Source organism: Parasteatoda tepidariorum, chromosome 1 (genome assembly GCF_982258835.1).
Source record: "Parasteatoda tepidariorum strain Cologne lab strain chromosome 1, Ptep-v5.0, whole genome shotgun sequence".
Classification (NCBI taxonomy): Eukaryota; Metazoa; Arthropoda; class Arachnida; order Araneae; family Theridiidae; genus Parasteatoda; species Parasteatoda tepidariorum.
The window spans coordinates 36,383,185-36,484,871 of NC_141755.1; the positions used below are offsets into that span (position 1 = coordinate 36,383,185).

A 101,687-nucleotide genomic window follows, 5' to 3' on the forward strand; every position below is an offset into this window, starting at 1 on the left:
TTGATTCCAATGCGCATGAAAATAGGCGTTGTTTAGTAAACAGACAAAGAAAAAATGAATAAATAAAATTAAAAAAACTATAAGAGTGAATGAGCAAATAAAAAGAATGCAACTATGTGCACCATAAAATTTTTTAGTTTACATCAAAGCCAAAAATAGTGACAATTATATATACACCAACATTTTTTAAAATTTTTTTTACATTATATTTTTCGCGCACGTAAAATGCTTCTTTTTAACAGATATGGAAGCCAGAAGGGGTAAACTAAATTATACTTGAAATTATGAAAAAATGGATGAAAAAATACGAATGACAATTTTCAGATTTGTTGAGTAAAACTAAAGTAACCGACTTTACGAACAGAACATTTAACTGTTACTCACAAAAAAGTTATCCACAATTCTACGTTGTCATGCAGTATAAAGTATCAATTTTAATTTGATGCAGTCTTGTATTATGACTTTCGTGGTCTTAATTATGACAGCAGAATATTAAAGCTAATTGCAAGGTTTGAAAAAATTACAACTTTTAAACTGACTTTTGTTAAAAGAAATGTTCTTATGAAAGAGGTTCGAATAATTGAGGTTTTACTGAACAACAAAAATTCATTACAACAAAGTTTACACTTAGAATGTTAAACAATATTGCTTTATTAAGGCTTTTGAAATTTATTAAAGTGTTTAACAACAGGCTTTTTTTCCTTGACAGAAGAAGTAACCTAGCAATTTGATTGAAACTAGTTCGGTAGAACAAAATAATATTAGTACATGATATATTTTATCTTAATGAACTTACAGAGCAATTCATGAAAGTAATTTCTTTTAGTAATACTTGATGAAAACATAGTTATTTCATTTATTTGTATGGGGCAGCATTCTTCCATTGTGTTTATACTGTGCAGAGAAACAGCAAACAAGAATGCTTAGAATGATTACTTTCATCTGTACAAGTATTTGTTATTTGTTCAAATGGCCAATCATCAGTGGTGGATGTAAGTGACTTACCTGAAGTTTTCTAACAAAAATGCTCATCTTGTGTGTGTAGATGTCAATTTACGTTTTATAACAGAAAAATAATTGATGGGATCCTGAGTAGCAATATAAAATAAGTCTTCCATAAATATTGCAAAACTTATTTCAAATTTTTTTCCGCTGAAAAAAAAAATACAAATGCTAACTGTACGTATTCTCGCAAATTCAGCCTCTACTGTGATAGCTGAAGCACAATTCTGTACAAATTTGCAGCACCTTCAATATGGTGTCAAATTATATAATTAGGCAAATTAGTTCGTGTTGAATTTTATTACACGATACAATGGTTTAAATTGAGTAGAAAGATGGTTCGATTAAGCACCCAAATAAGGTTACATCAAATTCACTCGATATTATGTTTCAAAGCACATTATGGTTAGACTTTTTCAGAAGGTAGGAACCAAGTTTTTTAGATATGTATAATTTTAGATGTAAGGAGCAATACGTAAAATTTTTTCAGTGCTTTGAAATTATAAATTCAACGTTGCTTTAGAAGGAAGCAGTCTAAATTTTTTTTCAAGTGCAAGAGTTCATTATTGTTGTAAATATTGCATGTTTAAATATATTCCACATCGTTACTTTGATTCAGTGAATATGGAGGCAAGAAATAGATTTAATAACAAAACCCAGTATTTCATAACAAATTAATTTTAGAAGATTCTATGCGAGACGAAAGTTAAAAAATAATTTCCCGTTTATTTTTTAGCACAGAATATAGTCAGAATAACTCTATTCAAACCAAAAATAGATTTACCAATAGAGTTCATGTTCATCTAACAAAGAAAGCTAAAACTCAAGAATGGCATAAGTCACATTTTCTTGACTTTCTTACGACACAATAATAGCTTACATATTCATCAGACTGGAATACAAATAAATTATCTTAAAGAAAAGGGTTTTGTGCTAAACCAAACAACATTTTAGCATCCCTAAAAAGTATTTGTGCCAGGAATGGGGCAAAATATCAGTGAGTAACAGGTTATGGCAGATCATTCTTTGACAGGTTCATAGCTCGGAATTCTAGCTAAAATTGTCACCTCGACAATATGTAAATAAGTTTCAGGTAGCAAGGGCTTCACGGTTTGGTTGTGATATTTTAACAAGCATCAAATTTCAGTGCTAGGTTTAAAATTTGTTAATTTAGTTAAAAATGAAATTTGCCTTGATTTTGGCTGATAAACCACTTTTTGGCTACGGAAATTCAACAAATACGCAATTTCTTCTTCCTTTTTTTTTTTTTTTTTTTTTTTTGAAAAAGGAGTAGTTTATGAAGCATTTTATAATTCAAATCGAACTTGGGGAAATGAATAAAATATTTAAAAAAAAATTAGTTGGTAAAATATTTTATTGCCGTGGATATTAGTTTAAGATTATGTTATAAATAAAAAAATATATAGATTACACAATACAGCAATACTTATTACAAAATATTCGTTACTTATGAAAACAAATGCTGATGATTCCTCTACAGCTTCTTCTAATGCTTCCTTTACGTCTTCTGTTTCCTTATTTGTTTTTGTTTCCGTAACTTCCTCTTGTAATGCAAGATTAGCCGTCTTGTCTTGATCATTGGTGTTATCAACATTTTGATTTATTTTGATTAAACTATGATCTGCCGTTTTCGTAAAAGTTTTTTTCAATTGAAAATTTCCTAAATCGCTTTTTCTGGAAGAATCGATGTGAAAATCTTGAGATATATTTCCGGCTCGAATCATTTCTGAAGGAATTACATCTTTCTGTATTCCTTGCTCTACAATGAATAAAAGGGAAAAAAAAACATTTTAACTCTATAAAGTATCGAGTATTAAAGTAAACTAATACTATTAATAATAAACTAATCGCATCATGTTACTCATGGTGCAACTTTTTATGATAAAAATATTTGGTTACAGAGATTATATTTGATTTTTAATACTACAATAATAATCATTCCCCACAAAAGTATCTCAAGAGTGGAGGAAGGGGGCTCGAACCCAGTATACATACATACATACATACATACATACATACATACATACATACATACATACATACATACATACATACATACATACATACATACATACATACATACATACATACATACATACATACATACATACATACATACATACATACATACATACATACATACATACATACATACATACATACATACATACATACATACATACATACATACATACATACATACATACATACATACATACATACATACATACATACATACATACATACATACATACATACATACATACATACATACATACATACATACATACATACATACATACATACATACATACATACATACATACATACATACATACATACATACATACATACATACATACATACATACATACATACATACATACATACATACATACATACATACATACATACATACATACATACATACATACATACATACATACATACATACATACATACATACATACATACATACATACATACATACATACATACATACATACATACATACATACATACATACATACATACATACATACATACATACATACATACATACATACATACATACATACATACATACATACATACATACATACATACATACATACATACATACATACATACATACATACATACATACATACATACATACATACATACATACATACATACATACATACATACATACATACATACATACATACATACATACATACATACATACATACATACATACATACATACATACATACATACATACATACATACATACATACATACATACATACATACATACATACATACATACATACATACATACATACATACATACATACATACATACATACATACATACATACATACATACATACATACATACATACATACATACATACATACATACATACATACATACATACATACATACATACATACATACATACATACATACATACATACATACATACATACATACATACATACATACATACATACATACATACATACATACATACATACATACATACATACATACATACATACATACATACATACATACATACATACATACATACATACATACATACATACATACATACATACATACATACATACATACATACATACATACATACATACATACATACATACATACATACATACATACATACATACATACATACATACATACATACATACATACATACATACATACATACATACATACATACATACATACATACATACATACATACATACATACATACATACATACATACATACATACATACATACATACATACATACATACATACATACATACATACATACATACATACATACATACATACATACATACATACATACATACATACATACATACATATGTACATATGTGGGGTATGTATGTATATATATATATACATACATATATATATATATATATATATATATATATATATATATATATATATATATATATATATATATATATATATATATATATATATATATATATATATATATATATATATATATATATATATTCAAGTAAATAGAAGTCATAAAATAAGTACAAAATGTAGAGAAAATATGGAAAAAATTACAGAACAATGAAAAAAGGGGAAAAAGTGAAATAATAATAAAAATAAAAATCTTGAAAAATAAAAATCTTCCAAAAAACGGAAAAAATTAATTAAATTCCGGATTTCCATTAGTTTTTTTCCTTTTTTTTTTATTTTTTTGTTTTCCGGGTTCTTATTATTTTAATTTTTATTATTATTTCCCTTTTTCCCCTTTTTTCATTGTTTTGTAATTTTTTCCATATTTTCTCCACCTTTTGAACTTATTTTATGAATTCTATTTACTCGCAGCTTATGCGCAGTATATAACACTTATTGCTTTTCTTAATTTTCTTCGTGTTTTTTTTTTCTTTTTGGTATGTGGGTCCGAATCATCTGAACTTCACAAAATGGCAATCAATAATTCACACTTGCAATTTTAACTTCATGATTCAAATTGTTTTAAAATTAAAATAAAATGAATGAAAGAAATTGTTCATCTGTAAATTATTTATCTCTAATTTAACAGTATATATATATTTTTTATTTATTCTGTTTCACTGTATTTTTAGTTTGCTCTCTGTGACATTAGAAACCGATACTTTTTCCCATCGGTCAACAATAGGGACGTATATTTTGTAAGTAAAAGATGAGTAAGAGATGATTTGGTAACAGTTTTCACCAAGGAAATATTCAAGATTGCTTGAAATAGACATTTTTTTTAGAATTCAGACACAAAAAAATATTTATTATTCTTATTGTAAATTTAATTACATAATTATTGAGTGAAAAATTGTTATCTTGGAGGGGGCTGAATCTCTTCATTAACAAAATATAAGGGTCTCAAGCCCCTCTGCCCTCCCCTGTTCCGCGGTCCCTGATAATAATTATTATAAATTTTATGTAAAAATGCCTTCCGAGAATGCATGCAATTAAAATTAGGAATACAAAATAGCTATTGGAAATTAAAGTAATATTTATAATTAACTTTTCGTATTTATTGTTGAATAATATATTTTACGAAAAGCATCGATAAAGTTTTCATAGAAACCATAGGCACTATAACAATTCCAAAAAGAAGTTAGTAAAGGAAATTGAATAGTAACCTAATAAAATGATAAAGTTTAAAATTTATTCCAATAGATTCGGAAACTAAATTTATGGAAAAAAATTTGCTTTTTTCTAAGTCTGTTTTTTTTTTCTCACTTCCAAACAGTAACTTTTCAAATTTGCACTTATTTGAAGGTATTTAGATCCAAGAGAAGCAGCTATTTATCATTGAAATTTATTCAATTTGCGAAATCAATTAATTAGAAATTTTTGAATATGAATGAGGTTTAAATTTTAGTCTTATAGAATCAGAAACTAAATTTGCAAAACCCAGTCTGCATAAATGCAATAAAAATTTTCAATCTAAGAGATACAGTTATTTAGATCTAAGAGAAGCAGTTATTTAGATCTACGATAAACAGTTATTTTGATCTATGAGCAACAGTTATTCAGATTTAATAGAAACAGTTCCTTAGATCTAATAGAAATAGTTATTCAATATTGAAATTTCTTTGATTTACAAAATCAGCTATTGATAAAATTTTGCATATGAATGAAAAAATATTTCAAATTACTTTTTTTGTATTTCATACTTTAGTACAAATATATTTCCGATAATCTAACAAATATTTTTAGTAATTATTCGACTGTTTTTCTTATAATTAAAAAATATCGAAATATATTTTTACTTGTAATTTGAGAGTCAGAAAAAGAATATTTTTAGGGGACACCGGTGCGTAATGCGTTAAAACTGTCTCTTAAAAATAATAATTTAAAAACCTTATTCATTTAAATACATGTAGTTGAAAACGTGTTGCCTTTAAAAGAAATAAGCACTTAAATAAACCGGGATTTATTAACTAAATTTCATATTTGATTACCTTTCTCTAGTTGAGAATTTAAGCCTTCTTTGCTGATAAAGTCCTTACCCTTCCAATTGATAGGTGGTGGTTGAGACATGGGTTTATTTACGTTGTTGTACCAATATTGTCCAGCTGAAATAATAATATAATAATAATAAATTAAATCGCATTATTCAACTCTATGAATTTAAGTGTCTAGATATAAAATACTTTTCGGTTCCGGACATTTGCGCGACAGGTACGTTTTTCTGTCGTACTCATTTTCCCGTCATGTATAGTGCTCAAAATGAAAGTGACCACCCTAAATAACTTTTGGTCTAATCGGAACTTCACGTTTTAAGATTCAATCTTAATGGTTCAAGAAGGGCTAATTTCTTTTTTTGCTATATGCTTATTTCTTTTTTTATTTTATTTCTAATGGTAGATTAAAAGACAACTGTAGACAGAAATTCAAACAATAACATTAGAACTTGGTTTATCCGCTATTTGAGCAATTTTTGTTGCCTTTTTGGACAGGGAATCAGTTGTTTCATTTCCCTGGAGTCCACAGTGCGCCGTCACCCAGCGAAATGCAACCTTTTCATGGTTTTCAATTAAATCATCAAGAGCTAAGCGAATATTTAAAATATCAGCTGACGTCGGAGCCTCAGATGAAGCAATGGTCAGGAGAGCAGCCATAGAATCTGATAGTTTGACGGCCCTTGAAAATTTTTAAATTTGACGTTTTAGCTGTGACAAGGAAATTTGAATTACTGAGATCTCAGCATCATAGGCTGTTTTATACCTTCTTACAGGAGCGTTGAAAGAGAATAGCCTACACAGGAGACCCCAGCATTAATACAGTCAGTCGCCATGTCTGTAAACACGTGTAGCCATCTGGGTACAGTCCCTGTATAGTATCTAAAGCTACAGCTTTTAGTATTAAGTCATTTCTTTCTTTCTTAGGAACCTCATTTGACAGGTTTGTTCTAACCACGTACTTTCTTCCTTTAGTTGGACATTGTGACTTGATGAGATTTTCCTTCCCACAAATCAGTCCCAGTTGTTTATTTGTCAGTCCCAGTTGTTTTATTTCGAAGACACTCTAAAGGAAACTTATTTCGTGTCCTTGTAGATGATGACAAAGGGTTATTTCACAAGGCAAGATAATCTGGTAGTCTTACGATCTTTTCTCGTAAAATTATTGCCTTAACTGATTTATTTTTAAATGTCGAGTGGATATCAAAAGCGCTTTCGATATCTTTGGAATCTGTCTAGGAAATCAATAACCTGTTTACTTGCTAACGCCAGAGTTTCGGAACAGTAAGTGAATGGTGGCAGAATATAGGAATTAAAAATCAAGTTCAGGGTTGTTCTACAACATCCCCACTTAGAGTCAGCACTTCTTTTAGGAGCCTTTTTCTAATATATGCAACGTAGATCAACCCCCTCGTGGTGCGCCCTGGGAAACGCTAATTGATCTTCAATTCTGGCAATATGTGCTGCTCTCAAAGAAAACATGCTAATTAATTAGTGATATTTTTTTAATTAGCTATATTTATAGTTACAGAAATCAGACGCAAACAGACCCTCATAATATAGGATGAAATATGATCCCAATAGTTTTATTAGGAGAGCAATCCAAAGTTCGGACCTCCTCAAAGTTAATTTTACATTTTGCATATTTCACGATACCTCGACAATTTTTTAAGCGAATTTGCAAAGCTTTTGCATGCCATTATAAAATTCGTTTTTTCAAAGATAATGCCATTCGAAATATAACTTTTAGTAATTTTTAATTTGATTTATTATTTCTTAAAATTTAATTCAATAGTGGAAAACATTTTAAATTGTAAGGTATGCAAATTTTCACACCCTTTAAAAGAATGTATTTTTTAATAGCAAAGTATGAAATTTGGGAGAAATTCGTCGAATAGTTCCTGAGAAATCAAATTTTAAAAATACGATTAATTCAAAACTTGAATTGATTTATCGACCAATTTTGTTCAAATTTTGCATTTTGTCATTTGAAATTGCATTTAAAATTATATAAAAAATTTGTATTGAGCCCTAAAACGTGAAGATCCGATCATTAGATTAAAAGTTATTTAGGGAGATCCGTTTATTATTATTTTTTGTGCGCACTGTACATTTGTCTGACAATTTAATTTTCTCGACATGAGCATTTTCCCGGTAATTATATTCCCTACAGATACGTTTTTCTAGACAGGTTTGGCATGCTAGGAAAATGAGGAAAGTTTTTTGGTTATTTTTCTTTATCGTATCGTCTCGCTATTGTTAATAAGACTTATTCATTGCAATTATACTGTTCTATTACTATTTTGATTTTAGATTACTACTACTCAGTATGAAAATCTAAGAGCTGCATCATTTTTCCTTCATTCAAAAGGATTTAACGATATTTCACGTTTAATAAGAGCGGTAAGTTATAAATATTTGTTGAATCAAATTAGTAAATTTTGATTGCCATATCAAAATGAACTGTCTACTACGCACGTTATAATAGGCGTGGGATAAGAAAGTATTATATAATGCATCAGTTGTTACAATGGGAAGGTGGCTGTAATGGAGGGCTGTATACAAGAGAGCGTAGACTGTACTAGAGAGCGTAGATAATACTCCGTTGCGCGTTTAAAAAAGACTATTACGGTATAGGATTTAAGTAAGCATCTGTGACTGCATATAGTACCGTTTTATTTTGTAATCAAATTATATTAAACATGCTTTCAAAACAACATAATAACTTTTAAAAGTTAAGCACGTCAGACAGAAATTTAATTCGTGATATATTTCGCGATATGTATCATAGAATTATTAAACAAAAAATATTATAGTTTCGTAGTCTTACTGAAATCCTAGCCTTGGAGATACATTTCGATTAATAAGCTGAATATCCGTTCCTGAAGAAGAAACAACTACATGTCGTAGCTTAAATCATTGAATTTGATTGGACTATTAAAAGTGGTGCGTCTTATGCGGGCATGCCCTTAACAAATCAAATGTAAGATAAAAAGTATTACTTTTGTTTCGTTGTATTAGAAAATATTCTGCAAGAAGCAATTTTTATTATTCTTTCATCCATTTCTTTAAATGTGAACAGAAAGTATTGTTTATACATGATGCAACTCTCTAATTTTACGGTAAACAAAATACAGTAGTTTTTATTCACTAAGTTTTGCTTCCTCATTTCACGCGATTTAAGAAAGCAATCAAAAAGAAGACTGTGCAACTGTGAAAAGAAGACTGTGGTAGTTTTGTTGGCGATGTTGGCATCCATTTGAAATGCAAACTACGAACTACTACCATTTGAAATGCAAACACTACGATGCAAACAGGCTCTCTACATAGACATTGAGATAATGGTTTTTTCCTTAATTTGCAGTCCCGCAGTGGACTGATCGTTAAGACACGGTTCTCATCAGATCACCGAAGTCAAGCATCACTGGCTGCGGTCAGTGTGCGGGTGGGTGACCCACTTGGATCAGTCTGCGTAGGGACCGAGGGTGTGCGGTATTGGTCCTCGTTAAACTGTGCTACCGTAAAGTGCTCGACTTCGCGCGCAGGTCGTCGGGCTACCGAAGCGGGGGTGCCATCCCCTCCGCAGAGGATCAAAATTGTGATGGCATGTCTTCGGATCATACTCCGGGATGCTTCCCAGACCGTCGCCAATAGCCCATTGTGCAGCTCTAGTGCGACGTAAATTAACAACAACAACCTTAATTTGCAACAGGGTATGGTATTTTGCAAAAATCAATGATTAATCTGATCAATTATGTCTGTCAACCAGTCAAGGTTTTCGTAATTTTTTTTCTTCAAGCAAATGAGTTGTTGGGGAAACGACCCTACCAGGATAACGTATCTGTTACGGAAAATGAGCTATCGGACAACCATATCTGCCAGGAAAATGATCTGTTTAGCAAACGTACCTACCGGGCAAACATAGTCGGGCAATGAAGCTGTCGGACAACCTAGCGTTGGGATAAAATATCGGTCTCATATTTTCAAATCGTTCTTTAAGGGGCTTTACTTTGTAAATATAAAGCAGAAATTTTATCATTTCTTTTACCTCTTATATTAATATTTTAACACTCTATAGAAACTTTAATAGATGTGACCAAAATTTATGTTGAATTAATCATTTATATTGAATTAATCATTGCTACAAATTTAATTTTTGGATGTTAAAGTTTCAGAATCGTGACTTAAAGAAGTAGCATCATTATAATGATTTACAGAAACTTTTCTTATGAAATTAAAAAAAAATAAGTATTCATAATTTGCCTAAAACATTCCTTTATAATTTTATGCAAGAATTTTGCATAAATTTTTTTAGTACCATTTTCAAAAATATATCTTGAAATTTTTATTATAACTTTTTATTAACAAAGTATTTATAAATTCTTAATTTTCTTATAACTTTTAAGATAATCGAAAATATAAATACTGTGAAAGCTGATGATTAAAAAAAAAAAAAAAAACTAAAATGGTAGCCAATTTTACAATTTGATTTATATAGATTTTTATAACATTGCTTATTAAAATACACAGTATGAATTAATATAACTTTAAGTATCCAATTTACATGTATACCTTTCTCTATACTTGAAAAACAAGAGTGGGTCATAAGAAATGAAATTTAATGGCAGAGGATGATTGAAAAATCAAATTGTTTTTGCTCATTCCGATTTACCAAAATATATTTGTAAATTAAAAGCAATATATCTAGGTTCTGCAACTAACTTAATTCTTAGTATTAGAGTGAAATTAAAACTTTTTAAAAACTCTATCAGTTTCATGAAACAGTCGCAACCTCTTTAATTTTTCCCTCTTGCTGAAACGGCGTAATTGCTAAAATTAGACAAAGTATCCAGTTTAAGCTACTGGACCAAAATTTCTTTCTATTATGTGAAGAACCATTTATGAGTAACGCTGTTTATCAAAGCTCTGTCACCAAGGAAAATAAAAAAAGTCAGTTTAAGTGAAACAAAGCTATGGTTTTAAAAGTTATTAAACTTTTTTAAAAATCGCCCATTCGGCTATATTCTCCTACTCAGATGAAAATTATTAAAAACAATGACTTATTTTCCCTTTTCGTAAAAACAACCCAGATAAAGCAGCTATAGAGAATTTTTTTAAATATTAAAAAATTGGACCACAAACGCTTTTCATTTTCTGGAAACAGTGGGTTTTCTCCATATTGATGTTTTGCTCCATTTTCAGAATAAACATGGAGGGCACTGGTAAAAGACTGGCTGAATTTGACTTAGCAGTCATGAGTAACTGTTACAAACTTACAGCAGTTATAAAAATAGCATTTTATTCACTTTTTATGCGCCTACCAGAGTCTTCGAAAAACAGCTTAAGTTTTTTTTTTTTATCTAAAACCAGTTCACTCTCTACTAAAAAGATTGAAATAATTTTGCTGATTTGTAATCAAATGAGATCAAACCAAAATGTATTAAGTTTATTGAATGTCCTCATATTAAAAAGGAAATGTCAGAATTCAAATGTGAGAGTGAAAAATGTTTTATATTCTTCATTGATGGATAGAAACACACTATCAAAGGTATTATGTGACATGGAAATGTAGCTGTGGCGTAACTACCACTACGTTTATTAAACATCAATTAACTAGCATATAAGACATGCTAACTTGATTTAAGCTTAGGGTACCTTTTGATCGATAAAGGTTGCATTGTCTAATGGTCTTTCCCCACATTGGTGACCCGGACGTGATATGATCACGACTACTTCTATGTATGGTTCGCATTCAATAGCTGACTTGCGACTGCGCCATCGTCCTCCTCGCACTGTTGCTTCTCAGTCTCATTTACACTCAACGGGATCCTGCACACACTTGACTGGTAATAGCAACGCAGGAGAGTCCTCACACACAACCATGATCTTAATACAGCTCTCATGGTTAAAGCTCAAAACCCGGTGGCACTCACGGAAATGCTCACGGTTTCGGCACCGCTTGGCATTCTTGGCGGAAACTTTTAAGTCAAACCTGCTCTGTCACCAAATTGCTTTTGCGTAGCGTTTATAAGCAAGGGATAGAATTGTTTTCACTATTTTATTACAATTTTTTTCATTGTTTTTGTGTTTTCATAAGATCATGTAACTCAAATATTAAAACACAAAATTCTATTTGCAATATTTAGTAATAATTTTAATTAAATCTTTCAAATTTAGTTTTAATCTGAACTTCTAAGCTGGAATTTAATTTTAAAATTTTATGACTGTGACGGGCATTGACCTGATGCCGTATTCTGATACATTGATTGTATTGACTTGTTTGGAGTTTTCTAAGAAGTGTTTTTTATTTTCAATTTCTTAGTTAAAAAAAAATAATAATTAAATAGATAAATGAAATATTATTTTTACTGATTTGATTTAAATTTTAATAAAATCATTTTATCGCGTTTAAAGTTATAGTTTTTTTTTAATTAAACTCCAAATTCATAATTGAAATGCGTGCAATGGAAACTAGTGTTATACTTGCGAACAACTTTTTTTCGAGTTTAAGTGTTGTTAATTATGATGAAAGTTGACAATGTAATTTTCTCTATAAATCAACTATAGATATTTTTTAAGATGCAAGCAATCACGGTGGATAAAACAAATCAATTAGGCTAAAAATAGCATAAATGCTAAAGAACAAATAAAAGCAAAAGTTCTCTTAGAGCCTTGAAATATAAATTATATTTTACTTTTATATATACTTAAGTTCAGATTAGTCTAATTAAACTGAAGAAACAGAGAAACTCTTATGTCAAGGAATTGTAACTAATTTTATTATACATGTTTATTTAAGTTTCTAAAACTATTTACAAAAACATCTGAAACATATTTCATATTAACAAAATAGTTCACTGTTGCATTCTGAGGATAAATTATTTTAATTGTATAATTTGCTTTTGTAGATCCATTTCCAAAGATATTCGCCAATTAATTATTATTTGTGTAGAAATATCGATTTTTCTGTGAAGTATTTCTTATTATTTATTTTGAATCTACCATTCATTTTTTTTTCTTATACTATTATATAATATCTTTTTTAGTAATGTTATAAGAAATGGCACTCTTTTTTTAGTCGTATAATTATAAAATAAAACTTGGTTCTTGTACTTCATCACTTTAAAAATTGCATTTGAGTAAAATAATGTTGAAGTAAATTTGATCGGATTAAAATTAAAGCTTTTTTTTCTGAATTTTTATAATTTTTGAAACTTTCAAAATATTGAAGTAGTGTCATTAAAATCTTCATCTTATTGAAAATGAATAAAATAATAAGGTTAAAGTAAAGTGCTGCGTATGAGAATGAAATAAACATTTTTTTTTGAAACTTTTATTACTTTTGAAACTGCAAAGAAATGACTAAAATAATAAGGTTAAATTAAAGCACTTTAAATGTATTAATTGCTTTCTCCGGTCTATTTTTTCAGATCTATCTTAATTTATTATTTGCGTAAAAGTATCGATTCCTTTGTGAAAAATTTCTTATATATATTTCCAATTGAAAATTATCACCTTTTTCTGATAAAATGTTTTATTTGAGAAAAGACGATTTAATAAAATCTCCTCCATCTGATAAAGCAAACAAGTGAGGCAATTTTTTTTAACTGTATAAAGTTCTCCTTTAACTCATTTCTCAAATCTATTATAGTTCATTATTAGCGTAGCAATATGTATTTCATTGTGAAGAATTTTTATTATGCATTTGGTAAAAAAGAATTATTTTTTTTTTCTTAATTACGCATCTGAAATGCTGAATTTAGCGATAAAGGTAATTTTTGCAATGTACTGCAATAAAAATACCTTATATAAAATTTTCTTGCATTTGAATTGGAAACTGAATGCAATATGCCTTAGTATATAGTGAGCACACAAGCCTTTATATATATAGCATAGTAAAGAAAGGTAAACTGTCTTAGCAAGTAAAATAAAATATAAAAAAAACAATAGATTTTACTTTTTCAAGAACAATAATAAAAAAAAGAAGTTGAAAAGTTAAATATTTACAAGAATCTATTTTTAAATAAAATTCTGAGACATAAACATTAAATTAAGTATGAATTTTTCATTCAAAACGAAAACCGCTTATAAAAAATACTAGAGCGGTGTGAAGATAGAAGTGAATAAGAAAGAAATTCTTAACTAGAATAGAACCATCATTTTCCTACTCAATCAACGTAATAGGGTTGCACGCTGTAGCAAGATGTGTAGATAGATCGATTGGGTTACCATATTCTTAATTTTGCGGTTTTCAGAGAGCTTATTCTCGACCGTGCCAAGCGGTGCCGAAACCGTGAGCATTTCCGTGAGTGCAACCCGGTGACCCTAATCCAGTTCCCCCAGTCTTTCTCAAATACAGCAACTAGTGGTATCTGTTCATCGATTTCTATCCCTGACAAAATTCAGGTGGGGGAGTATTGTGGCGTAACTACCACTACGATTATTAAACATCAATTCACTAGTATATTAGACATGCTAACTTGATTCAATCTTGAGGTACCTTTTGATAGATGAAAGTTGGCATTGTCTAATGGTCTTTCCCCATACAGCTCTAGATAGTATTTTCAGCTTTTAATTTGGCGACATTTTTCCACCAAGATGAAAATTATCAAAATCTCTGCCATATTCTCAGTTTTTGCGAATTTTTATGAGCCCAGATAATGCAGCATTGGAGTTAGTTTTTAAATATTAAAAAATTAAACCGCAAACGCTTTTCATTTTCACAAAACAGTGGCTTTTCTCCATATTGACGTTGTGTGCCATTTTCAAAATGAGCGTAGATAGCACTGACTTTAGATCATAGAGTTGAAATACTGGGTAGAGAGAGTAGAATAACCCCCGACCCGTGGACAAGATTAAGTCACGTGACTGTAGCCCAAACTTGCCGTTCACTGAGACCGCTTCGATTCCCGTCCATTCGTTTAGCATTGCGATCGTCTGATGCAATTAACTGTCTGTCTTTTTAATTCAGAAATAAGAATGGTACAAAAGTCCAGAGCATTTTGCTGCACGGAGAAGTTTTCTAGGGAGTATCCGATAACTTTTTACAAGAAAGGGCGACATTTTTTTTCACTTTTTCTATTTTAAAATTGATTTTAAAATTTTTCCGATACTCAGTCATGCTCTGATAATCATATTTTATTTGCTTTAATAATCAATTACGCTCGTTTTTGCTCACTTTTTTTGCATTTAACATAAGTTTTTATTGTTTCTTAAACTTTAAACTTATAATGTTTAAGTATATTTCAATATATATTCTATTTTTAGCTGACATAGCTGCAAAGCTTTGTTGGCTTCCTTGGCGAGATACTGTAGCGCCAAGGAACAGTTGAGTAAACTTTCGGTTTTGTTTTAGTTCTCTTTAAATGTCGATATCATTTCTGTATATTCTGAAGATTTTGTATATCTTTACCTCTTGATTACTAAAACCCAATATTTATCTTGTTCTAAAATGTTTCCTTTAAATATATATATTTAAATAAAAAATATGGTAGATAAGAAGTTGTGTTTTTTAAATTACATAGGAATGCTTAAAAACCAAATTATTTGTATATTCTTATATGTTTGATGAATAATTAAATTCTATGAAATATTTTTAGTATTTAAATATAAAATAGTGTATAGTAGTTTTAGTGTTAATTTTTAATAAAATTATATAATTCTGTTACTATACATAAAATGAATACAAATTATGTACTATTTAGAAAATAAATTAAGGTATATTTAATATAATCATTAAGTACTTGTTTATCTTCTTTTTATTTAAAAATAGTTGCTTTATTGGAAATACTTTATTTTACTAGTATATTAAAGCGTAGAATTAGTTTGATTTAGTGCAACAAATTTAGAAAACATAACATAGAAGTGGATAAGTTGTATAGGAGTAAATTAGTGCAGTAAATTAGCGCATGTTATGCATTGGTATGGAATAAACTGCTCAGACGGCCAAGGCTAACAGCTGGCTGTGGTGCAAAGATTTAGCATCGTGAACCTTTCTTGTAAAATTTCAACTGTTTTTACCTTTATCTAGATTGTATATATTTAATTTGCAGCTGGCTAAAAGATATAGTTTTAAATGCACTTACTATTTTTAAGAAAATTACATTTTTTATGGATGGGCATTGTAATTTTCTTAATGTCCATAAAATGATTATGGTTCTTTTATTTGTAAAGTAAAATATTTTTAACTGCTACTTTTTAAGATACTGGTTTTCTGCATAAAAATTATTAAATATACATTGACCTATAATAGTTGCATAAATTTACCTCATAAAAAGTTGCATAAATTGCAATTTCTATCACAAATAAAAGTAAGATATTTTAATTATAAGTTCGTCATTAGTTTCAATCTACATTTAGTACAAAGTAAAAATTCTAATTGCTTCCTCTTTTATTTAAGTATTTTTTGTTTAAATTTCGATAGCTTTTCTACTAGTTTCTTTGTGTGTACAATTTAAACTTCCTAGTAATTTATGGAATTAGATTGTACATGAAATACAAAGTAAAATTTCTAATTAAACTCTTTTATTATTTTCTTTGGTTAGTTTAATGCTTTTAATCTTATATTTTTCTCTATTCGGAGGTGAAAACTTTTATATTAGAATAAATGTTTTATTTCATATTTAGACAAATTGTTGAATATTAAGTTAAAATGCAACAGCAGTTTATTTTTGAAAATATCTATTTTAAGTGTTAGGAAAAAAAGAAGTCAAAATTCTAAATTAATAATGTAAATATTCTTTATTGTATAAATAATTTAATGTATTCAATATATAAATAAAATTCTAAACGTAATTAAATTTAATCAAAAATATGTTTTCTAACTAATCTGTTCTACTAAAAACGGGTTTTATTTTCCCCGAAGCTATTTTTCCCGAAATTTGATATTACCTCTCGAGCAGTCTCTTGGTGAGCATAAATAAAAATGATAAAAGTGTTGCAACATTAACGTTATTTCTAAGCATCGAACTTTTTTCAGACAATCTGTTTAATTTTACAATTTGTTTTATCTAACAGTGATAAAACTTTTAAAACGTAAAGATTAAATTAATTTTTTAAACGAACTTGTGTTTCATTAAAAAAGAAGGGCAACATTTTCAAATTCACATTTCAAGCCCTGGTAGATTTAAAAAAAATCCTGATTTTTGTATGGAAGTTATTATTTTTTTTAAAAAAAATAACAATAGTTATTACAATATATATTAGTAATTTTTTTTTTAAATAGGTCTTTGCAATAAAAACATTTTAAAAAAAATTTTTGAATATAGTAATAAATATAAGTGATGAAGAATATCGTTTTTTATTTTTATATAATGAATAAATTTTAAGGAATAGTGTTAAGGGTACAGACGAGAACAACTGAATTTTTTTAAATAAAGGCAGTACTTTAATTAAAAATTATTTGTTAAGAGAAAAAAAAACTCCTCATGTTTTAAAAACCCATTTAATAATATTAAAGAAATATGATTAACGAAAATATTTTTTTTCTCTCTTTCAAATGCTCCGATTATTTGCGCATCGGTAATATCGAAATAAAGCTGTTTAAAAACTTGTCTTTCAAATGCTCCGATTATTTGCGCATCGGTAATATCGAAATAAAGCTGTTTAAAAACTTAGTGCGCCAACATTTGTGATACTGCGCCAAGTATTGCACTCTTTCCATCACGTGATTGTAACTCTTTGCTTGCTATCTGTGGCGTGTCTTTTCGGAAGGAATAAAGCGGACTTGGTTCCTCTACCTACTATATCAACTCTATGCTTTAGATAGGCTAAACTTGACGTAACAGTCATGAGTAACTGTTGCAAACTCACAGCTGTTATAAAAGCAGCATATTATTTGCCAAAAAAGCATAACTTCATATTATGATGGAGGCTACGAAGCACAGCCGCTACTACGAGACAAAACTCGGAAAAAACTGATTATTTACTTAATGACTTCTATTTGAGATAACATGTAAATTTACGGGAAATAAAACAAAATAAAATTGATTACTTTAATAATTAGGTTGCTTAATCGCCTTTTTGCACCTCAACACCAATCCTCGTAATTACTTCTCATCCCCCGCTGTTTCTATTATTATAATTTTTAAGCCTATATTTTTCAAAAAAAAACACAGAATATTTTGTTTCCATATAAAATTATTGCAGCTTTTTGTAACAACATTTTTCTAACTCGTTAATCTTAACGAAATATACAATTATCTGGCTTTGCAAAAAAATGATAAAAGAGAAATTAACCTAAAGATTATGCGACTCAATAAGAAGTAAGTGAGAAGTTGTTTTACGAGACTTAAACAAATCAAGTAGGGAACTGTTATCATCAGTATCAATTACCTTTGATCGTCTTCAATTTCAATTTCAATTTTAAGATTTACACTTGGCAACTTGTAATCTCTTTCTTTTTCGTTCTTTTCTTTCTGTTACTTTTGATTAACATCTACTTAAGCGCTAGTTTGTAAATTATAGCAATAAAGATCTTGCAAGGGAAAAATAAAGTTTCCACAGTGATGAATAAATAGTCAATGTTTCAAGCAGTAAAAAAAAAAAAAAAGAAAAAAAGAAAAAAAACTGGGTAAAATCGCGAACGATCGCAAATTTTAACTCTGTTGTAATGACATTCTTGAGCAGGTGTGTTTTTTTAAAAGATTTCCCCCACCTACATCATCAGTTATTCAGGTAGGAAACAACTTTTTAGCGAAACCTGCAAGACAGCGATTTGGTTCAGCGGGCTAGAGATCGACTAAGTACGGTAGTTTTTTCTTTACAAGCTTAACAATTTTCTAATTTTCGAACTAATTACCGAATATTCTGTTTTTTTTTCATTCCGCCGTGCTCTCTGTTTTTCATTTCATCGCAATTTCAAATTTTTGATTCTTATTTGCCCAGCCTAAAAAAAAAAAAAAAGAAAAAAAAAAAAAAAGAAAAGAAAAAGAAAAAATGTAAAGTAAAGAGAAAAAAATCACTTAAAATTGCATTAAATTTGAAAACAAATTTGAATTTAAGAAGAAAAAAAAAAAAAAAAAAAAAAAAAACTGGTGACCTTTTTTCATTCCGCCTTACGTCGAATTTCGAAAATGTAGTAGCATTTTTGCTATCCGTACAGCGGTCCGCATGGCATTTTTTACGTCAAGTTTAACAGTCAATAATTCTTGAACTAAATTTTAAGGATTAATTTTTTTTATTTCATCGTATTTCAACAGTTTTTTGTAATTTCAAGTTTAAGTCTTTTGTCGAAGAAAAAATTCAACGTTAAATTGAACACTCAAAACAGCATTATCGGCCCTTACGATTTCTTAATATCCAGATTTTGAAACAAAATAAATTTTAAAAGGGTAATTAAGTTAAAATTTTTTAGATAAAAAGGAGCTTTCAGTACGTGTTACTTCCCAGTTTTGTAAGCTGTACTGATAAAAATGATAAATACAATCTATAAAAAGGCAAAATCAAACTTTAATCACTGTGTATATTTCTTACGCCTTTTTTCTTCTGTTATCAGAACACTGAGAATAATGAAGCTTTTTTTCCTTTCTTTTTTTTTGTTGCTGTAAAAGCACGTTTTTACTGAATGAATGATGCATCATAATAATATTTCATCGTTATTTCAGTGTTAAAAAAGTTTTATTTCAGATCACAGTATTTATGCATCTAGATTAAAAAGATTTTATACTCAAACATATTGGGTGAGTAATAATTCATAATTGAATCAAATCATTTGTTTTTTAATTATATTTTTGTTCTATTAAAGCGTGTAAATTGCTTGAATGTAAAACATTTGAAAACTTCTACATTTTTATTTGAAATATGGCATAATAATAAGTTTCCAAAATTTTTATTTTTCAAACTATTCCTGTTCAACAATTTTTAATACGCTTCAGCTAGAACCTTTTGAGGAATGATAATATTTGTTCACAGCTATACCAAAACAACTGTATGCGATAGTTACTTAATTTTCTATTTTTCAACAAACTAATAAAGAAATTTTTCAGAAAGCAACTATTTTGTATAACTGTTACCGTTAATAGCCCAAATCAAGAGAATGTCGACTTTCACCGGTGAATGTCAATCACATAGTCGATTTGGTGAATATCCGAAAGATTTGTTGCATCCGATTTGATATTAATTTATTCGTTGATATTGTTATATTTATTCGATATTTTTATATATGCTGAGGATAGATTAGGAGAAACAACAGTGTAGGGTATACTAGGCTAATATATATCGGGCAATGGCACTGAACTAGACCTAGTATAGATGTCGGACTATGTGATTGTCAACATTCACCGGTGGATGTCAATAATCACCAATTTCGGTCATTCACAGTAACATAACTATTGAGTGTGGACAAATGTCATAAGATACTTTCGATTATTGGTAGTTCTTTTGATTAATAAATTTGTATTTTTTTTAAGATTGTGATAATAATATCACTGATTCGTACGAGGAATGAAAATCATAAATAAACAACGAATTGATATTGATTAACTCTCCACAATCATACATAAAGCTGAAAGACATGTGTATAGGATACAATAGGATCTTTTCGGTTACAGTCAATTTTCAGATTAACCTTTTCACTACTGAATCAAAAAGGAAAACAGGAAAAAAACATTTTACTGCTCCGAATTTCTATTTTGACTGCCTCAAGTCATAATAAGACAAACAAAAAATATGAATTATGCTGACAGGGGGCTAATAATCCTAGGTCCGCATACGTGGACCTCAGGTTTTAACTAAATAAAAGAATGTAATAATATAAAGATATTACAAACGTTAAATTGCACTTTAGGTACAAACATACATATTGTTATATTATGGTCTATTGAAATACAATGATGAATAGATTTAATGATTATTTAAAAAAAAAATAATGAAAAAAAATAATAAAATTAAAAATAAAAATGAAAAAATTAATTAATTAATTTTTATAATTAATTAATTTTTATAGTTAATTAAAAATTTATTAATTATAAAAATTATTAATTATAATTATTTTGATAATAAAATTAATTAAAATCAAAGGCGAAGTTTTTTTACAGAGAGATGCAATACTCAATACTACATGCAATATCAAAGCTTAGCAATGCATTACTGCATGAAATCTCAGTTTCACAGCTATTTTAATCATGCAATCGATGCAAAATAAATAGTTATTGAAAAGAATCTATCACTAATTACACCAAAAAATATTTTATTCTTGAGGGCAATATTTCAAAACAATGGAAAAAAAAATACAAAAAGTTAAAATTATTGAACGTATGTATGTATCTTAATATAAAGCTGTTAAAATACATGGAAAAATATTAATAATGTATATAAAATTAAATATTCATAATACTATGAGATTTCACTTGACTACCACCTTGTCTTAAATTTCACCATATGTACCGAGGTTTTCCTTTCCACGTTATACAATTGTCGATTAGCTTCATCAAAAAGTCCTCCAAAAAGGCAAATTTTTCCCAATACTTGATCCATGAGTTCCTTTGTCTTCTGAATTAGGTATACTTATTCGTTAGGACTCATGTTTGCGAGAACGAGAGATTGAATCCACCCGATCGAGGAATTCTTGCGTATCAAATGGTGACTGGTACTCGTAAATCTGTCGGGGTCATAAAGTCCTACAAGTTCCATAACAAATCAATGCCTCTTTGGGTGCTCATTCAGGAGTTCCCTTGTTTTCTGGATAGGGTTCAAAATTACAAAACTACGGAATTGATCATTGGTAGTCGTAAACTCCAATTTGGGTCAGTTGTTTAACGATGTTATAAAATAATAAAAAAAAACATTCACGAATGTTTCAGTGAGGATGAAACTATATAGCTTATTTTGGAGATCATAACTAATATATATATATATATATATATAATTAGTAAAAGGCGCACAATAAATTAGAATATTTGATTGAATGGAGCAAGTAAGCTAACAAACACCACTGTTGTTATCGCTCTCTATATAAGAAAGTTATTGTCACTGTTACAGAAAATTTTCCCTGAAAGCTATTTTTTCTCTCATTACTCAAAAACTGATCTATGAAACTGTATGAAATTTTACATAATCCTAGAAAAATATTTGAAAGAAACATTCATTTTTGTGAAAGTTTCAGCAAATCTAAAAAAAAACATAAAGTGCCCAATGCTTAATTTTCATTAATAAAAAAGTTTGTTCTTACTTAAAACTTTAGTCCCATATAAAATTGGATTGCATGAACAATACAGACTTTGTACAGATGGTTGGCAACCTTCAAGGAAGCAGTACATCATCCAACAGTTTTTCTTCTTATAATAGGCACAGTTATATCCCGTATGAGTTCGAAGGCATCGACATATCTGAATAAAACAAGATACTCAATTGTGAATACATTAGGTACTCTATTTTACAGGGTGTCTCAAAAATATAGCGGATTAAAATTTCAAGGAATGTAGGATAGGGAATTGCTTAACCTCCGATTCACACATGCAGTCGTATGTGCATGCGATTAGTGCACGTGTAAGAAATTTATCTTACATGTAGTTTCTCAACATTCGCCCTTCAAGTAGGTGGATTGCATGCAGTGTGAATGGCCCCTGCGGCTGAAAACGTCAAGGGACAGTGGTAACAGAGGTAAAAGATCTAAAAGGACACAGATGAAAGATTAATTGAAGATATTCAATAAATGTAATGGAATGCAAAGGGCGTACTAAAAGAATACAGTTAATATTACAACAGATGATTGAAATTGACGCCATAAAATGGAATGCATACCATACACCAGTGCTTCCCAAACTTATGACTTTTGTGTACCCTTCCTAAATTTTTCGTTACGCTGTGTACCATTAATAAAAAAATGAATGTATTTTTTACTCTAAAAAATTATACAAAAGTTGAAAATCACAACTGGCTGTTGACACCACTAATTATTAACAGTTAACTATGCAAAAAATAACCACAAGAAAAATACGTAATCGTAAAGTTTCATAACTAGCTTTGTTTTTAAATAAAATTTTTTGAAATTTTCGTTTGTTGCAAGATATTTCGCATAAGAACGCGTATCCCCGCTAAACTGTTCCCGTACCCCTTGTGGTACGCGTACCACACTTTTGGAAACACTGCTATGCACCAATGGAATGTCGGACTCACCGATATCGTTGATTGTCGCAGTAGTACGGATGAGTCTTGGTATGAGATTCATAGCTGGCTCCACTAGACTGGGGATGGTATTTTCTACAAGTTCTTCTAGGGTGCTCTGCTAGCTCTTTATCGTCTATTTTTTGCGGGTTATTGTTCCCGATGTATTTCGAAGCCATTTGGCTCTGAGACTCCCTTGAGTAGTATTTCTTTTATACGTGTATTTGTTACCTGATTTATTTGTGTTTAAAAGAATCGTTATAAGAATCGTCAATTGAAGTCTTGTCAATTCAAGACGTAAGAATCTCATTTAAAAAAAAGGAATCGTTATTATTCAAAACGCTTCTTCCGTTGTTATCATCATACTAACTTCGAAATTTAAACCTAAATGATAATTTGTAAAATGAACTTAATCTCGCTGCTCTAACAATATGCTAACACTAAGGTATAATGGTGCACCGCTTGCAACAAGAACAAGTTAAAAGAAACCAATTCAAGACTGCCAGAAAAGCGAGTTCTTTTTAAATCTAGCAATCATGTCATCTTTTTTTTTACCATATATCTATAATTAACTAAAACAAATTTTCACTTCAAACTCACCAATATTTATATCATTAATATCTCCCCATACCGCAAATTTGAGCTCAGAAATTATATAATTCATTTATTTTTATGAAAAATAGAAGTATCTGTTTGAAAATATTGCCTCTCAGAATAAACTGTAGTAAGCAGCTTTATACTTACTGACCGGAAGTAGAGCAGGTCAAGAACTGTAGATACTTCATTTACGTAGCACTGTAGCTGCACAATGGACTATTGGGGTCATGGGCTAATGGGCTATCGGTCTGGGAAACATCTCAGAGAATGATTGAAGACATGCCATCGCAATTCCGATTTTCTGCAGAGGGGATGGCTCCCCTGCTTTGATAGTCTGACAACCTGTGTGCAAAGTCGAGTACTTTACGGTAGAACAGTTTAACGAGGAACGATACCACGCACCCTTGGTCCCTACACAGGCTGATCAAAGTGGCAATATTTTTGAGACACTTTATATATTAATATATTCAACTTACATTTTCTTCACAAGTACCAAATACGCAGAAATTCCAGGTTGTTTCATCCTCTAGGCTAAAGCGTTTATCAGGTAAGCGTCCAATGCAGTTAGGAGCTGGAAGGAAACTAGAATAAATAATGGAAAATTCAACTATTTTATTTTATGAGGGACATATTAAATGAGTTTTATGAAGATTAAATTTATGGAGAACTAAATAAAGTATGACCGACTGTTCAAGAATTGGGCGGCTTTCGGCTTGATGTTTCCCCATTGAAGTCTTCAGATAAATTTACTATCTTCTTGGTAAAGTTCCCCAATAATTATTGATTTGGAGCCGAGTCACGATGGTTCATTAGTTAAAGTATTCAGCTGTCATTGTGAAGGACAAGGGTTTGTTCCACGGTGACGGCTTGGAGTTCACCTAGCTTCATATAAAAAAGTATAATCTGTGTAGCTTGCTGACGACATTCTCAGAATCTTGCTGTTGTTCCCACAGTTGTTAATTCTCCGACCAACAATTGGCTGTTGCGGGAATATTTTTCTTTTAAATTATTGATTTGCACCAGTAAACATAAGAGTTTTTATGCTAGTACTAAGCCCATGTTACTAAAACATAATGTTCATCTGTAGATTCTTAGGTTACAAATTGTTCGCCTCCCATCGATGTGGTCCAGGCTCGAATTCTAGAGTTATCTGGTTGATACAAATTCTGCTCCCGGTTTGCACCAACTACGGAGCTGGCTTAAAATATCCTTAGTGGTAGACGGATCATGGGTTTGAATCCTCTTTTCTTTGGGCTAACCGTGGAAGGTTTCGGTGGTTTTCCTCTCTATGTAACGCAAATGTGGGTTAGTTCCATCAACAAGTGCTCCACTAAGGCTAATTTCTCTCAATACTTGGTCCAGGAGTTCCCTTGTCCTTTGGATTGGGTTCAAAATTACAAGGCTATGGAGTTGAATACTGGCAGTCGTAAACTCAAAAATTTGGTCGGCTGTTTGGCACCGATTGTAAAATGAAACACAAAATACATAATGTTACTACTACGAAAGGAACTAGTCGAAATTAAAATCTAGTTGGAAATCTGAGAATTATTCTTTGAAAGGGTTAAACCCGTCTGGAGAATTAAAAAAAAACAAAAATAATTAGTCATTGGTATCTGAATCTTCCTAAATTTTCAGCATAAATAAGCAGATAATAGCCCTCGCATGCTATAAAAACAAAAGTAAATGACACATACTTTCTATATTTGTTTTGATTAAAGCAACAAGTTGTGATATACGGCGAGGAGTCATGGCTATTACAGGCTGTTCTGGTGGCGAGGGACGAGTACATTGCAAGGCTCGATCTAAACTTTGTAGCAATTCAATTTCAAGGTTTGATTTGATGGATTTTAAAGAAACTAATAAGAGCATAATTATGATGACAACAGTCTGGATAGGCAAAATAATCTAAAATCAAAAATACAGCAATATAAAAACTTAATCTAAAAACAACTTTGCTTAAAGCATTTAAATATCTATAAAACAAATAAATAATTGAATACTAGATATAGCACGCCGACCAGGTGGTCGAGTGGTCAGCGTGTCTGACTGCAGAGCCATTGGCCGCGGGTTCGAATCGTGTTCAGGGCATGGTCGTTTCTTTCTCTCTATGTCTTTTTCTCTCTGTGTGAATGTGAGCCGCCCTATAAACGGGTTTGTGGTTGTGTGACGTGCCCACTGAGTAACGAGAAGAGAGTAGCAGTTCTGTGGCCAATGGGAAAAACCCTAAGTGCCCGCCATTAAAAAAAAAAAAAAAAAAGATATAGCACACGAATAATGATTTTGAAAATTAATTTCTCATTTGCAATTTTTTCATCTGAAAAAATCCCATTTTCATCTAATTCTTGCAAACTGTACACAAAGGATAAGGAATTTTCTTATTTTAGTATTTTTTTCAATATAATAAAATACATCGATTCCCATCCTCCATTATTTTTAATACTCTTTAATTTTTTTAGGTAAAGTTCATTTTCTTCGTAAGGCAAATAAATAAAGCATTTTACCTTTTCGCTTTATCTAAAATAATAACGTTTCATCTTGGCGACATTTTTCAAAATCGTGCTTCGGTTCAAAATCTACTTATTTCATAATAGGCATTTTTTTAAAAATATATTTACTTAAAATGTTATTATGACTTTAATGCTATGTATTCTTTCATGAATCGAATTGGATTATATAAATTTCTAATGCAGTAACTGTTTGTTACAAACTGAATTTATCAAATTAATTAATTAAATTTAATAAAGTAAAGGAATTTATAAGTAGTACTAAGCAAGAAAAACAGAGATTTTTTTATTCACCATTAACTAATTTTATCTATAAAAATATGATACCAAATAAAACATTAAAAAATTCACTCATTTTCTTATTCAAACCTGCATAGACGATATTTTTTAAGAACAAAAATTTATCATAAATCATTACCATTAGTGAAGTATAATTTATTCGAGGCTATTATTTTAGTATTTTGATAAAAACACATCTAAATCTTTGTTTATTTACTATATAAATAAGTTTTTATGGCAGTGAAACTAATTTCTTTTTCAATAACCGTATTGTTTGAGGCTCAATGGAAATTACCATTGACAATTACTTTAACTTCAACTTCTTTGCTCAAAATATAGAACAACAACAAAACATGGTTTCATATAATTACAACTGCACAATTTTGAACTACCTCTGTTCTAATAATGAAAACACTTTATGTCATCATTGTGATAACACGAGTTGTGCAATTTTGATATAAAATCCCTACTTCACAATACTATTCGCGATCGCAACGCTCGAGTACGCCGTCTAGCGGGAGCCTGTAAATATCGGACATTAATTTATCACGTTTTCATTTAGTTCCATCAAAGTCATTGACTGAATCAGACGCCATTTTTTAGCAGCAAATAAGAAACAAAATTTCCCTAAGGAAAAGGTCGAAGAACTTGAAAAAAATCTCCAGAATATTAGTAAATCTTTCAGGAACAGAACACGCCAAACATTTGAAGAAAAATTCCTCAATAACTCAATAATTTTTAATTTCTATTATCAACAAACTTGCAACTGATGACTTCCGATTTCGGATACTGTTACAGATGTGTGTATTAAGGTAAAATGCATTTCTTCTGTCTTCAATTCATTACGAATTAAAGTGAAGTCAACATTGCTTTCGTCATTCCAGTGAATAAATATGAATTCAGAACATACAGAATTGTAATAGTTATAGCATATTCTTCTTCGTTATGGAATAGTATATATTTCTGTATCCATATAATTCGGAAAACAACAATAAAAAATTATCCAAGTTACTTGAAATAGTGCCATTTGTGCTGATTCTTAATTAATTTAAATCGTTTTCTTGGTAAGTTTTTTTTAATTTTGAAAGAATAAGTTCAACTAGAATTCAGCTATTCTGTTTTTAGCTACATATTCAAATTCATATCAATTATAAAATTTTGCTGTGTAGTATGTTATCTAAAAGTAATGAAGGTATAAACTATGTATCTATTATTTGAGAATAAAGTTTTCAAACAAGGAACTTATCATTTTGGAATTCTCCGGGAATTATAAATCAGGTAAGTGCAATGATTTTTACAATAAAAAATTGCTTGTAAATATTTTTTTTTTCATTTGATGATGGTTCTCTACAGAATGGTTTTTTACGTCGGATTAAGAACTATAAGAATAACAAAAAAAAAAACAATATGAAAGTTTTTATTTCAATGTTAAGAATTCTTAAAATCGTTTTTTTTATCCTAAGAATTCTTTATTTTCCGTTTTTTAGTTTATAATTTTTTGATAAAAATTGTTCTCAAAATACTTTTTTTGAAAAATTAAATGGTTAATTATGTGTTTATGTATACTTCTTGTATATTCCAATGTTTGAAGTAATATGATTCAGAAAAGTATGGAATAAAAATGTGGTACTTACGTATTAACGCCACCGCCGCTACAGATTTGGCGGTTTTTAAGTGCCGCCAATCTACACTTAAAATTTTTGCGACAATTCATAAAATAAAACACTTTATTTAAAATCAAAATAGTTAATCGGATTTCGGTGGAAAATGAGCCGATATAGAGTTTAGCATAGATTCAAAACAATCATATCGCCATATGAACTCTGATAAATAAGATTCCAAATGAAATAACATTTCCAAAACGTACGTTTACCAAGATAAAGTTTCATGTTGTGGGAATTGGTACATTTCCGCTTTTTCGGTAAAATATTTCCCTCCTGAAAAAATAAAATTGCATCTTGTTTTGTTTTTGGCAAATCCCAAAGACGAATTTTCGTAGCACTAAAAATGGCGACAAAAAAGAATTGTTTTTTTGTTTTTGTTTCGTCAGCATTCTTTATTTTACGTTTCTTAGTTTCTAAATAATGATTTTTATTGAAACTTGAAATTTTTTGATAGAAATTGTTGTCAAAAAACTTTGTTTACGAAATTAAATTTTATAAAATTATGAGGCTTATGTATAGTTTTTGTTTATTTTAATTTTTGAACTAATATGATTCTTAAAACTATAGAATGTAGAGTTTAAATGGGCCTTTCATGTTATATCATTAAATTTAGTACAACTATTTCTCTGGCATTAGGTTTTAACTCTTATAAGAATATACATATTTTTTTCTGTTAATGTACAAATATTTTTCCGATGTGTTTTGGGCATTCCTTCTCTAATAAAAAGAGATACCATTTTGTTTTCGGTTGTACAAGAAAGAATATCAAGCATTTTTCTTTTTTAAATTTAATAAGCCACATTAAAGAAGGAACGTTGCAATGCTACACGCTACATTAACGACGTCTCCAGAGTAACTGAATGACGGTTCATATAGAAATCGCAGGTATGCGTCTCATACAACAACGCCCCCTATAGTTCGTTGCGATCGCGAATAAAGAAAGTCTCGGACAATATATGAAGCCTTATTCTTTCTATTTTATTTTACAATCGGTGCCGAACAGCCGACCAAATTTTTGAGTCTACGACTGCCAGTATTCAACTCCATAGCCTCGTAATTTTGAACCCAATCCAGAAGACAAGGGAACTCCTGGATCCATTATGGTGATGAACTTTGCTTTTGTGGAAGACTTTTTGATGGAACTAGCCCGCATTTGCATTATATGGAGAGGAAAACCACGAAAACCTCCCACAGTTAACTTGACGGTAAGGGGACTCTCAGCCATGTCCCGTCTACTACTGATGATACTTTACATTTGCCCGGTGGTTGGTATGGAATTCGTATCGACCAACCGTAGCTGGAATTTGAACCCTGTCACCTCATTGGAAGGCGAGCCTTTTGTCCTCTGATCCACCACGACTTTTGTTCCTTTTATTGCATTTTATAACCGTCATTGAACAACCGACCCAATTTTTGGGTTCATGACTACTAATGGGGAAAGAAAGTATTCTTCTTCTTCTTCATTGGCCTGACAGCAGCCCAGGATGGGCCCTTGTCTTCCGCAGAGTTGAACTCCAGGCTCTTCTACACTTGACAAGAGACATCCAATTCGTGACTTTCAGAAAGTATTACTTTTTTTCAATAACTTTCGGTGAAGTTTGCAACACATTGTTAGAAATGAATTTATTGAACAAAAATTTTAACACATTAGTTTTAAAACTTTGAATTTAAACTTTTTTCAGTAGATATTACTAAAATTATTATAATGCCATACATATTACCCTGCTCTAAAATCTTAAAGGGAAAAATTATGAGAAAACTATGTTTAGATATGAAGGCAAATGAAGTAGGGTATGTTAATTCTTCTTTTCAACCTTCGTTATTATTATTTTTTATAGTTTTTTTTCTGTGTATCGTTCCGAAAAATATATTAATTTTTAAAAATTTCTATTCGTAAAATCTTTTTGTTCTTCAAAAATATCTGCGTAGCCACACAGTTGAAACTTTAGTCTTATCAATTCCTTTTTCATTTTTCTTTTCTTTTCGGTATAACAAAAATTCTTAAAAGAACACGCTAATTTAATAAATGAAAAATTTTTAAATTAGTTCAAACACTATTAAAAATTTTATAACGGTAATTTTCTCAGAAATTGTTTCTCTCGCCAGTTACTTGCAAGTATTATCAGGAGATTTATGTATATGTAATTGAAATAATTTTTGTGCTAATGTTACATTTTTAATTCATGTCACATACTTTTAGAAAAAGGAAAAATCATCTATAAAAAAAGTGCTTAAAACAATAATAAAAAACACACAATTTTAAACAAAAAAAATTTAATTTACCCGTAATGTGGAGTTTTAAAAGAAAGCAAACCAGTCAATGACATAACAAAGGGAAGATTTTTAAAAAAATTGATTCAGAGAATTGTAAATATAACGATTGTACCTTAGACACACTTTATTTATTTACAGTTTAAGTTAAAATGACTAAAATGAATCAATACATTTCTAACAATATTTCTAATAACTAAATTCACTGAGTATTTCTTGTTGAAACACGGAAAAGTTTAGGTCTGAATCCGTGAGTAACTTACAATTTTTTTAATTAATAAATACTTTCAATTTAATATAAAAGTTCGAACAAAATTCTAAGCACGATTCTTTAAGGGACAGTAAAATATGATTGATATTTCTATTTATATGCGAAGACACTAAAATAGGATTAGAATTAGAGATAAAGTAATTGTTATATTCATCTCCTATCTTCCTAACTTTACAATAAGGTAAAGGTAAGACGAATTGATTTTCAAAATATATGAACTGAATTATATATGAAATATATTTATAAAATGTATGAAATATAGAACAAAATTATTGCATTAGGAAAAGAATAACCGTTAAATGTAAAATATTGCAAAAAGAACATTTTTATGATGTTTTTTTTTTTTTTTTTAAGTGAAACTTCTAATGCGACTTCCAACAAGGTTGCGCTAAAGTTTGACGGTGCGTTTAACGGTTAAACGTTTAACGCTACCATGGCAACGAGCGACCTGTGATCCTTGCAGGAGATTTTAATGTGAATTTCTCGTTACCTGAAGCTGAAACATTATTAATCTTCCTTAAAGACGAATTTGGATTGGAAATGATAAATGGTAGGAATGATCCAACAACCAAAGGGGAAACTACCATTGATGCAGTTTTTGCAAGAAATATTAAAAAAATAGAACTCAAACATTTCGTATCTTACTTTAGTTATCATAATCCCATTGTAAATGTCATAGATTTGGATATTTCTCCACTCGAAAATGATAATTAAGAGATGCGATCAATTGTTAATAAAGTTTGTCTTAAAGAAACAATATGATTTTACTAAAAATCAATTTCTGCCCCTTCCTATTTTCATTTCCACATTACGAAGTTTCACTTCTTCCGCGCGGAGGGACTCCACGCACTATTTTTTTAGTTTGATTTGATGCACATATAATTTAATAGGATAGAATTTTTTATTTTCAAATTTAGTGGAAAATGAGTGAAAACAATCCCACGGACAATGAGACGGATTTAAGGTTATGTCAAGGTACGTCTTTTGTGAATATCAATTGATTGTTCCTCTTCTGAAATTACATTATGACGCATTCACATACATTATTATTACAAATACATTTTCCATGGCAAGACGATGAGGCAACCACAAGCACTTCCACTCTTTAAAGAGGTTCACGAGGGAAAAATGCACAATATTACCGTTATTACAGAGCACGGAAGCGAGCGGAGCAGGAAAAAGAGACGTTGAATAGAACTAGTGATCCTCTACGACTGCTGATTCTTCTACAATTAACGTCGCAGGTTACGAAGTTTAACTTCTTCTGCGCGGAGGGACTCCACGCACTATTTTTTTAACTTATATATTTTTTAATAAAATATTTTTTATAGAATATTTTTTATATACACTGGTGCTTGAAATAAAGAGAATTTGCAAACTTGGTCGATTATCTCTAGAACTACTGAAACGATTTTAATGAAATTTGATATGTACATACATTTATACAATACAAAATAAATAACCATTCAACAACTGTTATACACACACATGATCGGGCGTAATATTCATTGGAGTCAGAAGGTATGAAACAGCGGTTGCAGAATAAACGAACAAAAATGGTTTAATATGGGTATAGCCCCCTCTTACAGATTTACAGGCCTTGCACCGTGATTTCATATTTGAAATAAGGCAATTTATCATTTCCTGTGGCAATTGGTTCCACTCGTTCACCAACGTTCATTCCCTGGATGGCTCTCGCAGGGGGGTAGATAGTAGCAATTGCCCTCCCCAGAGCGTCCCAGACATGCTCTATAGGGTTGAGGTCTGGAGATCTGGCTGACCAATCCATCCGGCAAATACTCTCAATCTCTAGATATTCGCCGCCCAGAAGAGCTCAATGTGACCTCTCGTTATCGTTTATTAAAATGAACTCAAGGCCAACAAAAGCGAACATATGGCTCAAAGACATCATCCCTATTCCTCAAACCAGACACAGAGCCTCTTTCAAAGACATGGAAAGGTGTGCGAACATACAACACGATGACTGCCCAGACCATTAAACCTGCTTCGCAATAACGGTTGATTTTGTGGACATTGGAGAGTAGCTAGCCGGTCCCTGGTTCTTTCCACATGAACGTATGGCTAGAATCGGTGTTTAGGCTGAACTGAGACTCATCAGTGACGAGAACGATCGCCCATTGATCTACACTCTAATTTCTTTGTTCTCTGCACCATGCCGAACGCACTCTCGTGTTAATAGAAGTGAGCGGGATGCAAACAACGGGTCGCGCATCCTGGAACTGCTTCCATAAGTTACACACGACGCTGGACGTTAAATTTACGAACCTGGACCTGAGATTGACCTGTTTCTAGCCTCACCAAAATTCGCCACTTCATTCAATCAACTAAACGTTGGTGGTTACTCATTTTTACTGTTACAGTTTGAATTTAACCTATTGCCGCAAAGTAACACCAAGAAATTCACCAAGGTGTGCTAGCGAACGATAGGAGTTTCAGCTTGCGCGCACTTATAATGCCTGTTTCTCTACTTTCTCCGCCTATACACACGTGTACGCTTACGTATTTGCTGTACAAGATTTTTATTTTTGGTCTAGAAGCAATGATTTTACATTCAGTTCAGTTCTTTCATGAAATTCTATAAAATATGCAATTTTTTTAAATTTATTTCAATAGTCTATGAATTTTTTTTCAATTTATTGAAATATTTTTGTCAGTCACATGGTTTACCATTTTCAGGTATTTCATGACCATTAAATATGCAACATAAGTTATTTTTTTCCTTTCATTTCGCTTGATTCCTCTATTATTATAACACCTGACTTAGATTATAACTCTATGTCATCGTTTCTCAATGAGTACGCAATAACATTTGCATTTAGCCACATTCATCTTTTGTTATATTTTGTACTTTTAGCCAAATCATGATTTTTGATGTATAGATATAGGAGTATGAAAGTTTTATGAGAATGCTAAGGAGGATGAACATAATATATTGTGAGTTTCAGATTCGTATAGTGCTCTTTTTTTAATTAAAGATTTAATTTATCCCAAATATATAATTTCCAGAAAAGGTAATATTTATGAATAATTGTTTTAAAATTTAAAACATTGAATTTTTAAAAAAAATCATTATGTTTGTTTCTTCAAAAAAAAAGAAAGAAAAAAAATGATTAAGCCCAATTTTAAAAGCTTAAAATGTATGACTGTATTAATATTACAAAAACACGTTACTTTTAAACTTTATCTTAAAGTAAAATTTCTTTGCAACTCAACTTCAATTAAAATAATACAGACTTCATAATAAATAATTTCATTTTATATATTTAAGGACTTGATTTTTAATTTTTTAAATAACTTAAATATTTTAATATTATATTTTACGTTACGTTATTGGTTCTGGTTCCAACTGTACTAAGATAAAGTGCTCGACTTCGCGCACAGGTTGTCGGGCTACTGAAGTGGGGTACCCGGGACCATTATGCAGCTTTCATGCAACTTAGTACTTTTTAGCAGCTTTAGTGCGACTTGTGCAGCTTTAGTAAATAAATTACAAAAACTACAACTACGTTGTTAACCTTCAACTTTATTTAATTATTATAAATTTATTACTTTGTTGATCGAATAAAATTTTTTTAACATTTTAATTAACAGTTATATGTTTAAAGTTACTACTTTTGTAAAATTTAGTATCTTTTTATTTTTTATAACAGTTATTTTACAATAAATATTACTAAATGATGATTACAAAAACCATAGAGAGAGCTAATTTATGAAATATATTGCAACTTTAAATCTAATCCAGCATTAGTCTATAAATACATCATATATGATCGAATTAAATATAAGCTTACCTCCAAATAAATATAATTCTTCGAGAGTATTTTTCTAACTGATTAAAAAACTCCTTTAAAATTAATTAAATAAATAATTTTCACAACAAAGTTTCACGATTCAAAGATAGGAAAGAAATTATTAATAAAAATGTAAATAAAAGGTAAATACAATAATATTCGTAGAATAAGAAATAGTCCATTACATTAAAATAAAAATGTATTTACTCCTAAGTAATGTTAGGAGCACCCTCCATCCACTGGTTACATCTTATTTCAATCCTAAAAAGGCGCCCCTAAAAATTTTCCTTGTGAAGCATTTATAACCAGATTCAAACAAACTAGCTATCTTCTCCTACATTCTATAGATATGTCACATTGTACCTTAAAAATAATTCTCCATAGCTATCAAAATAAAGATAGACAAAGAAGGGTAATTTGTAGCTGTGAAAATTTTTTCTATCGTAAAAAAGAATCGGCTAACTTTGTAAGTAAACGACAGGTACAGGGTATCATCCAAAGTATTGCTTCCTTTTGAAGGAAGAACAAATATTTTATATTTTCCAAAAAGGAGGAAGCTCATATCGATATAATAAAATGATTTTTTAAGTGTTGTTCTTTATCTAATAAAAGCAATAAATGACTCAGAATTTTTTTTGATTTAAAAAAAAAAAAAAAAGACTGGTAGTTTAAGAAAATATTAAAATACAATGGGGAATCCCCTTAACCCCTTCGTCTCCTACGTCCTTGATCAATTTATTTTCATTGAATTTCATATTTTACTATTCTTATTTCTTAAAAATTCTGAATCGAGTAATATATAAAAAATTGACATGATTTTAGATTCTCCTCTTTTCAATTGTTGACCTTGTTGCTCAAGGTAATAGCTGACAATTGATTTTGATTGAAAATTTAGATGAATGAACTGGTTGACAAAAGACAGTAAAGACCAGACAGTAGATAATCAAACGTCACATCCGCTTTTTCATTCCTTAGCGTGTTTCCTGGCGCGAGTTATTAGCCAATGAAATTTCACTCTTCACGCGGTAGTCATGGCAACAAATATGAAATTTGCTTGTTTATCTTCATAATGCTATTCTTAAGTGTTTTTCAAACTAGCCCTACAAAGATATTTGTCTTATATCTTGTATGAAATGCTTCCTTCAAGATCAACATGAAGCATAAATAAAACATTTCTGAATGGTGAAGAACTTTTTTTTCAAGGCAGTAATGAACAAAATGTGGTTAACCGTTTTGAAAATTGTATAACATAATGTGCTCGAGTAATGTTTTTCTTTCGATGTTCATTTTTTTAAAATTACCTAGTTATTGATCTTTGACAGTTTTTATGTATTTGAGTTAATTTCGAAAATTGCTTGCATATAATTTTGTGTATTTCAATTATATAAATTTATTTACCCTTTTTCGTATTTTAATTTTGATCGTAATTATCAAATATGTTTTTTTTCCCCTTAATTATTTTGCATGCAAAAATTTTGTTATGTTTTTTTGTTTGTTTTTGTTTCGTTACAAAAATTTTACAAATCGAAATTGAAAAGTATGATGTGTTTAGTACCTACTATTTTTAAAAACAGTCACAATTCTAGAGTTTTATATGAAGTTAACAACTATCTGTTAGGAATGTTTTCAGAAATTGCTTTTTAAAATTCGCTGTAACTTCCGTTTATATGCTTTCTAAGTGCTATCAAATAAATTCATAACTCATTAACTTTATGAACATTTTAAATCTAAATAAATTTTAATTATTATTTGATTATGAAAATAAATAAAAAATAAAATTTCAAAAACTATTAGCTATAAACTATGATACAAAATAAATATGCTTATTAATTAAACTTATACAAATTGTCATCATGTCTTTCAAGATGTATTTATTAAAATGTTAATTAAAAATAGTTGATCTTATCATAGCTTTGACTATCTAAAACTAAATAGTCTAGTTGTATAGTTAAAGATTTCATTTTCTTGTATATTTTTTAAATGAAATATGGACTTTCATTTTTTCAACTCTGTTATGTACTATAAGTACCAAATGCTATAAATGTTCTTTTAGTTCATGCAATGCATACCTATATATTCTAAAGAGACTTTACATTAAAAATAAAATAAAGAATTGTATTGTAATGGATAATTTAGTTTTTATAGTAAAAAACTGTAAATTATCTTCTAATTTTATTTTTTACTATTTTTTTTAACATTGAACAAAAAGCACATTAACAAAAAAATAAAATAAAATAACAAAATTAAAAGTAAGTTTCATTTCCGTTCATGTGGCTAACCAAAAAGAACCAACATTCAGTAAAAAATTTAGATGTTCACTTTTTGTAATATTTGATAACATTTTGAGTAACGTGTTCTAACTGGTTTTTGAATCAAACAATTCAACACACTTTCAGACCATTAAAATAAATGTCTGAATATTTCTGTGGTTGTTAATCAATTGAGTTATTGATATTTTTCCTTCATTATTACTTCAAAATTAATTCAAAATAAGAAGGATTTATAATCAAATTCAGCCAGGTGTGGTAAGTGATATTGTTTTTCTTTTTATATTTTGCACCGTATTATTAAAAAATACAGGTAGGTAAGGCGTGCTTTTACCGATTTCGAGGTAGAAGTATGTGGGCTCTTTATAGGCTCTAATATTTGTTCCTTATTTTATATTTTTGAGATACTTTCAAGGGTTTTAGGATTGCTATATTATTTCCTCATTAGAGATATTTCTGTATCGTTATCTGTTGCACCAACTACAATTGTCAAGGTGCCAAGTAGATTTTAAATTTAATTCTTTTAAAAAAAGCACAACATGTAGATGTTTGCCCAGGGGTGGCTACGTGTTATATTTTTCGAGTTGGACCCTTTCTGCAATGTTTTTTTAAAAAATTTCTCATAGGCCGCTGCCTGGAAGTTGCCAAGATTTGGCGGTTCTGCCGCAGCTCACGATACAGAAATTCTCTCCCTCATTTTCTGAAAACTCTTATGGACAATCAATTTCTGTGAATAATTTTTGCTCTATCTAAATTTCTGTGAAACAGTATGATTTCATCTATATTACTTTTTTAATGTGAGTTTAAAAAATTTCATAAAATATTCACCTAAAATATAGAATGATCAAGGTTCTAATATGCAAATTCTAAGTTGTTTAAAATTTGAAAATATATTTACAATGTTTTTTTCTTTCTAAATATGAAATTTTTCATAAAAAATTATTTATAGCATAACTATCAAATTGTTATTATTTTTGTAAATTAAAAATTTTGCTGCTCTTTTAAATCTTTTTTTGTAAACACCAATAAAGGTTCTAATAAACAATAGTAAAATTGACTTGTATTATTAAGATCTTGTTTTTTTTAATGTGGTTACGCTCCAAACTTGTATTTTGCTAGCTACTGTGTTATATTCATTTGAAATATTTTTTTCAATTACAGATATGTTTTGTTTTGCTAATTTAAGTTTTCATGAGTTATTTCAACCTAAGAATTTTACTTAAGATGAACTATGATTCAGATCTGTCATGTAATATTATTTTGTTTTGTAGGACTATTCCATGTCTACTATCCATAAAAGATATGGCCAGGCTTCTACGACTTATTCAAAAAGCCACTGTACTGTTATTTTCATTTGCATTGCTATATTTGGCTTATTGTTCACTCTCAGGTTTGTAAATTTTTGCTTATCAAGTAATTTTAACTGATACAACATTACAAGCAGATCTAATCCGGTCAATACCACACTGAATGTCTTATGGTAATGCTCTGTCGGTTAAAAGGCACCAGCTGTTATTAATTATAGAGAGTTTATTTTGGCAATGGATATTTTAAATATCTTGAAATCATTATTATATATAATATAAGCAATCATTATGTAATATAATATTAATAAGTATTATATAATAAATCATTATTATATAATAAAATTATTATATTAAACACATGTTCCTCTTTTTTGTGTGCTAATTTTAAATATTTGATGAAATATTAAAATACTCATTAATGATATCACTTGAAATCATTATTTATTTATTTGTCTAAACACATGTCATGTTACTCACATTTTTTGTGCTACTGTCATATATCAATATACTCATCAAATATTTCATGTGTATTAAACATCTTGAAATCATTATTATTATCTTATTAATTATTTGTCTTAACCCATGTTTTTACCTTTTTTTATATTAATAACAAATATTTGATTAAATATTAAGGTACTTATCAAATAACTGAGCTTAAAGCATTTCAAAATCATTTTTATTATATAATTGTTTATGTGTCTAAACATATGATCTGCACTTTATTTTATGCTAATATAAAATATTTGAATTAATATCAAGGCACACATCAAATATTTGAGGAGTATGAAACATTTATTATATTCTATATTTGTCTGAGCACATGTTTCTCACTTTTTTTTTTGGTGATAATATCAAATATTTGATCGAATAGTAAAGCATTCAAGTAATTAAATATTTGAAAAGTATGAAACATTTTGAAATCATTATTATTTTATAAATATTGGTTTGTCTAACCAACCTGATTATTGATTTCCACCGGTGAATGTTGACAATCAGATCGCTATGGCAAATGTCCAAAACATATACAGTCGAACTCGTTTATAACGAGCTCGGATTTACCGAGGGAAACGAGAATATTTGGTTGGATGAATGTTAAGTCTATGGAACAGAAGTCGCTTTTAACGAGCAAGACCCGGTTTTAGCGAGCAATATTTTTCTGTCTTGCAATCTTTTTTTCAAAATGATATGAAATGCGCGCGAAATTAAAAAAAAACCGCGAACTGAAACTTCAAAGTAAGCTAACAAACTACTATTTTAAATATGTAGATTAGTGAAAAAAATAAATGTTTTGGTAAGAATCTTTTCCTTTATTTTTCTTTCCGTTTATTGCTTCTTTCCTTTAAGACTGTAGCGCAACTAGAAATTTTTTGCTGGTTGGGGGGGGGATAGTTGTCATTAAATTAAGAAAAGTATTTAATTAAATTAATTAAAGTAAGTAAGTATTAATTAAATTTTATGTAAACTCAATAATTTGACCTCCCTGGTTACTCGGATTTAACGAGTACATGTTACGGTCCCTTTGTGCTCGTTATAAATGATTTCGACTGTACTAGGTCTAGTTAAGTGCCACTGCCCGGTCTACATTTGCCTGGTATGCCCTACATCAGTGTTTTCTTAAGGTTCAGTGCCACTGCCTGGTATACATTTGCCCAGTATGCTCTACATCAATGTTTTTTTAAGGTCAAGTTCCACTGCCCAATATGCATTTAACCGCTACTCCAAACACTGATGTTTCTCCTTATCTATCCTCAGCAGAATAAATATAATGATATTAACGAATAAATTAAGATCAAGTTTGATACAACAAGTATTTTGGACTTACACCAAAGCAACTATGTGATTGCTGACATTCACCTGTGAAAGTCGAAATTGTCTTGATTTCGGTCATTCACGATAATATATATTTAAATTATTGGTATAAATTGGCAGACACAAATGTGTTAATATCTTCAGACCTATGAATTATTTAAACATGAATTGTGGAAAAATATATGGATCGTGATTTCATTAGAGAAGTATGCAGAAATAAAAATTTAGAAACATAGCTTGATAAGTTCTGGTTTGAAGGTCATCACTAACTTATTTTTGCTTAGCTTACAATATTGATAGCCTTACTTAAAAATTTCAATACAAAACAAAAAAAGAGCATCACCATCTGAAGGAAATGCTAGCTCAAACAATTTATAACAAATTGACAATAATCTACAAGTGAACACACAATAGTCAAGTGGAAGTTACTGGTATAGCACCCTTTGCTATAGAAATCACCATCCATATGTTTTCATAATATAATTAGCTTTCGTCCATCTTTTCTTTTTAACTGAGGTACTATTTTGTTTTAACAGATTATAATAACATAGAAACTTATGAGATAAGATATAACCAGTCATGCAGAGCAGACAGTGCATTATTCCATGCTGCTGGTGAGTTGAAATATTATATATAAATATTACATGTTTCTAATTGATATGTTTTTAGAAAAATTGTAAATTTTTTTTAAATTATTGATTGTGAAATACAGTTTGTATGCAGTTGTAAGATAAGAGTATATATTGGTATTTTTACATGATAGTTATATAATGTAGCCGCTTTTAGGCTTCCAACAAATATAAGCTTAAAATGCACCATAATTTGTTATTTGGGTTACGATAAAAATAATTATTTAAATATTTGTGATTGAAGCTGAACAGTAGAATAATATTTTTTAAAATTTAGCATAATGTTATGAAGAATGCTATTTTTTTTTTTAAAATTGCCTTGCAAATTTAATTAAAACTATGTTTGAAAATTATTTTGTGTAAAAAATTTTTCTTTAAGAAACTTATTTTTTGTTTTAAATAAATTTTTGTTAAGGCTTTTACATATTGGTTATTTCCATCTTAAATTATGTACATATATTTTTTTCATGCAGTTTGAAAGCTTTTATTTTTTGTTTTCAATGAAATTTATACATTTTATTATGGAAATCTTAATTCTAGTCTTTTTTTGGCTAACTTTATTAGTATACTTGAATTTGGCCAACTTTAAATTACAAGATTAGGTTTCTGTTTATTGTTTTCATGAGAGTAAATCCTAGTTATGATTTTTGCTTGCTATAGAGTTTGATTTTATAACTTTATGTTATTTACATAAAATATTTCTAGTACTTTTACATTCCAGTGATTTTTTTAGTTATAATTTTATGATGATATGCTTTGATCAGGGTTGGGGTTTTAGACCTCCTAAACTGGTTTTGGACAGGACATGTGGCTTTTACTGTCTTAAACTGGGTAAAACTGTCCTAAACTGGGTAAAACTGTCAAAAACCTTGAACTTTGGTAAAAGGTAAAAATTCATTAACCAATACCATTGTACACATAATAATTACATGTATCAATAAATATTTGATATTTTTTATACAATTTACTTTAACTTATCAAGAGAAAATATAATATAATAGGAAAAGGTTTATAATTTTTGTAGCTCCATAATTCATTGAACAAAAGTGAATACCTAATCCTTTAAATATAAATATGCTTTTAATACTGATAAATAATGTTTTTGCATAAGGATAAATTATGCAATATTAAAAAATAATTTTTTAATTAAATAATAATAATTTTTTTAAAAAAATACTAAATTTGTTTAAAAATTAACCTTTTATTTTTCACAAGATTTTTTTTAAAAAATGTTATAATTTCGGCATCACAGGATGATAAAAAAGACATCTATTTAAAAATTTTTTTTTTTTTTTTTAAATCTAAATATATTAGTTTAAATTGAAAATACAAAATAACTGAAAAATGTATTAACAGTTTTGAAGGGCATAACATCAGTTTCAGTTACTGACACTGGTGATGTATCACCAATCACCACTATAAAAGAATTGAACATGAATGAAATAACAGTATTCTTGAATAGTACCTACTATAGATAAATTAACCTGTTTATGACTAACCAAGCACTTAGACCCTAATAGCTTAATCTGTATGGCAAGGTCAAACTTTAGTTATGTACTATTGAATGAGAGGAGCAATTGAACTTAATTACTGATTAATCTTCCTTTGTTTAATGTTTAAATTGAAGAGTCAAACGATATTAATAAAACATTATACTTTTAAAAACAAATATTCTGTAGTAGATTTAATTATCAATATGTTATTAGTTCTATGTTTATTTTACCTCTTAAATATTGTTCAGATAAAATTGTGACATAATTTGAGTAAAAGGGTTTTGGACAAAGAGGTTTTGGACAGGGCGGTTTAATCCAGGGTTTAAACCGTGGATTAATCCATTCTGTCCTAAACCTTGCCAACCCTGGCTTTGATTTATGCAGTTTATCTCATATGCTTAGTACCTGTTCTTGAAAAAAAATTGTAAGTTATCAATGAAATTGGTATTCATTATAAGATCATTTTAAGTACATATTTTAAAGGGTGGATCTTTATATTCAGTTTCATACCCCAATGAAAATAATGCTGTTGATCATGACCATCACATTACAGTCAAGATTTATCACAATCGAGCAACTTTCCAGATGAATTTGCTCTTTAGTACATACCTGATTACTTATTTTTTATTTCAATTATCGCTGACTTTCCATAATTTGGATATATAGAAATAGAATTTAGAATTTGAAATAGATAATAAAAATTTCAAAAGCTTAATTTTAAACAAAAAGAACACAAGATTTCAGGTTGATTTACTAATTTGAAAGTAACTAATTTGAAAACAATACCTCACATGTTATTCATATTAATTCATTTGTGTCTATCAGAACTGTATAGTTTCAGATATCATTGATATTATCTCTTAATGAATTCTTTGCAATTTGTATGCTTCTAAGAGTAATGCTAGTCCTATTAGTAAAATTCATTTTTCATATATCCCTCTCAAACATGTTAATTAAAATTTTTTAACATAGAGCTAAAATTGCTTCTTGTATCAGCTGACCAACTTTCAGGATTTTGCGAATAGTTCTTGTTATATGGGAAACTAACTCTCTGCAAATACTCCCTATTCATGGTTAGACACAACCAAAAATAAGGAGAAAAAAAAACTAGCAGGTTTTTTAAATTGAGCCCGCTTGAAAAAAGCCATCTTTATACCAACTAAAGGTTTTTTCTTCTTCCCATTTTATCATATTTAATTAATTTTCTTTGCAATTATTAAACCAAATTGTTTTTTTGAAATTATCAACTTTTTGTTTTATAAATTTAACTTTATAACTTTTTATACAAAATTATAAGAAGTAAAACATATTTGAGTAATCTAATTTTTGCAAATAAAGTGTAATATAAATGAATATATTCATGAAAAAAAAAGCTTATGATTAAAAACGAAACAACATATTGCTAACTTACGAAACGATACTTATCTAGAAAACAAATGTTTAATATGCATACACATTTTACTTATTGCATAATTTATTTACATTGTAAATCCTTCAAGGTTTGTTAAAATACATCAATTAATATTTATCCAACATTTCAAAATGAGTATAATATATGATGGTTTTAGACAAATAATGCGGAAATTAACTTAAGACTGTACTTGTTTTCATCTACTATACATTTTGCAAAAACGTTTATGTTTATAAGTTTAAAATATTGAAACCAGAATTTGTCAAAAAAGCATAATTTAGAATATCAGTTGAAAGCTAAGACATTTAATCGAATTACTCTATTTTTCATAGCTTCTCTTATGATAGCTTGACTGGTAAGAATATTTTCTAATTTTTGATTAGATCAGTTCAAATTAAGAAATCGGTTGGGGACTGAAAAGCAGAAAGATATTCTGTTATGTTTAAATATTTCAATAAAAAGAAGTAAAGACTTTCATATGAATTTTAAATTTTTAGTTTAAAGAAATTGTAATGATACTTGAGTTTAAGTTTATATTGCAATGCATTTAGATATTTCATTCATTAACTTTAAAGCAAATTATGTGTTAATTTATAAATCAAGACATCACATTACATATGGTTTACATTTTCAAAGAATCATTTCATCACTATACAATTCATTATGCATCTAAAAAGCTGAAAATGGCTTAGTTATAGAATAGTTATTTTCGTAACCATTTCTTTTATTAATCTTTTTATTAATATTCAAGCAATATTTATTTCAGTATATACTATATGTTATTCATATATTTAATATTAGAATATATTATATGCATGTAAAATATATTTAAAAAATTCTCAACTCATGGCAAAATCAAATATTTTTATAAATCCCCCTTAAACAAAATGTAAGCTGGGATTTTGCAAACTATGCTGTTATTAGTATGTTATTTATTCTGTATTGTTGCTGTTTTTATTTAAAAAAATTTTTATATCAGCAAGGAGCAGATTAATTTTTTCAGCAAATGTAAAATAAAAAATGTAATATTTTCAAGAACATCTCTATCTTGTTCAATACTCATTTTTACTCTTATGCCTGACAAAAAGTAAATCTTTTGAAAAATATATTAGCTTTTAAATATCTTTATTTTCATTGCTTGTTCAGAATTAGCTTTCGGAAGGACACCTCTATAAAATTTTCTAAAATCTAGTTTACACATTTTGAAAGTATGCACAGGTGCTAACAGTTTTTATAAGTATGATTTAAAACTATTAGAAATGAGAAAGAAATATAGTGCCTTTTGCATGAATGAAAGCATGAATAAAATTAAATTTTGTAAACATTTAGTTGCATTTTTAAAAAAAAGTGTTTTTCTTATTTCTAGGCATAATAACTTCTCTAAATTCATGATAACTTCTAATTTACCAGTGTAATTTCTGTTCCTTGCAAGATTTTTTTTTATTGCTGTTGCAGTTAGTGATAAACTTGGAACAATAGTAATAGGTTATTTACTATAATATTTCTATTAATGTAGTTTATGTTGCAAGTAAGATTTTTTAGTGCTTTTATAGTTTTGGATTAACTAAATGATAAATGATTAGTTAGTTTTAGAAAACTGTATTAGAAATAAAAGTTATTTCTTATATAATGGAAATATATATGGGTTGGACACTTCCTCACATGGAAACACCTCTGTACTAACTTCGTTTTTCATATTTTTGAAAAAATTCTTAGAGAATTATTATATAATTTTAGAAATGTTTAGGTCATCTGATTTCTCATGCATATCAGTAATGTTTAAAGTTTTTAGGGGTTGAGGGACCAGCAAACAAATCTGAAATAAAGTAGTTTTGAACATCTTATGCCGGAAAATTTAGCGATAAGCTTGTAACTCATGTTAATTATATTGATTATCATATGAAATAACTGCTCAAAATTTCGAAAACTTAGCTCAAATTTCATGGAAATAATAGGCTTTTTTATAAAAAAAAAACTAATTTTCTATACTTACGTTTTCTTATTCTCACTGCAGAAATATTTACTAAAATTGAATGAACTTTTTAGAGTAATTTTTAGTTACTAATAAAAATATAATTTTAAAATTTGAAACAAATTATTTAAAAAATTGTGCAAGATATGAGTATTTAAAGTAATATTTTCATACTGCACTGCTGTGAATGTGGCCTACCCTATGGACAGGCATCTTTGGTAGTGTGACGTGGGTATTGTAGTTTGCCTCCATGACTTTGGTCCTAAGATGCTCACCAGGCACAAAAAACACTTCTGACACTTTCCATCACGAAGCCATAAATAAACTTCCGTAAATAATAAATTTAGTGTCTGCTGTTAAAAAAAAACATAGGAAAATGCTCTCACATGTAGAAATTGGGAAATTCTTGAAATAATAAGAAAACAGGATTTTTGAAACTTTTATAGTTCTGTTTTCTCTAAATACTAGTCTAGAAATTATTAATTCTGAGAGTTTTTACTTTTCATAATATATTGAGAGTAGATGTTTAATAAATGTTTAATAATAGTGTAAAGTGTTACCATTGAGAGGAAACAGGATGGTTAAATTTGCAATTTTTTCTTGTGTGCATCCAACAATATAAAACTTAATTAACTGATAGAGTATTATGAAAAGAGTATGTCTCAACACATAATCTAGCTCAAAACCACCACAACTGGAGCTATCCATAAACTCAGGGTTGCCACAGGCTACTAAAATGCAACTATTTCCTACTATTTTCGACTTCAGGCGACTATTTTCAGGAATAGGAGACTATTATGAGACTTTTTTTACTCTTGGCAAAGTTTTTTTTTCGCAAAAATGAACGTTACTTTCATTAACAAAAGAAAGCAAGCTTTTATTACAATCATTTATGTCCTAAAAGCCAAAAATTTTAATTTCCATTGGATTTAATGAAGTACTTGTTATATTTTCTCTCTGAGGGGCAGTTTTGTTACTTTTAATTGTTTTTTCCTTCTATTAACATTCATATTTTATTGTAATACGACTTTTATTTAGGTACCTATTTTCTAATATGTATACCTTTTATATTTGTACAAAACTTTTTTTTAATTGGAGCCAGGGTTGGCAGGTTTTTGACATGTGACAGTTTTTGACGGTTTAAACCATGGTTTAAACCGTCACGTCAAAAACCTCACTGTCAAAAATGTCGAAAATGTCAAAAACCTATATTCATATGTGAAATTTAATTAATACATAAAATTTTTATATTTTTTATAAAGGATAGTGTTTCTAAATATGTTCTAGAAAAAATAAATTTAAAATTTTGAAGAAACACTTATATTTTGAATAGTAATTAAAATCTTGTACTTTTGAAAGCTCACATCTTTTGTAATATTATGTATTCATTTTCATGTGTTATTGAAAATCTGCAGTGATATTATTAAGAAATTTATTTATAACCAAATTTGGTGTATAGTATAGATTATACTAAAAATTAGACATTTTTAAAGATAAACATTAGCAGTTTTGTACATTAGACATCTTTTAAAGAAAAATCTTTTTAATATTCCTTTAAATCTTCTTAATAATCTTTTTAACATAAGACAATACAAATTTAAGTGATTTCTGTTAAATACACAGAGTAGTTAGTGTCGATTTACAGTATATTCAGCCTATTCATTTACTATGCTGAAAATTTAGTTTATCCAAATACTTGTGAATTTCATTTTGCTGAATACTATATAGTTTTGTTGAATATCTAAATATTCAGCTGTTGAATAATTACTTCTTGCTTTCAAGATATGCATTATTTGTATTCTTAATACAAGTGGGGGGGGGGGGAAATCAAGAGGTAAAAATTGTTTTAAAATGATAATTGTAATAATTATAAATAAATATAATAAACAATATGAATTATATTTATCATTATTCCCAAATATAACTACTTTTAAATTCAAATTAACATACTGGATAATAAAGATATTATAACATTAAAATTTTTTTTCATACACTTGTATCAAGTTTGTATTTATACAACATAACTTGTAAGTTCCTTATAAATATTAGTTATATGTTCCTTATATGTCAAAAATGCATAGTAATAAACTTTTAATTTTCTTAAGTATCAAAAAAAAAAAAAACTTTTTTTTTTCAAAATATAAAAATTTAAAAAAATTTTGTGCAAAATTTTTCTGCACATGCATTTGAATATAAATTTCTGAGATTTTAAATCTGTTATTTTAAATCTGTTATTTTACCTTAATTTTAATTAAAAAATATTTTAAAACCTGCTGATTACCTATAGTATAATTAAATTTCAATATAATGCATAGCAACTGTTGGTAGTTTTGAAGTTTATATATTTTCTTGGCAAACTTCAGGTTTTGACATTTTTGACGGGTTTTTGACGGTTTAAACCAGTATTATACCCTTGTCATGTCAAAAACCACTTTTTGACGTCAAAAACCCAACCCTGATTGGAGCATAGTTAGGACTGGGCAATAAATCGATGTATCGCGAAATATCGATTTAACGCATATATCAGTAGGCCGATGTAGTGACTTTCGTTTTAGGCGATGCATCAGAAATCTGATTTAAGCCGCCGGAATAAGATTACAATTGCGGTTTAACGATTTAATATGCAAGGATCCTTGACCAGGCTAACGCTGTTACCGCACTAACGAAGACGATTTTGATTTCGTCTAGCTGCAGAGATGTAGATAGCGTTTTGCTATTAAGATGATGTTAGTTTCGTGATGTTGAATAACGAAGAGTGAAGTGAATCAGAACTCCCGGTTTCGTGCGAGGATCATCGTTGTAATATAGAACGCAATGCATAGTTTCTTTATGTCCATTTTTGTCTTTGGGATTTTGCGTTTCTTGAAGATTATTTTCAATGGGACTTAAGTCATTTTGCGATCGTTGTGCATTTTATTTCGTCAGAAATAATTGTCTGGTTTCTTGTAAATTATTTTCAGTGCGACTTATGCAGCTATCGTTTCGTTCTGCATTATTTCATAATGATTCTTGACAATTATTTTTAGTAGACCTACTGTTACTTTGCGATTGCTACACTATCGCTGTTATCTTAAATTTTCGTTCTGAACTCAATAGATCAAATCATTGATTTTTTTCAATTATTGTTTATTTTAAGTGATACAATTTAATAGGGGTATTTTGTATTTAACTTTGTTATAAAAAGTTAGTTTTTTTAAATTTATTAAATGTAGGTAAGTATAATAATTTGATTGTTTTTCAACCAATAAATGCTCAGTCGTTTTTAATTATAAAAAAATTAAAACAAAGCTTACCTTTATTTAATTTGCTTTTATTTTTGAGAAAAGGAAAACAAAGTTTAAAAAAAATTTGGCTATTAGTTAAAACAATTTTTTTTTAAAATTAAATAAAAAGTTTAGTAATGTTTTGAGATTTTTAATAATTTAACATTAGTACTTAAAGTATTTTTTTAAAATTTTAATTAAAATTCTTTCAATACTTGTTTGTTTTATAATTTGTTAGATAGTAGTCAGTATCATTTTTAAACAAATAAATCTTTAGTCAATTTTATTTTCAAAAATGAAAATAATAATAAATAAGTAAAAATATTTTTACATTTATTAAGTACAGAATTTGACCATTAGTTAATACTACTTTTTATTATTTTAAATAAGTAAATAAAAAAGGGTCTAATGATGTTTCAAAAGCATGTTTTTTTAAAAACAAATAATAATTTTTTTTTCTTTCTAAAGTGGATATTTCTTTGGTTTGTTTTCCACTTCCGTTTTTTTTTCCTTTTAATTTTTAATGCATGTATGTAAAATAATTTGTTACAGTATTATTATTTTTAAACCAATAAATCTTAAATCATTTTTAATTTAAGAAAAATGAAATAAAGCTTGGGTTTGCTTTTACTTTGACTTTATTAATTTAATTGAAAAAATTAAGCAATGATATTGATGTCATAGTAGAATATGTAGAATTAATATTAGTATTTATTAGTATATATTATTAGTATATTATTATGTATATGTTAGTATATATTATGTATATATATTATTAGTATATATTAGTATTTATTAGTATAGTAGAATTAATATTTTCTTTTGTAATAGATTTATTCCTTTTTATTTATTTTTGATTGATTTAAAGATCTCCCATAGGTAATTTTTGAACATATGCTAAATTGCGATACATTACTGTATTGTGATGTCTAACTGACGATGTATCACGATTTAAAATTTCTGACATCACCCATTCCTAATAATAGTATTTGACAATTAAGCTATAATTTTAGTTATTTGGCTACTATTTTTGATAAATTTTTGTTCCTGTTCAGGCAACTATTTTCATAGTTTGAGGCGACTATTTTCATGCTTGAGGCTACTAAAAGCAACTATTTTTGTTCATTTTTTACTGTGGCAACCCTGTAAACTAGATCAAAAGCTTTATGAACAGAGTAGAGCTCAATAAATATATTGCCTCATATACTTGGGGCATCTGAAAATTCCAATATGGAACATATTTTTTACCCTTACGTGTATAGTCAGGCATGCAAATATTTTAATCAGAAACAAATCCTCCTCCTTAAAGGCGCAAAACCCAAAAGGGATCTTTGCTTTTTTCAGCATTTAATATTCATACTTTTTTCATTGGTTTGTGTTTCTCATAAGCACGGCAATAAATAAATTTCTTTAAATAATTAGGCACATTGCAGGCCTGGGCTAAGGATTTCAAATTATAGGCCAGTAAATTAGCCAAATATCAAAAATATTTGCAATTTTTAAAAGTCTTCGCCAAATGCAAATCTTAAAAATTTTGTATGATTAATTTTTTTACCATAGAAAACTATTTTACGGTAGTTTGTTTCAGGCTTATATTATTTGGATCCAATTCTAATTAGTTATGCGGCGCATCTACCGGAAATGACAGTAATCGAATAAAAAGTACAGATTTGTTTAGAAAATTTCATTTTGACATAATTTTGAGGATTAAAGGATTGAGGATTTTAGAGGTAAATAGTTAGATAGAGTTACATAGAGTTGCCAGTGGAAAAAATCATTCGCCAAAACACAATTTTATTCGCCGAATTTGTGATTTTATTGCATTTGGCAAGGTGGCAAATGCTTAGCGCAGGCCCTGCAGTGATATAAGTTCATTCATCTTTTTTTTTTCAAGATCAGTGATATAAATTCATTAATTTATCATAAACTTTTGTTGCACTTATAAGTTGCCTTGTATTTAAAGTTGATGATTGTCTACATCTACAATATCATGAGTAAAAGCATATATTTGTAATGTTTTAATACCATTATTTTGAGTTGTATTACAAGTATCTATAAGAAAATACATTTTTAAAGTGTGCACTGTGCACTCTGTTCTAACATATTTCAAAACAAGTATAAAGTCTTATTTTTTTAAAAATCTGTTTTTTTAATTAAAAACTGATTTTTGTATGTTGTTTAATTTTAAATTAGTTATAATACTTGTTTTTTATAGATTTTGTTATATGCATTGAGAAACCTCATATATTTTTTGTGGAGACTTCTTCATCAACTGTTTTAACTCCTCGCCAAGCATGTGCAGTTGAATCAACAGCAAGGCACAATCCTGATTCCCCTGTGGCTGTACTCATGACACCATCTGAATCAATTGATACCTCTCATCTGCTGTCTAAAACTTTACAAAATATTCCAAACATTCACCTCATTAAAATAAACATAGCTGATCTCACTCAGGGTACACCTATACAGAAATGGTATTTACTTGGCCAATGGAAAAAAAGCAAATGGAAGGTAATGTCATAGGGTAGTAATATTATATTTGTGCTTTATTTTGATTATTTTTAATTTATTTAAAAGAATATTTGCAGTAGAAAAAAATATTTTGTTGCAAATAATCTTAGTCATTGTGTAAGAAAAATAAACTATAAAATTGCAAAAATGGTTTTTATTAGACCTATAAAAAGGAATGAATAGGAGGTAATGTGATGGAGTGTTATATAAAATTTATACTGAATTTTAGGACCATGTTTAATTTTTGTAAAAATAATTTGCAATCGAAGGAAAATGTAAATAATTTTAAACTTAGTGAAAACATAAGGTACAATAATACAAAAAATGTTTATACTTGCTAATAAAAATAAAGCAAATAGTAGGTAATGTTATAAATCATGTTTGTCCCTTATTATTTTTTTTACCGTACTTAGAAAATTCATAAACACGGCAGCAGAAATTGCAGATTATTACAAGAATTTGCAGATTATTTTTAATCTCAGATTTTTTTTTCTTGTAAGGATAGAAAATTTCAGAAAAGAAAAACAGAGGAATGGTTTTTATTCCATTGTCAATGGTTTTATTTTCCCCAATTTCACACAATTTCTTTTTGCTCTAGTTTTTTAATAAATTGTATTTTTCAATCTGCAAATATTTTTTTTCTAATGTCCACCTGGGTTGACATTCGTCAATTCAGGGGTTTAGAGCAGAGTTGTTGGCCACTCTTTCAGGTGCCCATATTAGGTGGGCCAACGTTGTTCTAACAGTAAGGACAGATAGTACAGAAAAAGAAAAAACATGCATGCCTTGTCAACCCTTGTTCAACCAATTCAAACCTAGAACCTTTCTGATGCATATCCAGTTACCTGAGCCCTACTCAGTCCGGTCGGCATCTGCAAATATGTTAATTAAAAATTTTATGATTTTCAGAAATTCAAATAAATTTTTTTTAATCAACTGGAGTTTAAGAAAAGAAATTTAAAAAAAATATATATAAATTTTTAGAAACTTTGCGTGACTAAATGTTGCAAAGATATTTATTTAATTCTCTGAAATTGTTATAACATAAAAAATATATTATATAAAATTAACATGAATTAACAATATAATGTGCCTAATTTTTATTTACCGCATATGTGCAAAATTGTTTAAAAATCCAATTTTTACAATACTACCCTCTCTGATTGTGGATCCCAGACAAATTTGAAGTTATGAAGAGTGTGCAGAGATTAACTTTATAAATTCTGCTAATAAGCTTTGTTTATATATAAAAATAACACTGGAGAGAAAGTTTTATTTTCTGTTACATAAAATTTTTTAGCAGGTCTTAGATACTTTCATATCAATGATTTCAAATCTGCTATCAGTTTCTCTCTCCAAGCTATATTTTATTTTCAAAATGACTTTTTTTGTCAAAGTGTGCAAGTTTAAAAATGTTATATATTACAGGGGGTTGCATGAATGTTGCGACAAACTTATAGGAGAGTTAGGGGACATCATCAGAGTTAAAATTGTATAGGAACCCTTGACTGGAAATATCATACACCACTAGTGGCGATTCTCTATTATGAACTGGTTCTTTGTGTACTTCTAAACATGTCATAATAGGGTAGTGGCCCTAGATGCGTATGACATTTCCGGGGATGGATTGCTATGCAATATTGTTCCAGGGCTCCCACAGGTCGAGGAAAAACCTGTAACTGGCAGGGAAAATAAAATTTTTTTTACAAAAAACCTGGAAAATTCCTGTAGCTTGCCTGGAAAATAAGAAGTCTTAAAATTGTCAAAAACAGTAATCAGTTATCAAGATTAAAGTTAAATAATTCTAACATCTATTACAATTATTTTATAAAATTGTACTTTTTAGTGAAACTTTTGTTTCACTAAATGTTTCATATTTCTTTTCTCATTCTATTATATGCTTTTGCTCACAAAATCTAATATTTGACATTACTAATAAAAAAAATCTAAGTTTTCTGATGAAAAATTGCATGATATAGACGAAGCATGTTTTTTTCCATTGAAATTTATCTGATATACTTGGAAAAGTCAGGGAATTTTTTTTTCTGAAATAGTGTGAAGATCCTGTTGTTCCTAATGATGGTCCCAAACTCCCCTAGAAGTTAGTCACAATATGAGACCTTTTGTTATATAACATTTTTAAACTTGTACATTTCAATAAAAATTAGACTAAAAATATTAAAAAACTATCTTTAAGAGCAAAACTAATTTCGTATTTGAAATTCCTACTCTCAAATTAGCAAGATCTAGTATTTGTATAAATGCAACAAAACATTTGTTTCCTGATTGTAATTTGCACCAGAAAGAAAATTAATTTATAGTAAAAAGTTCCACTCAGGATGAAAACAATTATTTCAGTATTAGAAAATATGATACACAAGAGAGAAAATATCATTTTTATAAATTGTTTTTGCCGACCAGTCTGTGTAGGGGGCAGGGAACTGTCCTTGCATCAGAAAGGTTCTAGGTTCGAATCCCGGGCAAGGCATGGATGTTTCTTTCCCTCTATCTGTGTTCTATGTCCTTTCTCCTTTGTGTGTGAATGTGACCCGCCCTATAAACGGGTTGTGGTAGTGTGACTTGGGCGACTCTGTTCCACCGCCGTGGCTTCGCCACAGGTGCCCACTGGGTAACGAAAAGAGAATTAGCAGTTCTGGCACTCTCTGTGGCCAATGGACAATAGCTCCAAGTGCCCGCCATTAAAAAAAAAAAAAATAAAATAAATTGTTTTCTATTGAGAAGTATGTACTCAATACTTAGGTTTTTCTCGTGAAAACTGCCATTTTAGTTTAAGTTTATGAAATCCCAAAAAATTAAAAAGTGAATTTTAATTCCTATTATTATATTATAATTTCTTATAATATTTTGATAAGAAAAAAAATCCATTTTTTTTGCAAACTATACATTTAGTGAGTTGATGATGAAAAAATGTTCCAATATTGTTCAGCATTGTAAACTTCAAATCATTAAAGTTTTTTTTATAAAATAATTTATTCTGTGTCACTTTTAGAGGGTTAATGCTGTGTTGTGAGGGAATGATGCCATACACTAATTTACAAGCTCTTAAATATAGAATGCAATTATATATTTTCCAACAAAGTATTTTTAACTGAAGCAAAGGTGATGCAGAAGTTACTTGAATCAATAGTATTTGTAATAAATTAAAATGATTACTCCAAGAAACGTTATCATTCTACTTGACTGTTAAATTAATTGTATTTTCTCTTTTTTGTAGTTATAATTCTTTATTTTTTGAAATTAGTTCAGCCACTTAAGTGATGCTTTAAGATATTTCCTGATGTGGAAATATGGAGGTGTCTATCTGGATTTGGATATAGTCACATTACGGTCGTTGCAGAAGCTGAAGAACACCGTCATCACCGAAAACTGGGATCGCGTAGCCGCTGGATTATTATTCTTTGACAAGGGCCATGAACTGATGAAACGCTGTATGCATGATTTTGCTGCAAATTACGACTACTCCAACTTTGTCATGAATGGACCTGGTATTATAACCAAAAATATTAAATTTCTCTGTGATACTGAAAAAATTAGCAAAGTGTCTGGTGCCAATTGTAAGGTTGATATCCAACCTCCTGAAAGTGCTTTTCCTATTCCTTATGATGAATGGGAAGCATATTTCATACCTTCAACTGTAACTGATGTAACAAAGCACTTCAATTCAAGTTATTTAATCCATGTATGGAATAAATACAGCCAACATTCAAAACTGATGATTGGGCTTAACAGTTTGTATGAACTGGCAATGAAAGAACACTGCCCTTCTGTTTATAAATATGCTCAAACAATAGGACGTATATAATTATTTTTTAGCATTGTTGTTTTTATCTAGTCATTTTTTTCAACAATGTTTTATATATACTTTTTTTTTTATTCCTATATTAATCTATCAACGGATATTAGCTTTATAATTATGAGCTTTAAGAAGTAATGTTTTTTTTTAATATCTTTTTATAGTATATACTCTTGAATTGTATTATGACTTTTATGTCTGTGTTGGTGAAGATTTTTTCTGTATAAAATTCTTTGTTTTAAGAATATTTTTAAGCTTACTTAGTATGTTCCTAAAATTTAGAAACAAGCATTGCTTTTTATAAGTTTATGAACTTATCTTCCGTTATATTGTTTTCTTATTTTGATTCTATTATATGTTTGAAAACTTATGTTGATAGCTATGTTCTACTTAAAGATATGCTCTACAGTAATTATTAAAGTAATATCCTCTAATAAATATTAAGTTTTTTATAAAAATGTTATGGGAATCATTACTTTCTTGGTTATTCCATTATACCCATGATAATATATAATAATAAAATTATATTACATAAAAATAAATATTATAATATACCTCTAATAATGCATATTAATGCTATTTTAATATATATAATAATCTGTATAAAATTCTTTGTTCTAAGAACTTTTTCATGCTTACATAGTATATCTCTGAAATTTGGAAACAAGCATTGCTTTTTATAAGTTTATAAACTTAACTTCCGTTATATTGTTTTCTTATTTTGATTCTATTATATGTTTTAAAACTTATGTTGTTAGCTATGTTCTACTTAAAGATATGCTCTACAGTAATTATTAAAATAATATTCTCTAATAAATATTAGATATTTTTTAAAAATGTTATGGGAACCATTACTTTCTTGGTTATTCCATTATACGCATGATAATATATCATAATAATAATAAAATTATAATACATAAAAATAAATATTATAATATACCTCTAATAATACATATTAATGCTATTTTAATATGTAACAATAAAAATTATAATATACCTATAATAATCAAAATTATAACATACCTATAATAATACACATTAATGCTATAATAGTGTCTAATAATAAAAATTATAATGTACCTATAATAATACATAGTAATGCTATAATAATATATAATAATAAAACTAATTTGCTCTAATGAATATTGTATATTTTTCTACAAATGGTACACGATAATTAATTTCATAATATAATTTTATATAAAATTTTGCGCCTATAAAATTTTGCGTTCAAAAACAAGTTTTTATATTGAAAGTCTTTTCTTTGTTTTATGAAGATGTGTGTTTAACTGTTAAGTTTGAAAAAAAAATTACTTAGCAGGATGTGCATGTAGCTATGTTTATAAATTGTGTTGTTTTTATTATTTACTTTTATTATTTGTGCTTATCAGCATGTTGTGATTTTCTCTCTAGAATGACCTATTTTATAAATGTATTTTTTGTATGAATATTTCTTGTAAACTGTGATTATTTTGTATTATATTTTGAAGTTTACATTGTTTTAGAGGCATTAAATAATTTATTTTCCTAGACTTAACTTCAGTAAACATCAATTAAAGTTTTACTCCATATATAAACTATATTTCAAAAGGTTAGTGAAGAAACATTCCATACCATTCTTTTTGTTTTTTACTGTTAATGATAGTTCTATAAAGGAAATAGCTTGAATATAACAGAAATGCATTGTGCTACTTAAAACATGTTTACCACACTAACAAGAGTTCTAAAATTTTTTTCATTTGTGCTTCTTTGTTTAAATTTTTGAATTTTTTATTATACTTGTTATTTTTTTAATACAGTGGAATCTTGGTATTATTATGTTGTGTTATCCTGTTTCTTAGGGTATTTTCTGTTGGTCGGTGAGAATTACCTATACCGATAATGTTAAATTATCCCGGATTTTACTTTACCCTTCTAAGAAAATCCCACATTATACTTTTCTCTAACAGATCAAAATTATTTTTTCTCTACAAAGATCGAACAAACCTTTTTAAATTTTTTTTCTTCTGATTGTCTTGTTTGTCTATCTTGTCTTATTCTATCTGATTGTCTTGTCTGTGAGAGGGGATTCACCCCTTGAGTCAAAATCAGAAAGATATAGGGATGGGCACCGCACAGGAAGGGTGGTTAAATGAAGTATTGGAACTTAAATTATAAAACCTGCAAGTGAAATGTTTTCGAGCTTACTTCAATCTCTGAATAATCCAATAGTTTAAGGAATGTTACACTCAACAATTGGTTAGATAATCTTTACTTTTTGTTAATTCAGGTGACTTACAAGATGCTTCTAAAGCAAAAATAAGTGTTCTAGAAATTCTGAATCGGATTTCTACAGCGTTAGACAGTGTCGACTAAAATGCAATTCAAATGGGTTTAATAAATCAGTTTTCTCGGTATGCAACTGGAACATTGGCCCTCCAGAAATTATATGACTGACGACCTTCCGAAGTCCATAATGTGTATATTGACCGCAGTACACATCCCCATTGCTTTATCTTATTTAATGCCTGCTCCCTATGGTTGTTATTTTTTTAATTTATTTTTTCCAATGCCCACCTGGAGAATGACCTTTCATCATACAGGCATCTGAAGGGCAGATTTGTTGGCCACTCTTTCAGGGGCACCATATTAGGTGGGCCAACGCTGCACCCATAGTAAGGGCAGATAGTACAGAGAAGGAAAGAACATCCATGCCTTTCCCCGGGATTTGAACCCAGAACCTTCCTGATGCAAGGGCAGTTCCCTGACCCCTACACAGGCCAGTCGGCCGATGGTTGTTATGAAAACAATTAAAAAAATATCGGAGGATATAACCACAACTTATCAAAAGTTTCAAGAAATAAAAATTCTGAAGCAATATTTATTTGCAAATGTAAACCAAAAAGCGAATTAGTAACCAATAATAAATATTGGGAAGTATATTGTTGAAATTGTATTATCTTTGTGCGTTTTGTAACGCTAGTCTAAAGGTTAACGTGAAATCGGGGTTCCACTGTATTTCATAAACCCTTGAACGCTTCCACTTAACCTGTTTCATTGTTAAACTACTTAAGCATATTTGTGACATTGAAGAGAGATCTCAAACTGCTCTTATTTTTTCTGCTTATATTGTTTTAATTTTTATTGTTATGTAGGTCATTATGACTACTTAAGAGTTAAAAATTAACTTATGATGATATGCTACTTATAGATAAATTGCAACAATCGTCTATGTTACTGTCAATGACTGAAATTGGTATTTATTGATTTCCACCAGTGAATGTTGACAATCACATAATGCCTATGGTAAGTATTCAAAATATATGCTAGGTGTAGTTCAGTGCCACTCCTCGGTATACATTTGCCCGGTATGCCCTTCATCAGTGTTTTTTTTTTGGTCAAGTGCTACTGTTCAGTATGCATTTAACAGGTACTTCAAACACTGATGTTTCTCCTAATCTATCTTCAAAAGATATTAGAATATCAAGTAAATATAATAATATCAAGGAATAAATTAATATCAAATTGGGTATAACTAATAATTCAGACATTCACCAAAGCGACTGTGTGATTTTTGACATTCATCGGTAAAAGCCAACATTCTCTTGATTTCGGTCATTCATTGCAACATCTACATTTAAAAATGACATGTTCTTCAAACTTTAGTACAATTAATACTCCAACTATTACATACATAGCTATTTTTAACACCTTAATGCTTTGTGACCTTGCCTTTAAAATATTAAATATATAATATGTTGTGTTTAAAAATCTAATTAAAGGTTTTTTAATTTTTTATGAAGATATATTGATTACTACGTAGTATTAAAAAATCTACCTAGCAAAATATGAATGGATTTATTTTTATAAATTGTATTTAGTTATTTACTTTTATTATATGTTCTTATAAGTATGTCTCTGTAAGAATTAACTATTATATATTTTTTTGTTTTAATATTTCTTGTAAACTGTTATTAATTTATTTGAAGTGTACTGCTTAAGAGATGGAAATTATCCATTTTCATAGACTTCAATTTTATTAAGATCAATTTAGTTTTTATTTTATACATATAATATTTTAAAAAGTTTGTGATAAAAAATAATTTGATTACTCTTTTGATACTGTTTTTTTGGCTGTTTGTTTTGCTCCACGAAAAAATAGCCTGAATGTCATGGAAAGTGGTGCACTCTTTTTAGATGTAATATTTTTAATTGCTACAGCTTACTAAACATTCTAATGTGTAGTTTTTTTCTTTGTTTGAAATAATGCTTTTTGTTTTTTTAATTTGGAGCAGCAAAGCTCAGTTTTCAATTCCAAATAAAATTTTTTCATTTAAAATGTGTGCACTTATTTTCTTGCAATATATTTAACATAGCTAACTAAAACATTATATTTGATTTATTTTCAATTTTTTTTAATGATATAACTGTAAAGCATAATTTTAAATTTCAATGAAAGTTTTCAAATTTTTTTCGCTTATTATAAGTGAAGTGCTGTCCGTATCTAAAAAAAGTGGCGATTTGACACTTAAAATTTCTGTTTCAATTATTTTACTATAGATGGTAAAATGAAAATTCTAGCGGCAGTTCTATAATTCTAGCGAAAAACCACTGAATAAAAATATTTCACTGAATTAATTTCAAATTATTGGCTTTTGTCTTGAAATACTAGGTCAGTAGTTGGAAAAACTACATTAATTTTGTAGTTAACTACAACTACTTTGTTATGAATGTAATTAACTACAACTACAATTCCTTTTTTTTTTACAGTGACTAAAAACTATTTGCAAAATGTTGGAAGTACATCACTACTTTAAGAAATCGAACTTGGGTGGAAAAATTAATTTACATATTATGTTCAAAATGGTTTTGCGCATAGAATTATTTGTACGTAGTGGTGGATAAAACCATTAAATATATCTTTGTTAAATTAAGAAAAAATATAAAAGTAGACATTATGATAATACTTTAAAAAGAAAAATCTCTCTCAAAAATCAGGAGATAGATGCAAAATAATTGTTTCAAAAGTTATTAGAAATTGAAGCAAAGTAAGGCATATTTTTCATTTTCAGTTTATTGGCAAAATATACCACTGTTTCCTATCCATCCTCTGCCTTAAATTCGTTTAGCACCTGGTTTTCCAGGCAGGCTTCTTGGTTGGCAAGTGGTATTAGAAACAATAACAATAGTTTCTGAAAATGAATAATTTGTCTCAGTGTGTTTAAATTTTGAATTTGTTTTGGAGTAATTAAATATAGTTCATATAGACAGTATTTTGGATTTTTCAATATAAAGGCCAAACTAATCATAGTAAACTTATAGTCTTTTGCAGCCACTTTTGATTGATGTTAAAAAATATTAAAAAAACAACTTATTTTTTCTGTGTTTTTGCTTTAAGTATTGACTATTTATCCTTTTCTGGAGAAAAAAAATCTTTCAATCACGTGATCTTTATTATTTTATTTTATGCGCTGTCAATCAAGAGAGAAGGGAAAAAAAGAGAAAAAAAAATTACATGTTTTCCAGATATCGCAGTTTCTATTGACAATTTAAAAAATGAAATTAAAGAAAAAAAACCCTTAAAGAATAAATAATAAGAAACCCTTCCCTATTTGAAGTCTTGTTAACGAGTAAAATGACGAATTTACAAACGAGGTAACGAATTTGTTTCTTCTTATTGAGCAACACAATCTGCATTCCTTAGATTAATTTTTTTTATTCATGCCCGAGTAATTATTTTTACAATCTATGTTATCGTCTATTTCGTTACGATTAAATTAGTAACGAAATGTTCTTACGTAAAGCTAAAATTATTGTATAATTTAGAAACAAAATGCTCTCCTTTTTGTAAAAAAAATTGTCTCTTAAGGGAAAAAAAAACGGTGAATTAACGGGGTTGGCGAGCGTAGCTAGCAGGGAAAAAAGTTTCCTAGTCATGTAAAAAATTTTATGCCTAGGCATTATACAGCTGAGAGCTTTCATTTCGAAGCTTTTTTAACTATCAATAAAATGCATAATAAATAATTATAATTTTTTTGTTGTTGCATAAACGAATAATTGAATATTGAATGAACGAAATTTATAATTGTGTTCAATAAATATTCGATTGATTTAATAAGTCCCCGAGATTTGGTGCAAAGAGCATGCAGAAAGTGAAATTAACAATAAGCCCAAACTTCTAACTGCTCTTCTCTCTCCTGATTGCGACAATATTTTCCAGATTGCGGGTATCCCCTCCTGATATTTTGGTTATCGAGGATGGTTGTTAAAATATGATCACTCTAACTAAGTTGGTGAGAAAAAATAATCGAATTTCTGAAAGCTTTCTAGCCTTATTCTACCCTCTATTAAAGCAAAACCTGTAAATCCTGCCTGTAGTCCTGTAAAATTTATTTATTTTTTGTGTTGTTTAAAATCGTTTGTTTAAGTTTGGTGTAAAACACAAAAAATGATGTCGGCTACTTTACTCCAAAAATGGTGTAATGAAACAACAAGGACAGTTCTTGGCATAGTAAACACCCTAAATGTTCCATTGCTCTTCTTTAGATGTAAAGTAGTTGCCACCATTTTTGATGCTAATGCCAGTGACAAAAAACAAGACAATTATGCATAGTTCATGTGAAAGTCAGTAACGAAAGAACTATAATTTAGAATGCATACGTTCAAAGATTCTTGAAATTAAATAAGTTTATCAAACCTATTACTGCCGATACCAACAAGCCTATTTGGTTAAGCTTGTTGGTATTGGCATTGGCTTGTTGGTAATTTATTTAAACCAATAGAAGAAAAAGGGTGTGTTTCTTGTTTTCAGTGGCGCCATCTACAAAGAATACGATTTTAGCCACGCAAACGTCACTGCCCGTTTATTGGATGGACAAACTCATACATCCACAGATCGTAATTTTGACTTGAGCCAGAGATTTATCAATTTCTAATTCAGTACACCCAAAGGTGTGTTTGCAGTTGGAACATGAAAGACTTTGTGACCCGATGGATTTAACGTGCACCAGTCCCCATACGATTTCTTGGACATGGGACCAACACCTTACCAACCTGACTATACCGGCTTTAGATTTATAGTTATGAGAGCATAATTATCTTTATTACACTACTAAAAAATACATGATTTTTTTAACAGAGAACTTTTGTTTCTGTGGTATGTTTAGCAAAGAAGACGACAACAAACTTACACATTCTCTTGATTGATAGCAAATAAACTATTGTTGTCATCTGACAATTTCGAAATTTATCTGAAAACGGCGCTTTTGGAAGCAAAAAGAATTTACAAATTGGGTAAATGCGTTGAGCTTATTGTAAGTATGTTCTATTATTGTTGTTTAGATTTAAACACACACATTAAACTTTAAAGTATATATGAACGCTGAACTCTGTGTTTCCTTGATATAAAATATTCGTTAGGGGCCGTTTAAGAAGTACGTACATCCCGAAGGGAGGGGGAGGGGATTTGCTATTTTGTACGGTTTTGTACGATGGAGAGGGGGAGAGGTATTATACAAAGTACGTACATTATAAGCATACACCAAATTTAAATTTGACTTTTTCCTACATGATTTTCCCTCTTATGATGGACTTGATATTAATCAACCACGAGGAACTTTTCCATCATTATTTTCATCTCAAACGTTGGAGCCAATAGTAAAAGCTGCTATTAATCAAAAAATAGGTTTGAACTCCATCACAGAAATACCATACGATGCAGCAAACGCAAAAAAACGCAAAATTTGTCCTACTTGTGGTACGTATTTTGCATCTTTAACTTGTTTGAAAGATCACAAGAAAATATGCGAATCTTCTTTTCGAATCAACAAAGTAGGACCAGTTCGTGTAGCAGCTCGCCGATAGAAAGAACTTTTGGTTATCCTCCGAAACCAGGAAAACGAAGATGAATCAGAGTGGATCGTAGATGATCTCGTTGATGGCGATAATCTAAATTTTTCATCAGTCGCAGACAAGAGTAACGCTGAATTGGCGTCTCTCGAGAAGCATTTGGAATGTCCTTGGGAAAATACTGTAGATTAATTGTATTGATTGTAGGAAATTATTATGTTGCTCAGATAAGATTGTTTTATTTATTGATTCAAAGATAAAGTTGGGTGTTATTGTTTAAATAATTTAAATGAATAAATTATTTTAAATAAATGTTTAATTTTATTTAAAACATTATTATTTTAATTTTTATGTACGTACTCTAAGTGGGAGGGGAGAGATTAAGACCTTATGTACGGTAATGTACGAAGGGAGGGGGGTTAAAATTTCTCCATTTTTGTGTACGTACTTTTCGAACATACATTTTTGGAGTTTTTATACACCGAATTCGGAGAAATATTATTTCAGTTTTTACAATGTATAGTGACATTTTGTATTATTAAAAAGTTTGCTAAATCGAAGAATCCTAAAAATGAAGGCCAAAAATTTTATTGCAATCTAAGATAGCCATGGAACGTAGCTTTTAGGGAAAGTATCATTTACAAAGATATTTTTTATTGATTCTTTTTTTTACAAAACGTTTATAACATGTGTAAAAAAACCATTACTTTAAAGCAAAGTATATATCTTATCTCTAATCGAAAATAACGAAAACTTGTAAACGAAAAAGGTGGGGAAAAATGACTTGTAATTCTTTTTACATTCTTTTTTTTTAGAAATAAATATTTTTATATTGTTACCTTGATAACTTTTCTAATATCGTGCCAATGTCATTTAATGAAATGATTTGGAAAAATATTACAAAAATTCGATATTGACGGAAATAGGTACGTGGCATTGGAAAAGATTTTAACTTATTGTAACCAATAAAAGCATTTTTATTCAAAAATCACTAATGGAACAGTTTTTTCCCCCTCACTTTTAGTACACTTACCAAACATTAAATTTATTTCAACCCTTACAATTTTCATTTGAAGTCGAATAAAAGGCTGAGATTATTTTATTTATTTATTATATTGTAAGGATTGGTGTTTATTTAAAAGAAGAAAAAAGTTTTTCAGAATAGGTTTTTCTGATAAGACTTCGCGAACAAAGAATATTGAGGGATCTAGTTTTCTAAAATGGTTTTTTGAACTGATTTTGAATTTGCAAATATATTATATCTAGATTATATATTATAGTTTGAAAACAGATTCTTTTGTTTTGAAAAAATATGAAGTTCTGTGTTAGATTTAAAAGACTCCTGAAAAATTCAGTAATTACTGGTATTCCTCAAATTGTGGTGACTAAAAATACGTTCAGGAAAAGTATTAAACTGATAGTCTTTTCCTGCTGCATTTTTGGCTTCTTTTGGCAGACTACAACTTTTCTAGAAGTCTATTGGTCCTATCCAACAGTTGTTGATGTTCAATATTTTTTTCCAGAGAGTTTTGATCTACCTGCTATTTCCGTTTGTGACTATAACGGGTTTGTATCAGTATTAAAATTACTTATTCTTCGTAAAAATTTATTTTATAGCCGTCGTTGAACAGCCGATCCAATTGTGAGTTTACGACTACCAATGTTCAGCCTTGTAATTTTGAACCCAATCCAGAAAACAAGTGAACTCCCCTGGATCAAGTATTGGGAGAAATTTGTCTTCGTGGAGGATTTTTAATGGAACAAACGCATATTTGCTTTACATGAAGAGGAAAACCACGAAAAACTCCCACGGTTAGATTGAAATAAATTAAAATAAGCTTTTTTTTAAAAGAAAATATATTGCTTTTTTTTTCATTGTAAAGCTCAGATTATGGACTTAGAATTCCTTGAGGAACGTAATTCCAATTTTACTTAAATTATTTTTGAAATTAGTCAAATGAAAATTGACAATTTAACTAAATTGATAGTTAAATCGATAATTTAACTTTCTACTTAATAAACGATATTAGAGAGATTTTGCAAAGCGTTACCGTTCTAACATTGACGATATTTTAGCTTCACTGTGCATGTTCAAAAATTTAGTTACAAATCGCTGTATCACAAAAGGGAAGAAAATTAAGTCAGCGTTACTGTTAGCTTAAGACAAACTCTATGCAAAATATCACTGATAATTCAGTTTTTTCTTTAAAGAAAAATGACACAGCGTCACTAAAGCAAGAAGAGTTACTAATTTTTTTTGTAAATATAATTCATTTCTTATAATACGATATTAGCCTTACTATAATCATAGGCGATATAATTTACATAAAATATGTCCCGTATCGCTTACATAAGAGAAAATCATAAACATTTTATTTCCATGATGAATTTCTATCATTTGTAACAGATTATGTGATTAATGATTGGTTACAATGGTTGTTGCCAACAGAGACTCTTATACTGCATGATTTGGGAACTACGTGAGAGATATCAATGTATTAATTTGCAAGGAGTATGACGATAAATTCCTTTCTTAACTCTTAAAATTAAGAATTTTAAACAGCGAAAAAAAAGTGTGTAAAAGATTGGCTTTTTCACATAAGGTGATTCACTCAGGGTATGCAATTGATCTAAAACTAAATAAATTCATTATTGATTTGATTTGATCGTAGGTCTAAGTTCAAAAATAGAAGAAGCTCTATTTATTTCAAATTTATATTGTTTTCTGTTTTAAAATGTCAGGAATATCTTTCCAATCTTTAAATAATAGTTGAAAAGATAAATGTAATAAAAACTAGAAGGATGCAAAAGAAATTAAAAAGGTATAGTAAATAAAAAATAAATTAAGGTATCATGAATAAAAAAATAAATATATAAAAGGTAATTCTTTTGTTTGATAGAAGTAAACTAAAATGCAAAAACTAACTTCTCTTTTATCCTTCAATGTTTTTAATTTTAATCAATTTTCCGAGGACTTAAAAATAAATATTGATCTTTAGTAAGGCGTGAGTAAAGCGGCCTCCTTTGATCTGGAACAAGAGTGAGGTTAATATTACGTTTTTGCTGTGAAGCCGGTTTACAGTTAACATTGTTACGTCACAAAATAAGAAGAAATATCACGAGTTAGTTCTTCGATTCAGACAGACAAAAAAAAAGAGTGTTACTTTAAAAATTTTAACAAAAAAAAAATCATTACCTATAATATTTATCTTAAACCTCATTAGTTAATCCGATCTGATTTATTTTACAAAAAATGTTTTCAGGATAAAATCGAAACCATTTTGCCAGAAATTTCCTGAACTCTGCTCTCCATATAACAGTCTGGAGGAATTCTGTATAGAAAACAGTCACTTATGTGATCTAAATTATTTGCCTGACAATGAATCGGTGAGTAAACATTCCTGTGCAAGTAATTACATTTCAATTTATTAGAAATGACACGAGCCCGAAGAATTAAAAACATCTAAAGGCTGTTTTTCTTTGCAGTTAAAAATATATTTCTCCTTATTAGTAGGACTCACACTGTTCTCTTAAAACTTTTATAAGTGACGAATATAAAGCGTTTGCCTCTACTACTATTTGTAATTTCTTTTAAATGTACAATAAAATGAAGAGTTATCAGATCTCTAAACGTTGACCCTCTAACTGCATAATTATTTTAAAATCAAAATAGGTTCAAAATTGCGTAATTTTTTTATTGAATATTTCACATCTACACATATTTCTGAGTTAAAATATACAAAACTTATTTTGCACGGCAGTTTGATTCTTTTTTTCAATGCAGAATTAGATCATAAAAAAATATTGTAGAAAATTGAAGGAGAGCAAAATTTTGAAAATTTATCTTTGTAAAAATACAATTTATTTTATGAGTTATAAAGGTAAAATGTATTTACTAATGAAAATATGCAAAATACTTACGAAACACTTATTAGAAGTGAAGTTTGGAATGGTTAACTTTTAGACAAGTCTTACCTCATAATCCATACACCAAATTTGCGTTTCTAAGTGATATTTTAGTTTTATTATTTCTTATTTTTTGCCAGTTTCAATTGCTTTTTTTCTTTTTTCTTAGAGCTACAAAGCAGCACACTCTCTCAAAATGTTGCAAAACATACTCGTATATTTCGCAGAAATAATATCGTTAATGAATGTAATTTAATTACTTTTTATGTTGGTGAATCATAAGCAAGTAATTAAATTTAAAGGTCATTAATTTATGAAAAAAAGAATGACCAGCAATAATGTAAATTTATTGTAATTTTGTGTTTAAAATAATATTTCCTTTCTAGTTCCCTACTGTTAAACCACGTGATCTCCCATCATTATCACGAGAAGAATATCGAGATATGGGAACACAAATTGAAGACATCATCGAGGAATGCTATATAGTTCACAATCAGAAAAAGAGGAACTGCACGTAAAGCCTTTTTTTTTTTTTTTTTTTTTAAATGCATAAATGAATTAACTTTTAAAGTAACTGAGTTATTCATTTAACTCTTAAAGAGAATAATAACAAACTGAATACTCAAACCACCCGGAAACGAATTAGTGTGTTTGGGAAACTAAGAGCTTTTCGAGTGAAAATATAAATAAATAAAAAATGGAAATAAATAAAAGAAAGTATAAATTAATGAAAATAGGAATATCAGGCATAAGAACACACAATTTTAGAAAAAGGTGAAAAAACACTGGATTTTGAAACTTTTTTTTTTAAAATCAATAATGCAGAAACAAATGACTTTTTGACTGTTTTAAAATAAATTTTTATCAAGACATTTTATTTATTATTTTTTTTGAATTTGTGAAATTTTTCTTAAATGTTCTTAACGTAACGTTTCTTAAACGTAATACTTAACATAATGCATGGTTTTCAGAATCACATTTTAACGTACTTGCTTTGACGCAATTAGCTTATCCACGTGATTTTCTTGATCGCATTTTCAACAACTATTGCTATTTCAAAGTGATTTCTAAAATTTCAAAAGTGAAGTGAAGTATTTCAAAGTGATTTTTAAAATTTTAATTTCTTTTTTTAAGGAATGCTATTATGATCGATAAATTTCGAATAGCACATTTGAATAATCCTATCGCCTAATCGCTTTTTTTTTATAACCGTCGTTGAACAGTCCACCCAATTCTGGGTTAGCGACTACCACTTCAACTCCGTAGCCTTCTAATTTTGAACACAAACCAGAAGACAGGGGAACTCCTGGATGAAGTATTGGGAGAAATTTGCCTACGTGGAGGACTTTTTGATGGAACTATCCCGCATTTACGTTACATTAAGAGAAAAACCACGAAAAACTTCCACAGTTAGCCTGACGGTGAGGGGATTCTAACCCACGCTCCGCTTACCATTGAGGATTTTTTACGTCAGCACTATGATCGGTGCGAGCCGAGTGCGGAATTCGTTTGGACCAGTCATCGCTGAGATTGGGACCCGGGTCAGCTCATTGGAAGGCGAGCGCTCTATCCCCTGAGCCACCACGGCTCTATGACACACTATTGCCATAACTATTCAATCTCAAATCCCAGAATTTTATCATAATACGAGAATTTTGCACGTTTTTAAATAAAATGAGTGAAGCTTGGCCATAGTAAACTTTTTACGCGAGAGAAGAATAAAAGTATGAAATGTTTTTGCTCTGTAGTGAAATACTACTTTAAATGCAAAATTCCGGATTTCTCTTCCGTTATATTTAATTTTTTATCATATAGTAGCTGGAGCTGGAAAAAAATCACACGAAAATCTGGAAAAAAATTATAAAAGGGCGGAAATTAACAAAAATTTGGAGGATTATCATCCCTGATAAATGAAGTATATTGAATGCAAATGTTGTTGTTGTTTCTAATGCAACTTGCCAAATACCAACAAGTCTGTTTGGTGAAACCAGACAAATTTACTGTAGACGGTACGTTTCTTGTTTTTCAGTGGCGGCATCTATGACCAAGAATATGACTTCATCCACACACACGTCACAACTCGCTTATAGGGAGCAACCATTCACATATCCATTCATTCATCCACAGATCGTAATTTTGACCTGAACGAGAAAACAATCAATCTCCAATTAAGTACCTCCAGAGGCATTCATTTGTTATGGGAACATGGGAACACTTCACGACCCGACACATCTAACGTATACCAGTCACACAAAGAATCTTCGGCCGACGGGGATCGAACTCATGATCGCTTCGACACGGGCCCAACACTCTACCAACCAGGCTATCCCGGCCACATATAAATTTTTATGGTTTAATATGCCACGGAGTTGAACATTAGAAGTCGTAAACTTTTCGGTTTACGACTTTGGTTTACGGTAATGTGGTCGGCTGTTTTACGACGGATATAAAAAATAAAATAATATATGCCGAAGAGGACGTGATGACTCAGGGGATAGAGCGTTCGCCTTCCAATGGAGTAAACCGAGTTTGAATCCGAGGGATGGCTGGTCGATGCGAATTCCGCATCCGGTTTGCACTGGCAGCAGTGCTGACGTAAAATATCCTCAGTGATAGACGGATCATGGGTTAGAATCCCCTTACCCTGAGGCTAACCGTAGGAGATCTCTTACATGTAATGCCGATGTGAGTTAGTTCCATCAATAAGTCCTCCACTAAGGCAAATTTCTCTCAATACTTGGCCCTTGTCCTCTGGATTGGGTTCAAAATTACAAGGCTACGGAGTGAAACATTAGTAGTCGTAAATCCAAATATTGGGTCAACAGTTCAGCGACGGTTATAAAATAAAAATAAAATATGCAGAAGAAATAGTAAAATTTGTGATTTTTTAATTTTCTTTTGGAGTATTAACACTCGAAAATAAAACTTTAAGTAATTTATTCACTGTGCTGAAAAAAGTTTTAATTAAGCTACTTACATTCAATTTTAGTAAACTAATTCACAAACTCTGGATTATAATAACATTAAAAAAGACTCTTCAATGTATTAAAATGTGAAATGGCTTATATTTTTCATTCTGTTTTATTACTGATGCTATTATGTTTCGCTTTTTATTTTTTATTTTTTAACAGAGATCCCGTAATTTTGAATGTGTTTGATATCAAGGCCATACCAAGCAATTGTTACACATTTAACGGCTTAAAAGGAAAGAGGACTGGCTCTATGAAAATCAATATAAAGTCTAGTAAGTCATTTGTTATTCAAAGATTTAAGCAATTTTTTTTGAAATTTAGAATGCCTGGTCTATTTTTAAGGATTAAGAAATCCAGAGTGAGCCTTCAAATTTCTATAGGTCCTATAAAATTTGCAAACAATGTTTTTATCTCCTTTGAGAACTTTGAGGGTTAAAGATATTGTGAAATTAATAATAGCATGATATTAAATAATATTTTAAAGTAGTTTTGCTGCCCAACAGATTTGCCTTGGTTTCAGATTTTTAAATTATTCCACCTTTCTTTTTTTATTCAATTTATTTCTCTTATTCTTTTATGTAGTATTATAAATCGATATGTATTTCAGAGTATCCGTTAATAACAAAACAGCATTTTTGTGACATTCAGGCATTTTTTAATAGCCGTCATTCTGTAAGCTAAAAAAATTGATAACTGATATTTTCATTTTCTGAGAAACTATAACATACACGCTATATATTATTGATATTTCTTAGACATTTTAATGATTTTATTGAATTAAATAAAATGACGCGTCAATCCTATATTTATTAAATGTCTGAATAGTATTACGGTCATTGCATTAATTTGGCAGTGGCTTTTAAAATACAATATTTTATCAATAAATAAAAGTTTATACCTATTTTTTAGTAGTAAAATGGAGCCCATTTCAATTTATCTTTTTAGAGTCTTTTTAACGCTTTTTATAAACATAAAAATGTGATAAACTTACCAAGGAGCAACAAAATGTTTTCTTTCTTTTTTTTAAAATTGAATTTAGAGAGATAAATCTAATTTAAACTACGCAATAACATCAAAGATGTCCTAGGCAGAGGCTGAAATATATCACTCTATTATCATCCAATTAATGGGACACCTGCAAGCAAGTGACGTGGGTAAAAAAACCCTAGCAAATGAAGAAATATCAGTAAATTTACATTTGCATTAGATTGAAGTTTATATAAAATAGATCCTGGTTTTGGACAACCTATGCATTTCAGTCTTTTTAGAGGAATTATTAAGGGATTTGGAAAGGAATATATAAATTCAATAAAGTATAAATAAATGAATTTATAACTCACATAAGCAAGCTCCAGTTCTAGTCTGCTAGTCATATCTTCTGCAATTTGCTACACATTTCTTCTTTTTTTCGAGATCTGATGGAAATATTTACATTAGACAGCCTTCTTTTCAAACTGTTTGCCCAATTCATCCCTGCACAATTACCCATATCAATAATTTTAAGCACGTAAAGGGGCTTCAAACTCTCACGCTAATGTTAACACTATGTAACTAGCGCACTTGTTTGCTCCATAATGGCGGATAATTCAGCTCCCACTATAGAGGAACCTTACAATAAAGGAATCTCAGGAGTAAACTTTTAACAACAATTTTCTTAAAGCCACCAGTCGTCGGTCATGTATCGACGTTTGAAGAGCTAAATTTTTCGAAGCTGTAATTTTTGGTGTGATGTGCGGATGATGCGAAGTCGAACTTTGAATTTTATGCCAATATTGGACTACGACTCACAAGAAGAAGAGACAGGTTGTTTTAGATAAGAGCACATTTATTTACAGGACGAGGACATTTTACATAGGAAGACACATAGGAAAAAAAACTATTTTTAGACATCGTTTTTCTTTACACTTATCGTTTGTTTTTCTATATTTTTCATATTTTTTGTATTATGTTGCCATTTTATTACAACTAAAATATTTTTTGCTTTCTTATAAAATATCGCTTATGCGAACCTGAAACAGCGGAAGTTTTCAAATGCAGCAAGTTTGCAAACAGTTCTATACAGCTGACTTATCTGAAAGTATTCTTTCCTTCTTCTTTTTTTTCTTTTTATAACTTTGAAAAATCTATTAGAAGTTTATATTTAGCATTTAATTAAAAGGTTTCGCATTTTTTGTTGTTGCCCCAAGCTTAAATAAAAGAGTTTTATACCAAGCAAGTTATTAATATTATGAGTTTTGCCCATTTTTTAAAATTTATTTTTTACTAACTCTTGACTTTGAAAATAATTCAGCGAGCAAAGCGACTTTGAATCACGAAATCTCGATCAACTCTCATCTCGACTTTGGGGGTTGAGTAGGGATCGTATAGTCCTCTGGTATACAAAAATTTAAAATATAAATTGAGTTCAATTTATGTATTTAATTTAAATTATAAATGAGTATGTGATTTTAATGGAAATATATTTACCTTTTCAAAATTGATTATTTACTTAAAAAATATAGTGCAAATTAAATAAATATTTTTTTTAATAAAATTTACTTGTTTATCATGGTATTCGCCATGTATCCTAAAAATACAAACTAACTCTACCGGAAGTCTTGAGGCTCTCTTCTGACGTCATAACATTCTTAACATTCCGGGTTTGCTTGTATATACTCGGAGAACTCAGTTATTCTAAATTTTACTTTTAGACTGTATTTTTGAGAAAAAATGTGTTTTTTATATTTAAAAATATCAGATGAAGATATTAAAAAAAAGTAGTTTGGGAAATCATCCTATATTGATATGCAATTATCTGACCTTTGAGTTGTGAATTTATTTAGTCTATTTGAAATTTTTCTATCATAATTTTCTATCTGAAACTTCTGCTGGAAGTTGAAACAACCTCTACAAATACTGCCCCCTACCGTGTAGAACATGAAACACGGTCGGGAATAAGGTGAATTGCCGTGGGATTGTTTTTGATGTTTCTTTGTGTATTTGGAATTACTGTATAGGAAATGTTGAACTTTTCGATATACATACTATTTTTGTGTTTATTTTTAGAAGTTTTCGTAAGATTGAAGTCTGAAAGGGGTTCAGCTAATCGATTTTATACAGGATCACCGTTTGCTCTACAAGTATGCCTCCATTCCCCATACGGCATACTCAATCCTTTTTACAATGGATTTGCTGTTAAGCCTGGTTACAATTATCTAGTTTTCCCCTCAAAGGTAAAACTTTTAATTTGTTTAAATTTTTTTTCCTTCTTATTCACAAAATGGGTTTCAAGCTGAACCCATAAAATTCGAGGAAAGTTATTCTAAGTGGTAGTAGATAGGGATGGCATCGCATGCCATGCTACGAAGAAAAAAATTGCATCATTGAAATTGAATTCGTAGCTACTAACGCCTTTTTTGAATCTCACAATCACTCTTGTATTTCGGAATATCGCTAAGAGATGTCGCTTATATTACAAATTTATAGTATTAGTGTTACCTTTGCATGTGAAAATAGTTATAATAGTTTTGTGATAAATATGATTTTCACACTCTGATGCCCAAGATTGATTGTAAAATTGTTTTAACGGTATGGTTGGAAAATTATTTTCCAAAATATTTTATACTTAATTTTACAAATAATTTTATGCAGAGATTTATCTTAAACACCTTTAGGCAATAGAGTTAATAAATATGTTATCACAATGTATCTTTTTAAGATAAAACTTGGGTGCATTGCAGGGAAAACTGGAGATCAAATCAATGGACGGGACATCACAGATTTAACCGCCGATAGGTCAAGCAAAAAACTGCTTGCTAACAAAAATATTTTACATTTTCGAATTTAAATTAGAAATAAATTAATTTTCAGCAATACAAAAAAATGCTCTTCTTTGGGTCGAAAATTCGAAAAAAAAAATGTTTGTACATTTTAAATCTATCATCAGAAACTTGGTAGAGAAAAAATAATGGATCTAGGTGGTGAGGAGAGGATGCAACTACTAGATGTAAATTTTTGTAGCAAATAAAGTAAAAATTGATAGCTCGGGATATCGTTTATCTTATGCAATTGACTGATGTGCACAAGTTTTGTTTCTCAGAATTATCCTTATTCAGTATTCAAAATATATTAAAGAATCATTATTTTTTTCATTATACGATTTAATTCTAATCGACAAGTCATCGCTGGGATTCGAACCCAGTTCACCTTACTGGAATGCGAGCGCTCTACCTCCTGAGCTAATTAATACAAATTTGTTTAGAAAAACATTAAATTAAGGCAATTTTATTTGATACATTTTACTGAGATATTTTATAATTAGATAAGATGCATTTAATTTGATTTTGCTTTGATGTAGGAAGTTAATGAACGGCTTCCCCCACCCTATGCAAGTATGTGCTACAATTACACCCAAATGTGGGAAACGCGCTCTGGTTTTGGACCACTTTCAAAAAGAGTAAGTTTATTTTGTCTTTAGTCTGTGGATGTATGATTTTTTGAAAGATAACCGTTTTTTACTGGAACGGCCTCTAAACGTTATCGCTCTTTTCTCGGTGACGTTATTAATACGTATCAAAAATTTAATAGCTATATTAACATGGGCTGTTTGTAAAGTTATGAAGTTTTAAAATTATACATATGGAACTAACCATCTAAAATCAAATTCTTTCTCATGAACTAGTTTCACTGTGGACTGATCGTAAGGACATTTTCCAGTAGATCACAGAAGTCAAGCATCACTGGCAGCGGTCAGTGAACAGGAGGGTGTCTACTTCGATCAGAATCAGATCTGGTCTGCGAAGGAATAGATGGTGTGTGGTAACGGTCCTCGTTAAACTGTTCTACCATAAAGTGCTCGATCTCGACAGCAGGTCGTCTGGCTACCAAAGCGAAAGAGGATGCATCTCCTCTGCTGAGGAACAAAGTTGTGATACCTTCGGATTATCCTCAGGGATATTCTTCAGATCGTTGCCAATGGCGTACTGTGTAGTTCGAGAGCGGCGTGAATAAACTACCACTAGTCCCGCGAAATATTTGTTATTTTTAATGACATTTGGACTAGCTTGCCGGCCATTGGTCCTTTGCAAATTAAGTCAGGAAGGTACACCTTTTGTTTGACAAGTGAACACGGCAAGGGTGAAAGTACGTAATTGCTCAGATCGAGCTTATATGGATAGATAGCAGCACTACTCCAGAGTTGGCCAAAAATGTAATCGATTACATTTTTTGATTACAGTAATCAATTACTTGTAATCATGATTACAATTTTCAAAAATTTTGATTACAGCTGTAATCATGATTACAATATTGATTACAGTAATCAATTACTTGTAATCGTGATTACAAAGTTTGATTACAGCTGTAATCATGATTACATAGTCGATTACAGTAATCAATTACTTGTAATCATGATTACACTTTTCAAAAAATTTTGATTACAGCTGTAATCATGATTACAGTTTTGATTACAGTAATCAATTACTTGTAATCATGATTCCAAGTAATTGCGATTACAAGTAATTACAACAAAAATGATTACAAGTAATTATGATTACAAGTAATCAAAATATATGATTACATGTAATTTGATTACATGTAATTTGATTACATGTAATCATGATTACATGTAATCTAATTACACGATTACAAGACTATTGTATTCTTATAAATGATTATATTTCACAGTAGATAGTAGAATGTATTTTATAAAGATACATTTTGCACGTATTAACATGTACTGCATTTTGTACGTATTTGTATACGTACAAATGAATGTAACTGAAATGTATGTACATATGATTTTATCTAGTGCATATGTTCAGACATTTTAGTATCACACACATGTACATACACTCTACATGTATACATGTACATTTATACACAATGAATATATGCATTTTATGCAAATATTTGTGTATGTAAAATGTATATCTATGTTCATGTACGCATGTATATACAAGTACTTGTGTTTGTACGAACATACATACATTGTCTGTACAATGCATGTCCCATGCATGTATGTGCAATTTATTTATGAACAGTACAATATATGTATGCATGTTCAATATAGGTATATCTGTAGGATGTACAATATATGTATGTATACATGTACATGATATGCATGTCCAGTGTATTTATGTACATGTACATAATATGTTCATGCTCAATGTAAGTATCCAAATATGCATAATACATTTGTGAACTATTGTACGTACATTGGGCGTATTTATATTTCACATATATTCATACATGCATTCGACATGCATAACGTACGTACACATATTTGAGATGCATATATGGTACAGATGTATATACATATAGCGTACAGATGTACATACATATAGCGTACAGAGGTATATTCACATAATGTACATATGATGAAATGAACATATAATGTTCATATAATGTACATATGTGTGTACATATACAGTACGTATGTGCATAAATATATTGGGCATAATTCTTTCGTACAAATTTTACATGTGTACATGCATGCTATCCCTATCTATGCATATGGTGCAATGTATATATGTACAATGAATGTATCCACACATGTACAATACACGTATGTTCCATGTATGCATATCCATATGTACTATATATGCACGTACAATACATGAATGTATGTACATACATTGTACATGCGTACATACATTACACGTATACATATGTACATTACATTTATGTCTAAATATGTGTACAATGCAATGAATAAAATGCATGTAAGTTAACTTTTAATGACTCAAGCAAGTTAAATGACAAAATCAAACGATATTTAAATTTAGTTTTCAGCTTTAATTGTTCTATATCATTTTGAAATTCTCTGAATAAAAAATTATTTTCAGGTATTTTCATGAAATGTTTGACAATACAGATTTATTTTTTTTATAACATAATGCATGATTCATAGAAATTTTTTAAATGATAAGAAAAACGGTAAATTTTATGTGTGGAATTAATAATTAGAAATTCCAAATAAAATTATCGTTTGCTTTCTAAAAAATATGAGGTCCAGTTTCATATACCTTAGAATAATTTTAAAAATTTTTTTAATAACTTTACTCATATAAATTTTTTTAATGTATGCACAATGTATGTGTATATTGTAATTACATATATTTAAATGTACGCACGTATTTGTACATAACTTGTACTTATGTACATGTATACGTTGTATGCACATGCATACATTGTGCATATAACTATTTTTTTGTACATCCATGCATTACATGCGCATAAGTATTAACAAAGTATGTAGTTAAACTTTAAATAACATTTTTACATATTGTACGCAAATACGTACAATTTTATATACAAACGTACATTGTATATACGTGCTATTATCGTAAATTTATACAATATATGCACTTAAGTGCATAAAAGCATGCAAACGCATAAACATTATTTTAATATACGTTCATACATACATTGTCTATGTATACAAAGATACAAAACATTGCCTTTTTGTACAAACTAACATACATGCGTACATGTATCATAAATGCATAATTATATGTACTAAGCATATGCGCATTGCATTAAGTATATTACAATATAATTGTGAATATTGTACGTACAAACAATGTTTGTGCATACATTGTATGTATAGGAATCGCAAATTGTACGTTCATGCGTACGTACATTCTATGTACATAAAAATATGTAAACACATGAATACTTACATAAAAAATTTGACTATAGTATACAATCGTAATAACTTGTAATCGTATAATTTGATTACAAGTAATCACAATTACATGTAATCAAATTACATGTAATCATGATTACATGTAATCATATATTTTGATTACTTGTAATCATAATTACTTGTAATCGTTTTTGTTGTGATTACTTGTAATCGCAATTACTTGTAATCATGATTACAAGTAATTGATTACTGTAATCAAAATTGTAATCATGATTACAGCTGTAATCAAAATTTTTTGAAAGTTGTAATCACGATTACAAGTAATTGATTACTGTAATCAAAATTGTAATCATGATTACAGCTGTAATCAAAATTTTTTGAAAGTTGTAATCACGATTACAAGTAATTGATTACTTGTAATCGTGATTACAAGTAATTGATTACATAGCTGTAATTATCTGTAATCAATTACAGTTGTAATCGATTACTGTAATCAACGGCCAACTCTGCACTACTCATTCGTGAGGTCATTTCCTTAATTTAGCCATAAATCTGAAGGGGAGTTAAATTTTCTTCAAATCTTCTTACCCACGATACTGCTCAGGGACCGACCATAGACGATTTCACAGATTTTACGAGCACGTATATCGTATGTACTTGGTGAATCTTAACGCAGTCGTGGATCGAACATCGGCCCCTCCGGATCGGAGTTCGATTCTTTAACCATTGGGTATTCCACAGCACCTATGAAAGCGGGATTTATTCAATCTGCCTAATGTTTTTCTCCAAGACGCTCTCTGGGTTATCAAAAATGTATACATCCAGAAAATTAAAAAAAGTGAAAAGCTTTTTAAATAAAAAATATATTTTTTAATAATTATCTATTAATATTTTAAGTATGTTTGTTTATGTTTTCTAACTTGTATATTAGTTTTCATTTAAAAATGCTTTTTAACATTCATTGATAAATGTTTGCATTTCAAAACAGAGATTTGTTTTGCCCATATGTTTAATGTACATAAAAGTGAGATTCTATTTTTTAATTTTATAATACTCAATGTAAAATTTTATTTGATTGCTAATTTACAGTTAATTCTAGTAAAAGCTTTATGTTTATTCATAATTTTGGTAATAGTTAATTTAATGGTGAATGAAAAATTTTTGAATTGCAAAGCATACAATTTTAACGTAATTTGAAACTAGTATTTACTTTAAAATTAGAAATTTCAACTGAATTATGCGAACTGTTCGTGTCTCAAATATTTTACTTGTTACTAAGTTTTATTTTTAGAACATTATGGCAGTGCGCCTAATATACATTTCTTTTATTTGTTGTAGCTATGCACAGAAGAATGTCATTTAAATGAATCATTGGAACACTTTGAATGTGTGGATCCTTATTTTATTCGGTACCCCAACATGGCACCAATTTGTCCAAGTAAAACATTCTTTTAATCTAATATCCTTAAATTTTAATAAATTATTCATAACTTATCCTTTTTTTAGTTTATATTATATTGTAGTTTTTTTTGGAATTATTCAATTAAGATTCGAGAGTCTTAACATTACAAAAAAACACGGTGCCAAATAACGCCATGCCGACCGGCCTGTATAGGGATTAGGGAACAGCCCTTGCATAACAAAGGTTCTGGATTTGAATCCCGGGCAAGGCATGGATGTTCTTTCCTTTTCTGTACTATCTGTCCTTACTGTGGGAGCAACGTTGGCCGACCTAATCTGGTACCCCTGAAAGAGTGGCCAACAAATCTGCCCTTCAGGTGCCTGTATGACATAGGTCATTATCCAGGTGGGCATTGAAAAAAAAAACATTAGCACCATACTTATACTAGTTCCTCTATTCCCAACTTATTATTATAAGTTTGAATACCCAAAATTTTTCTGAAAGAAATATATAGGTATCTCTATTTTTGCAGCCCAGGCTGCTATAGCTCATACTGTTTTTCATATTATTAGTTTCTTTTTTGATTTCAGAAATTTTCATCTAAAATGTAATTTTAATATCACTTAATTTTAACAAGTCAATCGCAATTTATGATTCCTTTTGTTTATATTTCATTGTAGGTTTGCTATGAATTATACAATTCAGATTTGGGAGGCTCTACATGACAAAACAAAAACAAAATTGTTGAATAATGTTGAGGTTCCAGAGTCTATTTAAGTTCTAGAGTTCCCCCCAAAATTAACTTCTTTTTGACAGAGGAATTTTGAAAGTGAAAAATAACACAATTATTCCAGCTGTCCTCATTCACACCATGCTGATTCTAATTTTTTCTCTTCCCAACAATTATTATTACTCTAAATATCTAAAAGTTTTTAAAGAAATATCGAGACATTTCTACATTTGCAGCCCAGGCTGCTATAGCCCATACTGTTTCCCATATTGTTTTTCTTTTACTATAGTAATTTTTATCTTTACTTTTGCAGCCCAGACTGCTATAGTATCAATTTTGGGAAACTTTTGCGTAATGTACTATAACTTTTCTACCACATTATTGCGATCGAAAATCCTATATATGACATCAAAGAATAACAAACTAGCTTTGTGATGCATTAATAGGCTGCTTACACATTGTTAGAATTTTCATTTTAAAATTATGATAAAATAACCGGCAGTAGTCTGGAGCGGTAAAAATTCTGGCAGATTACGGTAAGTAACATTTTTTATCATTACGGTTTTTTAACCATTTATAACAAATACGGTTTCAAAACTGTAAATTTTTTTTTATCTGAGCGTTGGAAATAGTTTAGAAGATTTATGGTTCTGCCATTGATGATGAATGAGAGTATCGCATTCCTATAGTTAAGGGTCACAAATTGGGGAGTACAGGACACTGAAAATACTTTATGTGTTAAAAGAAATGTTGTGGTATCAACGCTAGGACACTGCCCCCACCCTTGCGGTCATGAGATTGATAGACCAGCCCTCCCGGCTATAATATGTACCCATGTGTAAGGAACTAACTGTGATAAAATTATGGTTGTTTAACCGCATTATCTGAAAGCAGTTAATAAGCGGTTTTTGTTACAGGTAACAGTTTGAGTACCATCTTATTTGTGTTTATTTGATTGTTTTGTTTGAATATGGTAAAATAGCAATAAAATTGTTATTTAACCATTTTTTCCGAGAAATTTCGATCAATGCACATTCAAAAGCTACAGGTTTAACCCAACCAATGGATAAGCACTATACTATAACTAGATACCGAATTTATGATTATAATTGTCTCGATTATGCAGTTCATATAGGTAGAAACTACACTAATAATAATGACTATTGTCAACATTTTATAGTTTTTGTGTATTATAAATCAATTATTTTGAGACAATTTTCTTTTATTATATTTGCATGCAGTCTAATTTCAGAATGTTTAAAATACCATGCTTATATTTTTATTTTGAATATAGTTTATGAATATTTTATACTTCTGAAATGTTTGGTTAATCGAAGAGAATGAGAATTATTTGAATAACAAAGATTCTATATTTCTTTTAGCTAAACAGGAAAGGGATATATATTCGGAATGCAAGGAATTATGTCCTACAACTTGCAAGTAAGTATCAACATTCGGCGATTTAGTAATCAAGAGTTATCAAGTAGGCTAAATGTTTTGAAAATTATATATGAATCACAAATACCAGAAAGATTACCCACTCAGAATATAACTTTTCACGCTGAATAGAAGGAAATCGTATCCTAATCGATATATCTAATAATTTAGATGTTGTTAAAGTTTTATGCAAGTTCCCTGGTCCTCCAGGTTGGGGGTTGGGCGTGGGGCCAACAACCCCACCCTGTAAAAAACTCCATGTTACGAAATCTCAAGTAGAAAATAAACCCGGGCTGACTTTAAGGAAACGGACTGGAAATGGTTTGAGGCATATGAGAATTGGATCGTGGAATGTTCGATCATTGTATAGAAATAAGGGGTTGCAAATGCTGATTGAACAAGTTGACAGCTATAGAATTGATTTGTTGGCTGTGCAAGAAATTCGATGGACAGGAGAGGGAATAATTGAAAAGAAAAATCATACAGTTGTCTATAGCTGTGATAGAGAAAAACACATGTTTGGTACTGGTTTCATATTGAGTAAGAGAATAAGACCACTTCTGATTGATTTTGATTGCAGGACACCTAGACTATGCAAAATAAGGATAAAGGGCATTTTCTTTAACTACAGTTTTATCAACTTTCATGCTCCTACAGAGGACAAAGATGGCGCGGAAAAGGAGCTTTTCTACGAGGAGCTACATAGATTATATAATTCATGTCCTAAAAATGACGTTAAAATCTTTCTAGGGGATGCAAATGCAAAAATTTGGTGTGGAAAAAGAGTTCAGGCCAGTGATTGGAGGGTATAGTCTTCATGATATTTCAAATGACAACGGAAAAAGACTCGTAGATTTTGCTACAGATCATAATATGGTCATACCAAGTACAATGTTCCAACATAAAAGAATTCATAAAATGACTTGGAAATCTCCTAATGGAAATACTTACAACCAGATTGACCATATTTTAATTGATTCAAGACACAAATCGGATATACTGGACGTAAGATCTTATCGTGGGGCAAACATAGATTCCGATCATTTTCTAGTTCTGGCAGAGGTTAGAGCCAGAATATCAAATATTCGTAAAGCTCGCGGAGAACGTCTGAAAAAATATGATGGTGAACAGCTAAAAAAAGAGACTACAAGAAAAAAGTTCCAGGAACAAATTGAAAGGAGGCTTGAAGTGACTGATGATTCTTCAGAAAGGGATGATGTTAACAGGGAATGGAATGTTATTAAGAGAGCTCTTATCGAAACAGGAGACCAGGTTGTGGAAAAGATCGAGAGAACCGGAAGAAAGGACTGGTTTGACAATGATTGTTTTATGGCAACTTATAAAAAGAATGAGGCTTATAAAAGAATATAAGTTCAAGGCATGCAAGAAATGCTGAAAATGCTTATAAAGAAGCAAGAAGAGAAGAGAAGAAGATCCATAAAGAAAAAAAGAGATTATTTTTCGAAGATCTTTTTGAAAATGTTGAACATTTAAGGGGATCAAGGGAAAGCAGAGCTTTCTTTCGAGAAATAAACTTGGGTCGCAAGGAATTCAAGCCAAGAACAAACTCTTGCAGAAGCAGGGAAGGAACGATCTTAAGCGATAGAGAAGAGGTGCTGAACAGATGGAATGAACACTTTGACCATCTGTTGAATGGTGATGAGGAAGAAGACGAGATAGCAATAGACAATTTACAGATGCATAACCAAGAAATGGTTACACCTCCAACGTTGGAAGAGGTCATCATGGGAATTGACTAATTAAAAAACAATAAAGCTCCTGGCCCTGACACCATACCATCTGAATTAATAAAAGGTGGGGGAATGGAGGTTGCGAAGAAAATATATGATCTATTACTAATTATATGGGAACGGGAAGTAATCCCAGAGGATTGGAAAATTAGTTTGACTTGTGTAATTCATAAAAAGGGAGATGTTCTTGAATGCTCAAACTATCGAGGAATTAACTTACTTTGCACGAGCTATAAGGTATTCTCAAATATTTTATTCAATAGACTTACTATGTTTTCAGAGGGAATAATAGGAGAGTATCAAAGTGGTTTTAGAAGGGGAAGATCAACTACTGAGCAAATTTTTACCATTCGGCAGATATTGGAGAAAACGAGAGAATTTGGAATTGATTTGCACAACCTGTTCATTGACTTTAAAACCGCCTATGATAGTATTAACAGAAAAGCTCTGATCATGGCAATGAGAGAATTTAAAATACCAGAAAAATTGGTGAGATTGATTAACCTAACACTAAGTGAAACTAAAATCATGGTAAAAATACAGAATTGTTTATCAGAGCCATTAGAAATAAAAAATGGTGTGCGACAGGGAGATTCTTTAGCCTGTCTCCTCTTTAATCTAGCATTAGAAAAGGTAATAAGAGATTCAAAAATCAATAACAGAGGAACTATATTTAATAAGTCAATACAATTGTTGGCTTTTGCTGACGATATAGGAATTATTGCTCGAACACCAAGAGCACTTGAAGAGGCCTTTATTTCTTTAGAGAAAGAGGCCCTGAAGATGGGTCTAAAAATAAATGAAAATAAAACTAAATATATGCCTTGTACTAAAACAGCCCACAGGAGTACCCATCTAAAAATTGGGGGACATTCATTCGAGGTAGTGGACAGCTTCACGTATTTAGGCTCTGAAATAAATAACAGGAACGATGTAACTGCAGAAATACGAAAGAGAATCACAGCAGCAAATAGGTGCCTTTATGGATTAAGAAAGTTTTTAAGATCAAATGTAATCAAGAGAAAAACAAAGCTGTTATTATTTAAAGGCCTCATTAGGTCAGTTTTAACATATGCTTGTGAAACATGGACATTGACTCGTGCAGATGAAGAAATGCTGAGCATATTTGAGAGAAAGATATTACGGTGCATTTTTGGAGGAATTAATAAAAACGGTCAGTGGTTAAGAAGATCAAATTTAGAACTCTATCGATCATATAATGAACCAGACATCATAAGATTCATTAAGGTCCAAAAGATAAAATGGGCAGGCCACTTAGTAAGAATGGAAGAAGACCGTATTGTGAAAAAGATTTTTGATGCCCGGCCGACAGGAACACGTAGAAGGGGCAGGCCAAATCTCAGATGGCTAGATACCCTGGAGAAAGATTTATCTATATTAAAAATAAAGAATTGGAAGTCCATTGCCAAAAGAAGGACAGCTTGGAAAAAACTACTGGAGAAGGCCAAGGCCCATCCTGGGCTGTCGAGCCAGTGAGGAAGGAAGGAAAGTTTTATATAGATACAGATCAAATTCTGACTCCTACATATATATGCGTTTGACATTGCAATCCAGACAAATGAGATATTTATTCCAGTGTATATTTTAAGCAATCGATAGAAAAATTTCAGTTCAAAAAGCACTTAAAAGTTACAAAAAAAAAATTGCCTACAAAAAATAAAGTATATACTTTCTAGCGTTTACCTGCTTAAAGCTTTTCTAATATGTTCAAGAAACAAGCTGTAAGTTATAGTTTTATAAAATGCAAGAATTTTCTTTTTCAATACAGTGATGATTTTACAGTAAATGCATTTTGTATCCACCCGTAACTATAATTTTAAATTTAACGAGCGTGATACTGATACTTGAACATTAAAGTTAACTTTAATTTTCATAAAAGTAAAATATGTTTTGTAGTTTTATATTTCAAGAGATTATAGCGCTTATAACTAATAATATTTGGATTGTTGCCAGGAAACACGATTCTTTTTTAAATTTGTATATCTGGTTACATCTGAAATGCAAACTTTTTAATATCTATTTATATGCTTATGTATACGTGTGTATGCATGTACCGCATAAGAATCCGCAATTCCGCACCAAATTCGGCATACCTACGTTCAAAAAAATGGTGGAGCTAACTGCCTAGTACTTAAAAATTCCCTTTGACTACCAGTTCACGCGCTACATCTCAAAGAAGGAGTTTTTCATAAGATTTCTTAAATATTTTATAATCAGCTGAGGTGGCTCAGGGGATAGAGTGTTCGTCTTTCAATGAGGTGAACCGGGTTCGAATTCCAGTTGATACGAATGCCACATCCGGCTTGCACCGACCACAGTGCTGACGTGAAATATCCTCAGTTGTAGACGAACCATGGATTAGAGTCTCCTTGCCGTCAAGCTAACCGTGGGGGGGGGGGGTTCTCGTGGTCTCCCTCTCCATGTAACGCAAATGCTGGTTAGCTCCATCAAAAAGTCCTCCACGATGGCAAAATTTCCCAATACTTGGTCCAGGAGTTCCCAATACTTGTCTTCTGGATTGAATGCAAAATTGCAACGTTACGGAGGTACGTTAGTAGTCGTAAACCCAAAACTGGGTGGGCTGTTCAATTGGGTAGGACGGTTATAAAATAAAATATTTTATAATATGAGAGAAGTGGTAGCATGTTGCTATAATTAATCAAAAATTAGTTCTATCGCATTTTTTTCGAATTTTTTATCTTTGATTTCAAATGTTGGGTCGTTACAAGTACAAATCTGCGTTAATAATTTCGCTAAGTAGGGTAATGATGTCCCCGAATTCGGATTTCAAAAGTCATATGAAGCCAAGTGTTCATTATAAAGCGTGTTTATTATGAAGCGTATATTATTAAAGCTTGTCTCTAAAAACTTAAATAATGGAAACTTAACAAGAACTATAAAAATTGAAGTTATCTAATAAGCCATCGAAAAATTGTGGTACGAAGAACAGAAATAAAGAATGATTTTAAAATATATAACCGCAAAAATAATAATTTATAGGTAAATTTTATTTCAAAAATTCAACTGTTTGACTTCGGTAAGAAAAAGAAGTACGATACAAATGCATTTGTAATGTTTGCTTAAGATGCGTTGTCGTCTGATCAGACTATGATGGTTTTTATTCAGCAACACGCTATCACTGTTTTTCTGCTTCAGTTGCCAAAGCACGTTATGAAAAAAAGTCATTATGCATTTTTCAATATAATTTTTATGTAGTTGTTGAAAATAATGGTTAGTTTCCGTAAAATGAAAAAAAGATCAGAAAGGAAAAACTGAATAGCAAAAACTGGACTGTGTCAAAATCCCGGTATAAATTTTACTGTGAGTTATTAGAGCACTGATGCATTAGCCAGCTGATTCGATTACCTTCACAGTTGCCACTTATTTCGGTTGGACATAGCGTCTAAAGGACAATTCCAATGGTCATAGAACACGATCTGGTGGGAGGTCTTCCCGGCACTTGCCCGCTCTTTTTGTTGCAAAAGAGGGAGCAACAATCAACAGAAGAGCAATGTTTTGTGCTTCAAGACTCTCTGAGTCTATATCACTGAAAGTCAGGAAAAGTTTGCCAAATATACTGTATACCTCGTGCATTTTTTGTGCTATGACTGCTTGTGCTCTAGTTTCAGGTCAACTCTACGAGATTTGAAAATAAAGTAAAGTAATCCATTCTAATCCAACCCAGTAAGGCATCGTGCAATCGTCTTATATGGTAACACATTCTCACCTAAAGCTTCAGATAGTCCTTGATTACAATGAGGTCTATTCTTGCCACGGGAATTTAATCCACGATCACTGTTCACTTTTTGCAAACGTAATTTCTAGCAGTAGGAACAGACTGACCATTTCAATGTTCTACAGCTCTCTGGGTTAAGTTGCCATTATTTTATCTACATTTCTCAAATGATAATAAGTTGTTATATCGTCGAACACAGTAAGCTTTAATCGAAAAACTAATTGTTTAAAGTTTATATTTTTCAATTCTTTTATGTTATATTGGCGTATTGTTATACCTTATTTGAGATAGTTTAATAAAATTGAAATTAGGTTTTCAATTTTGTAAGCATTTTTATTTATTTTAATGAATACTGTACTTTTTTTATTCGATTTTGTGCAAATATTGGAGTTTGACTTTGTAAAATTACACAGTTTAATACGATGGAAAAGTTCTTACACTTTCATATTGCAATTTTTCTCGATCATAACTAAAAAAACAACAGTAAATTATTATTTAAAATTATTTATGAGTTTTGAAATTGCCTCTAAACAGTTTTCAACTGATGTAAAGAGTAACTGACACTGAGAAGAGGTGAAAAATGCAAAAATAATTTCATGAGAGTATAGAATTTTCGAACTCGATCCTAATTAAAATATCAGTATTTTTTACAATGTTATCCTAATCAACACGCTTATATTTTGCAACATTTCATGTTGTGCTAACATTTTTTTGGTAAACGAATAACTTAGTTTATTAGCGGGAGAGAGAAGTTACAACATGAATTTAGGGGTTAGCGGGCAGCTGCGAGTGGAGGGTGTATTCTCCTAAGCATTTATTGTTTCTTGCTGAAAAAAAATACGTGTTTATTCATTTTTCTGTTTTAATCTCTCATGTTTTTATTGCAGCTCAGAAGAAATTTCGGTAGATGTGCAAGAGTTACCTCTTCCCAGATATGAGGTAGGCATCCGCAACTTTCTTTAATCATTTTTCTTGAAATTTTGTATTATCTTTTTTTAAAAATTTAAATGTCTTAATTTTTACAGAATGCAAAAACGAGAGATGAATTGTAAGTAGCTCTCTTTTTTTTATCATAGTTAATATTTTAATTTATATTTCTTAAATACATATATTGAACCTTGAACCATCTCGTAATGTTTATAATTCATCCAGTATTTCATATAACTTTAGCTCCAGAACTGCAATATCATTTAGTTTCAACAGGATGATACTTGTCAGATATAAATACTCTCCAAAATATGAGGTAATTGTTTTTTTAATACCTAATTCGAATTTAGTATATGTTTTCGAATTTTTATCCATGTACAGGGTGTTGAAAATCAATGTTTATAACTGTAATGTGTAAAAACATTTTGTATTAAATTTTACCCCTTTTTTTCGATTTGCGTATCCTACTATACCGTTTGGATTTGAGGAAATTTTTCTTTCTCAGACAGCTGTTAAATGAGAGCCATAAGCGTAACACTTATTTACTAATGACTAAAAAACACTTTTCAAGAAACTTACGAGATGTTACTTTATATGTTTTTCCATAATGTGTTTTTTGTTAATTTTTCTTTGGTTCTGGACTGTGGCATGTTATATGAATTCACACTCTTTCTAGTTGGGCAATCGTAAATTATAAAAGGAATTAAATGATCCATAACTTTCATAAACAGTACAAACCTTCAAATAAGCATACTTCATTTGTTTTACATTTTGATTTGTTTTTTGAGCAAATAAATTTTTTGAGCTTTTTTAAACAAATAAGTTTTTTTATAAGATACAATTGATATCTTAATGAGAATTTCAGGAAAATTATTGTACACAGAACTCAAAATCATAGAATTGTAAAGCTGTGGTGTTAATCTATTCTTTATAGTGTTTATGCTTAGTTGTTGATTACAGTATATAATATTAACACTTATCATAAATATTTTTCACCATTATTTGTGTATAAATTGTTAGATACATATTCAAATACAATTTTGAAGAAAAGTCAAGTAAATAAGAGAAAAAGTTTTTACTTTATAACTATGCGACTTTAAATTCTAAATGCAATGATGCTTCCAATGAGATTAGCACATAGTTTTTTTAGAACACATCAATATTTCTTTAAAAAAATGCTTATTGGATGCGAAATATTTCTATTAAATTTTAAAAGCCTCTTGCTAAGTTTTAATATAAGAGAGAAACTTTTTACTCGAGTTCGAAATACTTCTATTAAATTTTAAAAGTCTCTTGCTAAGTTTTAATATAAGAGAGAAACTTTTTACTCGAGTACGAAATGAGTAGTCTTTTTATTTAAGAAGATATATTTAAATATTAAGAGAAAGCTATTTTATTTTGTTTGCACTAATGACTAGAATTTTTTTTAAACACGGACACTGCATAAACGTTTTAGAAAGGTTTAATAAATTAATAACGCATTGCAACTTCTTTAAATTTTCATAAATGTTTCTGTAACATTATCTTAACGATATATTGTTCTGCTATTATTGTAAAGCAAATACATCGTTGTCCATATGTTTTAATTTAGTTGTGTTTGTAAGTTTTTGAGAATTGGTAATAGGTAACTTAGAAATGCTAAAAGAGAACTTTATAATAATAATAGATAATTTCATGTTTATGTTACAAACAGTTAAGTGCTATAAAATGACTAAAACGTATTTGTAATGCTTATGAGACTTTTCAGAGCCGCAAAAGAAATTTTTTAAGCGGTTGAAGAACTGCTGATGTTTCGACTTTTTTCCGTAACAGATGGCGTCATAGAATCTTTCTAGTCAAGAAAAATTGTTTTGTTATTTTTTTTTTTGTTTTCCGTTCAGTTAGTTCGTAAGGTAATATGGCCGATGAAACATCAATCACTCATATACTATTCAATTAAATTTAGAATTTCAATATTATTCAATAAATAATGCACTTATAATCAATTAAATAAAAGATTAATAAAATTCAGCAAGATTTTGAAAATTACTTTCTTCTGCTAAGTTTTATTGTTTCGTTTGGCCACATTGTGTTTGTTTCTTTAATTTTTATGATTTTTCTATTATTTGATTTTTATGTTTATTAAACGTTCACTCCAGCTGTTGTATGTTTAAGAGACGTAATAAAAATATTTTTGAAATATTTATAAACATTCTTGTATGTTTTTAATGTTAGAAAAAGTCATTATGTTTCAGTAATATTGCTATTTCTAAAATTGCTAAATAATGCTATTTCTTTCCCAGGAAGCAATAAATTCTAAATAACCCTTATGGAAACAATGCATTTATTATAAACACATTCATATAAAATAATCAATGAATTTTTTTTTAAAGATATTATTGCCATTTAAAATAATTTTTGATCATATTTATCATCCATTTTAAACGGTTTTCTGGAATATTTGCTCGTTTGCTTGACAGGGGACAATAAACTACATCACAACCTATTTCAAAATGGTTGCCAAGTTTTGTGGATAACCAGTGCAAAACAAAACACAATAAATAAATAAATAAAAATAAATAAGATAATAAATAAGAAAAATAAAAAAAATAAGAAGATTAAATAAAACTAATTTACAGAGATGGGCAAAATTAAAAGGTAAAATTCGTAACTATTTCCGAGCAATATATATTCCCTTAATTTATTTCAAGTACAATATAGCGAATTAGTGGCACACTGGCACCTACGATAACAAAGTTAAAACAAAACACGAAAAATAAATAAAAATAAATAAACAAGTAAAAATGAATAAATAAATAAAAATTGATAAATAAATAAATAAAAATAAAGAACAAAAAAAATAATAAGATTAAATTGATCTAAATTTACAGAGATAGACAAACTTAAAGGGTAAAATTCGTTACTATTTCCGAGCAATATATATCCTCCAAATTTATTTCAAGTACAAGTACCAAGGAGTGGCACTCTGGCACCTACAATAGCCAAGATAAAACAAACTGCAATAAATAAATAAATAAGAATCATAAGTTATTATCTATAAAAATTATAAATAAATTAAAGTACAAGCAGTGGCACTCGGGCATCTACAATAACCAAGATAAATAAATAAGTAAAAATAAATAAATAAAAATAAATTAATAAAAATTAAGAATAAAAATATTTTTAAAAATAATAAGATTAAATTAAGCTAAATTTTCAGATGTGGGCAATCTTAAACAGTTAAATTCGTAAATGTTTCCGGGCAATATAAATTCTTTTAATTTCTTTCAAGTATAAGTACTAACTAGTGGCACTCTGGCACCTACGCAATTTCAGCTTACGAGCAGGTTCCGATACAGGAATGTCCCTTTCATGAATAAAAGTCACAGATTGAAATATTATGAGCGTTCTTAACTATAATACCCATTAATATAATAATAAAAATAATCGATAAATACCCATTTTTCCTTAATAATTTTTTATAAAAAAGGTGCTAGAAAGTTTTATTTATATAAATTTTATACTTTATGTATCACATTATCATTTCTTTTCTTTTTTTTTTAGAGTGTGGCTCTATTTTCTTACATTGGAGGATATTTAGGTTTATGGCTAGGAATATCTTTGGTTGCTATTTGTGATATCATAGAAACAACGCTCCTGATTGGACAATGGATAATTGAAAAACTTAAACGTCATAAACGAATTAAAAGCAAAGTTCATGCCCAAAATTCAATGTTTGAGCCTCCGGAAAAATTTAGTAAACATCAAAACGAAATGTGGATTTTATAACTTATGCACTAATTATTAAAAGTGTAGTAAAAAATAGAATTTTGTTAATACTCTTAGATATCGAATAAACTTAGACATTGAAATATTAAAAACGAATTGCTTATTTCAGCTCATCAAATCACCCAACTATGGCCAAGCACCTACCTCCAATTTTTAGAATTTTTTTTTTTTATGGCTATGGCAGTAACGTTATTGCCAGTTGGATTGCTCTTGAGTTGATACCTTGAGTTGAATCGAACTCACGACCTCCAAGTCTCCACCAGTGATGTGAGCGACACATTAACCTGATTTTTATTTATTATATTGTTTTTAATAGACACTGTTTAAACGTTTATGATAATGCTTATAATTTTTTGCGAAATTTATAGCTTTACTTTTTCATATGACGTTTTAGAATTGGTAGGCATTTTTATGAAACTCAAAAATAACAAAATCAACGAAGATACTGAATAATATAAAAAGTAGGAATTGGGGCAGAAAAAAAACTACGAAAAAACAGGAAAGCAAAAGTATGAAAAATTTCAAAAACCTTCATAAATCTGAAATATTTGAATTATTGAAATGGATTCTTACAATTGGGTATACTATAGCCTACGTCACAGATCGTGTTATTCCTACTAAATTTAACTAGTAAACAGCATTTTCTCCGAACCTGATTTCTAGCAACAAGTAAAAGCATCAAACGAAAGTGTCTTGTTTATAAGTCGCTACTCGCCAGGTTGGAATTGTATTAGTCTAGTTCCTTTGGAAATAATTTATATTGTTGCTTTACCGAAGTTTATGAATTTAGTAAACATATTTAAAACTCAGTTTATTAATTAAACTAAAAGGTAAATGTTATTCCTAGTAAGTGGAAGTAGTTGTGCTTTTTTCATATTATACCCAATTGCACTTAATAAAATGTAACTAGTTTAAAATTTTAGGGTTAGGGGAAAGAATAGAGTACACCTTGATTTCGGGTCCTGTACCATTTAGCCTTTACTGTATTTGAAATCGTCTATTTTCCTACTATTTCGATTTCGATATCTTATTAATTAAAAATATAATTTCATAATCATTTTCCCTGTTTTGCAAGAAAATAAAAAAATTGTAAAAGTAAGAGGGAACCCAATTCGCGATCGCAACGAACTATAGGAGGCGTTGTTGTATGAGACGCATGCCTGCGATTTCTATATGAACCGTCATTCAGTTACTCTGGAGACGTCTTTAATGTAGCACGCAGCATTGTAACGTTCCTTCTTTAATGTGGCTTATTAAATTTAAAAAAGAAAAATGTTTGATATCCTTTCTTATACAACCGAAAACAAGATGGTATCTCTTTTTTTTTTTTAAAAGAAGGAACATCCAAAACACATCTGAAAAATATTTGTAAATAAACAGAAAAAAATATGTATCTTCTTATTAGAGTTAAAACCTAATGCCTGAGAAATAGTTTTACTAAATTTAATGATATAACCTGAAAGGCCTATTTAAACTTTACATTCCATAGTTTTAAGAATCATATTACTTCAAACATTAAAATGAACAAAAAGTATACATAAACCTCATAATTTTATGAGATTTAATTTTGTAAATAAAGTTTTTTGACAAGTAATTTTATCAAAAAATTTTAAGTTTTAATAAAAATCATTATTTAATAACTGAAAAACGTAAAGCAAAGAATGCTTACGATATAAAAAAAAAGCAATTCTAAAAATTCCTTATATTAAAATAAACAACTTTCATGTTTTTTCTTTTTTAAATCATAATCGGACGTAGAAAACCATTCTATAGAAAACTATCATCAAGAAAAAAACTACTTAAAAGTAAAATTTTTTTATTTTATAAAAATTAACACTTACATGCTTTATAAATCAGAAGAATTCCAAAATGATTTGTTCTTCGATTTTTGTTACCATTTTTTAGTGCTACGAAAATGCGTCTTTGGGATTTGCCAAAAATAGAACAAGATGCAATTTTATTTTTTCTGGAGCGAAATATTTTGCCCATTGTCCACCGAAATCCGATAAACTACTTTGATTTTAAATAAAGTGTTTCGTTTTATGATTTGTCACAAGTTTAGGTTTAGATTGGCGGCACTTAAAAACAGCCAAATCTGTTGCTGTTGTAGCGTTAATACATAAGTACCGAATTTTTTCTCATACTTTTCTGAATCATATTACTTGAAACATTAGAATATGCAAGAAGTATACATAAACACATAATGTTATACCATTTATGTTTTCAGAAAAAGTATTTTGACAGCAATTTTTATCAAAAAATTATAAACTATAAAACGGAAAATAAAGAATTCTTAGGATAAAAAACGATTTTAAGAATTCTTTACATTGAAATAAAAACTTTCATATAGTTTCTTTTTTTATAGTTCTTAATCAGAAGTAAGAAGTCATTCTGTAGAGAACTATCATCAAATAAGAAAAAAAAGTTTTACAAGCTAATTTTTTATTATAAAAATCATAACACTTACCTTCTTTATAAATCCGTAGAGTTCCAAATAAAATATTCTTCGTTTGAAAGTTTTATTTTCAAAAAATATGTACATAGATTATCCCTTTATTACTTTTAGATAACATACCACACATCAAAATTTTATAATTGTAAGATCTCGATATGAATTTGAATATTTAGCTTAAGAACAGAACAGCTGAATTCTAGTTGAAATTATCTTTTCTTTCAAGACTAAGAAATACTTACCAAGAAAACGATAAAAAATGTATTAATCATCAGCACAAATGACACTATTTCAAGTAATTTAGTTGATTCTTTATTGTTGTTTTCTGAATTATATAGATACAGAAATATATACTGTTCTATAGCAAAGAAGAATTCTATAACTATTGCAGTTCTTGACGTTCTGAATTCACATTTCTTTATTGGAATGACGAAAGCAATGTTGACTTCATTTTAATTTGTAATGAATTGAAGACAGAAAAAATTATTTTACCGTAATATACACATCTGTAACAGCAAGTGATCATAAAATTGTAAGTTATGTTGTTGGTAATAGAAAGGTAAAAATTATTGAGAAATTGTTCTTCAAATGCTTGGCGTGTTCTGCTTCAATGTTTGGCATGTTCTGGTTAGTTTTTTCAAGTTCTTCAGCTGTTCCTTAGGGAAATTTTTATTTTTATTTGCTGCTAAGAAAATGGCGTCCGTCATGGCAGATGATTTTGATGGAACTAAATGAAAACGTGATAAATTAATGTCCGATAGAGGGCGTACTCGAGCGTTGCGATAGCGAATTGTAAATTATTACAAGTTATAGAATCAGGATTTTAATATTTTTGACTTTCTTATCCATATGATTTCAGAAAATTTCGATTTAAAGATTGAAATCAAAATTTCCAAACTCCATTAAAATAGTATCATTCATCCAATAAAAGCATATAGAATTTAAAGCCATTTGTAATGGAGTACTTGTACTTCAGGAAGAAGAAAGCCTTCCATACATGTGACCTACGTCAGCTAATCCTTATCAGCAAAATGGCATATTAATGTTGAGCTAAATTTTTCAACATAAATTAGAATGTTAATTAACGATAAGTCAACTAAATACAGAGCCGTATCACATCGAATTAGTTGAAATATAATTCTTTCTCGTCTACGTCTTTTACTTAACTTAGATTTATTATTTGTTTATGTATTTTATAGTAACCGTGATATATTTTTGTTTTGTGTACCTGGCAACTCCGATACATAATTAATTTGTTTATGTTCCACATGGCTTGATACCTACCTTTGCGTTAAGTCTCGGTGTAAATATATAATTAAAAAATTGAAATCTTTGAGAAAGAATCTTTGTGTAAGAATATAGAATGTGTCACCTAAGAGAATCGATACTTGACAGGCTTGGCTTACTCGAAGTAGAAAGAACAGTAGCTAACGTAAATAAATGCCAATCAGGATCAAAATACCCACACTACGTCACTTGTACTGTTTGTCTAAGATAGGTACTCTGCCAGACATTCGTCTGGAGCTGTGGCGGTGACTATGGTAACGAGGTATGATTATTTCAAGTAGGGGTGTGGAGTTCCTCTTTAGGACTGGTTTCGGCGAGAGAAAAGAAGACCTCTTCATCGAAGCTACCCTCCCTAAAATGCCCTCTTCTTGTTTCCATAGCACCAGACTACCGTAGACTTTGTGGCGGGCAGAGTACCTATCTTAGACAAACAGTAGGTGTCCGATTTATATACTGAGAAAAACCTTCTTTCTTTCCTTAAATAATATTAATGCAAACCTTTATCTTCGAAGACCCAACGTCCAACAAATTGGACAACTTTGGCAAAATTTTATCCCTAAAAAGTATTTTTGAGGTATGATTTTCAGTTTTTATGCTTTTACAAAGCGATTGTCTACGTAAAAATATAATTGTATTTATTCTCCTTGGTCGGAGTTCTTATTTGCAATAAAAAGTTATAAAACAGGTAAGAAATTCAATTCAAGTAATATTTTTATGTCATATAAATACGTTATTATTTGAATGTATTGGATTTTGTTTCGTTCCTGGAAAAATTTACACTATTAAAAAGTCCCACATCACGCAAAAATCTTAAAGTTAATATTTATCTTTTTTTTTTTTACCTAAAAATCAAAAACAACTAAAAAGGTTAATTGAGTTTACGTAGTTGAATTTAAAAAAAATATTATATCGTATTTATGAGTTTACTTTCTTCTAAGTAAAAACCGCATTTTCTGCTATTATTTAAAGCTCGGGTCTCAGAGGGATAAAATATCAATTCATCAGATCTTTCTTCCAACCTGTAAGATTTATTTAAAAAAATGTGAGATTACTCCAATTTAGCTGGTAATTTTAAAAAGGAAGAGGCATTTTTTAATTTTTTGTTTAAAAAATTAAACATTCTTATTACTATTTAAAAAATTCAGCCGCAATTTGAAGTCTACTTGTCCATAAAACTTAAAATCAACGGTGCACTTCTTCATTTGGTACATAAAATTAAAAAAATAATAATTTAAACTTATGTTTCCCTGTGTTACCAATGATCAAGAATGTTTAAATAAAAAAATAAGTTGCCTATAATAATAAACGACGTATACCCTAGTCATATTTATACTGTAGGCCACCAAAATTGCTTTTCGTTAAAACACGCAAAAAAATAATGTTCAATATATGATTGCTAACAGAGTAGAAAAGATAACTGAGAAAAAGGCTGATAGAAGAGCAATGCTGAATTCGTGTGCTGATGGCATGTGCTGTGCTGACCCATACATGCCAAATTACTAAATTTTAGTCACACAAATATTGAAACCCACCCATATTGTTTCTAATAAACTTAACATGAAATCAAATACTAACTTAAAATCAGTAAAGGAAGTTACCATTAACAACGGGAGAAAATAAATTGAAAATAAATTTACATGGACAGGTTCAATTGAGAAAAGGAAATGCTCGTATTAAACTGCAAAGGGTAGTCTGATCTTATCGTAAAAATCAAATAAACATTAGAACAATAAATCAATAAATTTAAAACATTTATGCTAGTAAAAGAGGGTTAAGTAAATAAAACACTTTTGCTTTGTTAAAGCTTTATGTTCGTAAAATATAGCAAATATAATGAAAGTTATTAAAATGGCTACCTTATCTAAAAATAAACTATTCAAGAAGACATAGAATTCATTTATACCAACTCAATAGAAAAAAAAAATTTTGATTTTTGAAATTAAACAGTGTGACAGCATGCATTATTTTTGATGCCCTTGAAATATTTGACTGTTATTTCATTTTGTATGTTTTTGAAGCGCGTGAAGCTTTCAATCAGGTAATATATAGTAAACTAGTTTGAATACTTAAAAATGTTATTTGGAATTTTATTTCAATAATTAAAACTACTTAAAGTCAAGAAACATGCAAAGAACAAGTTTTATATAAATGACCTTTAGTAATGTCTGCATAAAATAGTTGAACTTCTGTATTCACACATAACAATATTCTAAGATTTAATGTGCGTTGTAATGATACTTAAAACATAATTAGCGTGACACTTATGGCGTCATAATGATACTTAAACAGAAAAAAAGTTTCATCGAATTTTTATAAAAGAAAAATACATGCTTTTTTTTTTAAATAATTTACATGCAGAAGATAGCGCTTAAAGCATATTTGGAATGTTTTCTGCAAAAACGATTCTTTTAAAATGTTTATATTGCATCTGAAAAGCAATTTTTTGATACAAAGAATAATTTTAAAATTTATAAACACAATAAACATTATTCGCACATTAATCTCTATTTTAAAAATTCCACTGTCTAATTTAAGATATGAAAAAGAATTGTACAAATGCAATTTTCATGTTTGCTTAAAACACTTGACGTGTTTGTTTGCATATAATATCATGTTTTCATCTATAAACACGCAATCACTTTTGTTGTTCTTAAATAGCATTTTGTTTAACTTAAGTTGCATTTTGTGTAAAAAAAAAGTGCATTTCTAATAATATTTTTCACATTAAATTATTAAAAATAAAAATCAGTTTCTAAAAAAATGAGTAAAAGATAAGAAAGCAGAAAAACATATCCTTGCTATAGCAAGCACCTTTCAAGACACTATTTGGTAAAATTTGTATTCAATAATGGCCGATAACTTTCATTCCACACCAAGTGTTAATACATCTGATAAAAAAATAGTTGGTTTGCTATTCAAAATAACTTTAATGCTAACTGGGGTTGATATCTTTGATGGAAATTCAAAGATACAAAAATATTTTAGGATATTTTGCAAAATATGCTTCATTTTCTTGCTCATCTTTGCTTATTTCGATCTTACTGTATTGAATGCCATTTTATCAAATTACATTCCTTCATATAATATAGCTTACAGTGCTACCATTATCAACACCACACTTATTGTCATTATGTGGCTGCTTGTAATAAGAGGGGATAGAAAGATATATTCTTTTCTTTCGTGTATGCAACTGTGGTATTTGACTTACAGTTCAAAAGGACAATGCAAAATACCATTTGCAAATGCTTCTATACTTTTTATATTCGTATCAGTTCAAGCCCATTCCTTAATAAATACATTCTTGGTAAGAACTGAGTTGGGAGATAGGTATCACAAGTATTTTTTAGATACTTTCATCATATCAGAGCCAGCGATGAAAGTATATTTATACTTCAGGTGGATAGAAATATGCATGCTACTCAATGTGACAACAGGATTATTTACCGTTCTGTACTGCACCATGTGTTACCATTTTTCAAGGATATTACCGAAATGGAGAAGGAGATTACATGTTGCTTTAATTTCAGATAACTTAGAATTAATAACTATACGCACTTTCAAGATATACTCTCTTCTTCTGGACCTTGCCGAAGAGTTTCAAAGATTCTTTTCAATGCCTTCTCTCTTGTTCATAATAACCTCATCTATAAAACTTTTTTCTAGTACAGCTTATGCTCCCGCGAAGAAGAATTTCTTTGCTGACCTTAGATATGTTATACATGAGGTTAATTCAATTATATATACCACTATATTCTTGTTTTGCGTGATGGCTGCTGGTTCTCAAATTACAGCTCAAATTTATCAAAATAAGTTGTTATGTCGCCGTGCTCTGGAAGCTTTCAATGGAAACCTCCATCGCTTAAAGTGTGGCAATGCTGTTATGAGGCAAATGCGAATAATCACAAATAGATCTGATTTTGTTCTTTCTGCGGGAAACATTGTTCCTTTCAATCGAAGTATGACTTTTGCAATATTTGGAATCATATTGACTTATAGTATTCTTATACTTAATATTAAAGGAAAGAAATAAAGTTTCCTTTTTTACTTGTCATATTTAAAAAGAAAATGTTTATTATACTTAATACTCGATGTTTATGCATAAAGAGATTAAATATTCCATTGAGTTCAGATAACTTGGAAATGACCAGACAACGTTTATTCAAGAGCTGCTGAATCCTTCTAGAATTTGTTGAAAAGTTTCCCTGAATCTTTTTACTATTGTCATTTTTATGTTCATAATCTACTCACCTGTATCCCTTTTTAGAGGCTTAACTTGTGCACTAGCGAAAATCTGCAGCTCCATTCTACATGTCGTCACATTAGTTGCTGTTACACTTTCTGCCTAAAAGTATCCGGAACTCACCAACAAAAGTTCTGCATGACGAGTACAACTAAAGATCTTCCAGGACAACCGGTTCTGTGGGGATACTTTTCTTGGTATAGACCGAGTCTCTCAGTTCCTATGGTTGGAAACAAGAACTGTAAGATGTATGTAGACATTCCTGACAATGCTGCTCTCCCAACTGTGTGGCAATATTTCATTGAAAGTAAATTTTTGTTACTGATGGATAACTGTTTAATTCGAGATTCCATTCTCTTAATTCCATTCATCGAGACTTGCACTGTCATGGAAGTTCAGAAGCTGGATTGGTCTCTTCAGACCCCCCCCCAATTTAAATTTCATTGAACTATCATAAAGATCAATTAGAATACAAATTACGTTGTCAGTTGATTCGACAATTTTTATTGCTAGGATTCACTTCAACTGTGATGAACCTCTGCAAGTCAATTCCTGTGAACATCTAACAGCAACTGGTGGAAAGTCACCCCAGGCGTTTGCAGGCTGTCATCGATGTAAAATGGGAATTAACATCATATTGATAATTGATGCATGCCTCAAGATTCTCATATTCCGTACCAAGTGGTATCTGGATACTTTTATACAGAGAGTGTATATTTTTGTGCGATGGCTCTGCGTTTTCAAGTTACAGCTCAAATGTTCGAAGGTTTTAAATAAAATAATGACAACCAGACCTGAAACTTTTTGATTATATAACATTCTTTAAATAAACTCTTTCTTAATAGTTCAAATTGAAAAAAGTCTTGATAATACAAATAAATTATTATGTAACACTTTTAAAAGTTAAGTGGCTTTTGTCATGCGTCAGAAAGTCGTAAGACAACGTTGGCAATGTAATGTCAGTGGCGGAGTTGATTGGCGCACCCTACCGATTAGATCATATATGAAGCGTCAGGAAATCAGATGCACTGTAAAAAATTCATGATCAAATTTCGGTATAAAGACTAGCACTTTGGGTGCTTCATCAGTAAAATATTGTGCCCCTAAAATATTATACCGTAAATTTTCGGTATTCTTATTTATTTAGAGTACAGTAAGAATTATACGTTAATTCTTACTGTAAAAATTGCGTTATATCAGTTTTTTTGTTTCGCAGCATCCATCATAATGGTTGATATTTCAAAAATAAACAGTATTTATTCAAAGTAAAATATTGTACTTGTCAATAAACTTGAATTATATTATCCCTTTCAATTTATGCTAAAGCTTTTAAAGAACTTGCATTTTTATAACAATTGAAAAAATTTTGTAAATGTTATCATCTATAAATTATTAAATTAATTTTCTCTAGATTCAATGGCAAAAGACTTGTTGATAGATATTTTAGTGATTTTACAAAACTATTTTGATAGTAGATGAGAAATATTAGAGATTTTCTTTAAGATTTTGCTTATTTCATTAATACTCAGAATAAATTAGTGATTTAAAAATTCCGCTGTGATCATCTTAACATGTTCTGAAAGAAAAGAAAATTTCAAAATGGCATTTAACAATATTCTTAAGTGCCGACCAGGTGGCCGAGTGGTTAGCGTGCCTAACTGCGGAGCAGATGGTCGCGGGATCGAATCCTGCTCAGGGCATGGATATTTCTTTCTCTCTGTGCTCTATGTCCTTTCTCCTTCATGTGTGAGTGTGACCAGCTCTATAAACGGGTTTGTGGTCGTGTGACGTGGGCGACGCTGCTTCACCGCCGTGGATTCGCCACAGGTGCCCACTGGGTAACGAGAAGAGAGTAAGCAGATCTGGCATTTTCTGAGGTCAATGGGTCTTCGTCCCAAGTGCCCGCCATTAAAAATAATATTCTTAAGTCGAGTTGAAAACTGAGTTTAAGAGTCTACGAGATATGTGGTTTTGAGAAAGCCACTTAGAATTATATCAAAACAATGAGCTGTTTACAAAACATCTTTTTTTTCTGTTTAAAACCTCTTTATTTAAGCTAGAGCATCATTTGCTCTTTTTATATTGATTATAGGATTGCGATTGG

General features: G+C 29.5%; 3 protein-coding genes across 7 annotated transcripts; 2 read left to right on the forward strand and 1 right to left on the reverse strand.

The window, feature by feature from the left end:
- Positions 1-2,359: 2,359 nt before the first annotated feature.
- On the reverse strand, positions 2,360-27,313 carry LOC107445147 (uncharacterized). The gene is made up of 6 exons (XM_016059486.4): positions 27,146-27,313; positions 25,918-26,128; positions 24,700-24,794; positions 22,692-22,848; positions 6,524-6,637; positions 2,360-2,782 (listed from the first exon to the last, which is right to left on the reverse strand). The coding sequence occupies exons 1-6, from the start codon at positions 27,146-27,148 to the stop codon at positions 2,403-2,405; spliced, it is 960 nt and encodes a 319-aa protein (XP_015914972.3). The 5' UTR covers positions 27,149-27,313; the 3' UTR covers positions 2,360-2,402.
- On the forward strand, positions 20,049-59,818 carry LOC107445145 (lactosylceramide 4-alpha-galactosyltransferase). Of its 5 annotated transcripts, none has more exons than XM_043049303.3 (5): positions 20,049-20,202; positions 38,563-38,681; positions 40,944-41,021; positions 51,391-51,686; positions 54,949-59,818. In XM_043049303.3, the coding sequence occupies exons 2-5, from the start codon at positions 38,594-38,596 to the stop codon at positions 55,507-55,509; spliced, it is 1,023 nt and encodes a 340-aa protein (XP_042905237.2). In that variant the 5' UTR covers positions 20,049-20,202; positions 38,563-38,593; the 3' UTR covers positions 55,510-59,818. The 5 variants fall into 5 exon arrangements, with proteins under 5 accessions (XP_042905237.2, XP_042905245.2, XP_042905242.2 ...); XM_043049300.3 differs by lacking the exon at positions 20,049-20,202 and adding an exon at positions 35,900-36,206; XM_043049293.3 differs by lacking the exon at positions 20,049-20,202 and adding an exon at positions 35,901-36,286.
- A 10,456-nt stretch (positions 59,819-70,274) lies between these two features.
- On the forward strand, positions 70,275-91,736 carry LOC122270771 (acid-sensing ion channel 2-like). Its single transcript, XM_071180369.2, has 9 exons — positions 70,275-70,477; positions 73,251-73,417; positions 74,542-74,640; positions 79,171-79,270; positions 81,347-81,404; positions 87,797-87,848; positions 87,935-87,957; positions 88,080-88,152; positions 91,380-91,736. Exons 1-9 carry the CDS (start codon positions 70,291-70,293, stop codon positions 91,602-91,604), a joined length of 984 nt encoding a protein of 327 aa, XP_071036470.2. The 5' UTR covers positions 70,275-70,290; the 3' UTR covers positions 91,605-91,736.
- The last annotated feature ends 9,951 nt before the right edge of the window (positions 91,737-101,687 follow it).

Coding starts and splice junctions, on each gene's coding strand:
- LOC107445147 (XM_016059486.4), bottom strand. Junction 22,849..24,699: donor TTGGTACTTGTGAAGAAAAT/GTAAGTTGAATA, acceptor TGTTTTATTCAG/ATATGTCGATGCCTTCGAAC. Junction 2,783..6,523: donor AAATTCTCAACTAGAGAAAG/GTAATCAAATAT, acceptor TATTCATTGTAG/AGCAAGGAATACAGAAAGAT.
- LOC107445145 (XM_043049303.3), top strand. CDS start 38,594: ATGGCCAGGCTTCTACGACTTATTCAAAAAGCCACTGTACTGTTATTT. Junction 41,022..51,390: donor TGCATTATTCCATGCTGCTG/GTGAGTTGAAAT, acceptor TGTTTTTTATAG/ATTTTGTTATATGCATTGAG. Junction 51,687..54,948: donor GGAAAAAAAGCAAATGGAAG/GTAATGTCATAG, acceptor TTTTGAAATTAG/TTCAGCCACTTAAGTGATGC.
- LOC122270771 (XM_071180369.2), top strand. CDS start 70,291: ATGGCTTATATTTTTCATTCTGTTTTATTACTGATGCTATTATGTTTC. Junction 79,271..81,346: donor CATGGCACCAATTTGTCCAA/GTAAAACATTCT, acceptor TATTTCTTTTAG/CTAAACAGGAAAGGGATATA. Junction 87,849..87,934: donor TACCTCTTCCCAGATATGAG/GTAGGCATCCGC, acceptor TAATTTTTACAG/AATGCAAAAACGAGAGATGA.